This window comes from Henckelia pumila, chromosome 2 (assembly GCF_033568475.1).
Source record: "Henckelia pumila isolate YLH828 chromosome 2, ASM3356847v2, whole genome shotgun sequence".
Lineage (NCBI taxonomy): Eukaryota > Viridiplantae > Streptophyta > Magnoliopsida > Lamiales > Gesneriaceae > Henckelia > Henckelia pumila.
Window position 1 is genome coordinate 9940915 of NC_133121.1, and position 117196 is coordinate 10058110.

Consider the following 117196-nt stretch of genomic DNA (forward strand, 5'->3'; position numbering starts at 1 on the left):
AACCTGTGCTATAAAAAATAAATAACAAAATACAATAGATTTAATTATAGAGGAAAATAAATAAGAAAGATTTTAAAAACCTTGTCAACAAAATGAGTAGGGATCCCACTCATTGAAAAAGAATAAATTAAGTTATCATATACGGTTTCACATACGCTTATATGTAAAACAGGTCGACTCGATTCATATATAGAGTGAAGCGTAATATCAGTATCACAAAATAACCGATGACGCGATTTCACAATTGTGTTACTAAAATATGGAATGGAAGTAATATTATCCTTTCATTATTTATCAATAATGCGAAAAATATATAATTTTCACTCATCAATTTCGTAGATAATTGAAATCCAAGTTGAGGATATTATTCAGAGAATCTTCTTAATTAGATGCACTAAAAACCTGCAAATTAGCAACCTGCTAACCTTTACCAGAGAAGAATTTTTGTATTGCTCGAGAATTTAGCTACTCGGAGATATGATCTTTTATTCAATTTTGCATTTATATCGTCGTGATTTCAAATATTTCAATCCAATTATATATATCCTCGCCCCGATACCACATTTTCAAAAGGATGTATCCAATTTCAAAATTGTTTTATGAAAATCTCTATTTCAAATTCACCAATCCAATTATATATATGTTACCAAATATGGCGTTTACATAGGCTAAACAACTTTTTAGAACAACATTGATGCAAACATTTTAAGACACCGTTTGTTATCATGAAAGAGATGTATGTGAGATAAATAGAGGTATGATAAAAATATGATGAAATATAGATAAGTAATACATGGATATGAGTAATATGTTGTTTTGTATGTTTTTAATTTTGTAGGATTATTGTGTTTATTATTATAGAATATCTTAATTGCTCTTGTCAATTTCACATATACGACACTCATCTTTCACTAATATCATGAGTTGGAAGATATTTTTCATCAAACTCAATGTCATACTGGGCCATGAGATGACAATGAGTTAACAAAAAAATGAAAAAAAACATGAGATGAGTAAAAATTTGTGGATCATCACACTTTCATTCCATATATCAAACGATATCTAAATGTATTATCACTTATCAATGAATTACTCGCCTTTTAAATTGTTGCGGTATCATTTGGAAATTTTCTATATCTTATCTCAGTCATTTAAAAATTCTATAAATTCCTATGTAATTATCCTCTCCCTCTCTCTCTCTCTCTTTCTCTTTTTACAATTAGGTTTCTTTACACAATTGTGACAATAACATCGGAACATACCATTCATGCATGCAAAAAGTTATCCATGAAAAAAGAAACATAACCCTAAAACAACAAGTCATTTTCACCAATACCAAGAAAGTGACATCAAATTATTCATCAATAATAATAATAATAATTCATTCGCATTACACAATAGCAATCCCAACTTCCAAGCCCGAGGGGTAAAATGGACACTTACACAGTTACACTCACCCTCGGAAGCAAAAAAAAGCGACAAAAGAACCCATTAATCTTGCCGAGGTTTCGACTTCTGATAGGATGTTTTTTTTTTTTCCCCTAAATTTCTCCGATCAAAGAAAGGTGAATTCCCTATTTTGCCCCTACCCATTCAAAATATTTCCACTAAAAGAAACCCTACCAAAGGCCAAGTGACCCACCTCGTACAGCTCCAACCAGATCTCCTCTGCCGAGAAAACTGCGCCAAGATTGTCCATTCCCCCTTCTTCCCAAACAATTCCCGACGTACATTCCACGCTGCCCCTCTCTTTTCTCGAGGTCCCGCCGCCGCCGCCGTCTCCGGCGCCGTATCTCCGCCTCTCCTTGTCCTTCAGCTTCCGGGCCCGGCCCTTCTTCAGGCGGCGGACGCATCTGCGCGCCACCGCCCACGGAAGCTTCAGGAAAGTCAGCGTCAGCAGGTTCACCACCGCGCAGGGGCAGCAGCAGAGCGCCACGCAGTCTGCTATCACCCACGCCGTGCAAGACTGGCAAGACTCCCCGCTGCACGCCGCCACCGAATCTCCCTCGTCGTCCTCCACCGTGTGCCGCCTCCGGCGGTGGTGGTTGTGGTTCCGGAGGCTCCTTCCCACGGCGGCGCTCGGAGAAGAAGAAGCTGGAGATGGGTTTTGATCGTACATTGATATGGATCAATCTTTATGCTAGCTTCAGAATATAACACTCGATCTAATAAATAACTTTCCGATGGATCCCGAATCAATCAAAAATCAAAAGAAAACAAGTGAATTCTTCGTGGAAGAACAATGGGGGATTCCGATGATCGGAGAAGGGTGGCGAATGATCATATCCCCAATTGATCTCTTTAGAAAAATGATGGGATTTATTGGGAGTGAAGGATTGAATAAATACTACTACTCTGCCTTCAAACGTACGTACGAAATGTGGAGGAGTTGTTGTTTTTCGAAATATGGGAGTTTTTCAATGTAAATTATTCTTGTAATTCCAAAGAAATGCATCTGTTCATGTATTTAGTGCTGCGAAGGTTGACATTTTTGCTGAAAAGAGACCACGGAAACCGGGGACACCACGCGCACAAAGTGCCGCGTGGAGTACACACAATCTTGTACAAGTAATAAATACACTCACTCGACTCACCTGAGAAATCCTATAAAAATATTATAACCTCTTCTTGCATCTTTTTGTTATCTTCTCGTTTCGAAAATTTTAGATATTATATATATAGAGTTTTGCTATGTTGTCCACCTCCGGTATCTACCTATGAGGTGTCAATCATCTAATGGATGAGATGAATCATATGCAAATGATTCATCCAATAGATGAGTGACACCTCATAGGTGGGCATAGAGATGAACACCGAAGGTGGGCAGCATAGCAAAACTCATATATATATTGGAAATTTTGATATTATCTAAGGGAATGCAGATAAATATCATATTTTATCGAAATATTCATTACTTTGCTTTAATTAGATAAAATTTGATGTTGGTGTAAAAGTTTGGCTTCTTTTACAATTTTTAATTTTTTTTTAATTAGAAAGTCGGTATCATGACGTCAGTTATGTCAACGACAATACAATCGTTGTTGTGTAATTGTGTTGGTAATATCCGACACCATATTAATACTTCGGCAAAAAAGCTATTATCAGTGCGTAAGAAATAGTTCTGTCGTTTTATATTATTTTTCTCTAGTTTTTAATAATGAAATTGAATATCGAAAAAAAATTATTTTAATTATTACAATAAAAATTACTCCATATAACAATTATATTCGAACTACATATAACACAACTCGTTATCATGTCTCATTTTGAATATAGTGATGAAATATGGCTTGGTAATTTGGAATCATAAAGATGGCTGGCCATGTAAATTAATATTCATGTCTAAATTCGACCTAAAACATACACAAACATAGTCGAGTTTGAATAGGTATTAATTTTCCATTCAATGGGAGTGAATTGCTTCTTTTCCACTCTTAATAATTGCTAATATCGATAATTTTATTGACCACCATTTACAAAAAAAAAAATTTGCCATTATTAGAAAGGAATTATTTGAGTAATTTTTCAAGAAATGGACAGGCGAGAATTAATTGCTAGAGATGAAGATGTCAATTGATTATTTAGCAAGCAAAAGTTTTAATTTTGGCCTAAAAAATGAAACATGAAAGACATGACTGAGAGAGACATGCAAGACAGTACCCAATTTTGTGAAAGCTTAGCTCCATAGTAGAATGTCGTAATTTACATACATGACATCCCTTCATGTCTTTTATGAACAATCGTTTTCGAACAGGGATAATTAAATTTTCGTATTTTAATTTTAAACTATTTTTTTTAAAAAAAATATTGTTCAGGTGAAAGATGAATTTGCATTTTTAGTTTTTTAATTTTTTTTTTTAATATTATGACGGTGGACTTTCATTTTTACATGCAACTTTGTATGTTTTTTTTTTATTTTTTTTTCTTGGACCAGAGTTCGTCGCATGTGTTCGTCAGAAAAATGATCAATAATGAAAAACACGTATAAGTTACAAAATCAAAAAATTAAATAACATACAAGTTAATTACAAAAAATGAAAACTCACCACAACATGATAAAATTAAAAAAAATATGAAAATTACAGGACTAAAAATATAAATTCACCATTTTCATAACTAAAAATAAAAAAAAAACATATAAATTGTAGGATGAAAATATAATTTATATTTTTTTCAAATATATAAAATTAACCTTTTTTCACCGTTTGTTCGTTGACTCCAAACGGGTTAACTGTACTATCAATGAAATATTTTAAAGCAATAAAACTCCATAAAAATATTAATATATAGAATATATCATTCATTTTTAATCAAACAAATTTTACTCATACGTTTAAAAAAAAATTAAAAGTTTGTTTATCCCACTTAGTATGGAGTTTATGACGCACGCACACACACATATTTATCTTATTATCTTATTAAAGAAGAGCATCATTTACTAATCAAATTAAAATTAATTTGGTGAAGCCCAAGACGAAATATCTAAAATATTCTAAAAAAATAACAAAATTTCTTTTTCTATCTCTATCTCAATCTCAATCTCAATCTCTATCTATATTTTAAACTTCATTTGTTCATGATTCTTTTTATTTGTGTGCCTTGATTTTATTTTAAATTTAAATTAATTTGAAACAATATATATATATATATAATAAATAATATTTATATTTTAATCACACACGCAACGCGTGTGCAGACGCGACTAGTACATACATAAAATAAGAGCATCATAATTGGTTTCTCATGAGACAAATTTTTTTTTCTCAAAATACATCTTTCCCACAATTCTATTAATTTTGAATTGAAACAAATTACAATTCACTCATATAAACCCTCAAATAAAATTACTTTAACCTCAATATATAATTCACACAAAAAATTTGCTTATATATATATTTTTGTGTTTGTGTGATGTGTGCGTCTAGGTGGCTGGTTCACATGTACATATGTGGGGATTTCAACATGTACCATGTGAGAGTGAGCATGTGTTTTAAAAAATGCAAAAGTACTATTCGACGATATTACATTAATCTATATACATATACATAATTAATTGATGGGGAATCATTTATTGTAGTTTAACTTATCGATAAAAAATGAGTTTTTTAATTTATTTTCCTAGATAGGTTTTAATAAAATCATCAAATATAATCACATAATTCATAAGATGTTGAATTCGTATTATATTATTATCCTCTCCTATCCCCATTTAGTGACCTTTCAACGATACAAGAGTTTATCCTTTTATATGGCATGAAAGATCAGGTTACATTAAATTAATTTGCACGTAATGTGGTGTTTTAAATCTTAACAGTATTAAGATTTGTTATTATCAATCTTCTAAAAAAAGGGTAGGCAGTAGACGGGCGGTCACCCACTCCTTAGCGCCTAGCCAGCTAGGCGGCCGCTTAGTCAGAGCCTAGGCGGTTTTTTATTTTTAGCCTAAATATTTAATTGTTCTAATCCGATCTATCTTAATATTTCTCCAATAATTTTTTTTATTGAATTCACCTGCCTAAGTGGTGTTTTTTAGTCTAAATATCTAATTATTCTCGTTCATCTTAATATTTCCCCAATAATTCATTTTTATCGAATTTAAACTCGAATTACATGATATATTTTTCCTCTTCATCTGATATAAATTGATGGACAAATATGTCAAATAATATTTTTTTAAAATTAAAAATATTATATGTTAATCTAGGCGATCGCCTAGTCAGATTTTGAGGCGTCTAGGCGGCCTAGACAACCAATTAATGTAATAACTCCCAAAAGGTTCAACTGTCTAAAAATCGGAATCGTGGACAACTGAATAGTGCCTAGGCGGTCCTAGGCACCACATTTTAGAACACTGATTATTATATAATCAGGATGAGTAGGTTTCTTTTCTTCTTTATTTTCCTATTATTTTTTTATTGGGTACGAAGTTTTCTTTAACGTCGGATCCAATTCAGGCATCTTCTTTGTTGTAAGATGTTTATGTCACTATCTATATCATTAGAGACATTGACGTCTATATTAATATTTCGGTGGTCATTAAAAATTATAAGTTGTATTGAGTGAAAGATGAATGTTCATATCAAATGTGGACTTGGATTACTCAAAATATTGGCAATATTATGGAGTATCGTCTCCAAGGGAAATTATGAACAAATTAATCAATTTGAAAATCTCTCACACCTCAATATTTTTAAATTATAAGTTGTCTTGTAAGACTTGCTCTAAATGAGAATGGCAAAAAATATAAGAAAATGTAATAAAATAAAATAAAATAACAAGTTCCAAAGAGAGCATGGGGATTCCACATGGGATGTTACCTAGAATTAATCTTCAATTATGGCTTCATGGGTCCATTCTTGGCTGGCCAGACGTAACACACACTCACCTGACCATGACCTGACATCAGGACAAAAAAATGTTTATATTTAACTATTAACCACTTAATTAATTAGATTTAAACTCGCGTCAGATAATTTCAAAGATCAATTTTCACTTAATTAATTAGATTAAAATTGGCGTCAGATAATTTTAAAGATGAATTTTGTGATATAGATTTTCAACTCGACTAAAAAATATATTACTTTTAATTATAGATAAAGATTGGATAGATTTTTTTTATGGATATAGATCCGAGATATCGCCTCGCAAAAGATGTATTCATTAGTTATACACAAATAATAATAATAATAATAATAATAATAATAATAATAGTTCTGATCAAAATCCCATTATTTTATGTTTCTTTTAATTTAAATGTGTGCATATCTTTTAATAGTTCTGATCAAAATCCCATTATTTTTATGTTTCTTTTAATTTAAATGTGTGCATATCTTTTGATTTCTGAATTTTTTTTTTATCTTAAGATATATGATACACCACAGACACGTCGAGTCGTCAGATGTTTAGATATTATTATTGAAATTTAAACTCTGAGATTGGATTCGATTCGATTAGTCTAACTGCAATTAATCCAGACCTGGAAAACTAAATTATTTTTACATGTACGAAAAGTTGAATAAGAAGATTTAATCAAATTTATTATATATTTTACCTATATTTGAGATATTTTTGTAATTTAAAAATTACATTTTAATTAATAGTACATTATACCCAAGCCCAAAACTTTGTGCAATATATTTGTCAAAGGAAGCTGCAATAATTTGAAACTGACTTAAACTTGTAATTGGATATACAAACATTATCATTTGTTTGGAATCTCAAACTCCTAACATCACATCATCTAATAAATCTTTGCCATTTGCACATAACTAAAAATGCTTTGATCAAATATGGTATTTGCCATCTATGGAAAAAAGCGTGGTAGATAACACGATATCATACACCTTTCGAAAGATCAAGAAAAACTCAGAATCCTAACCTCTATGACTTATTCATCGTTACATCTTCGTGTTCTCGATATCAAGTTAACAAGCCTTGCATTTGAAAGTTCAACTCGAGCCCCGTTACTAGAAGAGGCACCACCTGTAATCGAGCTCATGTTTAAGCCCGTTTCTCGAGCCAGCTCTTCTATCCCATCTATGCTGTCCAATACTTGATCAAAGCAAATATATCTCCCACAAGCTGCTTTTTTCATTTCTTGAAATACTCTTACATGCGCCTTAGCCAATCTGTTGATGTCGACGGTAGCTAGCAATCCCTTGGTATACATTTCTTGGATTCCTTTAAGATAAGCAAGTGTAGGGGTTGGATTTCGATGGAAGAATTTCGGACCCGTGATAAGTCCCGGGCAAATGGTGGCTAGTTTCAAGTTATTCTCCTTTGCAATCTCCCAAGCTGCCTTTTCTGCTCTTAGTTTCCCCAGAGCATACCATAGCTGCATTGTTTTAGAAACAAAATGCTTGCTACTTTAACAAGCAATTCCTCATTCGGAAAGGTGTTTGATGATTAGGACTAAGTGCTAGTGATGTAGTAATTTCAGATGTAATAAAAGTATTATCAGACTCACATGCACAATCGCACCATTGACATGAAAAAAAATGAGTGAAATTTTATGTAAAGTATTTAAAAGATTTTGAGTTTAAACCCATCCACCGAGGATTTACTCGTCCATATCGACCCATAATGGAGAACTAAGACTGAGAGGGAGGGACCATTGATGATTTTGGGAGTACCTTCTTTTTCAAGCAGACAGATTCATCACTCCAGCATTTGTGATCAATCCGGTTAAAAGATTCATCCCAAGAATCATCTTTCCAGATGCAGGTCAAAAGTGAGGAAGTTAGTACACAATGTCTAACAGAAGGTGAAATCCCACACGCCTTTATGACGTTTTTGCTTGCATTCACTTCAATATTGGACATCACTTTCTACAAAGAACAAAAGAGGGCAACATAATTATTTTTTTTTGACAGGAGAGGGCAACTTAATTATTGAAGTACATAAGAATTCATATCGTTTTTATTTTCAAGTAAGATTTTGAACAGTTTCTTCAACTGGTTATTTACACAGGCTTGTATTGGCTAAAAACTTGATCGCTAATCGCTATAAACATTTCCCAGGACATATACAAAAATAAAATTAAAACAACCATATGGGCAGGTGCAGAAACTTGAAATTCTAACAATTTTTCTTTTTTTTTTGTTTCTACACGTGTGCTACCCTGATATGATTCTTGGAAAACCAATTACACTAACATCAGGGTACTGTACTTGGATCGTCTAACAATGAACACTTGACTGGTTAAACTAACGAATAAATGTTCGATTTCTTGCCTATTTATATAGAAAGTGAAAATAGACAGCATCACTGTCAACTTTAATCTTATGAATAAATTAACCTAGGTTTGCAATATAAATCTGAGGCTGATGGTCTAGTCAAGAACTGTGCTAGTGCTTGAGCCAACTTGATAGTTCATTTTCCTATATTCCTATACCTGTCTCGAGAGCCTCAAGGTCTAGTTTTTGCTTTTAATTAATCTATACGGGCGCTGCCTACTTACATTAATACTTACATGACAAAACCAAATAAGTGGTGATCTAAACTTGTCATCAACCACATCCCACCGGGGGAATGTATCTAAAATGTGTCTAAGAAAACTCAATGCTCACCACTTAAATCTGAAGTTGGAGATTTACCGAAGTTCCATATCATATAAACGTTACTTGGTTAACTATAGTCATTTTAGATGTGGCTCGTGAGCCCTTGGGGAGTCTCATCAAAGTAGAGTACTGTCTATGACAAAATGCATCTTCTTATGCTACAAGATCAATCGGGGAAATGAGTGGACATGGTCTAGTAAACAAGAGGTGGATTAGTGTGAGGAAGGGAATTAAGGGAACATTGAACAAACGAAATAGAAAACAACTCACAGTATAACCGGATAAACCAGCAGGGTCAACAAAACCAGCGGTATGAAACACACCACAACAACCATCAAATGCTGCGGTTAGGCTTTCAACATCAGTGAGCTTAGCCATGACTACTTCAACAATGCTGTTGGTTAATCTCATTTCACCAGAGTTTTCCATTTCCGTCAGCTTTTCAATGTCTTCTGCTTTTTGCATTCAACACCATCAAATTAAATTCACAGGCCAACGGTAAAAAGAGACTCAAACACAAACTACAGACATGAAGATAATGGCATGAAGATTTTTTGAATGGGGTAACCCATGAAACTAAATATTTAAAATGCTATGGCCCTTCTTTTTAAACAAGAAACACGTGAAATGATGAAAATTAGTGCATTAGAAAACAAATACAAAAATGAGTGGTTATCAATATGTGGGCTGTTGCCTGTTAATTAGGACCCATGAAAAGAAACTCCCATCATTTTAGGGTGCAATGCATTTTAACCTTGTGTTTACAGGAATTAATGGCAAGCACCTCCATTTATGCAAAATTGACATATACCTACATAAAAATTAAACCTGAAAATTAACTTCCTAAAATTTCCAAATGGTTGAAAATAATACAACATTTTTACAAACATTAATTATAGTCGATTATTTTATTACAAAAACTCTTATGAAATGGTGTCACAGGTGATTATAGCGGAGTATTTTATCATAGAAACACATGTGAGTTGTGAGACTCCGATCCAACCTATAAAAAAGTATTAACTTTAAACCCAAAAAATTTCTTTTCGCTCTAAATATGGTTCCGTGAGATGATCTCGGTACTCTTATTTTATTTTACTCCTACAAATTTAATTGCAGTATAAATTAATGAAATGAGGTTTTGAGCAACAGGGAAGGGAAGAACATTCATCACCCAGTAAAGTAAACTAACACGAGGATGTTGTACCAAAAAAGAAACATAAAATAAATATAAACTGGCGGGCACATATTATTATGAAATGATTAAAATTTAAAACAGCGTGAAAAGTTGGATGAAAATTTATAATTTAAGGAACAAGTGGGCATATAATACGCAAGAGCATGGGAAGCACCGGAAATTGAAATTTTTTTAGTTGACTGGCTCAAAGCTTTTCACAAGTAGCAAGTACGACGGGAAATTCAACTGGAATTTGCGCCAGAAAATGCAACGATCATCCGTTGTTATCACCAGTTAAACAATGGAACATCGAGAAACCAAATCATCCAAATCTCGGATCAATCATCAGCACTAAAAACATGGCCCGAAATCACAAGACAGAATTCAAAAAAAAAAAAAAAAACAGAACAGAACAGAACAGGGGGTGATTGCCAGAATCATCGAGCAAAACTGGCCCAAAATTAAAACAAATCAAAGTCCGTAATTCGTAACAACAACTAAAACCCTGGAAATCAACAGTTTGATTCATCTGCAGCACGAAGTAAACAAATGGAACTATCTATAAAGGAAAAAAATAGCTCACGAAAAGCACAATTTCACCTTCGTTATCGACGACAATCCTCACGGAGTAGCCATCAACCAGGAGCTGGTTCACTATAGCGATTCCAAGATAGGATACGCCACTGGTGACACAGACCAGCTTGTCCAGTAACAAGTCGTCTTCCGAAGCTCCCGCCGACGCATTTTCTCTGCCCTTAAACCCATCGTCGTCCTTCCGGCGGTGCACGGCGGCGCAAGACAACAGCATCCGCCGGAACTCCTCGAGCTCCGCCTTCTGGGTCTCCTCCAACCGCACAAAACCCATTTCCAGAATCACGATGATGATTGTCACTCGTGATTTTACGTGTGGGATTTATTGGGTTTTGGATGGAGAAATTAGCGGGGATCATCCCTTTAGCGCCGCTCGCTTTACTCGCTCACTGATTGGCTCCATTGATATTTTAAAAATCTTTATTAAACCGTAAATTAATTTTACATTTTTTATTTATTTTTGTCAAAATCTATTAATTTAGATCTTTTATTTTTCCATTGATATTTTTTAAAAAAAATTTGTGTTCTAGTAAATGTTAGAAAAATGGAAAAACAGTAATGTTTTGTTTTATCTATAAAAATAAAATCGACTAATTTTCAGAATATTGTTTGGATCGGAAAGTCATTTGTGGAAATATTTATCTTTATTTGCTCATTATTCGAAATAATGTGTCCCGTACACGTTTTTATTTGTATAATAAATAAATAATATATTCAAGTGTTCAATCTTTCGGACAATATGTTAAATATGGTGTGAAATTTATTACTCAGTTACCATAATTGCGAAAAATGAAAGCAATAGTTTTTGGACCAAATATTTTGAAACTAAGGCAAATATTCCTTCCAAACAAACTAAGGGAAAGATAACAGTTTTGAAGTTCCAAATAAAGTTTAAAAGATAGTTATAGTAACTCAATGTGGTTGATTTTTTTTTTAGTCACACACAAAAAAAAATTAAACTAAGTGGGGAAAATAAGTGGCATGGGAAATGGTGGTCCAAATTTAAATCTTCTACTTATCTTTTGTTCTGTTTCAATATAATTACGTTAGATAAATTAGTTAGCACTAATAGCGTTGTATGTATGTTACTTCCGGCAATAAATACCAAATATGAATTCAAAGCATGGATTAGTTTTTTACTCGGACAATTTAAATATAATAGCTTTTATAAGAAATCAATTTGATCTAATTCTTAATGCCCCGACTTTTATATTTATGATATCCACCTATTTTTTCATTGTTATCAATATATATATTTATATATTTATTCGATTGACATGCAATAATTGTTCATGTTCAGTAAAAACAATCGAAACATGACATTTGAAATTTGAATTATTGTGCAATGCATAATTTAAAATATTTATGTTGCATCGTTGCTACCGACTATAACTTTTGATTAATCATATAATTGGTAATAAAATCAATGTCACGAATTCGATTCTTATATGTTACAAGAAGTGCAGTTGCAACGAGTATTTAAGTTTGGCGACTTGATAAAATGATTGGGAAGCCGGGAGTGAACCGGCTGGCTAATAGGAATCGGCTCGGCTTGAAAGGGTCAAATGTGTTGAACGGCAGGTGCACTGCGCGTGGATGGCGGCGCAATGGATCGCAACTGAATAAGGTAGATGGCAAATATATATATTAATAAAAACCTATATATATCTACCACGTGGGTCTATTGGATGCTACTCATATTTATTTCATTTTCCAGCCAACCCTATATGTGTCTATCGTCGGTGCAGTCCTGTTTGTTTGGATGTTTCTCAATCCAATCTCGAATGAAATCCATCGACAAATTACAATCTGAAAATATATAAAAATTTGAAATAAAAATTATAGAATTAATAATAAAATTTGATAATTTTAACCAAAACGTAAATCGATTCACATAGATAACCAAAATATCTTTTTAAAAAAAAAAAAAAAAACTAATAATAACCATACAACTAGATTATGAGGTGGGCTAAGTGACGCGAATCATACCGTGAGACACAATCCCACCAATAAAGTAAGGACGTCAATTCGAGTGAGTTGGTTAGGTTTGGGTTGGGTTGACAAATATAATTATAAATTTTTTTAATCCGAACCCGAATCAATCCGAAAATGATCAACTCAAACCCGAACTCGACTAACCCAATCAACCCGAACCAAACCTATTTTATTTTTTTAAATTTTTTTAACAAAATTATTAAATAAAAATTCAAAACACACAATAATAATATTAATATTTAATTTAATCACATAATAACAAAATCTAAGCTTATATATAATTTAAATTTGAACTTTTAGTTGTATAAAATTTAAAGTATACTTATTACAAAAAATAAAAAAATATTTTAAAAAATAAAAAATTGTACAAAATAAACATTAAATGAAGAAAATCTATTATATCAATCTATAATATATATTTTTCAAACATATAACGTATAAAAATGTAGTAAATTTATCTTAATTTTATATAAAAATAATAATAATTAAAAGTTTCGAGTCAACCTGAGTTGAACCTAACCCAACCCAAACTCGATTAATTTTTTCGGGTTAACTTTCGGATCAACCCGATTCGAACCAAACCCAAAAATCCCCAACTCTAACCTAATAATTTTTGGTTTGTGTCGTATTGAATTGACAAATTAGATTAAGTTTTGACGGTCCTACAATAAAGTCGCTTTACATTTCACTTGACTTAGTAATTTTGTTCGCCCCTGAAATTTGCAATCATGGGGAGGACGCCCCTCACTTTTAACACTTGTTTTATTGGAATACAGATCTTATCCTCGAGTCAGTGTCTAGAAAATATACTTGATGGGGATATTTATTATTTTCTTCGTTTCAAGGTCCATTTTATTATTTTTTTTAATCTCAAACATATATATATATATATATATATATATATATATATATATAGATTTATACAATATGAAACAATCTTTTTTACGCAAAGAAAAAAATATAAACAATCTTACGGGTTACTTTTGAGAGATGAATCTCTTTTGTATTACACATAAAAAGTATTACTCATTAATTAGGCTTGTTTGTGTTTTCATACAAATTAAGAACGTTTTTAATAAAACTTTGTAACGTAAATTTTTATTTTGTTCTTTTTTAATGAAATTTTAATAGAATAAAATAATTATACAATTAGTTATTGGTATTAATTTAATAGACGAAAATTGGTAAAAGAGTAGGAAACATAATAATAAATATATAAACTACACTATGTAATTGAAACAAATGAAAAAAAAATATGTAGCCTAAATGAGTGAAATTCAGGGAGTACTTTCTATCCCAAAAATATTACGTTATTTTTTTTTTATTTTTGAATTAATTAAATAAAGTTAAAATAAAAAGTTTGTAATGATATTTTTTTTAAATATTTTCCTTAAACTGTATGAAAAAACACAACATTTATAATCATGACAAGTGAGTATACAACTATAAACACAACATTTATAATGAGTATTCTTTAACTTGAGGGTTATTCGGTCCTACCCATGAGTTTTACCCTATGAGATGGGTGGAAGCACATGATTGATCCAAATTATGTGGGCCTCACATGATTGATGTGAGACCCACATAATTTGGACCAATGAGAGTGTTCCACCTATCCCATGAGGTAATACCAATGAATTAAGATCGAAGTTATCCTAACCAGGTGAAATTTCTCATATTTTATGAAAGTGACACAATAAATATTAATTCAAGAACTTGATGAAGATAATAAATTAGGGGCTTCCAAAAGTCAAATTTGAAAGCGACGCGTGAGCCCCTCTTAGATTTAGAAATAGCTAAAAAAAAACGAAGAAGAAAACTTACGTTTAAAATAAAAAAGAAAAAAGAAAACCGAAGTTGGTCCAGATAAGACCCACGCGGCTCGAACAAATTCAATTTTTAGGTAATGTTCGAAAGAGCTTTTAATAAACAATTTTTAGCTTTTTCTTGACAATTTCAAAATTTTGTGAAAAAAAAAACTGAACAATGCTTCCTAAAAGCTCTTGCAAACACTACATTAATGGGTGCGTATTGTTTTGCTAATAACTAGGCCACCGGGCAGGTCGAAACAGAGGTAAAATACTCGAAGGGGGAAAAAACTAATTCAACATAGCTACACTTTATACAAAAATAATCGTATATTTAAAATTTTAACTTATATTCAATCCACAATATATGCAACACCTGGCCTATCCAAAGATATTAGGACAGATATAAATATAATTCAATTTCTCTAGGGGTTGTGTATTCACAGCAACCTGCAGTTTTTTTCGATAGAACTAAAACTCGCAAAATTTGAAGTCACTCATCTTCATTACATATAAAAAAATGTTCCAATGTATTTACAAGCTCAGAAACCAAGTCTTGAATTTGATCCACACTGTACAACGATAAACCATGAATTATTTATACATCGGCTTTGGGCGCATGCTGCACCGGTCCGGTGGCGATTATGTTACTCGGATACATCAATAATTAAGAAATAGCAGCTCACAGCTGCCTTACCGCACACATATTATACACAACTATTTCTGGAAACAATACAAATATGCTCAAAAAACTCGATCCCACTTAGTAGATGTGCATTCGGAGAAACAGGGCTCCCACTAGAGAAGAGAAATTAGAAATGAATACTGATTCCTAATATTCACGATAGCTGGTGAAGCGTCCTCGAATGTTTGATCCCTTTTCTTTTACCAGGGATTCGTCATTCTCGTATCTTATCGTCTTTTTTGAGCAAAAAATTTAGTTTTTTTTCCATCTGCAAGCCAAGAGATGGTTTGTCTCACTTGCATGCAGAACAATATGCTTGCAAAGTAAATATTATCTCGTTTGTGTGCTCTATGTTTCAACTTTCAAAACATGATCATAGAAAGAAACGTGCAGAAACTGAAGAGATAAATGATGCCATCCAGGAAGATTCAGTAGAACGATATTCTATGTGGCAATTGAAGACATACCTGAGTATTTCTGATCTTCAGCCTCTGAAGTTCTTCAACCATGCTTCCAATACTGCGGTTTGGAACTCGTTCAAACACATTAGGGGAAAAAAGACAAGAAGCTTGGAACTCGGAGAAGAGTTTCACTGCATACCTTTGTTGCATTTGAATCACTTGAGCCTGCAATTCTCGCTCCTTTGCTGAAGTGGGGCTAGCCTGCAAAATAACCAGAAAATACTTTGTGAGCATGGACCGCAAGAAGACAACTAGTATAGTGTCTTGGAGAAAAACAATGTATGTGATTCCTTGTAACATTAAAATGACAATTCTATTAATTCTTCGCAAGAAACATTACCTGGGGTAGATCATTCATTCCAGCCTCTGAGTTCTCAGTAGAATTAACTGCTCATAGGAAAACCAAAGTTCGTGAGGGGGGAAAATTTCACAGCTTTAGATATATAGTGTCGATGAAAAATAAGTGGCAAAACACAAACATGCCAGATATTGAGTACAAATTACCTGAGGTTTGCTCCAAGAACTTGACTATTTTAATTATCTCTTCCTGTCAAGACCAATGGACACGAATCAGTAATAACTTATAAGAAAAGGTGCCATACAATTGAGAAGATCTTCTTACTCTCTGCATGGTGTTCTGTAGCAGGATGCTTTGTAAAGAGAGCAGAACTGAAGCAGCAGTAACACTAGGAACTATTTGGCTTGAGGATGCCCCAAAGTGTGGGTTATTGGAGTATATAAGACCCTACATATGAAAGAGGAAGGCAATGGTTACAAAACCATTGCCTAAAACATTTAATTGCTAAGTTTTGTGTACGCATTATTTGATTCAATTATTGCCAAGACATTTTTCATAGAATAAGAGATTATCCAGCCAAAATGTAAATTATGCAATGTTAAATGCTATACTACGAGGCACAACCGGAACACCAAGTCAGGAATTCTATGATTTGCTCGATCAACGATCACTTTGTCAGACAAAACCTATACCTTGGTCCACTTCATGCTAAATACGTGACAATTCATGGCACCTTTAACACTAGAACCTGTAATGCATCTTTAACAAGTTGATATTTTCTAGCCAACCATTTGAACTTATTTACAGCTGTATGTTTAAAATGCCAAACAAGAATTTACAAGCTCCCCATTGATAGTAAATGCAATTACATGAACGGTATAAATTTGGCAGCATGAATCGACATCCAGTAATGATCCAACAGATGAATATGATGACATAAGAATCGCACATACAAAGATATTGCAATGCCCAGGCCCAGGATGTCAATTAGTCCAATCCACAATAAATGAGAACCATCTCCACAAAGAGTTAATTGTGATTCTTTTCTTTTTATTTTGGCGTAAGAGTTTATTATGATTCTAAGTACATGGACATGGTACTTAAGGTAATATAAGAATACAAATTGCTATATAAAAGGATAACCTTTCCCATAACAAATGGTAAAACTGCAAATTCTAAAACATCTAATATTCAGCACACATGGCGATTGCTGAGATACTCTTGGAATTCAATTTCTACTCATCGTGTTAAAGTGATGAGGAAACAAGCCCAAGACCATTATGCGGACACTTCAAAATTATTGAAAACATATCTCCAACAAAGACAAAAACTTGCAATGGACAACAAAGAGACAGAGTGTAACACGTGACTTCCTACTCTAGCCCTAAAATCCAGGCTTGCACTCTCCCAAAACAAAATCAAATATAAACTCATTTCAACAAAACAATCCCCAAATAAATTTCCACGTGACGTTTATCCCAAAACAGCCAAAATAAACCAAACATTGCCCAAGTATATGAATTTTCGGAAATCATTAACTTCAAATTAAATGAACTAACGATGACACTATCAGTTGATTCCGAGGAAGAGAAGATAAATATTACCGTCTAATCATCAGAGAAAACTCTACTATGTCATCGCATTTCACTATAATCAATAACAAATACCGAAGTTGCTGTTACAGTTACTAACTTAATCTATACCTTTGGACTCATATCCGCCGAAGTGACTTTAAAACGTCCCTTGCGTTCGACAACAGCACCTTCAGATGCCTCCTCCGCTGAAATGTATATTTAAACACATAGAGCATACATATCACTGAAGAATACATATCACACGCCTACATGACCAAAAACAGGGAAGTGTTTAAATGCATTACCAGTAATGGAATTACTGACATCTTTCTTCTGACGACACTGCAAAGGGCCACTATAGTTCCTCTCACTCAGATATCTTGGTTGCGCATATTCCCTTCATATATATAGGAAAAATTCAATACTCCAGAAAATTAGCTAAGATGCCAGATGCCAGAAGCCAGAAGCAATCTATGTATAGAATATGCATAATCAAATAGTCAATACAAGACAAGATGATTAAGCCTCCAGTGAATATGAAAACACACAGCACAACAATATAAAGGCCATTCAGTACACATGTTGCCACTGTAAAATTTGAACTCTTCTAAAAAATTTTCCTTGATTTCCAGGGCAAAAAATAAAGATTCCGTAAGACACCATCTGATGAATAGAACTGAAAATCTAATGCTGAAATTCCCATAATCATGAATATTTTCTCTTTTTCTCTGAAATTTTTTTTTTTGAAGAAGACAAAAAGGGAAATCAGAATCTTTCACTCGCATTATTAACCCGTGCCCTCTGAACATATCCTTTTCTCATACCTTATAAGGGAAAAAAACAAGAGGAAGAATCAAGCAAGGACATTTATGACAGAAAACTTGTTGGTGAGAAGATAAATTTAGGTAAAACTCAATGAATCAAGTAGAAAATGCAAAACCTGCAACTTCTGTAAGTGAACATTCGAACTCTACATATACCAACCACAGCCCTGCTCTGTCACTTAACTACCAACACGCATGTATTTACCTTCTCAAAATAAAATTTTGCATTCTACAACGTAGTTAAGAATGTTATACCTGTCTCCATTAACAGCCAACTTCTTAGGAGATGAAACATGGTCCTGTAATAGTGAGCCACTTGGATATTTTTTAAGCCCTGCATTGAAAGAATGCCGCACAGAACCACTTCGGCCAATGTCATAACCATCAATTCTCCCTGATTCTTGCTCAGTACCTGTCGAAAACTGCTGCTGAATCTGTAACTCAGAATCTGAACGGGCAGAATCTCTTGAACTTGGACTACCAGCACCAAGGTCATCCTCACACACATCAAAGCAGCCTCTGCATTTAGCAGAAGTTTCCCATCAGTAAAACCATTCAAAGGTGCATTTGCAGAGTTATTTCCTAAACTCACTCTCATGCAACCGGAGTGATAAATAACACTAAGATTGTGTTTATATCAAAAGATTTAAGTGAGTGGATTTCAAATTCATCAATCAAATAAGTACGAGAACACTTTCTTTTTATTTCTGTTTATCCAAAATGTTAAAAAAAAAAAAAAAGATGAAACCCTGTCCCCGCCTTTACCCTCTGCCCTAGACTTCCCTTAGCTCAACAGTAGGTAAGGGTTTTAATTTGCCTCAATTCATATAACTTTCTTATTTTTTTAGTAGTTTTTACTATTCACAGTTTATATATATATATATATATATATATATATTGATTGATTTTCAGTTGTCTTAACAATATCAAATCGCTCAATACAACATTTGGATTTTCAGAATCCGAACCGGTTGCATAATTTCCAAGCAATATCCTTTCATTTTGGTGGAATGGTTGTACTTGATATTATCAATGAAACTGAAAATCAATAATTAAAAAATAGTAAACAAAAACAGAAAAAATTACTACGAAAATAAGAAGACCATATGAACTAGGCCACTTAAAACTCCTACCAATATTGAGGCAAAGAAGAGAGGTAGAGGCGAGAGGAGAGGGCAAAGTGCAGATCAATTTCACGGTTTCATCCAGTCGTTCTTTTTTTTTTTTTTTAAATAAACAAAGGCAAAGTGCGATTTCTGCCTCTATTAGAAATATTTTTTTAAAAAAAAGGTCCACAAGCTTATTCTCCGAATCGTGCTTAAGCACATCTGGATGCAGAAGACAAAGAGCAGAAGGAGTGGGGCACCTTGGAGAATGGAGAGCGCTTAAGCCCACGCTTCAGGCACTTTTGACAACTATGAATCAAGTGATTTAGATGATGACTGATAAGTACATTTTGTATGCATTATTTGGTGATATTTTTATGTTTATTTTGCATGCATTTGTTATCTGTTTTAGTTTATTTTGTGTTATTTCATGTCATAGTTGTTAAGGGCGCAAGGCGCACTAAGGCGCAAAGGGTCCTGGAGCCTGAGGCGCAAGGCGAGGCGTGCGCCTTATCGAAGCAAGGTGCACCATAAATTTTTCAGAAAACTATATTTATTTAATGCTATTATATGATAAAACACTATTATTGAAATAATTAAGCTAAACAAAAATATATCATATCATAAAAAATATTTATCTACTACTACTATTTTGTGGTAAAGTGCATAATCTTTAAGAATGCAGTAAAAAAATATTTCATTCTTGGCATATTTCTGCATTATTTTTAGTTTTCTAATCTAGAATACTAAGATTTTATTTTTAGAATGTTGTGTGTAGTTAAGAAATCCTATTACTAGTAGACTTTTTGTTTACTTTTATTTTTCTTTTTTACCATAATAAGCGTAGAGATTTTCTCTACTAATTTGCAGTCAATCAATTTAGATTCTAGTTTAAGGCAGATTGACAATTTAGATCCTAATTTATAGCTGTTATCTATCTATCTATCTATAAATGTAATTTTCAAATATTTTGGGAATATCCCAGCCGCAGAGGGGTCGCCTGGTGGCGCCTCTCGCCTTAATCACTTTTAACAACTAAGTTTCATGGATTTTATCTTAACGTCATTCCCCTTGGTTTATTTACAGAAAATGACGGAAACTCGGCATTTTTGGTGAAGAAGAGACAAGCTGTGAAACCATGAAAAGGCGCTGATTTGGGGGAAGAAGAAATATAGAAGATGTGCATATGCGGCAATGGAGAAGCTTCTGCGCTTGATTAGGAATTGGAAGAATGCGCAGCTGCGCTTCGAAGCCACAAACCATCGTATATGTACTTTGAAGATGAAGCTGCACTATTGCACAAAGCAAGAAGAACCCACGCATCTGCGCGAGAAGATGAGCAGCTACGCATGAGAGGAAAGGATGGAGGCGCTTTTGCATGAGGAATGCGCTTCTGCGCAAGCCAAGAATCACATGAAGAACCAAGCGGCGCATATGCGGGAAAAAAGGAGCATCTGCGCGAACATAAAGAAGAAGAAAGGCGCTTCTGCACTTGAAGCCACGCATCTGCGCTGATTGAGCAAAAGAAGAGGACGTATATGCGCTTGAAGCCACACATCTGCGTGAGTGCTGTACGTGAAATCGTAAATTGAGGCAGATCACATCTCGCTCGAGCTAGAGATCGCGATCATGAAAAAAATAGAATTTCCGGAAATAAAAACTCTTATTTTGCGGGCTTTATTTCTTGGGCTTTATAAGACATATAAATACGAGATTGAAGAGCAGAAATTAGGGGGAATTCACGCAGAGAACGACGCAAGGCGGCTGGGAGCTTCGGAGAAGATTTCTATACTTTTTCTTCTTCTGTTTTTCTTTCTTCTTATTTTTATTTTTGAATTATTGTTTTCAATTATTGAATAGTTTTTCTTTAACCAAGGCCACGTGATTGGGCCAAACAAATTTATGTAGAAAACTTGAATGTTTGTTTGGAATTTTTCAGATTTGGTTTTTTATTAATGGTTTTTGAATCTAAATTTGTCTTGTGAATAATCTGGCCAATTGTTTACTTGCATGTTAATCGATTCCAAGTCGACAGAGGAGGAATTGATTTCGATCACTCCATAAATTAACACAAGGTTAAATTGACTAGAAATAGTATTCGATTTCATTGTGTGGTTTTAGGTGCAAACTGAATTCTCACGATTCTCAATGCATTCGGATTTGATTTGAATTATGAAAGATTGATCCGTCAATATTTGAATAGGTTTAATTGTTCTAGAAATAGACCTTTAAACAAGTTAGGAGAATTCACCGCAATTTAAGATTTAAATCTGAGTCCTGAATTGACTACATGTTACATGATTTGTTCGATACCTACGTGTGTCTTTATTGACTTATTTTAATTAGAATTATTATTGAGTTCTAGTTTCTAGTTAATTTCATTATTATTTATTATTTTAAATTCTTATTTTATTCAATTCATACTCCTTTCTATTATTTTTTCTAGATTAAGTAAAAACAACAGTCCCTGTGGGATCGATACTTGGACTCATTGTCCACTTACTATTACTTGACCTAGTGCACTTGCTAGTTGATACTAAATTTAGCGGTCAATGACGTTGATGATTTCAATGTTTGATATTTCATGTATCATGCATTATTCTCATCACATTTTAAAAAAATTATGTCCTTATGTTTTTTCAAATATATTTTATTTGTCGCGCTTTATTTCAATAAAATGCATGCTTCGCTTTGAGATTAAATCCTTGAAACATTCGAGAACTTTGATGTGCATTGCGCTTTTATTTTTTGAATTTTGAGTAACCTCCTGAGTATCTGGGTTTCAGCCGCCTAATCTTAAAAGGCCTAATCTGAGAGAGGGCGACCTTCCCCGAGTTCGGCCCTCCAGGTAAATCCGAATGTTGTCGTAACCTGTACACATTTGAAGCTGACTCCCAAGATGCCATTGGGATTTGAACTTATGACCCTCGCACTATCCTCCAGACACTTTACCCAAGTCATACTCTAGGAGTCCATATCGCTCTCTTAGTTACTATGGTATGCGTGCACCCATTACAATTATACATGCATAAGCCCTTGTCTTCTAGCAAATGTGCTTATACAGGTCTCAAGCATATACAGAACCACCTACTCATGCAGACGACAAATAATCGTGATGCATATCAGGTAAGAGAAGATTTTGTCAATCTCATTAAATTAGGTCTATGAAGGATAAGCAAAAGGAAAGAAATTACTTCACAAACCAATTGGCCTATGATATAATGACCACGCGAATTGAAACAGAAAATCATAATTCATTCCAGTTCAAAGAATAGATAACTAGTAATTTGGAGTTCTTTTTCGATTCGTTCAAGCGTAAAGATGAAACACACACACACACACACACACACACACAAAACTTCAATCATCTAACAAGGTAGATACGAAAGGCAAGACACTGATATCGGGAGAGAAGAAGTGAAAACAATGAAGTTTTTCCAAATTTATGCACATTGTATGATTTTGGATCTCTTAAAGATGGGCATCATAACAGCAACTGACAAGCTAATCAATTATTGGCAGAAATCAAAGCATAAACCAGTAACATAGATAGATTTGATATCATACTTCAGCGCCTGAAGAGGTTTACTCGGAAAGGCAGTGAGTGAATTCTCCAAATCATGAATATCATCGAGCTCATCCTAGGAAAAAAATAAGAACAGACTGTAGAATCAGATGAAAAATTGAAGCGGTATAAGACACATGCAAAAAGTCGTAAAATACTGGCAAAGCCAAAAATAGACAGAAATAGAAAGACAGGGAAGATGACAACTATAGCAGGTAGCAACTCTACCTCCAGTTGAGAGTCTATATTTGAATAATTAGCCTGTTCTGGAGAAGGCTTCCTCTCCACAACACCAACATCACCGTGCCTGTCCAAGAGCTTCCCACTCACACCTGGATCTTCAGAATTTGAAATCAAATCATCTTGTATCTGCATGAAACACGAAGGTGAAAGACCTGATTGACCCTAGCACTTATGAAAACTGAACCCATTTCACCAACTGATAGTGGAGTGATTGCTTACAAGGGCAGCTTGATTCTTCAAGTCTTCCAGATTGAAATTCCAGGCACTGATTCCTCGAATATACTCTTGCTGCACACAGCAAAGGTTCATCATTGAGGTTGAAAAGGATCTTCAAAACTCGTACAAAATAACGTTCATATACAAAGACCAACTGACTCATCCCGAATCACATCATATCCACGACCGAGATTTGGACATGACAAGACACACATTTACTCCTCGACCACATGTTTGAAATTCCAATATCAGTCCATATAATTAATAGAAGAAAAGGCATTAACATGTCTGAAAGTTCTATTAAAAATATTAGGTGTATTTGAGTTTAACTAGTTTATATAATCTGAAATGGCACTATGGCAGACATCTCACCTGTGATAGTTGTTCTTTGTTCTCGTATAATGCCTTATTTTGAACAAGAACATCTGCCTCTTTTGCCTGAAATGGCATCGATCTCACGTAAATAGCATTAGCTTCAAAATAAATAAAATAAAATGTTACTTCAACTGACCTTAAGCATCCTAAAACGTTCACCAAGAGGTGACATTCCATCAAGGATAGTTCGGGCAAGATAATCACTCGAGCGCGCATTTTTAAAAAAAGCATGTTTCAAAAGCTTTTCTGAAGTGGGACGTTTTTTAGGATCCTTGACTAAGCAAGCTGCAACCATTTCTTTGAAAGACTGCAAAAAAAGTTGTATTGTAAAAACTTAGAATAACACAAATATTCAGAGGCAAAACTTCAAAAAACAAAGTAAACCTTCGAAAATCTTTTGTCTCTTTCATAGTCCAGGCCTGGTGGTGCATTTTGTAGGGTCATTAGCAGAACCTGAACTTAAGTGAATAACGAGGAAGTTCAGACAACAATATCCTAAATCTTTAGATGTAAACAAAAAATTTGGACAGATGACATTATAGACCTTCATTGGTGGGTACTTAGAGAATGGTGCGTGGCCATGAGCAAGTTCAAGTGCTGTTATTCCTAATGACCAGATATCGGCTCTGTTAAAACAAATATAAAATTGAATAATGAGAAGGATACCTGGATTTGATCATAGCTACACAGAAAATTAGCAGGAGATACTCACTTAAAATCATATCCATGTAATTGCTGCATTACTTCAGGAGCCATCCTGTATCATAAGTTTATTTTAAACCAAAAGGTTATTCCATGCTAATATAACATGGGAACATGTTATAAATAGCAATCATGTAACATCCCTTTTACAGTAGCTAACATACCAGCACGGAGTTCCAACAAAAGTATTTCTAGAACGCTGACGATCACCAGTATCAAACATGCAAGCAGCAACACCAAAGTCTGCTAATTTAACAGCACCATTAGTATCAATCAGTATGTTTCCTGCCTGCAATAAAAGTTTAAAAACGGAATTTTAGAAACAGCTGGTCGGAGGAGCACCGTATACCAATCCTATATCACCTGAAACACATGTTAGCCTCCAGCATAAATGTCCTGAAGAAAATAAAAATTCCCAGAGCCAAATAGATACATGATATTGCAAAAGCAAACTCAACATTTATGAAGAGAACCACGCCCAAAGCCACATAGATAAACAAAGGAAATAAAGGAAGCTCATATGTTCAGAGATCAAGTCAGAACATAAGTGAGAAATATAATTTGAATCGAAACACGTTTTTACCCAACACGATGAATTTAAGTTATGATTGTGTCATTTTCCCGAGTTACAGGTCTTGTTATGGTGCGTAAAAGGGTGATGGGATGAGGGGTTTGAGGTTCATTGAAGAGAGGACCTCAAAATATCTTAGACGAATCGAGGCTCATTAAAGAGAACCTTATGATCTCGTGATAAACACTTTCGAGATGTTTTATTTCATTCCAATGACTTCCATAATGCAAAAGGTCCTCTAAAATGATAAAGATAAATCTGTAAAAAAAATTGCAGAAAAATTTCCCAATCTAATCCTCAATGATAAGAAAATCTTTAATTTGGAAATAACTAAACTAAATCTATGAATAACTTCCTAATATAGTCCTTAATAATGATAAGGATTATCATTTATTTCGAAATAACTAAACTAAAAGATAATGATCAAATCTTATGATGATAAAATTAGTAGAACCTTGTCATTTATTTTGAAACTTTCATTGAGTGAATCCTGTTTAGATAACTTCCTCTGTTTTGGGCTGACCTTCGGTTGGATTCCTGGGAATATCATTGGGTTGTTCTGGGGCCGTAATGCCCTAAACAGATTGCTTAAAAACAAACAAAAAGACAAGTAAAGAACCATCTGAAAAACATATACCTTCACATCTCTATGGATATGCCCGTCAGAGTGAAGATAAACAAGAGCTTTGACGACCTCACGTAACAACGTAGCAATCACTGGCTCCTCAAAACCATCTGGATAAGCTGATTTAATTATATGAAGGCAAGATCCCGCGGCCATGTATGGCATTACAACCCATAGGCAATGACCACTGGTGAAGGAGCAATGAGCCCGTAACACATTAGGATGGTCAATTAATGTCATTGTCTGTACTTCACGTCTGATGCCATCCTGTTGATATGTAAATGCAACAAAAAAACAATAAAAAAACATAGAATTTAAAGACCCGTCAACATTCGCAATAGCCACCTTTGTAACAAAATATGGAAAATTAAGAACTATATTCACAGTTGTACACATCACGAATTTCAGGCACCTGATATTTTCTAAACATTTATTATGGCCAAATAAAATCTGTACTGTCTGTTTATTGACCTAGTGATGTGACTAAGAAGGATTTCTTCATATCCAGAGGGAGGCATATCTCCAATAACCAGAAAAGGGAATGATTTCCAGAAATGTGTTTTGTGCAATGCGTGTTCTCCGATTCAAGCTTCTCAATATTTTTCTGGCACAAAATATTGCACCAAATATGCACTCTGCCAATGCGAGTACAGCCATACATTGACTAAAAATTGTGTGGAAGGATTCAACAGGTGACTTATGCCACAGTATGAGTAATGAGCCATTAATTGATACCCAATTTCAAAGAAAGAATATATACCAAAAGATTGGCACTGTCTAAAAATAAACTCACAAAAAGATGGCATACCAAGTCATTATTGCACTTCTCGAGATCAAGAACCTTGATTGCAACTATCTCATTAAGAGGCACACAACGAGCTTTATAGACAGTAGCACTGACACCTTCTCCGACTTCCTCATTTAACTCGTAATCATCAGCAGTGAGTGGATATTTTTTCGGTAAGGCTTGTGCCATGACTTTCTCACACAAGGAAAACTTCAAAATAAAAATAGCGGACTTTCGAAAAGAAATAGAAATGGACAAATCAGCCTACAAAGTTTGCAAGTCTCTAGCAAATCCTCCCTTGATAGGTCACTAGATGTTACATAGTGCATCTGAACACCATGAAAAGGTGATTATTATCCAGTCACCATATCTTAAGTTACAGAAAATGTACTCTGAACATCTCATTCTTCCAAATTCCAGAAGATCACTGTTCAACAAGAAGAAAACAACCACGTGATGGGTTAGGTGAAAGCTGATGATAAACCTGTCAAGCAAAATGAAATAATCACTACATATTAGAGATTAAAAAAATTAAAAAAAAAACTGGGAATAAAGATCGCATAGACATGTATTAAATGGATAGCATTCATGCATCGTACTATTGCGATCTGGTGTTGCCAATGAACGGAGGAACATAATGTTCGTGGGAAGGCATGTCGCGATTCGCCCAGTAAATGTTTTTATTAATTTGATTAGAAATTTCAATTGCAGAACAACTTGTCTTTACCCAAATGTGTATAGTTATATACTCGGAAATTTTACAATCTTCTACTCTAAAAGGGAATCATCAAATACCAGAACATGCTAGTAGAAGAAGGTAACTGGGATTGTTGTATATGAATACTTGCATTTGTGCCAAAGAGAAGGGGACGTGTGATGCTCAAGCTAACATAGAGAGGTCTGTGTAGGCCAGATATTAGACTGAATGTTCTTGTGTTTACAGATTATTATGCGAGAGAAAACTTGGTAACAAAATTAAAATAACACATTCGAAGATGAAGATTGGAGCATTGCCTCATACTAGTTATTCGATTGTCCTTCATCGAGACTTGGATACTTCTATGTCATATTATGATGCCCTTGATCTATTTCTCCACCGTAAAACTTCATTACCGACACAGCACGTAGACAACAGCCCCAAAAAATTGATATCTTTATATATTCCACCACAACTACGTGGAATTTTTTGTGCGCAAATGGAGATAAAGCAACGAATGTGAATTATCCACCATATGCATTACTAAGACAAAATATTCATATAATGGTGGTCATAAAAACACGAATAGACATCCGGTAACAATGTCTGACATTAAAGGATTAGCTAACTAACAAGAGACAACGACTATTTTCATCCAATCAAAGAGCTCCTGGCCCTGTAGCCAATCCAGCCAATTGATGTAGATTATTGATCAAACAAGATTTGCAAAATTAATATACTCGACTACACAAGAACTCAGACATTGATTGAGAAACAACAACAAATTCCAAGCACTACATAAACATAGCCAACTGAAAATAATAATGATGATGCTCACGTGATTTCTTACACACAAACTGACAAACTAAGATACCATATTCAACCAAAAACGACAGAAGCTAAAACAACTAAAATCCACAATCAAAACTCAATTGTCCCCGATACAAATTTCACACAGCTCCCATCTGGAAGGTGTTAATGTCGACTTACCTAGGGCTTTTGACACCAGAGAACTTCCGGAGGATCAATTGGCGCAGAACGCTCAACGGAAATGGATAGACCTTTCTCTCGGTTAGTCCACCATGGTGAATATCAAGAATGTAGTTAGATATAGCTATTCGCCTGCAGCTCGTGTGGAGGGGAATCTTCAGCCTTAAATTATACTGCTGAATAACCATAAATTATTTTCAATTTATTTTCCTTGGGCTATTCAATTAATTTGCTTAAACAGAACTTCGAGAATTCATAAATTGAAAATTTCATACGAATTATGATAGAAGATGAAATTGAGCGACTGAATTAACGGAAAAGAGATAATGTTGAGTAACTCAAAAAATTCTTAGCAAAAGCCATACAAAATTAAAGTATAAGCTCTTCCAATTCCATTTCTTACCTGATATTTCCAATGAAGAACATCCGATTCAGTGTGTACACAAACACAACCTTTTTATTACTCGATCTGCTCAAAATCTCCTGCTCTTTCAGAGCATCAAAGTTCGAAGGGGTGACGAGTGCAGAAACTGAGTTAACGAAGCCGATTGACTCGTGAATTGTGGGCGTGGTGTATTTATTACTGTGGTTGAAGCCCAAGGATGGTCAGTTTAATATGGGCCCCATTAGGAAGGCTCATTTCTTTCTCGGGGTTTTATAAAATTCCAACCAGACCAAATTCTCTGGAAATTTGGGGAATTAACCTTGGATTAAACTTGGTCAACATTTTTTAAAATTTTAAAAAATTTAAAAATGTTAATAATTGTTCATTCCATGGACGGAAGAAAGACAAACTCTTCTTATCTGGACTACGTTAAGCCAAGCCAAATCAACGGAATCGAAAAAATTTAGGTTTTGTTATTTATTTACGAATCAGAACACCAAAAGATGGTATCAGTTCCGATTCGTAAATGAATAACAAAACTTAGATTTTTTTTTATTCGGTTTGGCTTAATGTAGCCTATATAAGAAGAGTTTGTTTTTTCGTCCACGGCTTGAGCAATTATTAACTTTTTCATTATTTAATTTGGTATAAAATTCGAACCGAACAAACTATATCAGTTCTATTTAGGAAACTGAACCAAACCATTGATAATGAAAAACAAAAACTTATATTTCCGGGTTTGTTCCGTTTGATTTCATTTGCGCGATTGATTTTTGAATTTTAAGTCTTACAACATTTCATATTCCAATTATTATCCAAATAAAACAATTATTACTTACCAACATAAAATATATATATATACACACACATACATAACGTTATATATTCAGCATAGAAAATATAAATTCTCAAAAATGATTGTTTAACTTCAAAAGGAACTCCGTAGTGGTTATCACTTATCATCTCTGCCAATATATATATATATATATATATATATATATATATATATATATATATATATATATATATTACTTAAAAGTGGTGAAGAGGATTAAGTTGATTTAAAAAATAAATAAAATCAAATACAAATAATTTAATTTTTATAATTACAAAATTATAGTATATTGTTTTATTTTTTAAGGTAAGATTTCATTAACAATTATCCAACAGGTACAAGGTTTTTTAATTTTTAGTATATTTTTTTGTAAAAAAATCTTCGGTTAAAAAAATCGATTCAAACATAATATATTCAGTTAAAAAAATCGATCCTTATTTCTTTAGTTTTCATTAGCATTAACTTGAGCGTTGGAGGATTTTCACATGACAAACTCCGATGCTTTTGACACTCCATTCGTGCACAAAGTAATTTTTTTATAAATTTGAATTTATTTATAATTTTTTTTCGTTAGGGTAATGAGATAGTGGTAATTAAATTTGGTTCAAGAAAAGGTGGAAGAGTATCGGGATCGAATTGCTACTGCTGCTGGGTTAACAAGTAGTGAATTGCTATTATTCTTATACTGATTTGTAGGGGCAGTAGCTCCTTGCTGCTAGTGAGTTCAGTAGTGAGCCACTGAACTCTCCTTTCTCCTGGATCCCGAAAGTTGACCAACAATTATACTTGTGTGAAAGAGGTCAACTAGGAGATAGGAATGCATCAATTGGTTTTACTGGTTAGTGAATATATAAAGCAGTAAATTACACGGTAAATTGCTTTTGGATGTTCGAAAACTCAACTGCTTCTACGTCACTCCTTCTTCTGGTTCTGTCAGAAGTTAACACTAGAAGTCTTTGAGTATTACAACTCTTGCAACACCATACCTCAGTTATGACTTACTGTACTGCCTATAACTGAGACTTCTAGATTCAAAAAATCAGTTCTCGACTGATCTTACAAAAGTGTTTTGGTCAGTTCACTCAACTGATTAGTTTACATAGTTTGTACAACTAAACACATAACACGAAATGATCCTAAGAGATCTGATGTATCTTGATTGCGTGTGCTTTCTTCGGTTTCTGTAAATGATCTTCTATGTAAGCGTCGAAGTAGCGACCCAACTCGGATCCACTACCTAATCAGAGTTTAGAGCATAATTAAGCATGCATTTTAAAATTAATCGCTGCGGAAGGCTTAAATAAAAATAGACCAGCAGAATACAATCGGTTAAGTAAAACAATATACAACCCAATCGAATTTACAAATAATCTTAAGGGTAAAGACCTACAGCTAATCCTGCTGTCTTCACTGGTCACTGGCTACTCCAAGCTCCTGGTGCTCAACTCTGCACCTACACCTGCCCCGTCGAATAGGGTGTCCAGACATACAGAAAAGACTGAACGTGAGCTCTAAGCTCAATACATAAGCAATGATATATAAAATATATGCAGCACATAAATATATTTAAAACCAAGGCAAAACAGTATACTCAGGGCGCCAAGAATATGCAGGGCTGTGTCGGATAGCTAATCCGCGGTGCCGCTCCCATATTCTCCTATCGACTATAGCATCAAAACCCATCGTCGTGGCCGTTCTTAGTGATAGCAAAACCAGGGGCTGAGTGTCCCCTCCCCAACACGAATCCATAAGGAGTAACCCCTCACCAATGGAAACTGTCAATTACTCACATCATACCAGATGTAGTCAACCGTAAAATCATGCATGTGCTAAAGCAGTAAAACATACAAAACACGTAGCACATACTCATCCAACACATAAATAGCATGCTGGTTATCTCAGTCAGTACTTACGTATCTTACTACAGGCAGTCCTAGCAGTCCCACTCTAGGTTCCAGGCCTATCATCATCTCTACAATGCAAATTACTCATGCATCATTCATTAAGCTCTAAAAGCCTTAACTAAGCTATTGCATACTCCCAAATAATTTAAGGATACCATAGCTATATCTGCGTCCGTCGTCAGCCCACTGATAATGACTATCCCGCAACTAGGGGCACACCCCTGCTGCAGCTCCACAGCCTCGAGCACAGCTCCGATACTCCGACACCGCTCCGCTACTATGTCAGACAATGTCTGACTGTGCTAAAATATATTCCCAACTCCAACTCTAAAATAAGAGTACCCAGAGCCCTAAAATAGAGCCACGTGAGCGAAGGAGAGGAATTCGGAATTTGCACGAATGAGGAACTCGGATCCCATATTTATAGAACACGATCGGACCGTTCGATCGTGACTTCGGACCATCCGATCTCCGCCACGCGTCAATGCCTTTGCATGCAACCATATACCTGTCCCATACATTGTTCGGATGGTCCGATATGGCCCTTAGGATCGTCCGAACTCGATATTACGTCATTCGTGACGTCAGCCATCTGATGATATGAAGACACGTGTCCCTGCTCAAGTTCAGATCGTCCGAACTTTATTTCGGAGCGTCCGAACTTCATTTTGGAGTGTGCGAACTGCTCGCATCCTCCGAACTAGCTCCCGAACACAGCCACTTCGAATGGTCCGATCCTAGATCGGATCGTCCGATCCCACTCGACCCTTCAGACTATTTTCAAGTGTTCCGGATCCATCTTTGAACTCCTTGGATCCTTTTGGAAACCCCTTAATCATGTTTTACAAAATCTAAACATGAGCACTCAATTAATTACTCATTAATCGTTAATTCTGGATATGGATCACTACAGTCGAACTCTTTTTGTATGTATGTAACAACTGAAAGTGTTCAGTTGCTCTTAATTTGCTAAGTTGTAAGTGGTGTGAGTTCTTGTAAGCCGATGCATTCTTCTGTATGTTGTGGTCTCTATTTATATGTACAACATAACAGTCATCTTTGATTCAATTCATCTGTTGATAAATAACTGTTTTCTTGTCCTTTAGTTCACTGTAGAAAGGTACACTGTGACCACTGGCGGTTCTACTAAGGGGAAAGGGGGGCAACTGCCCCCTCTTGAATTTTTTTAAAAATTACCAAAATATTCTTATATTTTAAAAATGATAATTTATGATCATAAATTAGGAACCAAATACGAAAATACAAAAGAGGGTCAAAAAAATTAAGTTAATCTTCATTGTTTAATGTGTGCAAAGTGACCCGAAAATTTGTGGTTCATAGTCTTTAAAAAATTGTAGCTCATTCACTAAGTTTTTAAACCTAAACACAAATGATTTTTAAGTTTTTTAAACCTAACAAAAAATTTATTGAAGCAAAAATTGTTAGCTTACAAACTTGTAAGTTTGTCTTTTATTTTATCAGTCACAACAATTGTAGTGAAGAGAATTTTTTTTGCTAAGAAGATTTTTACGAATATTAATTAATTATACTGAAATATATATATATAATATTAGTTTATCGAATGAAATATTATTAATTATTTTCAGTAAATATCAAGTCGTAAGGATAAATTATAAGTGAAATTTGAAATATAAAAATATTATTAAATTTACTATATTTACTTTTTTATGTGATGATTATGTTTGTATGTATATATATATATATATATATATGTGTGTGTGTGTGTGTGTGTGTGATCTTTTATTCTATCCGGCTATTTCCCCTTGATAAAATTCCTGGATCTGCCCGTGACTGTGGCTACGCAAGTTGAAGTCTACTCAGTATACTATAGACATTTGGATAATAGCTTTGACTAGTTAATAGGATGTTCTGATCTGAGCTGCTCTTCCTCTTCTAATGTCTGCTATTTGTGATCTGCTTCTGCTTCTGCTTTTAAGTTCTTCTACTTCTGCATGTTTCTGCTCTGCGGTTAAGTTTTCTTGCTTTTATTGTTGATGTGCATAGTTGTTTTGTTAAACACCGAAACTTAGATATATGATTCCTTAACAAAGAGGTTAGTGGGAAAAAGTAGTTGAGAAAAAGGTAGATATGTACGTGTGAAAAAACATATATAACCAAAGAAACAAATTAAAAAATGGTAGAATTAGAAGGTGAATTTTGAAGTGTCATGACATACCAAAAAACAGTTAGTATAAGTCACTCAACCTCTATAAAATAGAATAGATATATATTCACTTTGTTTTATGTTTAAGAGTTACTAAAAAAAAAATTAACAAAATGACATAAAATAATTGGTCTATTTTTTTTATAAATACCTAAACTACTCACTCCACATCTCCACATTTTCACGATTCCAACTTCCAACCAATTCACATTCTTTGTTTTCCTCCGAAATCTCAAACGTAGAGAGAATCTAAAACTTCTTCCTCTTTCTTATTTTTTTTAGATCTATGTAGAATCTCTTTTTCAACCAACAAAAAATCTACTAAAATTTCTTAAAGGACACAAATAATTATCGTGCAAAAAAATATAAAAAACTTTAGTCCGTTAAACACATCAAAAATCCGATCAATTTCTAACAAATTTAGAACAACTATTTTTTTATTGTCTTCATTGATGTCTTTTATTGTACATGTATTGTGTGTGTTTATTTGCTAGTTAATAACAAAATAAAATAAAGTAAAAGAACCGCCGAGATAAATGAAAATATCACTTTTGTACATTTAAAATTTTTGGGCTAATTTGCATTGGTAATTTACATGTGCTCGTGTTGTAATTGAATTCTAAGATATTCAGCTTAAATATCGGAGTTGACGCCTATTTTGGAATTGGAAATTTATTAAGATTTGGAAAATATAAAAAAAATATAATTGTAGAAATCCATAAAAGTGTGAAAAATTTCAAATGAAATTTTGAATGTTTATTTGTATCCAAATATCAGTATAGAAGATGATGTTCCAAAATTTTGGAATAAATTTTGCGATAATTTTCAAATTTAAACTGAAATTTTGCACAATAACAATAATGACGAGCAATATATTTTATGGTGACGTGAGAATTAATAATAACAAACGTTAATTTTATGATGATAAAGTTGAGATATAATATAATGATAGTTTGCTCTTGTGAAATAGTAATATAAGATATTTAAAAATCGTAAAAACGACCTGAATTTTTTTTCCCGAAAATTTATAATATATCGAACAAATTATTAATTTCTCATAAATTTTTTTTTACCTAATATTTCTTGTAATTCATCAAACTCAAATGTTTTTATAGTAAGTCTCTTGAGAAACAGTTTCATGAGTTTTATATTCGTTAAACGGGTTAAGTCAATCCATACATGAAGTGAAATATAATACATTTGATATAAAAAATATTATTTTTTATTAACTGAATCGGGTCGAATCGAATTTCTCATCTTGTAAAATTTGCACGTGAGATCGTCTCACATGAGTTGTTTGATGTCTTAAGGAGTTAATACAGTAAATCTGTGAGACCTCGTTTCTAAACAACTAATCTCGGACAAAAAAACAAAGGACATAAATTTTTTTATTTTTTTATTTTTGTAAAAGGACGGTCGCGCGCCCGCGCTAAAGTCAGCGCGCCCGCGCCGGCTGAAAGAGTGGGTGCCCGGTTAGCCAACTTGTGGCTAAGAGCTTTTATGACTCTATGTAAAACAATCTTTTGTTTAATATAATTTACACTTTTATAATGACATTGACTTTATCTTTCTTCATATTGTTATATTATGATATACTATTGTTGTTTTGATAAAGACCTTGAATATACTATAGTGTATGTAAGATGTGGTAGCACATGGGGATGGCTATCATGAAACACATCTTATAGTCACTGTATATTCTAAACAGTTCCTAGTCAATTGAGTCGTCCGCAAATAAGGATAAGGATCGCTCGAGATTGAGACTAGCATTTGCGATGCCGAGTACCACGTTTCATTGGTATGGAACATAGAGATGTTCAAAGCATGCAAATGGATATTCATATGATGAATGATCGAACTACCCTATTCGGACTTTCCAAGTGGTTATCACTTATCGAGTGGATAAAGTCCGCGGTTTTGGTTGTACACCATTAGTCCTTATTACTTGAAACATCATTGAGACTCTATATGCTAGTACTGTGCTTTGACTTGTTTACCGACTCTATTGGGGTCATCAGGTGTCGGGATTGGGTACAGTTACGACACATATAGGAGTCGATGCTTTGTTGTCAAGGATTCACCACATACTTGCGAGTGTGGATATCCTATGCGATCTGAGGAGATATTAGTGTGACGAATCTCTGACCAGAGTACATGATGTGTTTTAGTTTACTTGGTGTTCCTAGTAACACATGCGATGTCACTAATAAATCTCCAAGATGTTATGCATAGTTATCGAATCTCGAACGACTCTCGATGCACCAATGGTTGTTGATTCGATCGGGATATTTGGTTGAAGGAATCGTACTGTACGCTAATCAGAATCTACTGGTTCTTGCAGGCACTATCAGTAATACCTAGGGAATCATGGGGCGATGTTGCTAGGCGCTCTTACCATGATTCGATGGGTAAGTCGGAAATTGTTGTTCCGAGTCACAAGGAGTTGTGAGCCCATGGCTAACTGTATTCCTGAACCATTGAGGGTTACACAAGTAATGGATTACTAAAACCCCGTAGAGATAGTTAAATTTAAAGAGTTAAATTTAATGAAAGAGAAGTTGGACTTCTTAACTAAAGGGAGTGGGATTTCCTAAAATGACATAGGGATGGGCATTTTTGGAAATCACTGAATTCGGATTCGAAAAAATTATCTTGACTTTAAAAGATGCAGAAATGGTTTCTGTGCACATTGGTAAAATCAATTTATCAATCGGAGTCACGATGAATTTTATATTAATTTTTAGAACAACGGGCTTGGCTTGTTGGGCTTAAGTTATGGATTATGGGCCCTAAGGAGTTAGAGTCCAAATATAATTATAACTTAATCCAGTCTAAAAATTATCTATAAATAGGACTGCAGTGTTCGAAAATCATATAGCATTCAGTCTTGAATTTTCGAAATTTCAGTCTATATTATTAAAGAGGATTTTCGAATTCTCTGTCCCTTTCGGAGAAAATTCGGTCTTGTGATTTTTGTGAAAAATTACAATCCGGATTAACAGATCATATCTGTTTATTCTCTACGCAAACTTCTGATTGATTTTTAGTGCAGTCAATCAGAGGGTTTTGTTTTCTATTCGTGGACCTGATTGAAGAAACGTTCGTTCATCAGTTCCGGGGATATACAACAAAAGCAGATTAAATTCTGTTGGTGTCCATAATCTCGCTTCGAGATTTTAAGGTAAAATATTTAATTGTGATTATTTATTTTACTTACACAAATTTAATCGTAAAAGTTTTGATACCCAGATATGGAATCGTTCCATATTAATAAAATAAAATTTTTAAACTTTCGCTGCACCGGGTATCAATTCCAATTGATCTGACACCGTTTTCCTACAGTGGTATCAGAGTCAGGTTGCTCAGATCAAACGATTAAATTAATCGATTGTACAAAATTTTTTAGCCTCGGTTTTTGAAACAAAACAAATTTTTTAAAATCAAAATTTTGACGGGCAAAACACGGGCAGCGATCGGATCGCTGCCCGGCCCGAGCCCCGGTAGGGGCACGGGCTGCCCGGGATTGTCCCGGGCAGCCCGGAAAATTAAAATTTTATTTTTTAAAAAATTTTGAATTTTTGAAATTCTAGTGTTTGATCCGATCGAAAATTGTTTTTGATTAGATCACGAGGCATCGGATCAAATTGTTCGAGTCCGAAATTTTTAAAATTGATTTTTGGATAAATTTGAATTTTTGGAAAATTTATAAATTTTATCCGTTAAATTAGATTTTATAAAATTAATTATTTTGGTACAATTAATGATAAGATATGATCTTATGGATGGATAAGATAAAATATGATTTTATCTTTTAATTATGATGTCTTTGCATGTTTATCCAATTATTTAATTATTGAATTAATTAATGGATAAAAGATGATCGATTGCCATGACCAATGTTTTAGGTGTATGTTAGGTGATTTACATTTGTCTTATTGTTGTTGGTGTTTATTAATGGGCTTGGTTTATAGCCCAATATGATTGTCATATGTAATAAAAGTGGGCCTGGTTTATGGCCCGTTCCCACCCCTAAAAATGTATCCCATATTTGTCATCGAAATTTATTGTAAATTTATTAAACTTAGTGGGAGACAAAGATTTGAAGAAATGGTGGGCCCAGCAGACAATGAAGACCGAAGAAATGTAAATTGGAAGCACAATGTAATAGGATTGCATTGCATACTTGCATATCACCTAGGATTGGACTTAGACTCGTGATTGGCAACCACATGTCTATTAGTTAATGGGATCGATCATCCTTAAATAGTATATGATATTATTGATGTATGCATGTTTAGACTAAATTGTATTAATCCCGCAAGCATACATAAATTGCATGATGAGACAAATTTTCAAAATTAAAAATCCCTCATTTTAAATATTATTTAAAATTGATATCAAGATTAATAAAAAGGAAATTTAAATATTGTTTAAATATTCCTACCTTCCATCAACGATCAATGTATGAGATGTTACCCGCGGATACGGTCCGGCTCATATTATTGGGGGGGCCCGTTCGTCGGAAAGCTGTACATTGGATCGACACATGTTGTAAGTTGGGTGGAACTCCCATGGGATTGGCTCATATTATTGGGGATCCACATGGCGACCGTCCATCACAACTTAATATTGATGGGTTATCTTGACATGTCACAATAAACGGCGTCATATTATTGGGCTCTTATTGGACATGAGGTAAAAACATGGGGGTTACTTTGGAAGTAATTGGGCTCTACCTTTTGAAAATTATGGTTGGCTGATATTATTTGGGATCATGATTTGTCAATTGGACTCCATGTTCTCACTAAGAAAAATAATTTCCCGTTTTCACTAGAGGGTAGTGAAATCGTTAAAATAGTGGGAGTGTAATTCATAAAAATAAAATTTGCCATATTTTATGTCTTAGTAAATTAATTAAACAATCATTGATTATTGTCTGTTCCCTTTTCAGTATACTATTACAATGACTTCTCGCAATCCACTGTTTTCAATTCTCGAACAAAACAAATTGACTGGCGCAAACTATACGGAATGGTTCCGTAAGTTGAAAATTATTCTTACTTCGGAAAAAGCTTTCTACGTGTTAGAGAAGCCGCCTCCGAAGGAAGCCCCGGCTAATACAAGTCCGAAAGAGTTGGCCAAACTTGATTTATGGTGGAACCATGATATCAAGGCCAAATGCTACATGCAGGCTTCGATGTCTGATGAGCTTCAAATGAGATTCGAGGATACTGTGAATGCTGTTGACATTCACAAGAACCTCAAGGAACTCTTTGGAGCTCAGTCAAGGTCGGAGAGGTATGACACCGTCAGAGAGCTCATGATGAGCCGCATGCGAGATGGGACTTTGGTCCGTGAGCATGGGGTGCGCATGATTGGGCTCATTGAAAAGTTGGTAACACTCAACTTGACGGTTTTGTGATGAACTTCAATATGAACAAGATAGAGGCCACCCTTGAAGAGATGGTCAATATGCTTGTCACATATGAAGCCACACTAAAGAAGGATAAACCGGTACTCTTGGTTGGCTCCTCTTCTAACTCTAAGAAAGGACCAAGTGGAAAGGGTAAGAAACGTTCTGCCCCGCCCAAGAAGATTGTACCAATTAAGAAGGGAAAGGCCAAGGCTTCAATTGGGATAAAAGATGAAAACGTTTGCCATTACTGCAAGAAACCCGGTCATTGGAAACGTAACTGCAAGGAATACCTCGAACAGTTGCGAACTGCAAAGGGTATGTTTTACATTGAAATAAATGTTTCGCTTAATACTTCTTCTTGGGTATTGGATACCGGATGTGGATCTCACATTTGCAATGATTTGCAGGTGATGACAAGAAGTCGTAAGCTAAGGATGGGTGAGACCCAGCTAAGGCTCGGGAATGGTTCTAGAGTCGAAGCCAAAGCTATAGGAGACATTTATTTAGTTTTGCAGAACAATTTTAAGTTATTTTTGAGAGATGTTTTATATGTTTCGGATTTGGTCAAAAACATTATATCTATTTCTATGCTTGATAGAGATGGTTTTTCTTGCAATTTTGTGAATGAGATTTGCAATATTTACAAGAATGAATGTTTGATTGGAAATGGACAACTTGAAAACGATCTATATAGCTTAAAATTAAAAGACGTTCCAATTAATTATGTTGATAAACCGGTAACAACAATTAAAAGGAAGGACGATAGTCAAAACCCGGCAAACCTTTGGCATGCTAGGCTAGGTCATATTTCCTCAAGGAGGATGAACAAGCTAGTGGGAGAGGACATGTTTGATATGTCTGATATTAACTCTCTACCTACTTGTGAGTCCTGCCTAAAGGAAAAAATGACTAAATCTCCTTTCAAAGGGAAACCTGAGCGTAATCAAAATCTGTTGGAATTGATCCATACAGATGTTTGCGGTCCATTTAGGATTGGTACTAAATGTGGCAACACCTACTTCATTACCTTTACTGATGATCATTCTAGGTATGGGTATTTATATTTAATAAAATATAAGTCTGAAGCATTTGAAAAGTTCAAAGAATTCAAGGCTGAAGTAGAAAACAAACTAGGTAAAAGTATTAAGGCACTTCGATCGGATCGAGGTGGAGAATACTTAAGTACCGAGTTTTTGGACTATCTAAAAGAGAATGAGATTCTCTCTCAGTGGACTCCTCCTATGACACCTCAGCTTAATGGTGTTTCGGAGCGTCGCAATCGAACTTTGTTGGACATGGTTCGATCCATGATGAGCTTCACTGAGCTCCCACCTTCGTTTTGGGGCTACGCGCTTGAAACGGCGGTATTGTTGTTAAACAACGTCCACACTAAAGCAGTAAATAAAACACCATACGAGTTATGGAATGACAAAGCTCCTAAGTATTCGTACTTGAGGATTTGGGGATGTCCTGCTTACGTGAAGCAGACAGTGGGAGATAAGTTGGATAGTCGATCCACCTTATGTTATTTTGTAGGGTATTCGAAGAATTCAATCGGATATTATTTCTATCATCCTAATGAAACAAAAGTGTTTGTTTCAAGGAATGCCACCTTCTTAGAGAAGGAGTTCTTATTGGATAAGAAAGGCAAGATGATGGAACTCGAAGAGATTCGAGAAGAACCCGAGATACAAAATAGTGATCCTACACCTCAAGAATCATCACAAGACACGCCTATTACTAGGAGATCCAAGAGGACTTCTAGGCCTCCTATTAGATATGGTCTTCTTCTTGAAGGGGATCAAAGTGAACCCGACATTGGATGTGATCCAAGAAACTTCAAGGAAGCAATTTCTGATGCGGATTCGAATTTATGGCTTGAAGCTATGCAATCGAAAATAGACTCGATGCATTCTAACCAAGTTTGGTCTTTAGTAGATCCTCCCGATGGAATTGTTCCAATTGGGTGCAAATGGATCTACAAGAGAAAGCTTGGGCCTGATGGAAAGGTATTGACCTACAAGGCACGATTGGTGGCAAAAGGTTATACTCAAAGACAAGGAGTTGACTATGATGAAACCTTTTCACCAGTCGCAATGTTCAAGTCCATAAGAATCCTTATTGCCATAGCAGCATGGTATGACTATGAGATATGGCAAATGGATGTAAAGACTGCATTTCTTAATGAAAACATTAAGAAAGAGATCTATATGATGCAGCCTGAGGGATACACATCCATGGGAAGCGAGTATAAGGTATGCAAGCTTCAGAGATCAATCTATGGTCTCAAACAAGCATCAAGAAGTTGGAACCAGAAATTTGATGAAACAATAAAGGATTTTGGTTTCATCAAGAACCCGGAGGAACCATGCGTGTACAAGAAAGTAGTTAAGAATGCGGTAACATTCTTAGTACTTTATGTTGATGACATCCTAATCATGGGGAATGATGTAGGGATGTTGCAGTCAACAAAGATATGGTTATCAGGTAGATTCTCGATGAAGGATTTAGGTGAGGCATCCTATATTCTAGGAATTCAGATCTATAGAGATAGATCTAAAATAATGATAGGACTCACTCAATCAACCTACATCGACACCATATTGAAAAGGTTTTCTATGGATGAGTCCAAGAGAGGACATCTATCTATGTGTCATGGAGTTTCTCTATCCAAGTCTATGTGTCCCAAGACTGACGAAGAGATAGAGAAGATGGCACACGTGCCATATGCATCAGCCATAGGTAGTATCATGTATGGGATGATATCTACCAGACCGGATGTGGCCTATGCTCTGAGCGTCACGAGCAGATACCAAGCCAATCCCGGTCAAATGCATTGGAAAGCCGTGAAGGATATTCTTAAGTACTTGCGAAGGACTAAGAATTTATTCATGGTTTATGGAGGGAGAGAATTGAAGTTGGAAGGCTATACCGACTCTAGCTTCCAATGTGACGTGGATGACTCGAAATCAACCTCTGGATTTGTATTCGTGCTCAATGGCGGTGCTGTCTCTTGGAAGAGTTCCAAGCAGGACACCACAACGGATTCCACCACTGAGGCAGAATACATTGCAGCATCAGCTGCTGCTAAAGAGGCGGTTTGGATAAGGAAATTCATCCAAGAGTTGGGTGTAATTCCTGAAGCTGTTGGTCCAGTCCCGGTGTACTGTGACAACACGGGTGCCGTTGCTCAGGCAAAGGAGCCAAGGTCTCATCAGAAGTACAAACACGTACTGAGGAAATACCACATCATCTGGGAGATTGTGGAAAGAGGAGACATCAGTGTCGAGAGAGTGGCCTCTACAGACAATATCGCTGATCCGCTTACTAAGCCCTTGCCAGGACCATTGTTTGACAAACATCGCGAAGCAATGGGATTACGTAGTATGACTAGTTGGCTTTAGGGCAAGTGAGAGATTGAAAGAGTGGGTGCCCGGTTAGCCAACTTGTGGCTAAGGGCTTTTATGACTCTATGTAAAACAATCTTTTGTTTAATATAATTTACACTTTTATAATGGCATTGACTTTATATTTCTTCATATTGTTATATTATGATATACTATTGTTGTTTTGATAAAGACCTTGAATATACTATAGTGTATGTAAGATGTGGTAGCACATGGGGATGGCTATCATGAAACACATCTTATAGTCACTGTATATTCTAAACAGTTCCTAGTCAATTGAGCCGTCCGCAAATAAGGATAAGGATCGCTCGAGATTGAGACTAGCATTTGCGATGCCGAGTACCACGTTTCATTGGTATGGAACATAGAGATGTTCAAAGCATGCAAATGGATATTCATATGATGAATGATCGAACTACCCTATTCGGACTTTCCAAGTGGTTATCACTTATCGAGTGGATAAAGTCCGCGGTTTTGGTTGTACACCATTAGTCCTTATTACTTGAAATATCATTGAGACTCTATATGCTAGTACTGTGCTTTGACTCGTTTACCGACTCTATTGGGGTCATCAGGTGTCGGGATTGGGTACAGTTACGACACATATAGGAGTCGATGCTTTGTTGTCAAGGATTCACCACATACTTGCGAGTGTGGATATCCTATGCGATCTGAGGAGATATTAGTGTGACGAATCTCTGACCAGAGTACATGATGTGTTTTAGTTTACTTGGTGTTCCTAGTAACACATGCGATGTCACTAATAGATCTCCAAGATGTTATGCATAGTTATCGAATCTCGAACGACTCTCGATGCACCAATGGTTGTTGATTCGATCGGGATATTTGGTTGAAGGAATCGTACTGTACGCTAATCAGAATCTACTGGTTCTTGCAGGCACTATCAGTAATACCTAGGGAATCATGGGGCGATGTTGCTAGGCGCTCTTACCATGATTCGATGGGTAAGTCGGAAATTGTTGTTCCGAGTCACAAGGAGTTGTGAGCCCACGGCTAACTGTATTCCTGAACCATTGAGGGTTACACAAGTAATGGATTACTAAAACCCCGTAGAGATAGTTAAATTTAAAGAGTTAAATTTAATGAAAGAGAAGTTGGACTTCTTAACTAAAGGGAGTGGGATTTCCTAAAATGACATAGGGATGGGCATTTTTGGAAATCACTGAATTCGGATTCGAAAAAATTATCTTGACTTTAAAAGATGCAGAAATGGTTTCTGTGCACATTGGTAAAATCAATTTATCAATCGGAGTCACGATGAATTTTATATTAATTTTTAGAACAACGGGCTTGGCTTGTTGGGCTTAAGTTATGGATTATGGGCCCTAAGGAGTTAGAGTCCAAATATAATTATAACTTAATCCAGTCTAAAAATTATCTATAAATAGGACTGCAGTGTTCGAAAATCATATAGCATTCAGTCTTGAATTTTCGAAATTTCAGTCTATATTATTAAAGAGGATTTTCGAATTCTCTGTCCCTTTCGGAGAAAATTCGGTCTTGTGATTTTTGTGAAAAATTACAATCCGAATTAACAGATCATATCTGTTTATTCTCTACGCAAACTTCTGATTGATTTCTAGTGCAGTCAATCAGAGGGTTTTGTTTTCTATTCGTGGACCTGATTGAAGAAACGTTCGTTCATCAGTTCCGGGGATATACAACAAGAGCAGATTAAATTCTGTTGGTGTCCATAATCTCGCTTCGAGATTTTAAGGTAAAATATTTAATTGTGATTATTTATTTTACTTACACAAATTTAATCGTAAAAGTTTTGATACCCAGATATGGAATCGTTCCATATTAATAAAATAAAATTTTTAAACTTTCGCTGCACCGGGTATCAATTCCAATTGATCTGAACACCGTTTCCTACACCGGCCCCTCGCCAAAACTAGCGCGCCCGCGCCCTAACCTAGGCAAGAGTCAGCGCGCTCGCTCCGTCCTCTCGCCCAGAAATCCAAGGGACCGAAAAGAAATCCAACCAAACCTAAATATTTGCATTTAAAGTATCTGACAAGCCATAACAATACAAGAAAAGTTTAGGGAAGAAAAACATTCGATTCGGTAGTACCTACATCGATTCTTGCTTACAATACAAAACGAGAAGCTCGAATGACAAAACATGTTCGCAAAACATAAACTAGATTGACATGATGATTCGACTTCTAAACGAGTCTCACTTCTATCTCTTGCTCTTGATGTTGACCATGTCTACTCTGACTCGGTCCTGCCCCACCTGTTGCCAAGTATACATACAAACAAAGACAATAGCCGGATAATCCGGTGAGAATACAATCCCCAGTAAAAGAGACAAACATGCATATCAAATAATATATCAAAACATGATACATATATACAAGACAAGAAATTCCAAAAATCATCTCAAAACTTAATCCAAATGCATAATGCAATGCATGTCTTTAAATGTGGGATTATCAAGTCCGGATAATCAAGAAATTGCTGCTTTTGCTTTTGGGGATCCCGAGGATGAGATCACGTAAACAACTCACCGACTCTCCCGATCGAGGTGGTGCTACGTATCTCCATCCTCTAGACTTTGGTGCGACTATAAGGAGTATGCTAGCACTAGGTGAAACGGCTACACCCAGGCCACTCACAATATAGCCCCCAAGACGTCTAACATAAAAGGGTCGTCCTGCCCGATAAAATCAAGGATTCTTAGCTCAAGATGAATGCAATGCAAACATAACTCAATCAACTAAATTCGAGTAAAAGCAAATAACATGCAAGTATGTGATTCCTCGGAACACTCGAATCAAGTCGGATTCGAGTCACACTTTCTATTCCAGTCTAAGTCATCTTATACCTCTTTCAAACGTCGATGCTCCAACCTGGAAACAACAACAATTCCTCAATCAAGATTCAATCAAACTTCCTCAATCGATAATAAGAAATCAATACTATATCGGCTACAATCTTCAAAGCGATACAACTCTTGCAATCTCGCAACTCAACGACCTTCAAACGAATCTGTCAAAATAAGTAATAAAGGCTCGAGATCAAAATACAACTCAATCGAAGACTTGGCTCAAACACTACAAACCGATTGACAATCCAAAACTCAAACCGGCGGCATAACGGCTGTATTCTGATCAAACCAGAAACGCAGACAACATAATATCAATCCAAACAACTCTTATCAATCAACATTCAACCATAACAATCCAATTCCAACAAATCATAAAAACTCAACTTTCAAAAATCCCTTCAAAATCATAACAAATCCGAACGACGCTCTATTTTGAAACCGACAGATAATAAACGATCAAAACTCTGCCAAGAACAACATACTAGCAACTCAATCGATTCTAACGACATCCCAAAAATGAAACGTATCTGATCGAAGAAATACTTACGGTAGAACGAAGCTCTCGTAGCCGTGATCGCTAATCTGCCTTCAGAAATAAATTCCAACGGACGGATCGAGCTCGGACTGAAATCTGAAAGCTTGAACTCACGTTTCTCTCTTCATCAATGGAGGAAACGGCTTGGAGGTGGAAGATGGAGTGAAGAGAAAGTCAATAGCTTGCTTAAATATCTAATAAACTCCAAAATTGCATTTTAGTCCCTAAAAAATCCAAAATTTGCAAAAAGGACCCTGATCAAAATCAAGTCGGCTCTTGAACTCTGAAATCTCCGATTATCTCAAATAAAGTCGATTAAGATAAAATCGGGGCGTTACAATTCTCCCCTCTAAGAAAAGATTTCGTCCTCGAAATCAAACACGGTTCCAACGCGAACTGTATCTCTCAAATACTCCTTCAAGTCCGCCAATCAAAAGTCGACTCATTCTCGTCAGCATAATCCTCATCTGCTCAGCCACAATCCAATCGTCTCTGGTTCCAACTCAAGACATGCATCTTAGTTCGACTCGTCTGATCTGGCTGTCCGTCGTTCTGAGGATATCGAACTGAAAGAGTTGAAATCAGACAAAAAATCTCATCAAAGTCCTTGCCGAAAGAACGAGTGCATTGAGGATCTCCGACTAAACTGACAGACTTCGGCAAAAACATGACATCTGACGACCTCTGACAAGATATCAATCCTCTAGTCTTGACTGAAAGTCATTCTGTACAGAAAACGGTAGCCGATTCCAACAATCGGTCAATTGAAGTTAGATAGTAGATAAAATAAGAATAGCTCAAAACATCAGTTGCTGCATATAATTCCTCAGATAAAGATTCGCAGTCAAAAATCTCAAACAATCTAATCCTCTTTTCTGCCTCCAAATCAGCTCCAAATGTGAAAACAATTACTCCAACTCCCAAATCATAGAAAAGATCACGAAAATCTCTTCATAAGAAAAATAGATAACAGATCCCCAAATCAATAAGATCGTTGCGAGCTCGAAGTCAAGATTCAGACATTGAGTCTCGAGCGTATTCAGTTGTCTCGATGTCCAGACTATGCGATTCCTCTGAATAAGAATACATCCCAAAATCTCGATAAGAAGAGAGCGTTGATCGGCACAAATTCCATCATTAACTCAAACAATCGAAGAAGACCATTCAATCCAAAAGAATTCCGACATTGAAGAATAACAAACAACTGCTTGGTATCAATATATGCTATACGATTCTCAAAAACTCTGAAAGATCAGCACAATTCTCATTCCAAAAGATAAGAAATCAACGATAAGAATTCCTAGTCTCAACTAATTCTTCTGAAAGATCCGGTTAATAGAAAGATTAACAACACTACTGGAGTATTCGTCAATTTGAACGATTCAACAAAAGTTTAGAGGCACGATAAACATTAAACAGATATTTCAATAAGAAGGCAAATAACTCGCCAGTATCTAACAGTCCATTAAGAATATAAAACCAAAATCAACGTTACCTGATCTGTCATTATCGGGTGCAGCCTGAGTCTGCGGGTCCTCAGACAGAGCAAAAACTCGTGCCTGCTGTCTGAGAGGCTGGCTTGCATACTGATTACCTTTCTGTCTATTCTGCTGCTGAGGTTGAAAAGAGTGGACAGTAGGAGCTTGTTGCTGAGGCTGAGCTGTCTGTCTCGAAAAACTTCCACTCTGAGCTTGCTCAGGGACACGCTGAGGACACGATCTGGCAAAGTGCCCCGCCTGGTTATAGATATAGCAGCTTCCAAAAATACCTCTACACTGATCACTGGAGTGACGACCTCCGCAGTTGGCACAAGACATGCCTGACTGACCCGAACTCTGTCCCGATCCAAACTGTCTCGAGCCACTAGAGCTCGAAGAACTGGTTCCATGCTTCTTAAACTGCTTCCCTTTCGGATGATAGTAATCCTTCTTATTACCTCCACTGTTACCACCTTCGGAACTCAGTGGTTGGTTCTGAAATTGAAAGGACTGGTTCTGGTAATACGATGGTTGGTTCTGGTATTGAGAAGGTTGTGCCTGAAACTGTCCTTGCTGTTGCTGAGGCACAAACTGATTTCCTCTCTGTCTCCACATACCTGCTTCAGCTCCTTTTGCGTGATTCATGGCATCCCCAAAATTATCTGGCCTAGCAGTGTTTACCAACGTGAAGATATCCGGGTTCAAACCATTAATGAACTGATCAGCTTTTGCTTCTTCGTTGTCGGCAATGTGCGGTGCAAATCTCAGCAAACTATCAAACTTGGACACATACTCCTCAATATTCAAATTTCCCTGCTTCAGATTTGCAAACTCGGCTCCCTTGTCTTTTCGGTACGAAACTGGGAAAAACCGTTTATAAAACTCAGACTTAAACAGATTCCAGTTAATAGTTGTACCTCGGTTCTCCAAGGACCTCTTCGTCGTGATCCACCAGTTCTTAGCCACACCACGAAGCTGATGAATGACTAACCTAGTTCGGCGGTCGTCGGAGTAATCAAGGGAATCGAACAACTGATCAATGTCGTCCAAACAGCTCTCACTATCAACTGGATTCTCTGTACCCAACAACAACAGTGGATTAAACGACTGGAACCTCTTCAGCAAGGTTTCCATCGGCGTCGCCGTAGCATCCATCTGAACAGTTTCGGTACTAGCTTGCTCATTCGGTGGAGTAACTGGCGGTGGGTTCCTATTAATAACTCGTCGAGGACCTATCTGATAATCAAAGGTTAGGACACATGATATCTCAATCGCTGCAATTCGATGTCCTCGCAATCTCTCAAAATTCCGGATACAGGTGAATTACAGTTCATATCTCAAATAATTCATGCTTTATAAATTAAATCACATAGTCATGTAATTCAATAATTCTCAATTAATAAAGCATGCTCGCATGGTATTTAAACAAATCAATTTAAATAACTCAATCACATGCGAGAATTCAATTCATGCGGACTCGATCTACCCCGCTCACTTTTAAATTCAGTCCAAGAATCTTATCGCTTTGATACCACTTAATGTGAGACCTCGTTTCTAAACAACTAATCTCAGACAAAACAACCAAGGACATATTTTTTTTTTATTTTTTATTTGTAAAAGGACGGTCGCGCGCCCGCGCCGGCCCCTCGCCAAAACCAGCGCGCCCGCGCCCTAACCTCGCCAAGAGTCAGTGCGCCCGCGCCAACATCCGCGCGCCCGCGCCGTCCTCTCGCCCAAAAATCCAAGGGACCGAAAAAAAATCCAACCAAACCTAAACATTTGCATTTAAAGTATCTGACAAGCCAATAACAATACAAGAAAAGTTTAGGAAAGAAAAACATTCGATTCGGTAGTACCTACATCGATTCTTGCTTACAATACAAAACGAGAAGCTCGAATGACAAAACATGTTCGCAAAACATAAACTAGATTGACATGCTGATTCGACTTTTAAACGAGTCTCACTTCTATCTCTTGCTCTTGACGTTAACCAGGTCTACTCTGACTCGGTCCTGCCCCACCTGTTACCAAGTACACATACAAACAAAGACAACAGCCGAATAATCCGGTGAGAATACAATTCCCAGTAAAAGAGACAAACATGCATATCAAATAATATATCAAAACATGATACATATATACAAGACAAGCAATTCCAAAAATCATCTCAAAACTTAATTCAAATGCATAATGCAATGCATGTCTTTAAATGTGGGATTATCAAGTCTGGATAATCAAGAAATTGTTGCTTTTGCTTTTGAGGATCCCGAGGATGAGATCACGTAAACAACTCACCGACTCTTCCGATCGAGATGATGCTACGTATCTCCATCCTCTAGACTTTGGTGCGACTATAAGGAGTATGCTAGCACTAGGTAAAACGGCTACACCCAGGCCACTCACAATATAGCCCCCAAGACGTCTAACATAAAAGGGCCGTCCTGCCCGATAAAATCAAGGATTCTTAGCTCAAGATGAATGCAATGCAAACATAACTCAATCAACTAAATTCGAGTAAAAGCAAATAACATGCAAGTATGTGATTCCTCGGAACACTCGAATCAAGTCGGATTCGAGTCACACGTTCCATTCCAGTCTAAGTCATCTTATACCTCTTTCAAACGTCGATGCTCCAACCTGGAAACAACAACAATTCCTCAATCAAGACTCAATCAAACTTCCTCAATCGATAATAAGAAATCGATACTATACCGGCTACAATCTTCAAAGCGATACAACTCTTGCAATCTCGCAACTCAACGACCTTCAAATGAATATGTCAAAAGAAGTAATAAAGGCTCGAGATCAAAATACAACTCAATCGAATACTTGGATCAAACACTACAAACCGATTGACAATCCAAAACTCAAACCGGCGGCATAACGGCTGTATTCTGATCAAACCGGAAACGCAGACAACATAATATCAATCCAAACAACTCTTATCAATCAACATTCAACCATAACAATCCAATTCCAACAAATCATAAAAACTCAACTTTCGAAAATCCCTTCAAAATCATAACAAATCCGAACGACGCTCTATTTCGAAACCGACAGATAATAAACGATCAGAACTCTGCCAAGAACAACATACTAGCAACTCAATCGATTCTAACGACATCCCAAAAATGAAACTTATCTGATCGAAGAAATACTTACGATAGAACGAAGCTCTTGTAGCCGTGATCGCTAATCTGCCTTCAGAAATAAATTCCAATAGACGGATCGAACTCGGACTGAAATCTGGAAGCTTGAACTCACGTTTCTCTCTTCATCAATGGAGGAAACGGCTTGGAGGAGGAAGATGGAGTGAAGAGAAAGTCAATAGCTTGCTTAAATATCTAATAAACTCCAAAATTGCATTTTAGTCCCTGAAAAATTCAAAATTTGCAAAAAGGACCCTGATCAAAATCAAGTCGGCTCTTGAACTCTGGAATCTCCGATTATCTCAAATAAAGTCGATTAAGATAAAATCGGGGCGTTACAACTCAAGCTCTGTTTTACGTGATTAAAATGACAAAACATGTTTAAAGTAGTAAAAAAAATGATTTAATGTGTTTTATTTTGTTAAAATGAGTGAAAAATCAACTCCAAGATGTCCGAAAATGATCGGAAAGTTTGGAGACCCGAGTAGTTCGGGTCCATCCGAAGTAGATCGAAAGCAAAGGGTGAGATCGAAGCTTTCGAACTCCAGCAGACACGTAGCAATTGAGGTGTCAGAAGGAGGTTGAAAAGTGACGAGATCGGAGCTTCCGAAGTTTGACATTCAGAAAAGTGTCAATGCATGCAGGATCAGAGCTTTCGATCATGTGTTCGGTGCTTCCGAACTTTGCCTATAAATAAGCCGATAATTTCTCATTCGTAGTGTGTGTATTTGGGATTTGGAGTTGTGTATTGTATATTTTTTAGTGCTCTAGTCATATTATCGAAGGTTGGACACCAACGATGTGCTATTGGGCTCGTAGCGGCATTGTGCTGGAGTTGTGGTCTTCGACTTAAGCCGATCCGATAGATGCAAGTATAAGTCTGTACTCTTACTAGCTTTTGGGGGTAGTTAGTAATTTGGTTAAGGCTTTTTTTATATAAGTTATAATAATGTGATATTCGCTTGAATTGTAGGATTGGATTGTAGACAATTGTGCTGCTAGATCAATGAGACTAGTTAAGTAAATACATACTGAGATAGTCAGCTGACCATGCATCTTTATGTGCTGCATTATTATTTGTTGCATTATTACTCGACATGTGATGCATGCTTACACTGTTCATGTATAAAGAACTGACATACTATGTTGAACATGTTATCCTTTCAAGACAGTCAGTTGTGTCTAGGATCGCTCGACCCTAGCTTTCGTTGTACGATCAGATACCGTGTAAAATTTGCTGGATCGACGTAGCAACATGTGCGGCTACCCAGGATGGTGATAGTTCAATATCGGAGTCAACGTGTGTCGCACCCACTGGATCTTTGAAGCATAGTGCCCATACTAGGAGCGCTTATGTTATGAGCATGATGTTCCGAGTTTGATCCATGTTTTCCTTCATTCATGTATCATGGTTTCATGCATTGCATAAACATGTGTACTCATTTTTACGCACTGGACATCAGTGCTCACGTCTCTGCTTTTATCTCGGATATCTCATTTTACAGGGCAGGTTGTAGGTTGACCAAGAGATAGATCAATTATTGATCGGTGACCAAAACCTGGAGCGGAGGCTTGACGTTTTAGTTTAATTTTATTTACGATATTTAATTATTTCGATTGAGTTGTATAATTATTATTTTGGGTTTCTAATTTTTATTCCCGTTTTATACTGTCAGATTGGTACTTGGTTTCAGTTCTGTAGTTATCTCTGATTATGTTTATCTATTTAAGATAATTACATGTTAAGTTTTTTATTAGTATGTGATTCGTGACAAATCAATACAGTTAAACACCCTTTTCATTTGTCAAGATCCAACCATTAAAAAAAATTAAACTTAATGATTTAAATGATATATTCCAAGAGAACCGTTATTGCTATTTATTTCAGGGTTGTGCTTGAATTGATGAATTTTTATTCTAAATCTATTAATTTAAAATTAATTGATTTGCTTGATAAACAGTTGTCAAAATGATTTAGATACACTCCAGACAGGGATATTAATTTCAATGATAGTCGTGATGATTTCAAATGTAGTAATAATATGTCTCATTTAAAATTCATATCTCAAACATTATTCAAATTAATTATGTCATCCCAAATCAAATTTATCAATATGCGGAGCAATCTGGTTAGTTGAACTCGTGCTCGATCGATTATCCAAATTGAGCATTCATATAACGTATTTATACTTAAATAGTGTTTGAGAGAGCTTCTATGAACATTTTATCAGCTTTTCTTTCATAAAATGAAGTGTTTCCTATAAACTTTCTCAAACACTACCTTAGTCCAAGACTTACTTTTATTATAACATGTATTGTTATTGGTATCAATAGTTGTTTTTTTTAAAAAAATTATTGGTATCAATAGTATAATGGACCTTATTATATATATGTTCCCTATATTTTACTATAAAAAATTTGTAATATATATTAAGAAAATTTGTTGTAGCTCAAAGGAATAAAGTTTAATTAAAAATTTTGAATTTTTCTTCAATAAAAAATCGACTTCATTTTGAAATACAAACAGATATTCCATTTATTTATTTTTAGATAATATTTATTTAATGATTATCTTAGTATATAGATTTGGTGTTTGACAAACTAAGTCGAGACATCAACAAGAATTTTTAATCACGAGCAGGAAATAAAAATAAGTCCAAGTAGTCAGGTCCAAGAACTCTCACTCGTGCCAAATTATTCAAAAGAAAACAAACTAGTCGAAGGAGCTTTGCTTCTTCCATCTACCACTTGCAGAACCAGTTCTAATCATCACAACAAATCTCGATTGCTCAAGCAGTCCAATTGTTCAGAGGAACTGTTTAAAGTAACACAACAGCTAAAATAAGTTATGCTGCTAAAGATAACTGATCAGAGAAACTTAACTGGATATCTAATTGCTCCAAGCTAAAGTGTATCAAGACAGTCAACAATCAACTTAAGACTGTTATCCAAAAGCAGCATGACCAGTCACGAAAAATAGTTACACTAACTGCTTATCGAATCCCAATATATTCGACTGCTCAAACGGCTACGAATAACGGAAGATTTTCTTCGAAGAAAACACCGTTGATTTTTCCCATATATCTTCATCAAAGAGCTGTGATAAGTCACAATCATCTACGTCTCAATAATCCAGACAATTAAGAGCCTTGAATGCGACTGCATCTAACGTTCAAAAGATTAGCAAATATGGAACCTGCAAGAAGCTCACTTCAAACTCCACATAATTGTTACTGCCCATATTTGGCAAAATTCTCATTTCGCATTTATGAATGGATGTAGAAGAGCTAAAGCGATTTGGACAAACATTTAATGAAGATGGCAGTCGAACGTTGCTCGAGAAGAATATTAATAAGAGAATGAACACAAAGAAACTAAGGACGAAAAATTCGCACAACATTCTACAAGTTTTCTAGACATCTTTCGAGCACTTTGCAAAGATTTATCCTACTTGTTCATATTGCCCACTTAAAATAGTCAATCATCCGATTATTAAAGATCACGAAGGGCCTAGAGTCAACTCTCAACTTCGTGTTTCAAATCGTTAAAGAGAAGTTGCTCACCAGTTAGAATCTTAGGATTCATTCAAACTGCCATTCCACTTGTTGTTGTAGTGTTAAAATGTGTTATATTAACTTGTGTTGTGCTTGGAGTTATGATCTATGCAAGTGATAAGTTCTACGATTGGATTGAGTTGCGTACAAGAGTTGTATAAACCAAAGTCTTCTAGTGAATCCTTTCCGTGAGAAAGAATGGGTGACGTAGGAGGAATTAAATCTCCGAACATCCCTAAACAAGTCTGCGTTATTTCTTTTATTTCGACAAGTCATTTGATATTTATTCAATCTGTTAGTTGGCCTCGACAGCTACATGTTGGTTGATTGATATTGACATACGAGAAAGACCAGAGCGGATGCGTATTTTTCATGACAAAGATGGAAAAATAAAAATGGGGATACAGATCGGAGCGCTTCCTTGTTACATGATCATCAGGGAGCTCTCGCATCTCTTCAACACAATATCTAGAGCAACGAATCCCGTTTCCCGAGCCACATCACTAATCCCCCGTTGAATCGGCTGCGATTGGATGTCGATGTTGCGGTCAATGAGAACACGAGCAATTATACATTTGGTGGAGTAGTGCGGAATCATGAGGGACATGTCTTATTGGCGTATGGAAATAAAATTTCCAAGCCACCCTTCACGACCTATGCGAACCTTGTAGCTATCCATGAGGGGGTGAGTATGGTGCATGCTCATAATCTAGAAATCCATGAGGTGAACACAAATTCTCTTTTGGCCGTGCAAGCAGTCGCCAACCCAGATGAGGATTTAAGTTACATTGGAGATATCGATACCGAAGTAAAGACCTTGATCAGAAGTTGCCATACCATAGGGTTGAATCACTTCCAAAGAACGCCGAATGCGGTTGCACACCATCTTGTTTGTTTTGCTATTTCTTCCTCTTTTCCTTTTGTTTGGAAGTTTGAGAATTTTCCTCTTGGTTGGTTAATCTTGCAATAAAAAATATTTTACAATAAAATTACAAGCTTTACCGTAAAAAAAATATATCTTTTATTCACGTCAAAAAAGTTATATATATATATATATTTAAGAGAAACGAAATTTTCATTACGAAGACGATAGTAAAAAGTGATATCTTTTATTTATTATATAAGTAATAAAATTATCATAAAATGATTGGCATGAGGCCGTGAATTAGTATATTTCCACTATGGGCCCATCAACAATGACACCCGGGCCCATAATACCATGTGCCACTTAAAACAATTTTATTATGGTCCCCCATCTATCCCTCCTTATCCCGTATTGTAGCACGTGTTTGAACATTTTATTTACTTTTAATTTTTTTTTAGCATAATTTATTTTTTACTTTTACGTGGCCGATAAGTTATTTATGCACATCGAATATTTTAGCACTTCCGTATTCAATATGTAAATGTTGATAAAATTGCGTTTATACTTTACTCCAAAAAGTCAAATTTAAGTTCCAAATTTAGAATTTTGGATAAAACTTAATCCACCCGTCTCTAGACATAAATAGTAATATGAGATATGAATGAGCGAGATCCCACAAACAAAATATGAGTTCTAAATCTCATGCAACTATATAAAGTTATATTATGCGTATGACATAATCATTGTATTGTGTATATTTTGTTACAAAAGTTATTGATTTAATTATGTATTGTGTATGTTTTGTTCTTAAATTTCTTGATTTAATTATAATATTATACAAATTAAATTAAACATGATATGGAATTAATTAATATTGTTTTTCTTATAATTATAAAACATACAAATTCAATCACACCATTGCACTAAATTAAATACAAATCAATAAGTCAATAATATGATAGTGTCTTAAGAGAAATGATTTTTCCTTTTTTTCTTTTCATGGTCGACATACATACATACATATATATATATAAAGCTAAAATGTGTGAATGATGATTTTGAGATTATGAACGTTTTGGAAAACGTTAGTTACTCTCAGAGACTCTTATGTTAAAGTATAGATTACTGAATAGTTGCATTATATTGGTGTTTTTTTTGTTGTCGTTGTTTATTGATATTATATAAGCATTGTGTAGAAGTGCTTGAGATATTCATTAATTCATGAGGACTAATTACATCTATATCTTTGTGAAAAACATTTATAAAACAAAAAACATCATATGTTAAATTAATAGCATGTTAGACCTCATATTTTCAAAAAATTGAGAATATGTAAAACTCCTATAAGAGGGGGTGAACCGTAAATGTACCTGAATTTTTACAACAATTAATTAAATTTGTTAGATTTTTTTTAACAAAATTGAAGGATGCATTAGTTTATTAATATTTTTTAAAAGTTTTATATCTTTTAGATTTTTTACGGAAATGATATGTGCAATTAACCCAAATCTTGACGTGATTTTATAGACTCTTCTAAATAATTATAAAATTAACCCGACAATAAGACCTGGTTTTATAAGCTCTTCTAAATAACTATAGATTATATAATAATATTTGCTAAGTCTTACAAGTGTTTTTTATTTAAAAAAAAGTATGTTACAAAATAAAAAAAATTATAAAATGACGAAATAAGATACCAGAAAAGCTAGTAATATGAATTTTATTCAAATATCATGTATTTGTATTAAATTTTTAATGTTTTATACCGACTTTCATCCGAGAAAAAATATGTGAGTTCAAAAAGTGCAGAATATTTTTTAATGGATCATGGAGTGTAAACAACCCTTTTTTTTCGACAGGGATTGAACACATACGGTAGTTTATATTTAGAAATTTAAAGTAAATTTACCCCATTTAAAGAAAAATACCGGGTCATATTTTTCGATATTTTAATCTCTATATATCTATACTATATTATTAAATATATATACTATATTATTAAACTTGAGATCTTTTAGTGTCACGATCCGTCACCACAATATCAAATTTGTCATAATTTAATTTAATTAATATACCATATTAAGCATGAAAGAGATTTTGATCATATGTTGATATGCCCTATACTTTTTGCTATTTGATAGCTATTTAATTACGAAAATTTCACATTTATCATTTTTTTTTTCCTTTGGTGGATATGTTTATATAAGAAACTTCATTTTATATTTTTTATTTAACCATTTATTTTTTTCCATTAAAAAATAGACTATACAAACACACAATGCGTGCATCTGACTGCTAGTATATATATTATTAAATAAACTTGAGACTTTTTAGTGTCATGAACCGTAATTTCAATGTCAAAGTTATCATAATTTAATTTAACATATAATATTAAGCATGAACGAGACTTTTGTACATTGATATGCCCGATATTTCTTGTCATTTGATAGCTATTTAATTACGAAAATATCACATTCAATTTTTTGTTTGCCATTTGGTATATATTTATATACAAAAACTTCATTTTTTTCTTTTATTTCATCATTTATTTTTTTGTTTTCATTAAAAATATATTATACAAACAATCAAAGCCTAATCAACGCGTACAGAACTAATGTATATATATTTGCAAAGCAATGTCATGATAAAAAAGATGTTCAAAACATTTATTCACATCATTGCCATAATATCATGTCCTCGTATGATTACGATAACACAATCTAGTAATATTCAATACGTCGGAATCTTTATATACTCTATTGTCCTTATCTTACTCGAACAACCAATTATTTTACTAAAATACAAAATTTGTAAATTAATTTAAATTAAATTAGGGAGACAAGACAACTTATAATACCATTTATTTTTAAAATTAAAATAAAAATCATTCCATAATTAATTATACAAGGAGGTGACTAGAAGTTTCACGTGGAATTGTATGAGTAGTAGTTTGATTAATATAATATAATATAATATAATAAATAAAGAGATAAATTAATTAATCAATCAAACTGAGTATAATATGAGCCCACCCATTTGCTTGCCTTCATCCATCAGTCCTCTCTCTTTTCGTGCACTTGAAAAGTAGCTGAACTAAATCACTGCTTCAACTTCGAGTTGATGCTATAATTCTACCTGTTTTCTTCACATAATCGGATTGCTGTTTACTTTTCGTTTACTCAGCAAATCTATGCAGAATTTCGGGCGTATTTTGTAGCAAATGCTCGTGATCCTATGGCGGAAGCAAGAGATTTCTGGAGCTTGCTGAAAGGGTAAAGTATGTTGGGGGAGGCAGCTTGAGCTATAGGGTTTTGTGGGTTTTCTACGCAGCTCAGTTTTGTTCGCATTTATTTGTTTGGGGTCTTGTTCGTCTGTCTTCATTTAATCTCCCGGGGCTCCGACTGTAATGGGATTTTTATGTTTTTGGTAGTAGCAGAATGCTTAGGATATGCCATGCATCGGTAATGGTTTAGTTGCTGATTGATTGTTACTGTGGTTGATGTGGCTTTGTTGGCAGTTGCTGTGGCATTGACTGGAAGTGATTTTTTATTTTTTTTTGGATTTTTTTTTTAATTTTGAGGATTTTGGGGGTGGAGGTGGAAGTGAAGTAGGTGGTGGGACATGAGGAAAATGGCTGGTGGTAGAGGAAAAAGGATTCATTTTACCAGGCTTTATTCATTTTCATGTCTCAAATCTAAGTTTGGAGATAAGCATAGTCAAATTGGGGAAAAGGGTTACTCCAGGGTTGTGTATTGTAATGATCCTGATAATCCAGAGCAGCTCCAGCTTAGGTACGGGAGTAATTATGTTTCTACGACAAAATACACGGCCTTTAATTTTATTCCTAAATCACTGTTTGAGCAGTTTAGGAGGGTTGCAAACATATATTTTCTTGTTGTAGCTTGTGTATCTTTTAGTCCCTTAGCACCTTACAGTGCTACAAGTGTTCTTGCACCTTTGGTCGTCGTAATTGGAGCGACAATGGCGAAAGAAGCCTTGGAAGATTGGAGGCGGAAGAAACTGGTATACATTTTTAATTCTTTTTTATATTCCGAGGGTGTTGAAGGTTTTGGTTTTTGATTTTCTCACAAGCATTCTTTCTTCAATATTTATGTTTTCATATGTGAAGATGCTAAGGGGTCTTATTATATAGTTATGGGAATGCATGAATCATATAGCCCCAGAAGCATGCTCTGAAATGTTGTCAAAACAAGATCAAGGAATTTGGATACTTGATGAAATATCCTTGGTTTTACACTGTTGTTGGTAAATGATGATAATGTTGGTATCAGGCGAAGCCTACAAGAAATAACTCCTTAGTCCTTAGCAACAAAATGTTTAAAGATAACAAAGAGTAACTTGTACAATTCATAGTTTTTTACTGTTGATTTTTGACGGGTTTTGACATAAATTTTTTGCATCCTTGAATTGATTTATTTTCCATTTTCCATTATTGTTCTTAATATCTATCCATGGTATTATCTGTCTCGGCTTCTTCCTCTTGCATAAAATTGTTACACTTCAATATCTGTAATAAAGTTGTGACACTGATGTTGATGCACCTTTCTGGTTTACCATTTTCAAAATGCTTATATTTACAAGCATTTTTTTAATGCTGAAGTAGCCTTTGTTTTCAAAAAAATTGAAAAATGAAAACAATGTTACATTATTTTAACCCAATTGACATTTACTTCTTGTAGAAAATCAATCTCATTCATCGAACTAAAAAGCTGTGAAGAAAACAAGGTTGACTTTTGTGATTTTATCTGTGTTTTCGCTAGATATTGAGTATTTTACGTGCACGGACTTGCAGCCTCTTGACCATGCATTCCTGCTCGTTAGAATTCACACTGTGTGGATCACAGTAAACTAATGATGTGACTGATGAAGCTAACATAGCCCAAACCGTTTGATCATCATGCTGCTTGTCGCATTGTTCTAGGCTTGGATTCATTTAAAAATCTTTTGTTGGTGGCTGCCTTATGATGAAAATTCTGTGGCTGTGTTTCGTTTTAGTAGAGATTTTTTTTTTTGAAACGGCGTTTTAGTAGAGATTTTGATGTAATGGTTGCTGCTTCGTTCTCCTACATATATTTTCAATTTAGTTAAGTGTGAATCATTATTCTTTAGGATATAGAGGCCAACAACCGAAAGGTCAAAGTGTATGATAGAAGCAATACTTTTCAAGATACCAGATGGAAGAATTTACGAGTTGGCAATCTGGTAAAGGTGTACAAGGATGAATATTTCCCTGCAGATCTGCTTCTAATTTCATCAAGCTACGAGGACGGGATTTGTTATGTTGAAACTACAAACTTAGATGGAGAGACTAATCTCAAGGTGAAGCATGCTCTTGATGTTACATCCTCCTTGCGCGAAGACGACCACTATAAAAAATTCAAGGCAATTATTAGGTGTGAGGACCCAAACGAGGATCTTTATTCATTCATCGGAACCATGAGGTATGATGGTCAGCAGTATCCCCTTTCTCTGCAACAGATTCTTGTGCGAGATTCTAAACTTCGAAATACTGAGTACGTGTATGGGGTGGTTGTGTTTACTGGTCATGACACGAAAGTCATGCAGAATGCTACAGATCCTCCTTCTAAGAGGAGTAAGATTGAGAGAAAAATGGATAAGATAGTGTACATTCTTTTTGGTTTATTGATCTTAGTATCTTTTATGGGGTCTTTCTTTTTTGGAATCACAACCAAGAATGACATTCATGACGGAAAAGTGCAGAGATGGTATCTCCAACCAGAACGTACTACCGTGTTTTATGATCCGAAACGAGCCGCACTGGCTGCTTTTTTTCATTTCTTGACTGGGCTTATGTTGTATGGATATCTGATACCAATATCCCTGTATGTATCTATTGAGATGGTAAAGGTTTTACAGGGCATATTTATAAATCAGGATCAAGATATGTATTATGATGAAACCGACAACCCAGCACATGCAAGGACTTCTAATTTGAATGAGGAACTTGGACAGGTAGATACTATCCTTTCTGATAAAACGGGTACTTTGACATGCAACTCAATGGATTTTGTTAAATGCTCAATAGCTGGCACAGCATATGGCCGTGGTGTGACAGAGGTAGAAAGAGCCCTAGCTAAGCGAAAAGTTGATGCACAGCATAACATTGTGAATTTTTCCTCCAATTTACAAATGTCTACTGATGACATCACAGATTTGGGAAAATCAATAAAAGGTTTTAATTTCAAAGATGACCGCATTATGCATGGTGGATGGGTTAATGAACCTCACGCAGATGTTATACAGAAGTTCTTTAGAGTGCTAGCACTCTGCCACACCGCCATTCCTGAGGTGAATCAAGAAACTGGTGAAATTGATTATGAAGCTGAGTCTCCAGATGAAGCTGCCTTTGTTATTGCCGCTAGGGAGCTTGGCTTTGAGTTCTTTGAAAGAACACAAAATAGTATCTCTTTGCATGAACTAGATTATGGAAAAGGCAGAAAAACTGACAGGTGCGTCTTTTTGCTTGTCCAGGTACTCATTTGAATTGCTTGAAGGTTTAAGCTATAATAAGCAGATAATTTTTCTTCACCTTTTACGGCAAGTTATAGGTCTCACTTATACACAAGATTCACTTACCAAATAATGAAGATTAAGATAATTATACCCATATGTGTTTGTGTGGTAGGAATGTAACATAATAAAGTAAAGGATTTCATTTCCTAGTGTAATAAACCAATCAAGAAACTGGGAATTGGACAGTGTTTCAGAGTAGCAGTAGTTTTGTTAATTAAGTAGTTAAAATGTTCAAGGTTAAAACTTTTGGAATTCTCTGTTTGCGCAATCCTTGCGGCATTAAGAAGATAATAACTATTGTTACATTCAGAACATCAAGATGAATGAGGAACTCGAAATTGGCTGTACCATGTTGTGGCCAAATTACTTACTTCTGGCATCGGGGTCCGAGTCTCACAATCAGGGGGGGAATACCAGAATTTTCAGAAATATTGAACATGAAAATTCAACTTCTTTTCGATTGCTCGTCTTCTCCATACGGTGGGCCCCTAGTGTCCTGGGATGTATGTCTTCAACCAGTCTGGTCTTGACCCTAAAAATCGAAACCAGTCATGAAACTGAGAATTAATCAAGCGTTACAGACCGTCAAGATAAATGAGGGCCCTGCCATTTGTCCAGCAATAGCTCATGGAAACTAGCTCAATCATCATCTGGCCAAATCACTTAATACTGCGTGTTCCAGGATTCAGAACGGGGGAGAAACTTTGATTTTCTTTAATTTCTTTTTTCAATTCAATGTGGTCTTGAGCCTAGAAATTGAAGATATGGTCAACTTATAAATTATTCAGCAACGGTAGATCACACACACATCATCTTTTCTGTCGATATTTGTTTATCAATTCGTTTGAACTGCCTCCTTGTTTCATTGATGAGTTTAATTACATTCGTGTGTGCCTTCCAGATCATACGAGCTTCTTCATGTCTTAGAGTTCAGTAGTGCCAGGAAAAGGATGTCTGTGATCGTTAAGAATGCTGAAAATCAGTTGCTGCTCCTCTCGAAGGGTGCAGACAGGTTTTTCCTCTCCTAAGAGCAATGCTTTCGAGACATGTCTTGTTTAGATTTTGGAATAACAATGCTTTCGAGACACGTCTTGTTTAGAATTTGGAAAAACAGCCTTTATGTATTTACATCTACGCTGATAATTTTGGTATTTTATGCAGTGCAATGCTCGAACGGCTCTCTAGAAAAGCAAAAGAATTCGAAGCTAGAACAAGGGAACATATAAAAAGATATGCTGAAGCTGGTTTAAGAACTCTGGTAGTTGCATACCGTGAACTTAATGAAGATGATTTTAGATCATGGGAAGAAGAGTTTCTGAATGCCAAGACATCTGTAAATGCTGATAGAGATGCATTGGTGGATGCAGCTGCTGATAAGATTGAAAGAGACTTAATCCTCCTTGGAGCTACTGCTGTCGAGGACAAGCTACAAACGGGGGTCAATATCCAATTTACATTGGATAATTAATTTTTTAAAAAATAGATAAATAAATAAATAAATTTGTGAAGTAATTTTCATGGTTTGCTTTGAAATGAATTGGCATTAAGTGGAGGCTCTTATATTTTTCGGGTTATAAATAATCATTAATACTGTTAATGAATGATCTTTTTCTTCTACGCATTGTAGGTTCCAGAATGCATCAACAAGCTTGCAGCTGCTGGAATCAAGATTTGGGTCATAACAGGGGATAAGATGGAGACAGCGATAAATATTGGGTCAGTGCCTGCCACAATTACTTGAATTGTTTGCTTCCTCCTTTCTCACTGTTTCACCTATGAAAATCGGGCACTGTGTGATCTCTACATCACTACCTTTCCTGTAGATATGCGTGTGGCTTACTGAGAGAGGATATGAAGCAGATTGTGATCACCTTAGACTCCCCAGAAAATAGTGACCTAGAAAAACTAGGGGATAAGGATGATGCTACAAAGGTAGTGGTGGTATTTTTTTACTCCATGATGTCAAATTTTAATATTACATATTTGAATGGGTCGGGTTATCCCAGGCTTCGAGTGAAAGCATTACAAATCAAATTAGGAAAGGAAGAGCTCAGCTATCTTCATCTGGAGGCAGTTCGACTTCCTTTGGTTTGATAATTGATGGCAAGTCATTATCTTTTGCTCTCGGCACGGATCAGGAGGGGGCATTTTTGGATCTGGCGGTTAATTGTGCATCTGTTATTTGCTGTCGCTCCACGCCTAAACAGAAAGCTCTTGTATGTGTTTTTGTTGTGCTAATTTGTACTTATACTGCAAAGGTTTTTGAGTGTTTCCCATTCATATCCTTCAATATAGTAGTTGGTTGCAGCAATTTAAAGTAACAGTACTGTTTGAAGATATTCAGGTTACGAGGATGGTTAAAAAGGGTACGGGTAAAACAACACTAGCAATTGGTGATGGGGCAAATGATGTGGGCATGCTTCAAGAAGCTGATATCGGTGTTGGCATCAGTGGTGTAGAAGGAATGCAGGTAATATCCGCTTCTATTTTTATTGCAGGCATTGCCATTTGGTAGTCCTAGTCATTAGTCAATGAAAGATGCTATCCTTAAGTTTGTGTCTGATTAATGTAGTGTTTTGTTGTGTGAATACATACAGGTTTTACTGGTTATAAATAATACAGAATATGCATTTCAATATTGACATGTCTGGTTTCCTTTCATATATGGTGTTGATGTGCAATATCAACTTGTATAATTTTTTCTTGTTGGGACCCACCTCTCGTTTCAAGTTAGGGATACTGAAGTAATACGTGCAGGTTCGCTTGGTTTTCTTTAGGAACTAGAACTAAATATTCTGAACTAAGTTGTTTTTTTTAAGAATAAAGTTGAAAACAATCTTTCTGTCTCCTGGTCTACTTTACTTTCTCATCCGCTTTTTTAATCTCTGATGATTGGAGGAACAACTTTTAGCATTGCATACGGTAAAGAGAATATACTTTTCCATTAACAAGAAAAAACTCGTCTGATGTTTATATAAATTTGTAATTTAGGCTTCAATGTCGGGGGATTTTACAGTAGCGCAGTTCCGTTTTCTGGAACGCCTGTTACTGGTTCATGGCCACTGGTGCTACAGACGAATATCTATGATGGTACACAAATTTTCTTGTTTATTTACTCGTCATGATATTAAATTTTGAGCTATGTCTGTCTCAGTGAAATTAACAATGTTTATTCCTTGTGTACTCTTTCAAAAATCACTACTTCACTAGCATACCCACCGCAAATAAAATATGGCTGCAATTCCATGGGACAAGAAACATCATCGGTATTTGTTTTCACCAGTGAAGTTTGTAATTTTCCTATTCCCGCGGTGAATGCAGATATGCTACTTCTTTTACAAGAACATTGCCTTTGGGTTCACCCTGTTCTGGTTTGAGGCTCGTGCTTCCTTCTCCGGCCAACCTGCCTATAATGATTGGTACATGTCATTCTACAACGTTTTCTTCACTTCACTCCCTGTTATTGCACTCGGTGTTTTTGACCAGGATGTTTCCGCGCGACTGTGTCTTAAGGTAAACAAGCTAAAATAAACGCTACAAAATATCATTTCCCCGTGGCCAAGATTAAGAAAACAATACATACTCATTCCTATGTTTGACAGCATCCTCGATTATATGAAGAGGGAGTTCATGATATTCTCTTCAGTTGGCCGCGCATACTTGGTTGGATGCTAAATGGTATCATTAGTTCCATGATCATCTTCTTCTTCACAACTAACTCTATCCTGCATCAAGCCTTTCGTAGAGATGGCAGCGTTGTTGATTTTGAAGTTCTTGGCGTTCTTATGTATACATGTGTCGTCTGGACGGTGAACTGTCAAATGGCCCTATCTATCAACTACTTTACATGGATTCAACACTTCTTCATCTGGGGCAGCATTGCCTTTTGGTACATTTTTTTAGTTATATATGGTTCGCTTTCGCCTGTAGTATCTACAACTGCATTCCGAGTTCTCGTTGAAGCCTGTGCCCCGAGTCCATTCTACTGGCTGGCAACCCTTCTCGTTGTTGTTTCTACTCTGTTACCATATATACTGTACAGGACTTTACAGACCGAGTTTAATCCTATGATACATGACAGAATTCAAAGGAGTAGATTGCGAGGGTCGGGGATTGAATCGTCTGACTCGGTAAAGATGGGTATTGTAAAAGATAAATCAAGATATCAAGACTCATTGTTAGTGAAACAGTAAAGTTTAATCTTGTGTATGATTACTCTTTGGTGGTTGGTGGGATGACAACTTTGGAGGTCATACTTGAGACTATGCAATTCCTTGTGTATTTGTATCTGAAATTATTTGTTAATGGATTGAAAATTTGCATCTTTGGAAAGCACTTGGCAGGCTTGGATAAGCTGAATGGCATATATTATTTGAATAAAACTCGTCAATTATTCAATCCAAAACAAAGGCTACGCCTTGTTTATGTTTTATACCGAGGAAGATTTTCCAGTTTGAACTCTTACAGTCGTCGACACATTTAAATTCACTGCCAAATCAATCTGATACTGAACAACAAAACTGAAGAAACAGGCCTCGGCAAACCTAAAATTCTTATAGAACAAATTAGAAAAGACTAAAATATTCACGATCTCGCGAAGAACTCGCGTGCTTCATAGTATTTATCTAGCACAATGTTATAGAGAGGGTGGACAGGTTCCAATAGATTGGAATAAGGTCCAAAAACATCCCTTGGAAGAGGTGGAGAGTTGGGATGTTGTATTCCACTATAATGACAGATGGATAATCCGCTTAGAACGTAGCATGTATGATAATGATCTCTATGTTTCCCCGGTTTGTCTCTGAAACCCGCCTCCTCCTGCATTAACCTCATCGTATCAGAAATCATAGCTCATCGTATCAGAAATCATAGCTCATAAAATTTAGTGTAGGGTGACCCAAGATTTCACTAGCGCGGGTGGCACGATGGGTCACAAGGAGTGGTTATTTAACGAACATGGATGAATGAACTTTGAATTTTTAACGGTACCATATCACAATGGTTATGACACTGAAAATATAGAATGACAACAAGAAAAATATTTCCACATGATCATAGCTGAAAATTTCGCACAAAGAATAAGATTTCAACACGTATCAACAAAGTTAATGATTTTTTTTCTCCTGGCAGTCAAGATATTTATAAATCAGATTAAATGCTCGATCAGATCAACAGTTTGTACTTACAAGTACCACCAGTGCACCACTAGCATCGGTATTTTTCGACTCACAGTGTGAGAAATAAGGGGATGTAATTCATTCAACTATCAGTTTATCCAGCTAGTATAGCAAGCAGTAGTGTCACATCAAGTAACTTATAAATTCAATCATTACTGACAAATACCTGGGAGCAAAGAAGAATATATTGCTGCAATGCCATGCTGTTGAAAAGACGTCTCACGTATATATTTCCTTGGATAAAATCATCACCATTCTTATTCAACTCTACTGGATGAGAAGCATTAGATATTCCCAGCTGTTCATTAACGACCAAAAGTAACCGCTGAATTATTGCAGCTGTTCCTCCCTGGTCACAGGCCATGCGTGGTACAAGTTACTAAATAACCATATATAAAAGTCAAAAGTGGACTGAACCAATATAGGAAACTTTGAATTGTCATTCACCTGCCAAAATGAATAGCAGCCATCAACTAATTTATTTGTTCTGCCTTGAAATCCACATTCCACTCCTTGCCTGAATACCACCCAGTTCTGGAACAAAAATTGATGAAGGAATCTAAGCTAAAGTTGAAGAAGCAAAGTGAAAACACGTCATCATCTTGTATATAGACAAAGGTACTTACAATTAAACGAGGCAAGTTTAAACGACGAACATCATCGATAAGAACCATTGCAGCTAAACCACAGTATGTATACCTACAATAACAAGTCCAAACAAGTTGGCTTCATAAGATAAACAGGACAATAGAAGAATGATATTTTCTTTTCCATCAGCTGGAAGTGGGAAAAATCGAGTAGTTCATTATACCGTTATACTCACCCACCATGAGCTTCTGAACCTGGTTCACCAGCAATTCCACCTTCGTAAGTCTGACAACTGAGTTAACAATGTGTTTAGCCTGGGAAATGAGTAGATAGTAAGGCTAAATAAACATTCAATATGAAACCTTGAGATGTAATGTCCAACATTTTCAATCAGCCTATCGTCCAAAATGTTAAGAACACTGGCCACCTACATAAAATCAAATATGGAAATAGTAAGATGACCACACACAAAAAAAGTGACTAACGAAAATCTTTTTTCTCTAATCTCTGAATGGCATATTAATTGATATCGTTCATATCAACGGCAATGAGCTGTTGCAAACATGCAACTTCTATTGACAAACAGTCTCATTTTTTTCGTACACAGTAGGGGTATAAATGAATCGAACTGGCTCGAAAAATATTTGATTTATATTCAAAATTATCGAATTTGAGCCAAAATCAGATCAAATTTCTTTGGTCGATGGTTTGTGAGCCGCTAGCGAGTTTTAATATTTTTTTAAATATAATATAATATAATTATATATTAAATAAATATACTTCAAGCCTTTATTTTCAAGTAGCTCGCAATTATGTTCAAATATTTAGAGCTAAACTTGAACACGAGCTTTGATTCGAATTGAATTCGAGCCACAAACTAATTCAAGCCTTAAAATTTTCTTCATATTCGGCTCGATTCGGTTTGTTTGCACCCCTTGTACACGCTTATATTTGGGGCATTCCAGTTATTGATACCCAATGCTTTTAAGCACAGACATGTTTTTTTTTTTTTTTTTTTAAAAAACACAGGCATGTTGAACTCTAAAACTTACAGCTATAGCAGTGTAGCTAGCACGAACATCTATTTCTCCACCATCATGCATCCTGAAGATATTAAAACAGAGAGCATTCATGCAAAAAAATCCCTCTAGAGAAACTGAAGCACAAAAAAGGAAATTTCCAAGCAATACACAGACACATTACAGCACAAAACTTTTCAAGATTGAAGATTCCGGTCCAATCAAAGAGACTATCATCAAATGATACATTCAGGGATATTTTGTCATACCTAAAGCCACCACTTTTGTCTTTCATTCGCAGAAAAAATGCGTACATCATTTTTCTGAATACAAAAATGTATCGAGGTAAAAATTAGTGACAAATGAAATAAGTAAAACTAACTTTTCCATACAGTAAAAATCGATCACCTGTTTATTGATGACAATGATATGTCACCACCCACAGTAATAAGCGTATTGACTGCAGCATAAGTTGTTGCCAAATGAGGCATCTGACATAAAAGACAATGCAAGAGCAAACTCTTTATATAATTTTTTAAAAAGCCTTGTTATAATTACTGTAATTTCAATAACAGAAAGGCTACTGTTTATTGTATAGACTGAACTTTCTGTGTCACAGAAAAAGAGAACTAAATGTTGTTTGAAGCATAACATTTTCACCAGCTTGCGTTTTTTGGATAGGTTAGTATATTTAAAAACCATATTTTGAGTGAATGGTTGTTTCGTAAATAAAATTGTTCTCGAGAAATAACCGCTCACACATGGAGCAAGTTAAAATTTATTTACCGCTGAAATTGAGGAAGATAAGGTAGGCAAATTATTCTAAAAAAAATTAAGAAAGTCAAATCAGAGTAAAACTTATAACATCATTTAAACTATGAATAAAAGATATACAAATTATAACTGAAGCTTCAACAAATTATTCTACCTGACCCGGGCCGCCACCATATCCACCATTTGGATCCTGTCATCAATAACAGATGAAAGGAGAACAAAAGCAATTTAGTGAAATCATCATCCACGCATCCAACAAGCATAATCAAAGGTAGATAGCAACAACTAAAAAAAAGTATCCAACACTGCAAGTACAACAAGAAGTTTTTATTCCATCAAGTGGGATTGGCTATAGCCTATTGGATCCTCCTACACTATTGTGTTATATCCACTATTACATTATCATCCACAATTAAATGATTTTATCCTCTTTTATATTTGATGATAACCAAGTTTTCTTTAGTCTCCCACTTCCTCGGTTAATGTGTGTAATCTGACATCGCCAAATTGGAGATTTATTGGTCATCAAAGTACATGACCATGCCACATGTATCTCGAAGTTTTTCCTCAATAGGTGCAATACTAAATCTCTCTACGACATTCAGAAACATGCATGGAGGAAAAAACCTCAATGTACTCAGGAAGAAATATCATCTTCATTCAAGTAGGTGATAATCTAATCGACTAATCCTACCTCAATCCTACTTTAGTTCATTTTTTCTTCTTCTTTTCATGATGAAAGTCAACACTTAACCGCTTATTATTTCTGTATAACGGCAGAAATCCTTTTAAAGGATTTCCACAAGATCTTTCGTATTGCACTTGAGCGATTTAGAATATTTCAGAATATAATCACAAAACAAACACATCAGTTTAACTTAATAGATGAATTGCTGTTGAAGAAAAGTTGGTAGACGCAGAAATAGGCTAGTGACTATAATAAATCCGTGGCTAAATATCATCGTGACCCGCATATATCACAACAAAGTCAATGTAATAAGAATAAAATGACAAATGAAACAAGAACAACACCTGGCAACGGTTGAGAAACTCAATAACATCATTTTCCAGTTTGTCATCAAGACAATCCCCCATTAAAGAAATCGAGTGAATGATCCAATAGCACAGCCAAGGCCGACTAGATAAAAGCAGAAATACATGTTTAAGAAACTCGGTATCGGATTGGGAACTAAATTAATCAAAATGCTCCCGAAAGCAAGTTATGCATCAATTATCCAGATTCCATATTCAAAATAAGGAGTAATTTTAACTACATTAACCGGTCCACGCTTGACAAAACTCTCTACCGAGTAGAAAGCCAGTTTCAGCCAAACACACACACAGCACTAGAGGGACAGACCTATAAATTCAATCAAGGGACCAATTTAGCATTTTTAGCAAGATTACGGTAACAGAATAGATTTATTTTCACCCCGCCGGGTGCATCAACTCGTAACATGACCAGACAAGAGTCTGGTGAGAGAGATTAATAAGTCAGAGGATTGAAGACTGAAGAGAGAGGGAGAGAGAGAGTACTTGGCATCCAAAACTGCAAAATTGGGACCGAGTTGTTTGAGGCTTTTGGTGAGATACTCAACATGGCTGTCGCGTCGAATCTCAAAGCTGTTGAATTCAAAAAAAAAAAAAAAAAAAAAGAATGATACATGCAGAATCAGAGAACTGAAAAAGTAAGGAAATTTCGAGAAGCGAACATGATCGATACGGCGTTCGAGCAAAATAAACCCTAGCAGTAAACAGCAGAGAGTAGCAGGGAGCTAACTTTACTGATTGAGCGTGGGCCGGAAGGTTGCAGACCAGATTGTAAATCCGAAAAACTTGATCCTGTACCATCCACTGCTCTTCCTGTGTTTTGGTAGCCACCGTATTCTCCATCGGCGACGCCGTCGACTCCGATGACTGCTGTTAATCACGGCGGCGGGACCCTTTTCCAAGTTGTAGATGCTTTTCTATTTTCCTTTTAACTGTAATGTAATAATCGTTGGGGGTCTACTTGAATACGACGAGAACTGTTATCAAATCAAAATAAAAACTAAAAAAATCTTTTCCGAGAAGATTGAATGAATTAGTTGTTAGTCAAATTTAATCGACCTAATAAAAAATCGAATTAAAATTTAATTATTTCTCGTAACTATAAATCTAATTAAACTTAAAAGTATATCCACAATAACAATATACCCATTTTTTGAATTCAACTTCCCATACTTTAATATATTGACATTTTACTTTTTTATATGTTATATTTTATTTATGAGAAATGTTATTTACACTCCAAAAATTGCTAATAGCACTCCATCTTATTAAATAATATATTATTAGAAATGATTACCTTTATAATATCTTTTCTTATATAATAAAATCTTGTTCTATCTTAAAAAACATCAAATACAATACTTTTATATGTCAACGACTTAAATTTTAATATTTTTAAAAGTTTTTCATAATATTTTATCATATATAAATAAAATAACGAAAATATTTTATTTTGATCATAAAATATTTACAATTTATCTCAAATATTAGTATGATGATACAAAATATGAGAATTTTTTTTCACGAAATATATTATAAAATGGTGGATGTAAAAAATTTTGATTTACCAAAATTTTATTTAAATTTGATATAATATACAAAGTATCTTAACATATAAGATAAAATTAAGATTTCTATGTTATTATATATTTTTTATTTTGTAATATATCCTTTGATTAACAACTTGATTTTATAGCATAAAGATATGATTTGAATTTTATTTACCTTATGTAGATAAATACTAAATATTAATATATGTTTATGTTTATTTTTTTATTTTGTACAATTTTAAATACAAAAATATATTAACTGAATATGACAGAAGATATTATGCTTAATTAAAATTTTAATTCTTAAGATATAATAAAAAAATTATAAAGATATGTAATAAAAATTAAAAAATAAAAACGGAACATCATTTGATATGGAAATTTGATTTAAAAAAATATAATTTAGCACAAAATAAAAATAACAATTAGTTTTAAATTTTTTAATATTTATTTTTGTGTTTAATGATTAACAAATTTAACCATACGTTTTTTTTGAGTAATTAACATATTTTAGGAATTTCTCATTGAAAAATCATTAATGAATTTACTTAAAATAAAAACAATCATTTAGAGGGTGTAATTGTCAATTTTTGTAAAAATATTAAACATGAAGTGAAATTAACAAAAGATGAGTGTAAATAACACTCCCCTTTTTTTATACGTATAGTAGAGATGAGTGTAATATATTGATGACAAATGATAATTTACAAGAAAATGAATACAAACACTCAGTTTCGTTTGGACATATATTTATAAAATATTTTATAAATGTTTAAAAGTTATTTTAAAAATAAATATGTGTTTAAACAATTATTATATAAATTTTTTTAACATTTTAAAAATAATATTAATTATATTTGTCTTTCATAGTTTCGTTCTAAAAACATATTGACTCATATCAATTGAGAGGCCCATGAACACTTGACCCGCAAACAATTCGGCCCACGCAAGCGAGTCCGTGACCGTAACACTATGCTTGGGTGTTGAGAAATGAGGTTTGAAATTATACCTGGAAAAATGGGATTTGAAATTCTATAAATTTGAAATTCTATTTGGTATTGGATATGATATGATAGAGTTTTGCTATGCAGCCTACCAACTATGTGCCCATCATTACAAGTCAACTCATCTATTATACGGGTTAACTCATGATTTGTACATGGTAGGCACGGAAGTGGGCATGGTTGGTGAACAACATAACAAAACTCTGATATGATATTCAAAATTGGTATTTAGAGATCCGTTTATTTGTTTGGAGAAAGAAGCATTTGAATTTGAATTTGGAATTTTAATTTTTAATAAAGATCTAACTCCTTTATGATCTTTTGTATGAATAATTTTTATATATTATTTACATTTTTTTGACCAAATATATTATTTACATTATTAAAAATCTCCAGAATTAAAATTAATCTTGTCCTATTTTTCTTCATTTAATTTAAACTATATATATAAGCTACAAAAAATCTTATATAATTAATTAATTGTTAGTGAAAAAAATAAAATATTAAAATAAAAGAATCAAACATAAGCTCTAATAAAAATTTAAATTTAAATTATATGAAACAACCTATATCAAAATTAAATATGCTATGTGGAAATTGGAAAATAAATAAAATTCAGTCCTGAATCCTATCACTTACTAAATTTATAAGCAGAAAATCAAGTTATTATTACCAAAATCACAATATCGTTCCATTTCCTCGTAAGAAGAACTGTACATTTTTCATGACAGCCAATCGAGACGATCATCACGTGACAGTTGGATTTGACACCAAGTTTCGAGAAAAAAAATCTAAAAAAAAATCAGCTGCACTTGTATTTGCCATCAAACTATTAATCTGATCTTGTTTTGTACCACCTCAATTTGTGAGGGGTTTTACATCTGTGCAAATGCTGCTGCTAAATTGAAGCAGAGAACAATTGGCTGGTTGTGTTCTTTTGTTCAGGCACTTTAGATCTCCTTTTGATATTTATTTTTTCTCTGATTCACATACATAACTTGATCCCATGAAACTATTTCGGGACATTGTCAAATGGATACTAAAAAAAGGTAACAAATATAAAACATCTTAATCCCGCAGAAACACAGTTTTCTTTCTGGCTCTCATTCTAAGCTCCATTTCCCAGTTACTCATCCGCAAGCAACATTACATTCATTCATTTCGCGAAATGCAAAATATTTTCGCATCAGCATCGAATTCCAGAGTGAACACAAGACCTTATTAGGTCGCGTCTCCCCCGTCTCTCAAAAACTGCAAGTCCTTCATTTGCAGCTGCACAGCTTCTTTTGGCAATGGCTTATTCTTCTCCGGAATCTTGATTTCGTCGGTTCCTTCCGCGAGTCTCGTCGCCTTCTCTCTCACGATTCTATCCATCTCTCGCTGTCCGATGGTGGGGAACACAGCATTGAGCATCACAGATAGATCCGCTACGTCTTCTTCTTCTTCGATAGGATCTCCCCCGAAGCAACAGACATAAATGGCTTCAAGAGCTTTCTCTACTCGATATTCCATAGGAATTGTTGGCGAAAGGGAGCCTGACTTCGCTCTCCTCTGAAGAGGAACACAACCAACAATCAATCCCTTAAAGAGTATCTAACTTTATGGGGCCAAAGATTCAAACTACTTTGCATCTAAACTAAGTATGAATTGCTCCATCTTACAAGATGGGGCCAAAGATTCAAACTACATATAATGATTTTAATTGTCATGTCCGTTTGGGCAGTTGAAACAAGAGATTCAAACTAATCAAATGACAACATGATATGATAATACTAATTACCTCTCTTGCTTCATTCATCATAGCAATGAAATTTTCCTCTTCGAATTCGATATCCTCGGAAATCCGTAGCCTGGCCACGCCTTCCAGTATTTCTTCAGATTTGAGCAAACCTGCACCAACAGCAGCTAGCCAGCAGCACATCAATACATTCAGAGGCTCCCCTGTCTAAGCCAATCCCACGTCAATTTCCTCCATTAATTTTTACACCACAAAATCAAAGTGAGAAAAAAAAACAAATTACCTTCCCGTGTCGATCCTGGAAGTCATAGAAAGCTCTAGAATCATTCACCGAACACTTCTTCCCCACTCTCCTTCTGAACTCCGCGAAATCGATGAGATCTCCTCCCACACCTCCTTCGTCACTGATTATTCTGGCGAATAGCCCAACCACCGGAAGTGCTCCGATCAATTTGCTGGCGAAGCCCGAAATGGATGCCGATTCCTCCATGTAGGCGCGAACGAGGAATAAACCGCCATTGGGTTTCGAGGATTTGCGTCCGGCGCGCGGAGCTCTGCAGAGGCGGCGCAGATAGAGAAGAGATGGGGAAAGGGGCTTGCAGGATATGGTGTAGATTCGATTGGATGAAGAATTGGAGAGCGTCGCCATTGTTGGATTTTGCTGCGGTTGAATTCTAGCCATTCGTTTTCTATGGGATTGCTTTTGCTTTGCTCACAGTAGTATCGCCGGACTTTGAACTCGATGATATATATAATATTTTTGTTGTAGCTTGTAAGATAGTTTTTATATCTCAATTAAATTAAAGCTATGAAATACAACATAAAATAAATTAAAAAGAAATGTAAGATTGCCTTTGGACAAGGAACCACATCGCTCCAAATATTAAGAAAATTTTAAGTTTCGAATTAGTTCTATTTTGAAATCGAATTTGATTTGAATATCGAAAATTTTAATTTTTTTTTTCCGGAACTCAAGTATCAATCCAGATCGACTAGCAAAGAAGACACCGTCGCCTAAGTTGTTGTTCCGGAGTCTCGACTCTCGACCTCTTTTTTCGTTAATCGATAGCCATTTTATTTTTTTTAACGATGTGGGAACTCGCAGGCTGCAACCGTTGCATTTCGGTGTGCATAAGATAAACCTTCAGACTAACGCTGCAAACTAGTCAAGTAAATCGCACTGGACAAATCCTGTACATGCTAGTCCAAGAAAGCGTTGATAAGAGGAATCGAACTCCTGATTTCTGATCAAGAGCTCACTTACTCCACCAACTTGGATACTCATTCGAGGACAATCAATATCAATTTTTGGCACGCAAACAAGTGCATCTATGTTAAATATGATGTAAAATGTAACTATGTAGAATAAATTTTTATTTGTAATTATGTTTGTCTCATAATTATATTATATTATATAAATATATATTATTTTTGTATATTTAAAATTTTAAATATTGAAAACTAATATTATACATTATCGATTATATTCAATATAAGTGCTTTAAAAAGTTGGAAACAATGTCGACATATTGTAATGAAAATCTCTTCTTTACCCAATTAAGTTTGAGTGCCAAAACCTAGGAGCATTCATATGTCTAAAAGATTAAGGGATGATAATTAATTTTGTTAAATATCCTTATAAATAATGGTGAAATTAATTTAATTTTACAAAACTCTTGCGAGGCTGTATTGCTGGTTGAATTTAATTTGCGAGACAAATTTCTTATACGATTCAACAAATTACTTTTTATGCAAAAAAAAAATATATATAACTTTTCAATTCTATATATGATCAGACGGTAGACGTGATCCGTCTCACACTTAATATTCTTTATATAAATAATTAGTTGCATCATCTTAAAAAAAACTACCAATAGTTTTTGTTCTTAGTAATCATTAAAATATCACGAACAATTAAAAAGCATACAAACATTCCATGTTTCATACATGCACTATATATGTGTCTACGTACGATATATATATTGAAAGAAACTCAACAATTTGAAATACCAATAAAGGAAACCCGCGATTCCATCGACTCTTAGATTTACTCCCACACTGTCTATTTCGATCGGCACGTTCGAAATAAATTATGGACATGATTCTACAATCTCACCTAGATAGAATTCTTGCAATCTTCACCAGCTTTTGATTGATTAGGTGATGCCACCAGCAGATCGCTCATGTTGGAAGAGATCGACGAAACATCCGGCTCCAAGCGATCGGAGACCTCTTCTGATGTCGTCTTTTGTTGTTCGTCTTCAGGAGGTGGTGGTGGTGGTGGATATTGCCAGATAGCCGGAGACTTGAACTCAAACAGCTCATCAATCTCATCCAACTTTCTCATGATATCCTCCGACACCGCATGCGGAGTTTGGGGTGTCGGAAGAGACGGTGGCGCCGGAGGCGGAGGCGGCGTGTCAACGGCAGACTTTGCCTGAATGCTGCCATCCATGCAGGGTCGAAACATTCTTAGGTCGTCTAGACTGGTGGTTAATGTCTATATAGGTTTTAGGTTTTCAGGCAATATTTAATTTGTTCACACAATTCTTGGATTTTGATATAATTTTTTTTAACAAAAAACCCTTTTTCACCAAATATCCCTAACGAAAAACAAAAGAAAATGATACGCAAACAGAGAATTCCCCAAAAATTTTGGGGGAAATCGAGAGAAGTTAGTGCTTGCTTAAATTGTTTTCTTCTATATTTGTATTTTCTACTCAAGCATATTGAAATAATCTTATAGTCCATATTCCAAATTAAAAGGTAAGTGAATTTGCTACTGAATTTTTTTAATCCATGGGGTTGATGACGAATTTATTTTCGTGCGGATTCGATTGAAATAGGGGAAAAAAAATTATATGTTCGGTATTCTAAAAATATTAGAAGAAAGCACGTGCGTGTGCGTCGTAGAAATTATATTTGAGATAGATAAAACGCGTATGATATATTTTTTATTCTTAATAAATCAATAGTAAATAATTCTAAAATATAATAAAAAAAGCATTGATTATCATTAAATTAATTTTCAAACATTGAAAATATAATTTTCTGATAAAAGAAAATGTCAAAAGACAATAAATTTGAATGGAATATGAAGACAATATAGGAATCCAAAAAAAATGTCTTGAAATTTTGAAATTTTGAAATGAGAAAATGGAATATGAATTTTTAAACTATTTCTCTAAAAAAATTGACCCGAAGGGACCCCATTCCACATGAGTGCCCATTGTTTTTAAACTATTTCTCGAATATGATGTTTTCTGTTTTCTATATATATAAATGAAATTTATGTACTAATAGACATTATAAATAACAATATGATAATAAAGATATGTCAAATTTTAAAATACATTTGATAAAAGGGACGTATACGACATATGTACATTTAAATAGAAGAACTATATCCGTCAAATTATAGTCTTTTTTCCCTAGAAGAATTTATTTAATAAACAATTGATGTTTGCTCAAAATGGTTTTTCGACTTGTGCTCTTTCTTCTTAGGCACTTTTGTTTTGGATATATCTAGATTGTTAGTGATAGGTTACACCTAAAAAATCAACTGGGCCTGAGCCCAATCATGAAGGTCCACTCCGAATATTTTTAAGGCCCAAGCTTAATTAAATATAATATATATTTAATTCGAGCAGGCCCTGATTTCTACAAAAAGCCCATAAGAGGCTTAAGCCCAAAAAGCTCTCCAAACATCTATAAATAGCTCAAGTCACCTCATTATTAAGGTACACACTTTCTTGAGCACTATATCGCTCTACTCTTGATTATTATTCCTTGAGTAATAACTGACTTGAGCGTCGGAGTGCCTTCGCCGGAAACCCTCCCGGCTCCTCTGACTTTGTTTTGTGACATAGGAACAACCCACTGAAGATCTCCACCAGGAACATACAAGGAGACGTTGATACTCCGGAATCTGCGGAAGCAACGTGTCATATACAAGTGATTTTTGGCTACATCAGCTTGGCGCCGTCTGTGGGAAACCGTTCACTACGTCATTGAGAACACATATTACTCCAAAAATGTCTCAAGAAATTAATAACAATGGAAACGCACCACCAAGTATTACTCTCACTCATGAATACTTGGCTGAGCTAATGGAAAACACAGCAGCACTTGCAGCAAAAGATGCAGTTGCTCAGTACCTAGAAACCCGTAAGCGCAAAAGCAGCAAGAAAAAGGCTCAGACTGAAGGCTCGTCATCTCGTGAACCTAATAACGAAGACCCGAATAAAGATAAGTCTAAAGTGAATGATAAAGATCAAGGGGAGACCAAGAAAAATACTACTCAGAAAGACGGTGAAGCAAGTGTTCACACAGTTCATGACACTTCTGGCGAAAACAAGATCACTAATCCAACTCGGAAGGATGGATCTCGCATACATGTAACTGGAGAGAATATGTCCGCAATTTTGCCGTCATGTCGAAGCCCCTTCACTGATGACATATTATCTGAAGCATTACCAAAGGGAGTCAAAATCCCCAGCTTACCTGAGTTCGATGGTACAAATGACCCCCAAGACCATATTGACAAATTCTACGCGAAAGCAGATTTGTATGATATCACAGATGCTGCGTACTGTAAAATCTTTCGAACAACATTATCAGGAAGAGCACTCACATGGTTCAATAAGTTACCCTCGGGATCTATTGCCAATTTGGAGCAACTTACTGACTGTTTCCTCCAGCAATTCTCAATTAACAAGAAATACCCGAAGACAGCAGCGTACTTGTTCACAGTCATTCAAAAAGAAGGAGAAAGTTTGAGGGACTATGTTAGACGATTTACTCATGCAGTGCACGAAGTCTTACACGTGAACCATGATTTGTTAGCTGGAATAATGCAACAAAATTTGCGCCATCGAAAGTTCAAGGAATCAATAGCGGGAAGGCCGCCCAAAAACTTAGAGGAATTACTGGAAAGAGCCGAGAAATACATACGGGTTGAAGAATCTATAGAACCACAATACCTGAATAAAAGAAAGAGGGAAGAAGATAAGCAAGATATTAGAAAACGAGACGAGAAGCGAACAGCACAGAGCCCCCGCTTCCAGAATACGCCCCTCAACGCACGTTTGACCGATATATTAGTAGTGGCTGAAAAACAAGGATTGTTGCGTCCCCCTCGCCCAATGCAAAATAACACAAAGCGCCAGCGTTCGGACAAGTACTGTCATTTTCATAAAGATAAAGGTCATACTACTGAAGATTGCTTCAGTTTACGAGCAGAAATTGAAAAACTCATAAAGCGCGGACATTTGGGGAATTTTGTGGACAAATCCCGCGGTGAAAAGCGAGATGACAGGCGTCGAGACGAACAACCAAAACGTGACTATCAAAAGCGCCATGATGAAACTGGGAAGCAGCATGAGCGAGCTGATGAAAATTTGCCCTCGGGAGGGGTAATCGCCGTAATCACTGGGGGGCCTGCTTGTGGCGACTCGAACAATGCAAGAAAAGCCCTTCTACGGGCAGCAAAAGGAACCAACAATTTATCTATCCCCACATCCTTGTCGATATATGAAATTGGAACCATTCAAGAGGGATTAACATTCAGTGACAAAGATCTGGAGAACCCTCGGGGTACCCATAATGATGCTTTAATCATCTCAGCCACAATCTACAATTTTTGGGTAAAGAAAATTCTAATTGATTCAGGAAGTTCGGCCGACATAATTTTTCATGATGCATTCGTGAAATTGGGTATTAGTAATGCACAGTTAACTCCAGTCAACACTCCACTAGTTGGATTTTCCGGAGAAATAGTTGAAGCTTTAGGAGAAGTAACTTTTCCTCTCTCCTTGGGTTCTTACCCCAAACGGTCTACTAAGATGGTGAAATTCCTTGTAGTAAAGGCTTCATCTGCATACAACGTGATATTGGGACGACCAAGTCTTAATATATTCCAAGCCATCGGATCGACCTATCATATGAAGCTGAAGTTTCCAACTCCAGGAGGAGTAGGAGAATCCGTTGGTGACCATCGTCTAGCCAGAGAATGTCATGCAGTGACATTGCGGGGTTCATCAGGAAATCGTAAAAGACAAGTATCTAGCGAGGAAAGAACACCGAAACCTGGAAAATTTTTACGTGAAAATGGAATACATTTGGTGGATGAGGAAGCCGAGAGCAAAGAAAGAATAACAGCAACCGAAACTCTGAAACATGTGGAAATCATTCCAACTGATCCCAAGAAAACCCTAAAGATCGGGACCGAATTACCTCATGAGTTAGAAGAGAAGTTGAAAAATTTTCTCAGTCTCAACTTGGATGTGTTTGCCTGGGGAGATGAACCTCTGCCCGGAATACCTCATGAACATGCACTCCATCACCTCCGTGTTGATCCAAAAATGAAACCTGTGAAGCAAAAGAAAAGAGCATTTGGTCCAGAGAAAAATCGGCATATAGCCGCAGAAGTGGAGAAACTCTTAGCGGCAAAGTACATCAGGCCAGTTTCATACCCAGATTGGCTTGCAAATGTTGTGTTAGTACCGAAGCCTGGAGGAAAATGGCGTTTGTGCATAGATTTCACTGATCTCAACAAATCATGCCCGAAAGATCCGTTTCCACTCCCACGAATTGACTTGTTAGTCGATTCGACAGCAGGATGCGAGCTACTCACTTTTCTTGACGCATATCAAGGATACAATAAGATCGGTCTAGCACCAGAAGACCAGGAAAAAGCAAGTTTCATCACTGATAGGGGGATTTATTGCTATGATGTTATGCCTTTTGGACTGAAGAATGCTGGAGCTACCTATCAACGTCTGGTAAATACCATGTTCGAACGCTTGATCGGACATAACATGGAAGTTTATATAGATGACATGCTGGTCAAAAGTATTCAAGCATCTAATCACTTGGAAGATCTTGAGGAATGCTTCAGTATACTCAGAAAATATAGGATGAAGCTCAATCCGGACAAATGCACATTTGGCGTACGAGGAGGCAAATTCCTTGGTTACATGGTATCAGAACGAGGAATAGAGGCCAACCCTGAAAAAATTAAAGCAATTCTGAACATGAATCCTCCGAAAAGTGTGAAAGGCATCCAGGAATTAACAGGACGTTTGGCCGCCCTCAACCGGTTTATTTCAAGATCTGCAGACAAGGGGTTACCATTCTTCAAACTGTTGAGGAGTGGAAAAGGCTTTCGATGGACAGAAGAGTGTCAGCAAGCATTTGAAGAGTTGAAGAGACATCTGACCTCTCCATCATTGTTGGTAAAACCAAAGGAGGGTGACACCCTGCTGATTTATCTAGCAATATCTGCGGAGGCGGTAAGTGCAGTATTGGTATCTGAAGTAGGACGTGAGCACAAACCAGTGTACTATATCAGTCGAACTTTACAAGGAGCAGAATTAAGATATACAAAGATCGAGAAACTGGCACTGGCTTTGGTAACTGCAGCGAGAAAACTACGTCCTTACTTTCAGTCTCATCCAATAATTGTCCTCACCAATCACCCTCTCAAACAAATTATCTCCAGTCCTGAAGCATCAGGAAGAATGGTTAAGTGGGCTGTCGAATTGAGCCAATATGGAATTGAATATCGCCCGCGTCCAGCGATTAAAGCACAAATTCTGGCTGATTTTCTAGTAGAGATGACAGTAACTCAAGAAGAAAGCTCCACCCAGACATGGATGGTTTATGTCGACGGGTCATCAACCTCTACAGGAAGCGGTGCAGGTATAGTTGTGGAGAGCCCATAGGGAGATAAATTTCAATATGCCGTCAAATTTCTATTCCCTGCAACGAATAATGAGGCAGAATATGAAGCTTTCATCATGGGAATTAAATTGGCCCTGTCGGTTGGAGCAAAAAGACTGACGATACACAGTGACTCCCAACTTATCGTCAGTCAGGTTAATGGAAATTATGAAGCAAAGGAAGATAAAATGCTTGAATACCTCACTCAAGTGAATGAGCTTCTCTAGCGTTTAGACAGCTATGATATAAAGCAGATACCTAGAGGGGAAAATGAGTCAGCAGACCGTCTCGCCAAGTTAGCAAGCTCTTTAGCCAACATTGATAGCAGAAAAATTACATTCCTAACATATGGCAAAGAAAAAACTGATGGAAGTGATGTTACAATCTTCTGTGCTGACAGCGAAGAACATAGTTGGAAAGATGGAATAATCGACTATTTGATGCGGGGTAACCTACCCGCTAACCAAATAGAAGCTCGAAAACTTAGAGTGCGAGCTGCTCGATTCACGATCATTGACGGAGAACTGTATAAAAGAGGTTTCTCTTCACCTTACCTAAAGTGTCTAATGCCAGCCAAAGGAAACTATGTGCTCCGTGAAATTCATGAAGGAATTTGTGGGAATCACTTAGCCGGCAGAGCTCTTGCGGGGAAAGCGTTACGCCAAGGATACTTTTGGCCAACAATGAAACAAGACGCTATCGAGTTAGCGAAACATTGCCACGCATGTCAAGAGCATGCTAACTTCTATCACCAACCGGCTACAATCTTGCAGCCCCTAGAGAGTCCTTTACCTTTTGCTCAATGGGGAATGGATTTGGTAGGTCCTTTTCCTCCTGCTACTGGGCAAAGAAAATTTCTGATAGTTGCTGTAGATTATTTTACCAAATGGGTCGAAGCGGAACCATTGGCCAAAATATCTGAAAGAGATGTAATAAATTTCTTATGGAAGAATATAGTATGCAGATTTGGCATTCCTCAAACCTTGGTTTCAGACAATGGAACTCAATTCTCTGGAGCGAAGATAAAAGACTGGTGCAAAGGACTCTCTATCAAGCAGTTCTTCACTTCTGTTGGAAATCCTCAAGCAAATGGGCAAACCGAGGTCACCAACCGGACCATTCTACAACACCTCGAAACACGCCTCGGCAATGCCAAAGGAAAATGGGTGGATGAGTTGCCAAGTGTTCTGTGGGCATATCGAACCACTCCACGCTCTTCAACTGGAGAATCTCCTTTCAACCTGGCCTACGGAGCGGAAGCTGTGGCTCCTGCCGAAATTGGAGAGCAATCATGGCGAGTGAAACAGTACACTTCATCTGGAAATGACCAAGCCCTCCGAATTTCATTGGACTTGGTGGATGAACTGCGAGATGAAGCTTCGACACGAGCCGAGAGATATCGAGCTTGTATGACTAAAGCATACAATGATAGAGTCAAGCCAAGATCTTTCCAGGTCGGAGACCTTGTATTAAGAAAAACTGACATCTTGAAGTCCGTAGGCAAGCTGGATCCGAAATGGGAAGGCCCCTACAAAGTAATTGAGATTGTGAAGATGGGAACATATCGCCTCCAACATTCAGATGGAAGAATACTTCCCAGGCCTTGGAACGTGGCCAACCTGAAGAAGTTTTATGCATAAACTGCAACTCTCGCCAATAATAGGCTAAATTTATCTTTTTTAGCATATTTTCCTTATGTTTTCATATTACAATTTTGTGATACGTTTTTCTACTAATTTGATTATTTTGTTATATAAACAGATTACTTTGTCGAATGCATATCATATCTCCTCTCCTATACTAACGCTTACTTACGACATAAACGTCATAAACCCTAGCAGTCATAAAAAATTCCCAACAATAAGAGGCTTGGCCAGCCCCATGGGACATTTGAACTTATGACGCTGTAAGAGGTCAGGACGACATAATAATATTATAAGTCCCGGGATACCTCACCACGCACCAAGTGGGTTTAGGAATTCCCCATGAGACAAAATCTTGGGAGATTGATCCCCTCCCAAGTACTCCAATGTTAAAGCGATAGTATTTTATTCATCAAACAAGTGTGCAATAGCAAATTCAAATTGCAAAAGAGATATGATAATCGACAAAAAGAACAAACAAAGTCTATAACTTTGACTTTGTTACAAAAAAAAACTGCCCAAAAGTGGCAAGAAATAATAAAACTAAACTGCTCCACGGCTCCAATGGGTAGTCTTCATGTAGTTATGACACACACAGTCATTATTGATTGTATAAGCTAAAAATTCGAACGCAAAGCTTCGATCATCTCCTCATCACCCAGACCTCCCAATAAATCTCCTAAGGGAGGTTCCGAGTCATCCTCAACTCTTGCAGTACTAGGCTCCGGAATTTTAGGGTGAATCATCATAATAATTTCCTCCGGAACTAGTTGAGTATCCCGTAGTTCTTTGCGACAATCCACGACAACTTCGTCATGAATAACAATCGCCCGCTGAATCACTTCATCTCTAAAAGCTGTGGATGCTCGATATCCTTCAATTGCTTTTTCTCCGGTACTTTGCAAGAGATTCTTGCCTATTGACGAATTGAGAAAAGTCTCACCGGTCTCCGATTCATGGAAATATTTTCCCCTAAGTAGCTCCATCTCCTTACACATTGCATCATACTTTTTGGATTTCTCTTCAAGCTCCTTTTGCGACTTGAGAAAATCATCTCGGGCCTTAGCACCTTCCTCGCCGAGTCTTTTGCACTCACCCCTTAATGACGCCAGCTCGTCATCAAAATTTTTCCCGGAATAAAAATAGGAATTATGTAAGAATAAAATTGACTAATATTGAAACTCTTTCGATTGTGTTTGAACGGAAAAATTTAGATTTGAAAAATTATTTGAGAAAATGATTTGAAATGATCACTCAAAACAGTAATGATTGATTATACTATATGCATGGATGTGTTTACTTTAAATGATGAGATTGAACAAAAATAGATTAAAGTATGATTATTAAGATAATTTAATAGGATGTAGAGTGGTTATGGATAAATAATAATATGTTTAGTTGAATGTATTAAAAAAAAATATCACTCTCTCACCTTGTAAAGATTTATAATCCCATGAAAAATTTAGGACTAAAAATCATATATGAATCTTATCATTAACAGACAAAAAGATTTATACCTTTTTTCAATTTTGCAAGTAAACATAGGATTAGTCGATATTAACTATGTAATCCTTCATTTATCAAGGCAAGTAAACGCAGCCTATATATATTGAGATTTAAAAATCATTATCATTTGGATTTGCCGGAAAAAGCCAATGGGGCCAAACGCCCTCCGGAGAAACTATTTCAATCGCATTGGGGTGTACTGGCTAAGCACCAGCCCATTTATATTCTTTAACACTAGGGCCCTAACTACGTCTTCACTCGAATGATTCAATTGGGCCAAGGATCACTATAAAACGACGTCGTTACAAAATTTGTAAGAACTTTTAAAATTTATTACTTCTTTAATGCAAATGTAAATGTTTGATTGAAAAGGTATAAAATATTACTGATACATGTTGAATTTTTCCCTATTTTATCTTAATTAATTAACTAGTATTTCACCCGTGCGATGCACGGAGTGTTATTCATATACAATAAATAAAAAAATTAGATAATATAATTTTTTTTTTGTTGTGCAGTAATAAGTAAACCATAAATTTCATAGTGAAGATATTAATGTGCCAAAAAAATATTTCAAATTATGAAAAATTTCTTTAAATACAACATTTGTCGTTGAGTTTTTTTGGCTACCGTCTACATTGCATATTAAAATTTTGAGGCCCTTCGGATTTGTAACCCTGGATACAGCGACGTACAACTGGCCATGACTGAAAACAGGCTTCTTCAGAAAAAGTCCAACATGTGATAATGATTGTCCCTGACTTTTGTTAATTATCATTGCATACGAAACAATTAGGGGAAATTGTCTTCGTTGAAACTTGAAAGGAAGTCTTGGATCAGAAGGGGTCAATGACATTCTTGGAATAAGAACTTTATGACCTGCATTATTTCCTGTAAGAATTTTTCCTTCCAAAACATGGTTTCCAAGCCTCGTGATAACCAATCTAGTACCATTGCATAATCTAAGAGAATGATCTATGTTTTGCAGCAACATAACAGGAGTTCCAACCTTCAAATTTAGTTCGTGATTTGGAACTCCAGAGCATCTAATTCCATTTAAGAATTCGGGAGTATGAACGTCATTCAATAAATCAACATTTCTGTCCGAATGACATGCCGAATCAGAACTTAAATACATCCTTCCCTCCGAATTGTTCATTGATATCATGTATTCATTTATGGACTGAACAACATCCAGAGTTGGTGCTAATATAGCTCTCTGCTGGAAGTATGTTGTATCACAAACTGTACTACCAAACAACGGATATGTATTCTTGAAGATTGTTGCAATAGGATCATCGATGTCTTTAAGCAACATTTCATTTGGAATATCAATCTCCGCATAGCCGTCATTTGTTTCTTCAATTTTTCCGTCTCCTATATTCGAAATCCAATCAGAAAATCTCTTGATTTCATCACCATCTTCATCAGAAGCCAAATTCCGAAGTCGCATATTCTTAGTCAATCTCAATACTGTGCAATGTCTCCACAAATATGACGAATTAATAGTGGCATGAACAATATCCTGTCTGCTACCCTTCGGAATAACTGGCAAAATCTGTCGAAAATCACCACCAAATACAATTGGTTTGCCTCCAAAAGGGAGTTGAAAGCTTAAAGGATTTGAAAACCTCAGTATGTCACACATGCTTCTGTCCAGTGATTCGAAACAAAACTTGTGCATCATTGGAGCCTCATCCCATATAATAAGTTTGGATTTCACAATGAGTTCCGCCAGAGGACTCCCTTATTTGATATTGCATGTGGATTCTTCGTTAGGATTAAACGGAATTGCAAAGCGAGAATGAGCAGTTCTTCCACCAGGAAGAAGAAGAGATGCGATACCACTGGAAGCCACGTTTAGGACAATTTCTCCCTTTGATCTCAAGGCTGCTGATAGGGTCTTCCAAATGAACGTTTTTCCAGTTCCACCATAACCGTAAACAAAAAACATTCCACCCTTGTTTGAATTAATCGCATCCATCACCGTGTCATATACGTGACGTTGCTCACGGTTTAAATTTTTAAGAAGATGATCATATTCTTCTGATAAAGATCTTCTATCAAAACGCAACTCATCTTGTATTAACCTGTTTCGTGAAGCCTCAAAATATTGATCACCGGGAAATGACATTGATTGAAAATCACGGAGACTTCTTCCGCAACTTCTCAAAAGCTTCTCAATTTCAACCAATGAATAATTCCTGATTTCCTCATCATTTAATTGCAATTCTAAGAAAAAACAATGATATTAACAATTTTTTAACATATTCTAAAATAAATGTCAAGCAACAAATAGTTTTTACCTTGATGTTTTAGCAAGTTTCATTGTCTGTACAAAATATCATCCGATAAGTATGTCCAGCAGGACTCCCAAACTACTTCGGGTCGACTAATGCAATCCGAAGACAATAATGTAGCAAAAAGCACTCTCATTGATTGAGCTGAAGCCCATTGACTTGCCTCGACGATACCATCAATATACTCTTTGTCATCATTTAACAATCCTAATCCATAGCAAGCATCGCGAAATGACTGATACTGAACACCATTTACAAAAGAAATATCATCGTAGCATTTTGCACCACGGATGACGTTCAACAGACATCTTAGATAGTACAAATCCCCAGCTCCAAGCGGAACAAAAAAAATACGTCCAATTGAAAATCTTCTTTTCCTTGGAACCCATTCACGTGATTCTTGCTTCCAAACAAATTTCATTGGAAATTGAGCATATGTTAATTCTCTTGCCTCAGGATATTTTTTATTGGCTTCAAACCAAGCTAAAAACATGCTTTGAGTAACAGAATAACGATCAAGAACATTTTCAACCTGGTCCAAATCAGAAAACACGACATTTTGTTCGTTCGGGAGATGAAAGCTTAATCTCTCGACTGGTGGATCTCTATACTGAATGTCAAATCCAAAAATTCTCCAAACAGCCTCACATGAAGAAATATATCTACAATCATAATACATATTAACTTCATCAACATGCTTACCCGAGTTTTCTTCATTATCACTCTGATAAAATGATGCAGTCACACGATCATGTCCCTTATTTATATACTTGAACAGATACTTGATGGCTCGAGATTGGTTACACCATTCAACGTTCATATGAGCTCCATAACGAACCAACAGATAATGATTATGGGGAACGACATATCTGTTGTCCAGATTAATACCATTTTTAAGAACAGTTAGCCCATTATCTCTACGTTTATAGATTGGGTATCCATCCTCGTCTATCGATGTGACGTCAACAAAGTTTTTTGGAAAATGTTTTGTGCAACGACCATCTGACATGCATGGAGAATGCTTTCTTGCTTCACCACATGGGCCATGTATCATGAAATCACGCACAGCCGCAAAATAAATTGGATCCTCCTTCTCATCAGGAATTTCAGCCGAGACAATACCATCTATTGCCTCTGTTCCTGGAAATTTGTCTTCTTTATGGAGAAAAATCAAAATGTGTGCATGAGGTAATCCTCGCTTTTGGAATTCCACCGTATATATAACTGAAATAAGGTTAATAAACAAATTTGAAATTATTATAAAAAATTAGTATTCTACAAATCAAGATTAAAAAATATTTATTATTTAATGATTGTATTTAAATCATTACCTGCTTGAACATTTTCGAAAATCTTGTTCGTACGAATATCTTTAATCAAACCATCCAGCTTAACTTTGAATATTCTGCACACAATATCAGGACGATCTTCAGGTTTCAAACCTCTAGCCTCAACAAATCTAACAATTTCAGGCCACTTGGGTTAACATGTAAAAGTTATAAACAAATCTGGATATCCGGCCCATCTACATATAGCCATCGCATCTTGATAGTTTTGAATCATGTATCTGGCCCCTCCAGTGAATGTAGATGGCAATATAATTCATTTTCCTTGCGTATATGCATCTGTTTCCCCACGCAAAAGAGCATCATGGAGGCCTTTGTACATTTCACATCGTAGTTGCTTTTGATTCATCTTGATATACGTCAACCTTGCAGATTCAATCATTGTGTATGCATCAACAACAAATTGCTGGAAAAGCCTTCTCGAACAGAGGATTGTAGATGCTTCATGATTCCTCTCATGTAGTCGAAACGCAAAAAATTCTCTCATACTTACATTTTTTCTCCCCCGAGAACTTGAACTTGAAGTAGACAAAATGATATATTCTCTGTAGCCATCCTCACCATATGGAAAAAGTAAAGGATATTGAAGACCCAAGTATGAAGCATTCAATTCATTGATACGTTTAAGTTGTCCTGTTTGTGTTTCTACTAAAATATCCCTATCACCTAAAGATTGATCAAAATCTCCCACGATCAGTGCAGCAACTTCAGAAGTTGAAGGAAGATTATATCTTCTTGCATCTCGACCTCTTCTACCGATCAACTTTAATTTCACGTCAGATCGCCCTTCCTCCATCATCTTTTCTCTGGCCATCCTAAAAGACTTGACCAAAACATTATTTTCATCTAACATTGATTTCAAATCATATACTATCTCAAAATGAAGGTCATTATTGACATTTTTTTGCCTGCATAAAATAGCACGTATTCAATAAAAGTTAACAAAATATATATTTTAATGCATGCATCAATTTAATAAAAAGAAATGGATATAGAAAAAAAATACCTGACAGCATATATTCTATTTGAAATTTCGTTATCAGTGTCATAAATATATAATTGAGCGAACTTGGGGGTTGAGCCTTCACATGGAAGTAGACTTCCGATTAGATGATAATTCTGGCCATGTAGTTTAAAAACTGGAGGGGCCCCGCCACTATTTAAACTCGAGTCTATTTTTCCTCCCATGGATGTGAAGCAAAACATATTGTTGTAAGATCGAATATTGTCGCAAAAATGTTTGCTCTTATCGCTCACTCCATACAACAAATCATGTAATATTCGAGGGGAATTTTTCAAAATTGGAAGTTGGATTTTTCCTTGCATGCAACATAGAGAATATTTAGGATCCTTAGATTTAAAATGCCGACATAACCTTTCTTCGTACCAAAACTTAGCTCCACAAAAATTGCATATGTATGTTGGATCACCAATATCCCAATAATCTACATGTAAATAAAGAAATTTTTTAATTTTAAAAAATGTGTTAAAAGTCCAATTTTGAAGAATGAAATAGAATAGATCGTACCAATCGATTTCATGGAAATCTTTGTTGCACCATGGAAAACACGTTCATTTTGAGAAATGAATTCCAAAGTTTTTGAGATTTGATCAAAAGAGTCAACTGCACAAAAAAACCCAAATACATTAAGTGCGTTAAGATGGGTTTGCCATACCCGCCATTAACATCCTTAGCTATAAACCCAAATTAGAATAGATTGTAAAAACATGAGCTACATCTTTATGTTAGTTCATAATGAGAAATGCCAATTAATGTATTTATTTATATATTTTTATTTTTAGCTATAAATTTGTATTTATGGATAAGATATAACAAATATCACTATTAATTCAAACTGAAAAATCTAATATAAAAGTTGTATTATTAATATAATTAAAAAATTAAAATCTTAATTTAAAAACAAATACAATAAATTAAAACATAAGTACGTGTATTAATAAAATAATTATCTAATAAAATATGTGTTGCTTGATAATTGTGTTAAAATGTGAGCTCAATTTATCATATAACCGTGTTAGTGTAAAAATGGTCTAAAACAATATATATATATATATTTAGAACTTAAGGCTAATTTTTTAAATATTAATTTTAACTAATATCAAATTTGATTATAAGTATTTGTAGAAGATTATTTTGAAAAAATACATTATTTATGTTTAATTTTGGACCAAAATGTATAACTATTTTATAGTCTCAACAAATGTTGGGTATCAACCTGCAATCAAAATTACACTTGGATTGGAAGGCCGAATTATAGTCGATGCTATTACAACTTAAATGAAGCCCAAATAAAAACTAACTCATACCTACAATCATCATATATATATATATATATATATATATATATATAGAGCAAACCCTAAAACCTACACGCCTCCAGTGTCTCCATTCTCATTGATTTCTTCCAACACTTGCACTAAAAAATCTACACACACATTTTTTCCCTTATTTCAAGTGCGAAAACCATCGTCTTCTCATACATACATGCAGCCTATTGATATTACAGTGGTTTTTTCGGGAAAGGATATGTGGATTCGGTCATTGGAGAATCAAATCTATGGAGATCCGGTCGTCCGAGAACTGGATCTAAGGAGATTTCATCGTCTTCGATTTATTTTATTTTTCCCGTTTTATTTGATGTTTCTACCTTTCATCATCTTTATAAGCATCTTATACATATCTATTTTAATTTTTCCCGTCATAATGTACTGCAGACTCAGATCTATTCACATCTAAGAAATTGATCTATTGAGATATCATCATATTTGATATATTTAATTAATTAATTTTTCTCGCATTCTTTTATGTTTGTATATTTTATCAACTTTATAAGAATTTAATACAGATAATTTTAAATTTTTCCCGTATTAGGGAGACACAGATCTATCTAGATCCCGTCGTCCGAGAACTGGATCTAATTAATGAGATATCATCGTCTTCGATTTATTTAATTTTTCTCGCATTCTTTGATGTTTGTGTCTTTTATCATCTTTATATGCACCTAATACAGATCCGTTTCATTTTCTTCCATATTAGGTTAGTGAAGAATCAGATCTATCAATATTCGGTTATCCGAGAACTGGATCTATTCAGATATCGTCGTATTTGAGAAAAATTAAGCATATTATTCTTAGTACCTGATTTTGTTTAAACTGATAAGCTAATGATTATATGTTTTCCATGTAGTTTCTGGATTTTTGAAGGAGCACAAATATAGTCATTAGTGAGTTAAATTAAATAACAAACAAACAGGTACGCAACTTACTTTCAAATTTTCAAATCAAAGTAAATGCTTGTCTAGAAAACTCACTTTCTATTTGAGGATTACTCTTCGGACGTTTCCCATTTAGAATTGTAGATTTTGTCAGTCGCTTCATTCTTTTGATTCACTACTGCAATGAATGGTTTACTGCTCCTCTGATTGTTGAATAACTGGTGTTTACCTGTATCTGAAAATGTTACTATCCAGAAAGAATATTATGGATATTTTAATGGAATAGGATATGTAGTGTCTGGTTGTTTAAATTGAACCCACACATATATAACATATTTGAACAATAAATGCGATCACATTCCCATACTGTCTGGGAAGCTTCGTTTTGAAAATTTTAAAGAACTTTAATAATCTCCTTGAGCTGTGTCAAATAATTGTAGAATACTAATAGACCTTTTCCATTAAATGTGATTTGAAATTCGTTTTTATGATATCTAGGCTTTAAATGAAATGAGTTTAATTTCCTACCAGTTTTTTTAATAACCTCCTTGAACTTTGTCAAATATTTATTGAATTATTTTTTTATCATATATATGCATTAAAATAAATGGGTTTTAATTCTATGTTTACGTTTAAATAAAAAATAATATACATTTTTATTAATCATATTTTTACCTTGTGTAATGTTTTATGTGTAACTTAGTAATTTTATAACATCTATAACTTGGTGATATATATCTAAATCAATTAATTGTTCGATAATCAAAACAATTGGATATCCTATTGTGTTTTCATATTAAGTAATCTTTTTGTCACGAAATTATTACTATGTAAACAAAATTATATATGTATTGATATCATTGGTCTTGTGAATTTATTTTTTCACTACATGCTCGTGCACATCAAGTTTAATTTAGAATTCTTTTTGATGCTATATATGCGTTCAAATAAAAATTGGGTTTAAATTCAATGTTTACGTTGAAATGAAAAATAATATACATTTTTATAATTTTATTATTCATATTTTGTCATGTGTTATGATTTATGTGTAACGGTAATTTTATGACGTCTAATTTGATCATATATATCAAAATCTATTAATTGTTCGATAATCATAACAATTGGATATATGTTCTCTAATAAAATTTCTATTGTGTTTTCATATTAAGTAATATTATTGTCACGAAATTATTACTATGTAAAACAGTCATTTATGTATTGATATTATTGGTTTTGAGACATATATTGCTAATATAATATAATGTTTTTAGAAAATTATATTTTAAATTTATCATGTCTTAAGTTTATATGATTATAAAAATTATATAATTATCATATACTTTGTTATGATGGTCGATTTAAACATGTGAATATGTTTTTTCACTACATGATCTTGCTCATCAAATGATTTATGTCATGAAGCTATGCTAGCATGCAAATCTATTCAAAATAGGAATGGAGGACAAATTTAAAACTAAATCAGAATCTGAACCAAAACTAAAATTCCATAATTTGCCCTACCATAAAAGAGGAAAATTGAGGGCATTCAGCGATAAATTAAAACTTAAATATCGAATTCAACAAACTAAATTAAAGTCTTTCAACTGAAATATCATATTCAAATTGAAAATAACATTTTAATCCGTCTCCTGCTTGATCACAGTCTTCATTTTTTTTCCTGGAGCCATAGATGAAAACTCATCTAACAGGGACCTCTTCAAATTAGAGTCATTAATGACATCTTCTGCCACAGTCTTGGGGGTTGTTTTAAAAGGAGTGGTCACTTCATCTTCGGACGAACAAATCTACAAAAGTATTATAATTTAATTTATAAGTATTAAATAAATAATTAAAAAATAAATAAAATGCTCAAAATATTTTGTTCAAATACCTCTTTCAATTCTCCATGTTCAGTATTCTTCAACTTGAACAAAATATCCGATTCCTATGTTAGCCAAAGTAAAAAGCAATGAATAAATTATTTGATAATCTATTTGTATTCCATTCAATAATTTTAGTATACCTGACTTTCTAAAATTTCTCCACATAAGTTGTCAATAATATTGGTATCGCATGTAAGTTTCATGACAGTATATTGAATTCAATTGTTTGACTCGGTTTCACCTGAATTTTGAATAGAACCTTTCGATCCACTAAGTCATCTATTTTCTTTGGCATTTCTCCTCCTCTGAATTCCTGCCACATTTGTTAAACTTTTATCTATTTAATTAGATTTTATATTTTATATTTTTTATTTCTTTTAAAAAAATTCATAAAATGGTAAAAACATTTGAAAACAAATTAGATTAGATTAATTAATAAACCTCATTTAGTCCCTGAGATCTCAATTTCATTGCTGTTTTTCCAATAAGTTCTATACATTCCCTGTCCCACATTAAGAAAAGAGCATTTCCTGTGTCATCCACAACACGGACTTGGATCTTAAACATGTAATTTAAAAAGTAATGAAATTGTAGATTTAATGAACAATAAGTCATAGAATAATAATTCATATAATGATAAGTTAACCTACCTCAACTTCCCGTTTACATCAAAATGATCACATCTTTCACAATAAAAACTATCACCAACGGGGGTCATCTTCTTTGGACATTTGACACATGACAAATAATACCAGTCGCCATTATTTTCCACAACTACAACTTTTGCCAAAATCCAAAAACTTCCCACCTGGATATTATAGAAAAAATAATAACCATAATGAGATGGAACTAAGCAATTAAATATAATTTGAAATGACATTCAACAAGGTATATTAATTGTAGTGACCCTGCATGGAATCACCTACTAACTGACAACTAATAGCATGCATTAAACTTAAATACAGCAAAATACTTAAACAGAGTAAAAACGTGCGGAAACGTAATCCATAATTTACATATCAGCTTAGTAATATAATCCAGGCTTAAATCTGTAGTGATACAACCAAATCGAAATTCTTAAAAGTAAACATTATACAGCTAATAAATCGTGCTGTAAAAAAACTTGCAAAGCTCCTGCTCCCTAGTCCTGCCTTGAACTACCAGCTCCGTCCATCCTGCGACCTGCCCCATGGAATAGGGTGTCCAAGATAACAACTAGGACGTGAGCGCTACGCCCAGTACATAGACATGAGTAAACATATGTATATAATGCATGCAACATGATGACTGGTACAGGGTCATCTGAAAAGTCATGCTCAGAACCGGCGCCATATGAGTGCTGCCACCGCACGGATCAACCTCTGGGTGCAACCACACTCGTCTAGTACACCAGAGTAGACAGACATAAATGCCCCCGCCGTCGCGGTACTCTCAGTGACAGACTATCGAGTATAGAGCTGAGCGGCTCTATAGTCAGGTATAACAAGAAATAGGCTCAACGTGTATATGCACATGACATATGAGTATAGAAAAAGATAAATCATACATCATGCCATATAATAATGCCAAATAAATGCAACATATAAACATGTATACTCGCTGACAATCTCAGTCAATGTGTACGTACCTCTAGGCTAGTTCAAGTATAATAGGATCCTAGGTTCCAAGCCTATATTCAAAAGTTCACCGTATCACTACATAAATTCTATAAGCCTTAACTAAGCTAATAAGTACTCTCAAAACTTAAATAGATTCCCGAACCATACCTTCGTCCGTAGTTAGCCCTTTGGAGTTGCTAGTCCCGGATGACTATAACCACACCTTGGTTATTCCAGAACCTCTATTATAATCGATAGGGCCCTCAAGTGTATATCTCACACTATATAACTGAAGAAGGAAACTCGGGAATTCGTATTTCAAAACTGAAGCAAATGAGCCCTATTTATAGCCAAAATCTCGGCAACGATCGGAACCACCGATCTCGGGATCGGAGCTTCCGATTCCAGCTCATTCTGTGCATGTCCGACACGTCGGGATCGGAACCACTGTTCCGGGATTGGAACTTCCGATCGAACCCCCGATCAACACTTGTCAAAACTCACGGCTGAGTCATCGAGCATTGCTGGCTGGCTGAGATCGGAACCTCCGTTCCTGATCGGAACTTCCGATCTCCGTGCATCCGATCTGCTTCCGAAGTGGTCAGGATCGGAGCTTCCGAACTGGGATCGGAGCTTCCGATCTGGCCCAAAGTCAAAAGCCCAAATTCCTCTTCCGAAGTCCAATAACACTCCGAAATAGATCAATTACCAACCCTTAATCATGTTTAACATATTATTATCTTAAAATGGGTTCCGGGTTACTACATTCTCCCCACCTTTAGATATTTCGTCCGCGAAATAACATCTAAAGATAAATCAAGATAACAATATGAAACAACAAACCATGTCTTATTACAACAACGGTAATTACATCTTATATGGTAATCAAAAATACAAAGCAAACAACTCAGGATATTCTGCTCGCATACGACTCTCAGTTTCCCAAGTTGCTTCTTCAACGCCTCTGCGCTGCCACTGTACCATCACAAGTGGTATAGTCTTGTTCCGAAGAACTTTTTCCTTCCTGTCTAGGATACAGATTGGTCGTTCAACAAAAGACAGATCTGGCTCTAGCTGAATATCAGTAGATTGAATCACATGAGATTCATCAGCTATGTACTGTCGAAGCAACGACACATGAAAAACATTGTGTATACTGGAAAGAGATGGCGGTAAAGCCAAACGATAAGCAACATCTCCGATCTTCTCCAGTATCTGGAAAGGCCCAATGTAACGAGGAGACAAATTGCCTTTCACACCAAATCTCATCACCTTTCTGAAAGGTGATACTCGCAGAAAAACATATTCACCAGGCTCAAACTGAAGTGGCCTGCGGTGAATATTCGCATAACTGGCTTGTCTATCTTGAGCAACTTTGATCCTATGCTTGATCAAATCTACCTTGTCTACAATCTGCTGCACCAATTCAGGACCCTCGACTTGCCGTTCCCCGATTTCATCCCAGAATAACGGAGTACGACACCGTCGACCATACAATGCCTCGAAAGGTGCCATATCAATACTACGATGATAACTGTTATTGTAGGCAAATTCAATCAAAGGTAACTGATCCTGCCAAGATAAACCAAAGTCCATGACAGAAGAACGTAGCATATCCTCCAGCGTACGAATAGTGCGCTCTGACTGCCCATCAGTCTCCGGATGATACGCAGTGCTCAAACTCAGAGTGGTACCCAACGCCTGCTGAAAACTACCCCAAAAACGTGAAGTAAATCGCGGATCTCTATCACTGACAATACTCACTGGAATCCCATGTAATCGCACAATCTCCTGGATATATAAGCGTGCCATGCGATCATAAGAATACTCCCGGTTATAAGGAATAAAGTGTGCTGATTTTGTCAAACGGTCAACGACAACCCAGATAGCATCACACTGACGTGAAGTCATAGGCAAGTGGGTAACAAAATCCATAGTCACGTGCTCCCACTTCCATTCGGGAATCTCAAGATTCTGCAGTAATCCACCTGGTCGTCGATGTTCAGCCTTGACCTGTTGACAAACCAAACATCTCGAAACAAATTGATACACACTTCGCTTCATCCCCTTCCACCAGAATCTAGTTCGCAAGTCCTTATACATTTTCATACTTCCAGGATGAACTGATAATCGACTCCTGTGAGCTTGAGATAGAATATCATTCCTGAGCTCCGCAACATTAGGTACAACCACTCTATTGGATAGGCACAATAAACCATCTGCCTGAAAATGGAATCCAGATGTATTAACTTCATTGGCTAGACGTGCCAATCGCTGAGTCTTAACATCAGATATCTGAGCATCTCTAATCCGAGAATACAATGCTGGCTCAGATAGAATAGTATACAAACGAATCTCATTCCTCCCTTTCTTGTGCTTGAGCGTAAAACTCAATGAACAGCACTCTTGAATCATATGAGATATTTCATTAGTCTGAAGTGCAGACAGTCTCACCTGCCGACTTAAGGCATCAGCAGTAAGATTAACAGAACCTGGATGATATTTGATTTCACAATCATAATCCTTCAGGAGATCCATCCAGCGTCTTTGTCGCATATTCAACTCTGCCTGAGTGAATAAATACTTCAAACTCTTGTGATCCGTAAATATCTCAAATTTCTCGCCATAAAGATAATGTCTCCAAATCTTGAGCGCAAATACAATGGCGGCTAACTCGAGATCATGCACTGGATAATGACTCTCATGCGTCTTCAACTGTCGAGAAGCATAGGCAATAACATGTCCATGCTGTGTCAAAACACATCCTAACCCCTGACCAGAGGCATCAGTATAGACAACATAACCTCCTGATCCAGAAGGTAGAGCTAGCACAGGTGCAGTAGTAAGACGTCTACGCAGCTCGTGAAATGACTCCTCACAATCCGAGGACCAAATGAAGGCAACATATTTCCGTGTAAGCTTAGTCAAAGGCCTGGCCAACTGTGAAAAATTCTCGATGAACCGACGGTAATATCCTGCTAGACCCAAGAAACTACGAATCTCAGCAACCGTCGTCGGTCGAGACCAGTTCAGCACTGCCTCTATCTTACTAGGATCAACAGATATCCCTTCATTAGAAATCACATGACCGAGAAATACTACCCGATCAAGCCAGAATTCACACTTACTCAATTTCGCATATAGCTGCTTATCTCGTAACGTCTGTAGAATAATCCTCAAATGCTGTGCATGCTCATCCTTGTCATGAGAATAGACAAGAATATCATCTATGAAGACGATGACAAATCTATCCAGATAATCTCGAAATATCTGATTCATCAGATTCATAAAGACTGCCGGTGCATTCGTCAAACCGAATGGCATCACCAGAAATTCATAATGCCCGTATCTGGTCCTGAAAGCAGTCGTAGATATATCTGAGTCTCGTACCCGCATCTGATGGTATCCAGATCTCAGATCTATCTTAGAATAAACAGAAGTACCCTGTAGTTGATCAAACAGATCATCAATCCGCGGCAAAGGATACTTATTCTTGATGGTGACACGATTCAACTGCCTGTAATCAATACATAATCGCATCGATCCATCCTTCTTCTTGAAAAACAAAACAGGTGCTCCCCACGGAGAAACACTCGGACGAATATATCCCTTATCAAGCAGATCCTGTAACTGCTGTTTCAATTCCCTCATCTCTGACGGTGCCAGACGATGAGGTGCTCGGGATATAGGCGTAGTTCCTGGTACTAGATCAATACCAAATTCAACCTCTCGAACCGGAGAAAAACCAGGAATCTCATCAGGGAATACGTCAGGAAACTCGCTGACAACCGGTAGCTGATCAATACCCGTACTACTCATGGACATATCAACTGCATAGATGAGGTAGCCCTCCCCACCTGACTCCAAGACATGACATGCCTTCAGAGCCGAAACAAGTGGCATCGGAGGTCGCGCACCCTCACCATAAAAGTATCAACTATCACCCTCAACGGAATGAAACTGTACCAGACGCTGATAACAATCCACAGTAGCGTGATACAAAGTCAGCATATCTATTCCCAAGATACAGTCAAAATCCGTCATCGCTAATATCATCAAATTAGCCGATAACACATTACCCTCAAACTCCAGAAGGCAACCCATCACTAGACGCTTAGTTACTATCTCTTGCTCCAACGGAGTAGATACAACTAAATCCATATCTAATGATACATAAGGTAATCTATGTCTCTTAACGAAGCGACTAGAAATAAAGGAATGCGATGCTCCAGTATCAATTAATACAAGTGCAGGAATACCACATAACAAGAAGTTACCTGCCAACATGCGATCGCTTCCCTCAGTAGCCTGCTCCTGAGACAGAGCAAACACCTGCCCTTGAGTCTGGGGACGATAACCAGAAGAACTCTGTGGTGCTGGCTGCTGACGTGGAAAAGTAGAAGCCTGAGATCCAACCTGGGATCCCGATCCACCAGCAGAACCCATGCGCTGAGGACAATCTCTCCGCAGATGTCCCTGCTGCCCACAAATATAACAAGCCCCAGTAGCTCTCCGACATGAAGCTGCAGGATGCTTCCCACCACAGTGGCTACAAAACTCCTCCTTCTTCTTCTTCTTCTTCCCAAAGCGGAAAGTACCTCGTGAACCACGAGAACCAGACGAAGTAGTAGGAGTAGAAGAAGACGTAGGTACAGATGGCACAACAGATTGAGCTCGAGGCTCAAAAGATCCACTAGGCTGTGCTGGCATCATCAACTGTGCACGCCTGTTGCTAGTCTCCACAAGACGGCAACGGTTCACCAAAGTCTCATAAGATACCGGGTCATCACAGACGACAACCTGAGAGTAGATATCTTGGTTCAGTCCTTGCAAAAAGATATCATATTTCGACGCATCACTCTCATTGATATGAGGATTGAAAGGTAGCAGATCAAGAAATCGCTGTTGATACTGATCAATAGTCATTGATCCTTGCCTCAAAGTAAGCAACTCCATAGATCGTGCTTGGCGAACAGCCGGAGGAAAATATAATTTCTGAAACTCCCGACAGAAATCCCCCCAAGTCACCTGTCCTCTCTCAGTACGTGCCTGAGCAACCTTGGCATCCCACCAAAAACGTGCTCTATCCTCTAGAACGAATTCTAGAACTTCCAGTTTCTGCTCCTCAGTACACTCAAAAGCTCGGAACGTGCTTTCAAGTTTAGACATCCAGCTTCTAGCTTGTTCAGGATTCTCGCCTCCCACTAAGGGTTTCGGTCCTACCTGCATAAACTTATTGATAGAGTAGCGACGTCTACCCTCATGATGACGATGTTGATCATCCTGATGATGATGGCGACGATGATGATGACCACTTCCCTGGCCAACACTACCGTGACTCTCGTCAGCCATATCCTGAAAAGAATTGCACATTAAAATCCCAAATGCGCAAAAATTACTCAAGACTAAACTAAATCCCAAGTACTAATCCCAAAATCTATGCATGCTCTGATACCAAAAATGTAGTGACCCTGCATGGAATCACCTACTAACTGGCAACTAATAGCATGCATTAAACTTAAATACAGCAAAATACTTAAACAGAGTAAAAACGTGCGGAAACGTAATCCATAATTTACATATCAGCTTAGTAATATAATCCAGGCTTAAATCTGTAGTGATACAACCAAATCGAAATTCTTAAAAGTAAACATTATACAGCTAATAAATCGTGCTGTATAAAAACTTGCAAAGCTCCTGCTCCCTAGTCCTGCCTTGAACTACCAGCTCCGTCCATCCTGCGACCTGCCCCATGGAATAGGGTGTCCAAGATAACAACTAGGACGTGAGCGCTACGCCCAGTACATAGACATGAGTAAACATATGTATATAATGCATGCAACATGATGACTGGTACAGGGTCATCTGAAAAGTCATGCTCAGAACCGGCGCCATATGAGTGCTGCCACCGCACGGATCAACCTCTGGGTGCAACCACACTCGTCTAGTACACCAGAGTAGACAGACATAAATGCCCCCGCCGTCGCGGTACTCTCAGTGACAGACTATCGAGTATAGAGCTGAGCGGCTCTATAGTCAGGTATAACAAGAAATAGGCTCAACGTGTATATGCACATGACATATGAGTATAGAAAAAGATAAATCATACATCATGCCATATAATAATGCCAAATAAATGCAACATATAAACATGTATACTCGCTGGCAATCTCAGTCAATGTGTACGTACCTCTAGGCTAGTTCAAGTATAATAGGATCCTAGGTTCCAAGCCTATATTCAAAAGTTCACCGTATCACTACATAAATTCTATAAGCCTTAACTAAGCTAATAAGTACTCTCAAAACTTAAATAGATTTCCGAACCATACCTTCGTCCGTAGTTAGCCCTTTGGAGTTGCTAGTCCCGGATGACTATAACCACACCTTGGTTATTCCAGAACCTCTATTATAATCGATAGGGCCCTCAAGTGTATATCTCACACTATATAACTGAAGAAGGAAACTCGGGAATTCGTATTTCAAAACTGAAGCAAATGAGCCCTATTTATAGCCAAAATCTCGGCAACGATCGGAACCACCGATCTCGGGATCGGAGCTTCCGATTCCAGCTCATTCTGTGCATGTCCGACACGTCGGGATCGGAACCACCGTTCCGGGATTGGAACTTCCGATCGAACCCCCGATCAACACTTGTCAAAACTCACGGCTGAGTCATCGAGCATTGCTGGCTGGCTGAGATCGGAACCTCCGTTCCTGATCGGAACTTCCGATCTCCGTGCATCCGATCTGCTTCCGAAGTGGTCAGGATCGGAGCTTCCGAACTGGGATCGGAGCTTCCGATCTGGCCCAAAGTCAAAAGCCCAAATTCCTCTTCCGAAGTCCAATAACACTCCGAAATAGATCAATTACCAACCCTTAATCATGTTTAACATATTATTATCTTAAAATGGGTTCCGGGTTACTACATTCTCCCCACCTTTAGATATTTCGTCCGCGAAATAACATCTAAAGATAAATCAAGATAACAATATGAAACAACAAACCATGTCTTATTACAACAACGGTAATTACATCTTATACGGTAATCAAAAATACAAAGCAAACAACTCAGGATATTCTGCTCGCATACGACTCTCAGTTTCCCAAGTTGCTTCTTCAACGCCTCTGCGCTGCCACTGTACCATCACAAGTGGTATAGTCTTGTTCCGAAGAACTTTTTCCTTCCTGTCTAGGATACAGATTGGTCGTTCAACAAAAGACAGATCTGGCTCTAGCTGAATATCAGTAGATTGAATCACATGAGATTCATCAGCTATGTACTGTCGAAGCAACGACACATGAAAAACATTGTGTATACTGGAAAGAGATGGCGGTAAAGCCAAACGATAAGCAACATCTCCGATCTTCTCCAGTATCTAGAAAGGCCCAATGTAACGAGGAGACAACTTGCCTTTCACACCAAATCTCATCACCTTTCTGAAAGGTGATACTCGCAGAAAAACATATTCACCAGGCTCAAACTGAAGTGGCCTGCGGTGAATATTCGCATAACTGGCTTGTCTATCTTGAGCAACTTTGATCCTATGCTTGATCAAATCTACCTTGTCTACAATCTGCTGCACCAATTCAGGACCCTCGACTTGCCGTTCCCCGATTTCATCCCAGAATAACGGAGTACGACACCGTCGACCATACAATGCCTCGAAAGGTGCCATATCAATACTACGATGATAACTGTTATTGTAGGCAAATTCAATCAAAGGTAACTGATCCTGCCAAGATAAACCAAAGTCCATGACAGAAGAACGTAGCATATCCTCCAGCGTACGAATAGTGCGCTCTGACTGCCCATCAGTCTCCGGATGATACGCAGTGCTCAAACTCAGAGTGGTACCCAACGCCTGCTGAAAACTACCCCAAAAACGTGAAGTAAATCGCGGATCTCTATCACTGACAATACTCACTGGAATCCCATGTAATCGCACAATCTCCTGGATATATAAGCGTGCCATGCGATCATAAGAATACTCCCGGTTATAAGGAATAAAGTGTGCTGATTTTGTCAAACGGTCAACGACAACCCAGATAGCATCACACTGACGTGAAGTCATAGGCAAGTGGGTAACAAAATCCATAGTCACGTGCTCCCACTTCCATTCGGGAATCTCAAGATTCTGCAGTAATCCACCTGGTCGTCGATGTTCAGCCTTGACCTGTTGACAAACCAAACATCTCGAAACAAATTGATACACACTTCGCTTCATCCCCTTCCACCAGAATCTAGTTCGCAAGTCCTTATACATTTTCATACTTCCAGGATGAACTGATAATCGACTCCTGTGAGCTTGAGATAGAATATCATTCCTGAGCTCCGCAACATTAGGTACAACCACTCTATTGGATAGGCACAATAAACCATCTGCCTGAAAATGGAATCCAGATGTATTAACTTCATTGGCTAGACGTGCCAATCGCTGAGTCTTAACATCAGATATCTGAGCATCTCTAATCCGAGAATACAATGCTGGCTCAGATAGAATAGTATACAAACGAATCTCATTCCTCCCTTTCTTGTGCTTGAGCGTAAAACTCAATGAACAGCACTCTTGAATCATATGAGATATTTCATTAGTCTGAAGTGCAGACAGTCTCACCTGCCGACTTAAGGCATCAGCAGTAAGATTAACAGAACCTGGATGATATTTGATTTCACAATCATAATCCTTCAGGAGATCCATCCAGCGTCTTTGTCGCATATTCAACTCTGCCTGAGTGAATAAATACTTCAAACTCTTGTGATCCGTAAATATCTCAAATTTCTCGCCATAAAGATAATGTCTCCAAATCTTGAGCGCAAATACAATGGCGGCTAACTCGAGATCATGCACTGGATAATGACTCTCATGCGTCTTCAACTGTCGAGAAGCATAGGCAATAACATGTCCATGCTGTGTCAAAACACATCCTAACCCCTGACCAGAGGCATCAGTATAGACAACATAACCTCCTGATCCAGAAGGTAGAGCTAGCACAGGTGCAGTAGTAAGACGTCTACGCAGCTCGTGAAATGACTCCTCACAATCCGAGGACCAAATGAAGGCAACATATTTCCGTGTAAGCTTAGTCAAAGGCCTGGCCAACTGTGAAAAATTCTCGATGAACCGACGGTAATATCCTGCTAGACCCAAGAAACTACGAATCTCAGCAACCGTCGTCGGTCGAGACCAGTTCAGCACTGCCTCTATCTTACTAGGATCAACAGATATCCCTTCATTAGAAATCACATGACCGAGAAATACTACCCGATCAAGCCAGAATTCACACTTACTCAATTTCGCATATAGCTGCTTATCTCGTAACGTCTGTAGAATAATCCTCAAATGCTGTGCATGCTCATCCTTGTCATGAGAATAGACAAGAATATCATCTATGAAGACGATGACAAATCTATCCAGATAATCTCGAAATATCTGATTCATCAGATTCATAAAGACTGCCGGTGCATTCGTCAAACCGAATGGCATCACCAGAAATTCATAATGCCCGTATCTGGTCCTGAAAGCAGTCGTAGATATATCTGAGTCTCGTACCCGCATCTGATGGTATCCAGATCTCAGATCTATCTTAGAATAAACAGAAGTACCCTGTAGTTGATCAAACAGATCATCAATCCGCGGCAAAGGATACTTATTCTTGATGGTGACACGATTCAACTGCCTGTAATCAATACATAATCGCATCGATCCATCCTTCTTCTTGAAAAACAAAACAGGTGCTCCCCACGGAGAAACACTCGGACGAATATATCCCTTATCAAGCAGATCCTGTAACTGCTGTTTCAATTCCCTCATCTCTGACGGTGCCAGACGATGAGGTGCTCGGGATATAGGCGTAGTTCCTGGTACTAGATCAATACCAAATTCAACCTCTCGAACCGGAGGAAAACCAGGAATCTCATCAGGGAATACGTCAGGAAACTCGCTGACAACCGGTAGCTGATCAATACCCGTACTACTCATGGACATATCAACTGCATAGATGAGGTAGCCCTCCCCACCTGACTCCAAGACATGACATGCCTTCAGAGCCGAAACAAGTGGCATCGGAGGTCGCGCACCCTCACCATAAAAGTATCAACTATCACCCTCAACGGAATGAAACTGTACCAGACGCTGATAACAATCCACAGTAGCGTGATACAAAGTCAGCATATCTATTCCCAAGATACAGTCAAAATCCGTCATCGCTAATATCATCAAATTAGCCGATAACACATTACCCTCAAACTCCAGAAGGCAACCCATCACTAGACGCTTAGTTACTATCTCTTGCTCCAACGGAGTAGATACAACTAAATCCATATCTAATGATACATAAGGTAATCTATGTCTCTTAACGAAGCGACTAGAAATAAAGGAATGCGATGCTCCAGTATCAATTAATACAAGTGCAGGAATACCACATAACAAGAAGTTACCTGCCAACATGCGATCGCTTCCCTCAGTAGCCTGCTCCTGAGACAGAGCAAACACCTGCCCTTGAGTCTGGGGACGATAACCAGAAGAACTCTGTGGTGCTGGCTGCTGACGTGGAAAAGTAGAAGCCTGAGATCCAACCTGGGATCCCGATCCACCAGCAGAACCCATGCGCTGAGGACAATCTCTCCGCAGATGTCCCTGCTGCCCACAAATATAACAAGCCCCAGTAGCTCTCCGACATGAAGCTGCAGGATGCTTCCCACCACAGTGGCTACAAAACTCCTCCTTCTTCTTCTTCTTCTTCCCAAAGCGGAAAGTACCTCGTGAACCACGAGAACCAGACGAAGTAGTAGGAGTAGAAGAAGACGTAGGTACAGATGGCACAACAGATTGAGCTCGAGGCTCAAAAGATCCACTAGGCTGTGCTGGCATCATCAACTGTGCACGCCTGTTGCTAGTCTCCACAAGACGGCAACGGTTCACCAAAGTCTCATAAGATACCGGGTCATCACAGACGACAACCTGAGAGTAGATATCTTGGTTCAGTCCTTGCAAAAAGATATCATATTTCGACGCATCACTCTCATTGATATGAGGATTGAAAGGTAGCAGATCAAGAAATCGCTGTTGATACTGATCAATAGTCATTGATCCTTGCCTCAAAGTAAGCAACTCCATAGATCGTGCTTGGCGAACAGCCGGAGGAAAATATAATTTCTGAAACTCCCGACAGAAATCCCCCCAAGTCACCTGTCCTCTCTCAGTACGTGCCTGAGCAACCTTGGCATCCCACCAAAAACGTGCTCTATCCTCTAGAACGAATTCTAGAACTTCCAGTTTCTGCTCCTCAGTACACTCAAAAGCTCGGAACGTGCTTTCAAGTTTAGACATCCAGCTTCTAGCTTGTTCAGGATTCTCGCCTCCCACTAAGGGTTTCGGTCCTACCTGCATAAACTTATTGATAGAGTAGCGACGTCTACCCTCATGATGACGATGTTGATCATCCTGATGATGATGGCGACGATGATGATGACCACTTCCCTGGCCAACACTACCGTGACTCTCGTCAGCCATATCCTGAAAAGAATTGCACATTAAAATCCCAAATGCGCAAAAATTACTCAAGACTAAACTAAATCCCAAGTACTAATCCCAAAATCTATGCATGCTCTGATACCAAAAATGTAGTGACCCTGCATGGAATCACCTACTAACTGGCAACTAATAGCATGCATTAAACTTAAATACAGCAAAATACTTAAACAGAGTAAAAACGTGCGGAAACGTAATCCATAATTTACATATCAGCTTAGTAATATAATCCAGGCTTAAATCTGTAGTGATACAACCAAATCGAAATTCTTAAAAGTAAACATTATACAGCTAATAAATCGTGCTGTATAAAAACTTGCAAAGCTCCTGCTCCCTAGTCCTGCCTTGAACTACCAGCTCCGTCCATCCTGCGACCTGCCCCATGGAATAGGGTGTCCAAGATAACAACTAGGACGTGAGCGCTACGCCCAGTACATAGACATGAGTAAACATATGTATATAATGCATGCAACATGATGACTGGTACAGGGTCATCTGAAAAGTCATGCTCAGAACCGGCGCCATATGAGTGCTGCCACCGCACGGATCAACCTCTGGGTGCAACCACACTCGTCTAGTACACCAGAGTAGACAGACATAAATGCCCCCACCGTCGCGGTACTCTCAGTGACAGACTATCGAGTATAGAGCTGAGCGGCTCTATAGTCAGGTATAACAAGAAATAGGCTCAACGTGTATATGCACATGACATATGAGTATAGAAAACGATAAATCATACATCATGCCATATAATAATGCCAAATAAATGCAACATATAAACATGTATACTCGCTGGCAATCTCAGTCAATGTGTACGTACCTCTAGGCTAGTTCAAGTATAATAGGATCCTAGGTTCCAAGCCTATATTCAAAAGTTCACCGTATCACTACATAAATTCTATAAGCCTTAACTAAGCTAATAAGTACTCTCAAAACTTAAATAGATTCCCGAACCATACCTTCGTCCGTAGTTAGCCCTTTGGAGTTGCTAGTCCCGGATGACTATAACCACACCTTGGTTATTCCAGAACCTCTATTATAATCGATAGGGCCCTCAAGTGTATATCTCACACTATATAACTGAAGAAGGAAACTCGGGAATTCGTATTTCAAAACTGAAGCAAATGAGCCCTATTTATAGCCAAAATCTCGGCAAAGATCGGAACCACCGATCTCGGGATCGGAGCTTCCGATTCCAGCTCATTCTGTGCATGTCCGACACGTCGGGATCGGAACCACCGTTCCGGGATCGGAACTTCCGATCGAACCCCCGATCAACACTTGTCAAAACTCACGGCTGAGTCATCGAGCATTGCTGGCTGGCTGAGATCGGAACCTCCGTTCCTGATCGGAACTTCCGATCTCCGTGCATCCGATCTGCTTCCGAAGTGGTCAGGATCGGAGCTTCCGAACTGGGATCGGAGCTTCCGATCTGGCCCAAAGTCAAAAGCCCAAATTCCTCTTCCGAAGTCCAATAACACTCCGAAATAGATCAATTACCAACCCTTAATCATGTTTAACATATTATTATCTTAAAATGGGTTCCGGGTTACTACATTAATTCACCTCGTGATTCTCAGAAATTTGCTCTATTGTTCGAAAATTATCTTTTGAAGTAGAAATTTCTTCTAAGATATTGTTGGCAGATGGTAGAGTCATAGTACTCACAGTGTTTGGTGTCTTGCATTCTAAACTCAATCTGAACTTGACAAAAATGCAGTTATTATAATATTTGTTTGTTTTGGAATGTAATAATTATAAGTTTTTTTTAAGGAAACAATTAACATTGAATATAAGAATATTCACCTGTTCCTGAAGTTGGCAACAACATCTGAATCTTCATTGATTATCATTTTCGTGACGTGGTAAGTGTTTGATACTCGTATTTCACCTTTATAAGTATTTGCACGGCACATTTGAAGAATGATGATGATCGGTTCTTCTAGATCTTTCCCAAAATGTCTCATTATATCGTCAACAAAGTCTCCCCATAGTGTACATGACAATTGATTATTCCTTAAAAAAATTTATGATTAAAATTTATTTTAGGGCTGAGCAAAACGTTGGAAAAAAAAATCAGTATTCAATTTTACTTACTCAACGTCTCCCAGTACAATATTTATTAGTTTTGTTTGTTTGCCACTGATCTCTTTATATTGGGGGATATCTCGGGCAACAACTTTGCCCATAACATCTGAAGAGGAAAATTTAAATTTATAATTTATAAGCTATGCATGTAATAAATTAGTCTGGAATTATTATGAAAAAAATATATGGATAGTCATAAGGTAATTACCGAAAAGATATGTCTTGTCGACCATGTCTTCACTTTTCAATTCAGCAAAGGGCTTAAATTCATAGATAAATGATGGAAATGTCTCATCAAATATTTCACAAACTTGAGTTTTTTGGACAAAGTTGATTTTGAACTTTTTAGTTGTTGTCTTCATTTTCATGGAGTTTTCTGCCACTATCACATCTTTAACCGCATAAAGATTTCCTTCTTTGAATTTTAGCGCAACACTCTTCAGAATTTGTTTTTTGATGGTGGCATGAATCCGTGAACCCTTAGTACAAAGGAAAAATTATTTTAGATAGTGATATAATCAATAAAGCAAGTGTTTTTGTAATAAAAGTATCTAAAACACACCTCTCGGTCATGGAATATACATTCCATGCTGAAAATGTCATCTTTATCTTTACCAAAGGTAGGCAACTCGTAGCAACGAACCAACCGCACTTTAAGTGCCCAAAACATCTTCTTTGGGGTAAGTTGGCTGATCAAACTGAAAAGGGGAGCCATGGTTCTCTTTTTAATTTTTGAATTTGAATTATGTTGTGTATTTTCAGAATACTCTTTCGAAACAGATGTTGGAGTAAAAGAAAGAGACATCTATATATATTGGTAAAGAAACCAGAAAATAAATGAAGCATGTCTTGGAATATGTACGGCCATCTGGAATATGTGTTGTGTGCACAAATCGAAGACATTTACAACTGTTTATGGAAACCAAAAAATATACATCAAGTATGTATTGGAATATATGTGTTATCTGCACAAATCGAAATCATGTACTTTTTGAATTGGAATTTTGTAAAAGAATGTGAGAATGGTCTGTTTTGGAATGTGTGAATTTTCAAATTCAAATTAAATGTTAGAGAAAAAAGGCAAAGACATTTATATATACAGATGTGTGTACAGAAACCGAAAAAAGTACATTAAATATGTATTGTAATACGTACAGAAAATCGGAACAATTATTTAATTATGTATATCTAAGTATAGTGGTGTAATAATTTTATAACTGTTTATGGAAACCAAAAAATATACATCAAGTATGTATTGGAATATATGTGTTATCTGCACAAATCGAAATCATATACTTTTTGAATTGGAATTTTGTATAAGAACGTGTGAATGGTCTGTTTTGGAATGTGTGAATTTTCAAATTCAAATTAAATGTTGGAAAAAAAAGGCAAAGACATTTATATATACAGATGTGTGTACAGAAACCGAAAAAAGTACATTAAATATGTATTGTAATACGTACAGAAAATCGGAACAATTATTTAATTATGTATATCTAAGTATAGTGGTGTAATAATGGTATTTCTATTTATGGATGTTATTTAGGCAGAAAAACTTGTAGTTACTTTTTTTAGTAGACTATTTTGTTTTTATATATATATAGATAATAATAATAATAATAAGAAACAAACCATGAATAAATTAACTCATAATTTCATAGTTTAAAAGTAATATTCAAGAGCATTTGACGTTACAAGACACTCTGTGACCCTGCATTGAACATCTTATGTATATATCTGATGTAGCAAAAAATTGATATAACCCAATTGGAGGAAATTTGGGTAATTTGTGGAGATCTGGATAGCCGGATTAATACTCGAACTGTTCCAAAGACCGAACTTCGTGGGTTGTCACCTGCATCATAAAGCAAAGTGAGTGGCGCTGGGGGTTGCCCGGCGAAGACACTCCGACGTTCAAGTCAGTATTTGTCCAATAAAAGTTCTAGAGAACTAGAGCGTGTGACTATAGAGAGCGTACCTTAATAATGAGAGGACTTGAGTTATTTATAGATAGTCGGAGAGTTTCATGGGCTTGAACCTCTTATGGGCTTGTAGGAATTTAATGGTCTTGATAAAGTGTCCAAATAAATAACTAAATAATATGAGACTCAAATGAATTGAGTCATTGGGCTTGGGCCTGCAAGAAAATCAAATTGGTCATAACTCATTAATATCATATTATTAATTTATTAAGGACGGAACTCATAAAACAACTATTTCAGTCATTTTGATTGAACAAGAAAAAGAAGAATGGTTAAATAAAATTTTTCATAAAACTCTTTCAAGTAAATCCATAGCCAACCTACAATCACCATCTTCTATATTTGCACGTTTTCAAATTCACAAATTTTCGATGGTAACTTCTCAACGTACGTGTACTTATTTTTACACTTTTTGAATTTTAGATCATGATTATAATTTTTTTAAATGATTTTAAAAAAATTACTTAGATCTATGAATTTTGGTGATTGTGCGCGCGTGAATCACTGGAATAATCATGAAATTTTTGCACTCTTGGTATTTCTAAAAATATATGAAAATATTATGATCCATGCCAATACATAAGCATTTTTTCCATTAGTAATTTTATGGGTCCTCATTTTTTTTTATCGTGTTATATCTTTTGACGATTTTATATTTTTGAAACTATTTTTATATTGCTAACGGAATATATATATGAGGTTCGTTAGCAGAGAACCTTTTTATCTCGCTCCATATCCTTTGATAGAATTTTGGGACGATCTCTTTTATTCCAATCAACTTCATATATACAATGACATCTTTGATTCAAAGGATAAGAAGAAATCAAACTTGTTAGAGAACTATTTCAGGGGTAGACAATCAACTTCATATATACAATGACATCTTTGAGTAACCTAAAACTAATTACATGATAACAAGTACTTGAAAAGTCAGATAATTTGCTCCATGTTTAATCAAATTGCTTCAACAAAGTGCATTTATAGTTATTTTTCATCTAACACGTCCTCAATATCTGATGTTATATTAACACTTTAATTTCTTTGAAAATTGAAAAGAAAGATGGAATTAATATTATACTGCAACAAAAATTTGGCTAATTAAAATACTAAAACCCTACTTCGGCCAACTTACGGAACGGACTTTGCTTTCTAATAATTAAGACATCAGATTCCATGGTTAAACAATTTGACTCAATTCCACTTGTCGGCATATTATATCCTAGAAATTACTGGTGAATATATAAGTTAAATTAGTGGTCATATAGAGAGTGACATGTCAGAAAAAAAAAAAAAAAAAAAGTTGCGTTGCTAAGGCAAAGCACATGTATATATATAATTTTAATCGATCCCATGCATCAAAATCGATCCCATATATTTTAAAGCGTAAAATTTTCGTAAACGATCACTAGAACACACTAAGATATAAAAAAAATAATAGTGTGTTTTTAGTGATTATTCACGAAAATTTAACTCCCTAGCTAAAATGAAATAGATCAAAATTATATATATATATATATATATATATTAATAATTCACGCACGTGAAAATTTGGATGCATAAATAATTTATATTCTATCTAAAAATAAAACTGATATTTGTAATATTTTTAAATGGAAAAATCAATTAAGTTGAAAAAATGATAGTTATAAGTATTAAATAATAATTCGAAATAAAAAATGAGATTTTTGTACGTCGTTCATTAAAATGATCAAGATATTTATTCTGAAAAATCAATAATAATAATAATAATTTATGATGATGACGTGTGTCATCATAATCATCCCCACTTCCCAAATGGAAAGAAGGAAGCACTAAGAAGCTCCTTGGCCAACCACAAAAGATAGCATTGTTCCTTCTCAGGTGCTTTCGGGAGAGGGACGGTTTTCAAAACTCAAGTTGTTTGTGTTGATAGATTTCAATCTTAGTTAGATATATTGTATTTACAAATAAGTTGAGTCATGCTACAAGTACAACGAAATTTGTACATCAAATCTTACAACAAAAAAATTCAATACAAAAATTTAATTTATCAAAATCTCACAATAAATCAAATCCAAAATCTTACGATAAAATACCAAAATCTCAGGATATTATTATTGTAAATATCGTTGTACACAATATTTATTGTACCCCTAACATTTTCCAAATAACATTTTCCAAATAAGTTTTAGTAATTTTTCTGACATTGCTCTTAAGTGTGTACGTATGAGTGCTACAACAGCTAGTGAGTACTGTAGTTTTGTTACTTAATAATGATTAAAATTATCAAAAATTAAAAATATATATATAGTCTAATTTTAGCTACAAGCATTCAGGTTAAGCAACTATCATAATAAACCTTCGATTCATATTTTCCACCTCAAAATATATGAGAATGTAATTTAGAGACCACGTACATATTAATTTCAGAATCTGACGTGGGCACTTCTTCGAACCTAGCTTCCCCATTAGGGTTTAGTTCATATATATGGAGTATGCATGCATATATCTCATCCTCAACTTTGTGTAAAGCTATACAAGTCCAACTACAAAAAAGAATTTATATTTGAAAACTTTTTATATTTGAAAACTACTTTCAAATCCACTTCCATTCCAAAAGATACCTTATCTTAACTTAGCAAATAAGGAATTGAAAACACACATACATACACAAAAGCCATTCGTCCACTGCTCTGAAATGTCGTTTTTAATGTACACCAAAAAAAGAATTTATTTCATGCACCAATTGTGTTTCATGTTTTGAATTTTGGGTTCTTCAAGTAATTCGATAAAAAATAAATTAATTGTCTCAATGTTTGAGAAAGTTTGTGTTGAATACATAAGATATATTCATGAACACAAACTTTCTCAATTGAGACCTTTTAATGTCATGCATAAGTTAGATGCTACCTATACAGGCACTGCCTTAAGGTAAATCTAACGGTGGACATTTATCAATAAATGTGAGATTCATTATTTTTTAGTGGATCCCACGTGTATTGATAAATGAGGACCCTTAGTTCTATCATGGGGGTAATGCCTGTATAGGTAGGTTGAAATGAACTCATGCATGGTTCGTTATTGCAATGTCAAATTCACCATAAATTAATTTAATATCTATATTATCTACACTATATTATTAAACTCGAAACTTTTTAGTGTCATGGTCTGTCATCGCAATGTCAATTTTACATATATTAATTTAATATTTATTTGATAGCTCTTGAATTAAGGAAATATTGCTTTCTTTTGGTAGATATTTCTATATGAAAATTTCATTTTTGTATTTTTTTTGTATTTCATCATTTATTTTTTTTATTCTTGTTAAAAAAATAGGCTATATATACAAGCACGTTACACATGCATCTGAATACTAATATATATATATATATATAACATCATGGGTAGAAGAACAGTCATTTTCTTGAATTTTTTTTTAAAAAATAGAGTAGTTTTTCTAAAAAAATTAGTGATTGGAAGTTGGATAATATAAATAGCTAGCTTTCTAGTTTCTCTCATTGAAAAAGATTAAAATAAACATGTGGGTCTCTTCAAATTAAAAGATATGTGCAATTGTGGGTCAAAAATAGCCCGTGCAGGCACTTACATATGTACTAGTTCAAGTGAGCACGCATCCAAAAATTTGTCGCCTAGTTCTCTTCGATTAGTAAATGAAAATCTTTCTATCTGTTTTCCATGGAATAATGATCCTAAAGGTATATTTGATAGATCGTATATACATCGATGTTTATATCAATTATATTTTAATATTTTGTTATTATATTATGATATTTTGGTATCATTAGATTTTGATAAATGAAATTTTTGTGTTGAATATTTTGTGATGCAAAAATTGGTGAACAAATATTGATGAATGTGTAGCTATCTCTGTACATACTTCATCAGTGGTGTTGGAGTCTATAAATTGAGATAATTATCCATCAGAGGATAACATAATTTTCGTCCTATAAATTGATGTAAATTCATGATTTTGAGACTTTAATTATTGATTAAAAAATTAAATATTAGTACAATTTGAGTTCTAGGGTTTTTAATAAAATATTATAAAAGTAAATTTATTTACATGAATTTTTTCCAATATGTTAGCATTGCTCGGTTCTATGCAAAAAATGTTCGACATCACAAGGGTAAAATACCCTAAGCTGCGCAAGAAGTCAAGCTATTGAATTAAAACCCAATTTTAACTAATTAGCAAGGTAACCAATTAATAACAAATAAAAAAATTGTTAAAATTATATTTATTAACAAATTATAATGGCAACGGTGGGGTATAAATAAAGCGTTAAAGACAAAAACATAATGGGTTGTCCCCTGATTCCATTAATCCCCAATGAATGAGTAAGATTAATGATGCTTTATTACTCATCTTTTTTCCTAAAAAAGATTCTCGGGTTACCTATATATCCTTATGGGAAAATCGAGAATAAGTTACTTAAATTAGAGTATATTCATCTCAATTATATTGACGTTTTTGTCTCAAATATATATATATATATATATATATATATATATATATATATGTTTTTATTATATTTAACAGTATCTTTTCATTTAAAAAAACAATATTTTTTTCAAATTGTTTACTAATATATTTCTAGTAAACTCATCTTGAAAAATATACAATCATTTTCTGAATGAATTAGATAAAGATAAAAATAAAAAAAATTGTATATAATTTGTTTTTTCAATAATTTTTTGTCAATCTGAAAAACTTATCTATAGACGGGCGGGGGGAATTAGCAAGGTAAAGATGAGATTGAGCAATGATAGATTAAAATATGATTATTAAGATAGTTTGATAGGATATAGAGTGGTTATGGATAAATAATAATATTTTTAGTTGGATGGATTAAAAAAAAATTCACTCTTTCACCTTGTAAAGATTTATAATCTCATGAAAAATTTAGGACTAAAAATCATATGTGAATCATATCATTAACGGGCCGAAAGATTTATATCCATTTTCAATTTTGCAAATAAATATAGGATTAGTTGGTATTAATTATGTAATCCTTCATTTATCAAGGCAAGTAAATGCAACTTTAGCCCCTAATTAAGGGGGTATCTAAGTTGGTGGAGTATGTGAACTCTTGGCCAGAGGTCAGGAGTTCGATCCCTCCTACCAACACCTTCTTGGATTAACCTGTCAACGTAGTTTGCAGGCTATTGCGTTAGTTCGGGGGTTTACTCAGTGCGCACCGAAAATAGCGGTTGCGGGTTCACACATCACAAAAAAAGTAAACGCAACCTTAAAATATTGTAGGTACCAAAACTTCTATATTTCAAAACTTTTAATTAAAAAATTTTAGGATAAATTAATAAGAAATTCAATTTCCAAGTTACTAAATTTGTACAATAACCCAAATACACCATTATGGTAAAATAAAATAAAAAATATTTCCATGTAAATATTACCCTTATTATTACACTTGAAACATTATAATTTTATATGAAAATATAATTATTTAATTTAAAATTAATATTATATTCTAAAGATTCAAAAATATTTTTCATAATAAATAAATTTAAAGGAAGCGCACAATATTATTAAAAAATTAATATAATTACACTATGTTTTAACTTTTAATTAAACAAAACAGAAATTGTGCGAACGTAGTTTATTTTCTAATTATTTTCATTTTCTAGTGAAATATTCCATAAATAATTTTAAATACTGAATATAGATGTTATTTGAATACACGTTCATATATTATAATTCCATGAATTTTTGGTGAGGCAAAATTTTTTATATTATAATATAAAATACTAGATCATTTTTTTAAAAAAAATAAATTTGAAGACTATTTTTTTTATCAAAATTTTTGCATACCCTTATGATCCTACATTAAATGAGTAAAAATAAGTCAGGGAGAAACTAGACTTTGATCAAATAGATTTTTTATAAAAAAATTATTAAAACGAAGTTTTTTAAAAAAATACTTAAAATTTTATTTATGTAGTTTTCATTATTTTTTGTGTTTGAACCCGAGGGT

General features: G+C 35.6%; 6 protein-coding genes and 1 pseudogene across 10 annotated transcripts; 1 reads left to right on the forward strand and 6 right to left on the reverse strand.

The window, feature by feature from the left end:
- Positions 1-1457: 1457 nt before the first annotated feature.
- Positions 1458-2412, reverse strand: LOC140885395 (uncharacterized). Its single transcript, XM_073292349.1, has one exon. It carries the CDS (start codon positions 2117-2119, stop codon positions 1586-1588), a length of 534 nt encoding a protein of 177 aa, XP_073148450.1. The 5' UTR covers positions 2120-2412; the 3' UTR covers positions 1458-1585.
- A 4829-nt stretch (positions 2413-7241) lies between these two features.
- LOC140880662 (cinnamoyl-CoA reductase-like SNL6) lies at positions 7242-11190 on the reverse strand. Its single transcript, XM_073285291.1, has 4 exons — positions 10834-11190; positions 9330-9511; positions 8133-8327; positions 7242-7834 (listed from the first exon to the last, which is right to left on the reverse strand). Exons 1-4 carry the CDS (start codon positions 11096-11098, stop codon positions 7388-7390), a joined length of 1089 nt encoding a protein of 362 aa, XP_073141392.1. The 5' UTR covers positions 11099-11190; the 3' UTR covers positions 7242-7387.
- Positions 11191-15124: 3934 nt separating this feature from the next.
- On the reverse strand, positions 15125-28986 carry LOC140880849 (serine/threonine-protein kinase BLUS1). Of its 5 annotated transcripts, XM_073285679.1 has the most exons (23): positions 28750-28986; positions 28347-28522; positions 26681-27086; positions 25885-26139; positions 24841-24965; positions 24687-24731; positions 24519-24600; positions 24359-24427; positions 24111-24281; positions 23972-24037; positions 23603-23671; positions 23369-23509; positions 23143-23216; positions 18882-18988; positions 18725-18803; positions 17951-18042; positions 17775-17851; positions 16396-16518; positions 16278-16320; positions 16114-16160; positions 15913-15974; positions 15780-15831; positions 15125-15580 (listed from the first exon to the last, which is right to left on the reverse strand). In XM_073285679.1, the coding sequence occupies exons 3-23, from the start codon at positions 26846-26848 to the stop codon at positions 15527-15529; spliced, it is 2001 nt and encodes a 666-aa protein (XP_073141780.1). In that variant the 5' UTR covers positions 26849-27086; positions 28347-28522; positions 28750-28986; the 3' UTR covers positions 15125-15526. The 5 variants fall into 5 exon arrangements, with proteins under 5 accessions (XP_073141780.1, XP_073141778.1, XP_073141777.1 ...); XM_073285677.1 differs by having other exon boundaries at positions 18725-18988; positions 28347-28478; positions 28750-28985; XM_073285676.1 differs by having other exon boundaries at positions 18725-18988; positions 28347-28519; positions 28750-28985.
- Positions 28987-57940: 28954 nt separating this feature from the next.
- LOC140881218 (probable phospholipid-transporting ATPase 8) lies at positions 57941-65792 on the forward strand. The gene is made up of 11 exons (XM_073286352.1): positions 57941-58936; positions 60044-61404; positions 62370-62480; positions 62630-62906; positions 63096-63184; positions 63292-63400; positions 63475-63684; positions 63813-63938; positions 64460-64558; positions 64790-64981; positions 65071-65792. Exons 1-11 carry the CDS (start codon positions 58535-58537, stop codon positions 65659-65661), a joined length of 3567 nt encoding a protein of 1188 aa, XP_073142453.1. The 5' UTR covers positions 57941-58534; the 3' UTR covers positions 65662-65792.
- Positions 65793-65844: 52 nt separating this feature from the next.
- Positions 65845-71041, reverse strand: LOC140881219 (protein farnesyltransferase subunit beta). Its single transcript, XM_073286353.1, has 13 exons — positions 70807-71041; positions 70563-70649; positions 70059-70164; positions 69181-69216; positions 68661-68743; positions 68522-68575; positions 68286-68337; positions 67596-67660; positions 67469-67525; positions 67272-67344; positions 67093-67179; positions 66812-66994; positions 65845-66286 (listed from the first exon to the last, which is right to left on the reverse strand). The coding sequence occupies exons 1-13, from the start codon at positions 70917-70919 to the stop codon at positions 66053-66055; spliced, it is 1230 nt and encodes a 409-aa protein (XP_073142454.1). The 5' UTR covers positions 70920-71041; the 3' UTR covers positions 65845-66052.
- Positions 71042-73556: 2515 nt separating this feature from the next.
- Positions 73557-75091, reverse strand: LOC140884396 (photosystem I assembly factor PSA3, chloroplastic). Its single transcript, XM_073291135.1, has 3 exons — positions 74652-75091; positions 74411-74575; positions 73557-74181 (listed from the first exon to the last, which is right to left on the reverse strand). Exons 1-3 carry the CDS (start codon positions 75048-75050, stop codon positions 73852-73854), a joined length of 894 nt encoding a protein of 297 aa, XP_073147236.1. The 5' UTR covers positions 75051-75091; the 3' UTR covers positions 73557-73851.
- Positions 75092-85777: 10686 nt separating this feature from the next.
- On the reverse strand, positions 85778-89699 carry LOC140877197 (uncharacterized; annotated as a pseudogene).
- Between the last annotated feature and the right edge of the window lie 27497 nt (positions 89700-117196).

Bases quoted from the DNA above. Each gene is read 5' to 3' on its own strand.
- LOC140885395 (XM_073292349.1), bottom strand. From the start codon at position 2,119: ATGTACGATCAAAACCCATCTCCAGCTTCTTCTTCTCCGAGCGCCGCC.
- LOC140880662 (XM_073285291.1), bottom strand. From the start codon at position 11,098: ATGGGTTTTGTGCGGTTGGAGGAGACCCAGAAGGCGGAGCTCGAGGAG. The intron at 8,328-9,329 runs GTGAGTTGTTTT...TGTTCTTTGTAG, and splicing joins CTGGTTTATCCGGTTATACT to AAAGTGATGTCCAATATTGA. The intron at 7,835-8,132 runs GTACTCCCAAAA...AAAACAATGCAG, and splicing joins CTGTCTGCTTGAAAAAGAAG to CTATGGTATGCTCTGGGGAA.
- LOC140880849 (XM_073285678.1), bottom strand. From the start codon at position 26,848: ATGGCACAAGCCTTACCGAAAAAATATCCACTCACTGCTGATGATTAC. The intron at 15,975-16,113 runs GTAATGTTTCTT...GTTATTTTGCAG, and splicing joins GAATGAATGATCTACCCCAG to GCTAGCCCCACTTCAGCAAA. The intron at 15,832-15,912 runs GTATGCAGTGAA...TCCAAACCGCAG, and splicing joins GTGATTCAAATGCAACAAAG to TATTGGAAGCATGGTTGAAG.
- LOC140881218 (XM_073286352.1), top strand. From the start codon at position 58,535: ATGAGGAAAATGGCTGGTGGTAGAGGAAAAAGGATTCATTTTACCAGG. The intron at 63,401-63,474 runs GTAGTGGTGGTA...GGGTTATCCCAG, and splicing joins ATAAGGATGATGCTACAAAG to GCTTCGAGTGAAAGCATTAC. The intron at 64,559-64,789 runs GTACACAAATTT...CGGTGAATGCAG, and splicing joins ACAGACGAATATCTATGATG to ATATGCTACTTCTTTTACAA.
- LOC140881219 (XM_073286353.1), bottom strand. From the start codon at position 70,919: ATGGAGAATACGGTGGCTACCAAAACACAGGAAGAGCAGTGGATGGTA. The intron at 70,650-70,806 runs GTTAGCTCCCTG...TGAATTCAACAG, and splicing joins GCCCACGCTCAATCAGTAAA to CTTTGAGATTCGACGCGACA. The intron at 69,217-70,058 runs GTGTTGTTCTTG...TATTGATGACAG, and splicing joins AGTTTCTCAACCGTTGCCAG to GATCCAAATGGTGGATATGG.
- LOC140884396 (XM_073291135.1), bottom strand. From the start codon at position 75,050: ATGGCTAGAATTCAACCGCAGCAAAATCCAACAATGGCGACGCTCTCC. The intron at 74,576-74,651 runs GTAATTTGTTTT...GGATTGGCTTAG, and splicing joins TCCAGGATCGACACGGGAAG to ACAGGGGAGCCTCTGAATGT. The intron at 74,182-74,410 runs GTAATTAGTATT...GTTCCTCTTCAG, and splicing joins TGATGAATGAAGCAAGAGAG to AGGAGAGCGAAGTCAGGCTC.